Consider the following 144,179-nt stretch of genomic DNA (forward strand, 5'->3'; position numbering starts at 1 on the left):
GAAAGGCCGTTCTCTCTGTATTCCTTGAGAAATTTCAGAACATATTCCACCTCGCGCTGTAGCACATCGAATCCCACATGCGGGCTTTGGAGCAGCTTGCTGACACGATTCACCTCATGTAAAACGTTGTACCAGATGATAACAGTCAGCAGGAATTTCCATGACATAATCTCCTGTTCTAGGCCTCTGGCTGCAGATGTGGTTTCACTGTCACCTTTCTGTGTGGCATATTCAATCAGTGACAGGAGCGCATTGCCAACATCAGGAAGCTCGTAGCGCAGGACTTTTACACTTTCCACGCGGCACTCCCATTGCAACTTGGATATGGCCTTGAGGGTCATCTGTGGCACGTTCTCCTTGAAAAGTCCCATCTCTGTGTTGATGAGCTGAATAGTGTCTATAGACGTGCAGCACCCCAAAGAAGCTCACAGACTCTACTGTTGATTTTGCAGCATCGACCATGACTAGGTTTAGACTGTGGCTGGCGCATGGCATGATTACTGCTTTTTTGTTAATATCTAGCACCCTCTTCTGCACCCTGCTATTTTACCCCTGCATATTGCTCCTGTTATCATATTCCTGCCCCCTGCATTTTGAGATATCTAATCCTAACTTCTCCACATGCATTAAGAAAACGTCGGTTAGGCCTGCACCTGTTGTGTCAAGCTCTGGTAGGTAACCAACAAAATGCTCACTAACAGCAGCTCCGACGTTTACCTGGCATGTGACAATGCGCAGTGTCACAGAGAGCTGCTCTATGTGTGCAGCATCAGTGGTGCAGTCCATTGTCACCGAGTAGTAATGTGTTTGTTTTACTCTCGCTGTTATCGCTTCCAGTGTCTTGTCTCCAATAAGTGTGATTACCTCATTTCGTATGGTTTTCCCCATGTAGTAGTCAGCAATCTCTTTCTTCTCTGCTCGTCTGACATGTTCGCTCATCACTGGGTCGAACTCGGCAAGCAGCTCCACCAGACCTAGAAAGTTCCCATTATTTGGTTCATGTGGGGTGGAATTGTGGTCACGGAAAGCAAGGTTTCGTTCTGCAAGGTGACAGACTCTGGCAATGAACCTCTTCATGACATCATTCCAGTGTATTTTTTCCAGCATTTGCATTTCTTGGTATGTGTTGTCAATGGCACTGTGCGTTCTTAAGCGTGTTTCCAGCTCATGCCAGCTATCCATGTTGGCACGGTGCACACTCTGAAAGCTCTACAAGTGAGACTGTGATTTCCCTTGCCAAATAGGGTACAGCAGAAACAGAATGGTTTCTATGTATGGTTTCTCCATTTTTCATCTTCATAAGATATCTGTCCTTGGTAAAACGATGGCATGATTGGCTCTATGGAAAGTTAATGTCCTCTAACTGAACGGGACCTCTCCTAACAATGTTGATCCGTTGGTCACTGGTAATATGCATTGGCCAATGTGCCGGATCAGTCTCTGTGAATGTTAGTGGGGCTTCCTCTCTGTCTGTTGTGCTGGTAGCGGCATCTCCCTCACCTGTCTCAGTTGTAGGACTGTCATCATGCTATGATGCTTGTTTGTCAAACAAAGTTTGGTCAGCATTATCACCATCTGTTTGAGTAGAATTGTTCTTCTCATTTTCATTGCTCTGATTATCAACATCTCCTGTACCGATTACACTGTCACTTGTCTCTGCAGCCCCATGCTGTGACGATGGTGCAGCAACAACTGCAGTCGGCGGGTCTTTTACAGATGCTGGACCAAAGAAAGATGTAACTTTTCGGAGACTATTTAGACATTTTGTTTTGTTGTTTAATTTTTTCCATTTTTCAGCACCACTAGGATAGGAGCGTTTCATTTTCCTCTCATTGAAAAGTATCCTTCTTTGCTAGGAGCAATGTTTATAAGTGAAGTAAATATTTTAATATATTTTCTCAGATGTCAGTCAGCAAGCGCCCACTGGTGATTCGGCTGGCAATAGCAGGAGAATATTGTGGCCTCTGGGAGCTGTGCATTAAATTTTTGCATGTCAGTCGGGGGCTCCTGGGAGGGTGGGGCCCTTTTGAGTTGAAACGGGTGAAACATAGCTAAGGCCGCCTATGCATTCTAGTGTCTTTCCTGTAGTACCATGGGCTCTTTACCTGTTATGCAGCCTCGTATGCAGCACCTTATCAAATGCCTTCTGAATATCCAAGCACACAAAATCCACCGATTCTCCTTTGTCTATTCTGCTTTATATTTTTTCAAAGAATTCCAACAAATTTCTGAGGCAAGGTTTTTCCTGAGAAAACCATGCTGACTGCAGCCTATTTTATTATATGGCTCCAAGTATCTGGAAACTACAACCTTAGCAATTTACTCCAACATCTTCCCAACCCCTGAGGTCAGAATAAGTGCCCTACTATTTCTTTTCTTCTGCATCTCTCCTTCTTGAAAAGTGGAGTGACAATTACAATGTTCCAGTCTTCTGGAACCATTCCATAATCTAATGATTCATGAAAGATCATTAGTAATGCACCCACAATCCTTTCAGCCACCTCCTCCAGAACCCTGGGGTGTGCAACATCTGGTCCAGGTGACTTACCTACCTTCAGACCTTTCAGTTTCTCAAGAACCTATTCCCTAGTAATGGCAGCGTCTCCCACTTCTGCCCCTGACACTCTCGAAGTTCCACCATACTGCTAGTGTCTTCCACAGTGAAGACTGATGCAAAATACTTCTTCAGTTTGTCCACCATTTCCTCATTCCCTATTACTACCTCTCCAGCATTGTTTTCCAGTGGTCTGAGATCCACTCTTGCCTCTCTTTTACTTTTTAATGTATCTGAAAAAACTTTTGGTATTTAATATTATTAGCGAGCTTACTTTTGTATTCCATCTTTTGCTTCTTTAAGACTTTTTTCATTACCTTCTGGTGGTTTTTAAAATCTTCCCAGTCTAACTTCCTACCAATTTTTGCTCCATTATAGTAACTTCCTACATATTGGGTTTACCAGTCTATAGTTTCCGGCATTTTATGGGATCGATTCCCATCAATGAGAGGGTTCCTTCATCCAGGTATAGCAGGCATTTGGACAAAGCCCCAGGATGAGATTCAAAGTAACAATTCTCAGCGTCTCTGTGGGAATGCCCCCAAATGCAGTAATGTATGAAAATATACTTGGATCAGATTTTGGAGAGCCACGCATTCACAAGGTCAGGGAAATTCCCAGTGCCTGGAACAGTGGTCCCCAACCAACGGGCAGCAAAGAACGTGCTACTGGACCATGAGGAAACGATATGATTTGGCTATATGAGTCAGCTGCACCTTTCTTCATTCCCTGTCACGCACTGTTGAACTTGTACGCACGCGAGGTCATTACGCACGCGTCATCCATGTCAGCACGGGAAGAAGATCAACTCCTCGAGCTTGCAAATGACAGCGGGCTGAAAAGTATGTTTGACATAACATCTCTGCCGGCATTCTGGATCAAAGTCAAGGCCAAATATCCTGAGATAGCCACGAAAGCACTGAAAGCGTTGCTTCCATTTCCAACATATCTCTGCGAAGCAGGGTTTTCTGCATGAATGCAACAAAAACTAATTTGCAGAATAGACTGGACATAAGGAACCCCCTTCGAGTATCGCTGTCTCCCATCACCTCTCGATGGGACCGTCTTGATGCAGGGAAACATCAAGGGCCCAGGGCTCCCACTGATTCAGCGATATTGGTGTGTTGCAATGATTTTATATGTTCATATGAGGAAAATATGTGCTGTGCGTTTAATATCCAAATGTTACTTAAAATGTTATGATGCTATTGACTTATAATTGACTTATCACCATATTCATGCGAGGAAAATATGCACTGTGTGTTTAATATTAAATTCGTTACATAAACCCTTTTAGAAACGAAATTGAGTGTATTAGCCACTTATAAGTGACTTATAGTTGACTTATCACCTATATTCCACTCACGATTAACACCCCTCCCCCAGAGTTGCCAACTATCCTGTATTAGCCAGGACATCCCGTATATTGGGCTAAATTGGTTTGTCCCGTACAGGACTATCCTTGTCCCGTATTTCTCCCACTAAGGTAGAGCGTTCCTATGAAACCTTTTGTACCAAAATGGCGTAAAGCGAAGAAGCAATTACCATAAATTTATATGGGAAAATTTTTTGAGTGTTCCCAAAAGACCCAAAAAATAACCTACCAAATCATACCAAATAACACATAAAACCTAAAATAACACTAGCATATAGTAAAAGCAGGAATGATATGATAAATACACAGCCTATATAAAGTAGAAATAATGTATGTACAGTGTAGTTTCACTGAACAGAATCGCCAAAAATGATATGTAGAGAAAAAAAATCGGCATGTACATGCATGCGCACACAGGTGCCCGCGCAAAGATTCATGGTTATAGTAGTCTTTCGCGGGGTAAACACAAGTGTCCCGTATTTGACTGCTACTCTTGGTCGGTGGCAACCCTACCCCCCCCCCCCCCCCGCGCACGGTCGGCCGGTCCACAGTGCAAACAAGGTTGGGGACCTCTGGCCTAGAACACAGGGTGCAGAGCAGTAAGTGAGGAATATAGCCCAAATTTGGATATTAGTTCAGCAAACTGGCTTTCGGGGGTCTCTCCCTCTTGCTCTGCGATATCTCCCTCCTTGTCCTTCCCTGTTTTTTTCCCTTCTTCTTCCCTCTTCCTCTCTTTCCTTCCACCGTGTCTAAGCTAATTTCAGACATTTAAAACTGCAATTTGCTGCCTCATTTCTCCCTCCCACACCATTATGCATGGGGTCAAAAGCTGGCTCTGACAAGCTGCCTGTACTTTGTACAAACAGACTGTCAGAGCCATTAGCTGCGAGAGAGAGAAGCAGAGACACAAACAGGAAGCAGAAGACAAAGCTGTTACTGTGAGCAGTGAAGAGTGTAAAATATACTGGAGGACAAGCAGCACGTACTCACCGAAGGAAAGAAGGTGAGGGCAGGTCAGTGTCGGGAGCCGACATTTCTGGAGGGGAGCAGAGGCCAGTGATAAGGTAAGGTCCTCAGTTGTTGCCCATCCTGGATTTGCAGATGGCTGAAACGTGAGAGTGAGTGAGTCTGGTTGCTGAGCAACGGGTATTGTTAATTGGTTGCTGTGAAATACGCAAAGGAAGTTGCCATGGTATCGCGCGCGCGGATGGTCAAACTGGAAAGAAGGAATAAAATGACAGAAGGGAGAAGTGTTTAATAATGCCGAAGACAGAGGAATCAGATGGAAACTGTGTGTACGAGCTGGGGAAAGAGGTTTCACGACGAGGTAGATTGAGTGAATATGTTGGAGAATGGCAGAGAGTGTGAGTGAGACGGGTACGATAGCAATCAGTTCGGACACACGCTGACACAAAGTTTAAAATACTGAGAATTTAATCGAGAAGCTGCGTTCGTGCCGATGACAACGCGAGTTCAGATCACATCACGGCAGCTGGGATGTTAAAGTCAGTTTATTAAACATGTAACTCTGGCTTTGAGAAATGGATTGGTGTCTAAACTCATGACTGATGTGATTTAGGGAAGTGAATCTGCTGACTTTACCTGGTCTGGCCTGTATATGTCTCCAGGCTCTCAGTAATGTAACTGACCTTTAAGTGCACTGTGAAATGGCTCAGTAATCCATCCAGTTCTAGAGCAGTTGGGACGGGAAAGAAATGTTGTTCTAATCACGTCTCATGAATGAATGAATAAAAGTCATCCACGGTTAAGTTGTATCATGACGGATCGATCACTGTATTGTTTTTAGATCGATCCCATGGGATTGGGATTGATTTTTAATTAAATTACAATGACATTATTTCTGTGTTAATAATATATCATGATTGTTTTACTGTTTATTTTATGTAGTTACGTCACGATATTGTATTGAATTATTTTCATGAAAATTCCACTGATAAGTTTTTTCTGTTTGTATAAAATTGCATGTGATAGAATTTCCTCCGATACGGCATTGGGAATGACTCTGTCAATAATTGTATTGGTCAGTCCCGCTTACTCATGCACTCCAGGTTATGGGCATGGGGAATCTCCACAGGATCTGGTCCCAAGTCATCACTATTTCCTGCAATAACGTCCCCAGTATCTGATTCAGTGCCATGCCCCTTAGGACCTGCTCTGCACTCCAGGTTATGGGCACAGGGAATCTCCTACAATCTGTGATTTTGGACGCAGTCTCTAAAATCTGCTCCGTATATATTTTTCCATAAGACTGAACGTGGGCATTCCTGAGATGTGGGGTTTGGAATCTGATTCCCAGATTCTTCCAAATAGCTGATTTTAAATTATTTCTCGTACATGGGAATCACAGCCTTCCCTAAGATCAATCGTGTATTCCCAGGCTCTGTCGTATTCCCTCATGAACGATGTTGAGAATTAACCACAATTTCTGGTTCTGTAGAGTGGTATTTTTCCCATTGTCTGGTCTTTCATAGTTTTCCCCAATGTCTATTCCTCGGGTATATTCCTTCAATATCTGGTCCGTGTGCCTTCCTCCAATGTCTGTCCCTTGGACTTACTCTGCTCAAATCAGGTGCTGGTGTCCATAATCTAAATAGCTCTTCCATTCTATTCTTGGTTTGCATTAATCTAGTACTCATTTATGTTTTCTCTCCTGGTGTGTTTTACCCCAGTATCTGGTGTATTTTCCTGCATTGGCATATTTTCTCAAAATGTTCTGTCTTGCTGAAATCACATTAGAACATGTACATGGTCGATCTCCAATTCTGTGTCACCTGTACTTGTATCAACACCTCCACACTCTCTGATGGGGGATGCTGGGGGATGCTGCAGGATGCACAAAGTTTCCTTCAGCTAAACACTGGGAAGACCAAAAGCTTTCATCCGCAAAGTGAGTTCTGTTCCAGGGCACTGATGCTGTTAAGTCACTTTTTCAGTGACCTGAGAACAAAAATTCAGGCTGACTTGGTTGTTCACTGTAGTACAGAGGGACAGAGGTGCTGCCTTTCAGCTGAGACATTGAAGGAAGATTGTCTGTGCAATGGAGAAGCTGCTGTACCTACGGTTTTATGGGACATGGAGTGTGGAGAATTAGGATAACGTGTTGAAATATGGGATTGAGACACTCATTATGAAACATTCCATCAATATCTTGCTCTGGGATGTGTAATGGGGTTCTGAGAAACCCTTCCAATGAGCCTCTGTGTTTTCCTGAATATCTTTCTCGGGGTGCAGCACCCCAGTGTTCCCACTGTGGGAAATCCCTTATGAACATGAGCAGTACGTGTGGGGCTACACTCATATATCACAGGCTGGAAATCTCTCCGATATTTGTCCTGGGATGCATTACCCACTCGTACGTGGAGGCAGATGGAATCTCTGCAGTGATGAGGGAACTAAGATGGGCTGAATGGCTTCCCTCAGTTTTATCAACTCCAGTCACTTCATTTTCTCCTTTTCTTAGTTTTTAATTAATACAATTTCAAATCATAACATGACATAAACTCCAGCAGAAAATTGAAAGGAAAGCTACAGGCAATGGTTTCCACAACATCTGTTTTACAAAATATGACAGAACAAGATCCCAAGCCCACACTCCCCCTCCCCATGTCACCTCTTGCTCCAAAACAATAATCACTTCCTCACCTCCCTCTTCTCCATCACTAAACACACCCCCATTCCCCTGCTCCCCATTCCCAAGCCTTAACCCTGTCTTCCTCTCCCCTCCTGTAAACCCCCTCCAGTGTCACATATCCTGCCATTTTCCCAATGTATCATCCACTGCTGTCCCTCCGCCCACTGAACCGGCTCTGTGCCCCCATTTCCCATCTGGCATCCCTGGTGCATTTAGGGGTTTATTTCCCGAAATGAACAGTTGCCATGCAGTAGCCTCGGATTGCCGAGTGAGTGAGATGGAGACTCCATTTCCAAACATCGCAGCCACATGGGGATCTCTTGACTGAATGTGGGGCGTGTGTCTGCTGGTCACTGCAGAACCTGAAATATAGACAGGAGAGTATGATATTGTGTGACAAGGTGCAGCACAGACCTTAACCTGTGAGGACAGGTGAACTAAATAACAGACAGTCTGTCCTCATTCCAGGAGCTGGAACCCCATGACGAGGTGTCTGTCAGTATTCTCCAAGGTCACCTCAGAACAAGAATCTGAATACCATTTCAAACCTTTAGGATGATCCATAGATGGGCTAATATTTTAGGTCTTGAGTAAGACCATAGATAAGATATAGGAGCAGAATTAGGCCATTTGGCCCATCGAGTGTGCTTCAGCATTTCATCATGGCTGATCCAATTTCCCTCTCAGCCCCAATCACCTGCATTTTCCCAGTATCCCTTCATGTCTTGACTAATCAAGAATCTATCAACTTCTTTCTTAAATAAACCCAGTGACTTGGGCACCACAGTTGCCCGTGGTAACAAGTTACACAGATTCACCCCTCTCTGGCAAAAGAAATTCCTCCTCATTCCTGTTCTAATTGGACAACCCTCTATTCTGAGGCTGTGTCTTCTGGACTTAAGACTCCCCTACCATAGGAAACATCCTCTCCACATCCACTCTATCGAAGTATTTCAAGATTCGATAGGTTTCAATGAGGTTCCCCCTCATTCTTCTGAATTCTAGTGAATACAGGCCTAGAGCCATCAAACAGTCCTTGTATGAGAAGTCTTTCAATCCCGGAATCATTTTTGTGAACCTCCTTTGAATCCTTTTCGATGTCAGCACATCCTTTCTTAGATAAGGCACCCAAAACTGCTCACCATACGACAAGTGAGCCCTCACCAGTGCCTGACATATCCTCAACATTACATCCTTGCTTTTATATTGTAGTCCTTTTGAAATGAATTCAAACATTGCAGTTGTCTTCCCCACCACTAACTCAACCTGCAAATTAACCTTAATGTAATTCTGCATAAGGTCCCTTTGCACCTTAGATTTTTGAATTCTCTCTCCATTTAGAAAATAGTCTACACTTTTATTTCTTCTCCCAAAGTGAATGACCATGCATTTTCCGACACTTTATCATATCTGCCACTTTTTTGTCCATTCTCCTAGTCTGTCTAAGTATTTCTGTAGCCGCTCTGCTTTCTCAACTCTATCTCCCCCTCCACCCCTCTTTGTGTTGTTCACAAACTTGGCCATAAAAGCCCTCAATTCCATAATCAAAATCATTGACATTTCACGTGAAAAGAAGCGGTCCCAACACAGACCCTTGTGGAACGCCACAAGTCAGCAGCAGCTAACCAGAAAAGGCTCCCTTTATTCCCACTCTTTGCCTCCTGCCAATCAGAGAATGATCTATCCGTGCTAGTATTTTTCCTGTAGTACCATGGGTTGTTTGGCAACACACACACAATGCTGGAGAAGCTCAGCAGGCCTGGTAGCATCTGTGATAAAGAGGAAACAGTCAAAGTTTCAGACTGATGAAGGATCTTGGCCCAAAATATCGTTTGTTTACTCTTTTCAATAGATGCTGCCTGGCGTCATCCTGTCTTTAGAATATTTCCTCTTTAGGATGCATCTATCTTGTGCCTTTCAAATTGCTCCCAGACTCTCCAGCCATTCCTGCTCTACCGTCATCCCTGCGAGTGTCCCCTTCAATCAATTTTGGCCAGTCCTCTCTCATGCCTCTTTAATTCCCTTTACTCCACTGTATTATTGATCCGTCTGAAGTTAGATTCTCCTTCTCAAATTAATTGCAGGGTGTATTACATCATGTTATGATCACTGGCTCCAAAAGGCTCCTTTTCCTTAAACTCTCTACTCTAATCCGATTCATTGCACAACACCCAGTCCAGAACAGCTAATTGCTGAGTGGGCTCATTCACCAACTGCTCCAAAAAAAAAACTTGTAGGCATTCTTCAAATTCTTTCCCTTGAATTCCAGTATCAAAATTATTTAGTAGAGCATGGACCATTTGTCCCTAAATGTTGTGCCGAACCATCTATAATGCAAATCAAAAACACCCAAACACCAATCCTTCCCACCTACACCATGTCCATATCCCCTCTTCTTCCCTACATCCACTTGCCTATCCAAACATCTCTAATGTATTTGCCTCTACCACCACACTAGGCAGCACATTCCAGGCATCCTCCACTCTGAGTATAAAACTAACCCCTCACATTCCCTTGAACCTACCTCCTCTCACCTAAAATTCATCCCCCCTGGTAGTAGATATTTCAACCCTGGGAAAGAGATATTCTCTTTCCACTCTATCTTTGTCTCTCAGATCCCTTCTCAGGCCTCCAACACTCCAGAGAAAACAACCCAAGTTTATGTGGCCTCTCCTGATTGCATAGTCCCTTTAAATCAGGCAGTATCCTGGTAAACCTCTTCTGAACCCTCTCAAAAGCCTCAACATCCTTCCAATAGTGGGGCAACTAGAATTGTCTGCAATACTTCAGTGTGCTTTAAGCTGAGTTTGATAAGGTTCCAACATAACCTCCTGACTTTTGAATTCAATGCCTTGACTAATAAAAGCAAGCATTCCATAAATCTTGTAAACGATCTGATCAACCTGGGTAGCCACTTTCGAGGAGTTATGAACTTGGATCACAAGATCTCTTGGCTCAGCAACACTGTTGAGGACCTTTCCCTTAACAGTGTACTGTCCCCTTTCATTTCCCCTCCCGAGGTGTAACACTTCACATTTATCTCCATCTGCTATTTCTCAGCCCACATCTGGAGCTGATCAATGTTGTGCTGTATTCTTTGCCTGGCTTCGACATTATCCACAACTCCACCAGTCTTGATATAATTTAAAATTTACTAACCCACCCATCCGCATTGTCATCCAGATCATTTATATACATTACAAATAGCAGAGGCTTCAGCACAGTTTGCTGCAGAACTCCACTAATCACAGACCTCCAGCTCGAATGTTCCTTCAACCACTCCCCTCTGTCTTCTATGCGCAAGCCAGTTCTGAATCCAAACAGCTAATTTGCCATGGATCCAATGCATCTTAATCTTCTAGATTAGCCTCCATGAGGGACTTTGTCAAATAGCTTTCTAAAATCCATGTGGACAACATACACTACCCTACCCTCATCGATCTGTCTTGTCACCTTATCAAAAGACTCAGTCAAGTTGATAAGACACGACCTGCCCCACACAAAACCATGCTGGCTCTCCCTAATTCGGTCATGGGTTTCCAAATGTCCAGATATTCTATCGCTTGGATTTTTCTCCAGCAATTTCCCAACAATTGATGTGAGTCTCACTGGTCCATAGCTCTCTGAATGTTCCCTTCTTCCCTTTTTAAATAGAGATACAACATTAGCCACTTGCCAGTTCTCTGGGACCTCGCCTGTGGTGAGAGAGAACACAAAGATACTGGTCAAGGGCCCAGCATTCTCACCTCTTGCATCGTTCAAAAACCTGGAGTAAATCCCATCCGGCCCTAGGATTTATCCATCTTAATCCTCATTAGGAGGCCCAGCACTTCCTCCTCCTTGACCCCTAAACACCCAAATGTATTTATATACTCAGCACTGCTCTCCTAGTCCTCCAGATGCTTTTCCTTGGTAAATAATGAACCAAAGTATTCATTAAGTACCTCACTCACATCCTCTGAATCCAAGCAAATGTCCCCCTCTTTATCCAAGAGTGGTCCCACCCTTTCCTGAGTTATCCTCTTAATCTTGATGTATGTATAAAATGCCTTGGGATTTACCTTAATCCTACTTGCTAAGGACTTTTCATGGCCCCTCCTGGCTTTCCTAATTCTCTTCTTTAGTTCCTTTCTAGTTTCTTTATGTTCCTCATGAGCTTCATTTGATCCAAACTTCTGAAGTTTTAGATACTTTTTGTTTTTCTTCTTGACTAAATTCATCACCTCTCTGGATATCCAAGGTTCTCTTATATTCCATCCCCATCCTCCTTCTCACAGGTACATACCTTTCCCGTACTCTGTGCAATTGTTCTTTAAACACCCTCCACTCTTTAAGAAGGGAGTAAGGCAAAATAAAGGAAATTATAGGCCAATTAGCCCAAACTCATTAGTTGGGAAAGTGTTGGAGTCTCTTATTAAGGATGAGGTTTTGAGGTATTTGGAGACTAATGATAACAGAAGTCAAAGTCAGCGTAGTTTCTGCAATGGGAAATCTTGCCTGACAAACCTGTTAGAGTTCTTCGAGGAAGTAACAAGCAGGGTGGACAAAAGAGAGGCAGTGGATGTCATTTACTTGGATTTTCTGAAGGCATTTGTTTAGGTGCCACAATTGGGGCAAAAAATCCTATGATGTAACAGGAAAGACGCTGGCACGGATAGGGGAATGGTTGACAGGCAGGAAGTAGCGAGCAGTAATAAAAGGGGCCTTCTCTGGTTGGTTGCCAGTATTTGTGGTGTTCCTCAGGGGTCAGTATTGAGACCGCTACTTTCCACATTGTTTGTTTCTGATTTGGATTATGGAATTGATGGCTTTGTGGCAAAGTTTGCAGAAGATGCGAAGATAGATGGAAGGGTAGGTAGTCCTGAGGAAGTAATGTGATTGCAGCAGGAGTTAAACAGATTGGAAGAATGGGCAATAAAGTGGCAGGTGGAATACACTGTTGGGAACTGTATGGGGAGAAGGTTCAAACAGCAGAGGTGCAGAGGGGACTTAGGAGTCCTCATGCAAGACTCTTGAAAGCTTAATTTACAGGGTGAGTCTGTGGTAAAGAAGGCAAATGCAATGTTGGCATTTATTTCAAGGGGAATAGAATATAAAAGCAAGGAGATAATGCTGAGGCTTTATAAGACACTAATCAGGCCGCACTTTGAATATGTCAACAAATTTTATCCTGAGAGTGGTGAATCTGTGGAATGCTCTGCCACAGACTGCAGTGGAGGCCAAGTCCGTGGGTTTATTTAAGGCAGAAGTTGATAGTTTCCTGATCAGTCAGGGCATCTAAGGATATGGTGAGAAGGCAGGTGTATGGGGTTGAGTGGATTCTGGGATCAGCCACGATGGAATGGCAGGGCAGCCTTGATGGGCTGAATGGCCTAATACTGCCCCTGTCTCATGGTCTTATGTCTGATGTGGACTTGCCAGAGAAAAGGTGTTCCCAATTAACGCTTCTTCGTTCCTGCCTAATGCCCTCATAAATTGCCCTGTGTCAATTTAAATCTCTTCCACAAGGACCATACCTATCCTTGTCGATAGCTATCCTGGATGTTAACGAGTTGTGGTCACGATTCCCGAACTGTTCACCCACTGAAAGGTCAGTCACCTGGCCAGGCTCATTCCCCAACACCAGGTGCAGTATGGCCCCTCCTTTCATTGCACCCTGCACATATTGATTTAAGAAACCTACTTAACAAATTCAAACCCATCTGAACCCCTTACACTAAAAAGGTTCCAGTTTATATTTGGGAATTTGAAATTCCCCATGACAACAACCCTATTATTTTTACACATTTCCTCAAACTGTTTACATATCTGTTCCTCAACGTCCTGGTGGCTATTAGGGGGTCTGTAGTACAATCCCAGCAGTGTAATTGCACCATTCCTATTCATGAGTCTGACCCCTCTATTACATATACTCAGAATGCAGCTGTGATATTGTTCCTGATTAGGAGTGCAACTGCCTCCCCCTTACCTCCCCTATCTTTTCTAAAACTTCAAAAACCTGGCACATTAATCACCCATTCCTGCCCCTTTCTCAGCCAAGTTTCAATAATGTCTACAACATCGTAGTTCCATGTACTGATCCAAGCTCTGATTTCATCACCCTTACCCATAATAGTCCCAGCATTAAAATATACACACTTCAAACTATCTGACCCATCAAACCTGTTATTTCAGTTTTGCCTTTCAATACCTTCTCTGACATCTAACTTCTGATCAGATCCATCTCCTACTGATCTGGGGCTCTGGTTCTCAGCCCCCTACAAAACTAGTTTAAACTCTCCCAAGTAGCATCAGCAAACCTCGCAAACAGGATATTGGTTCCCCTGCAGTTCAGGTGCAACCCGTCTCATTCTACCTGTTTATTGAAATTCCTGATGACTATCTTAACATTGCGCTTTTGACGTGCATTTTCTATCTCCCATTGTAATTTGCAGACTACATTCTTGCTACTGTTCGGAGGTCTGTTATAACTCTCATCAAGGATTTTTACCTTTGCTGTTTCTTAGCTCTACCAACAACAATTCTACACCTTCTAATGCTTTGTCACCTCTTTCTAATCACTTGATTTAATTTTTTACTAACACAGCCACACCACGCCTTCTGCCTACGTGCCTGTCCTTTCAATACAATGTGTATCCTTGGACATCAAGCTCCCAACTTCGATGTACTGTGGGATCATTCTAAGTGGCTGCATCACCATCTGGTATGGGGAGTGAGGGGCCTCCACAGTATCCAGGATATCTTCAAGGAGCAATGCTTCAAAAAGGCGGCATGCATCATTAAGGACCCCCATTACCCAGGTCAGGCCTTGCTCACACACTCAACTATTCAGGAACGACTTTTTCCCCCTCTGTCATCTGATTTCTGAATGGAAGTTGAACCCATGAACACTACCTCATGATTGTTTTACTTCTACTTTGCACAACTTATTTAATGGTAACTATTTAATAAATATGTGTATACACACTATTCTCAGGTTTTTTTCTCTATTATTATGTATCGCATTGTACTGCTTCCACAGAGACAACAGAGTTCATGACATATGCCGGTGATATTAAGCTTGATTCTGATAGATCAGGATAATATGCTGGAATGCCGGCTGGTTGAAAAGGCTGACTGGAGAAAGTTTGAAGAAATAAGTGATTAGGAATGACAAATATTGAAATCAATCAGGATGTGGATCTTTTATGTGACAAGATTGTAGAAGGGATAATGATAGCGGCAACAATAAGTATGCCAAGGAAATGGAATAGAGCTAAAAAGAAAATGGTACCATGGTGGAGAAAAGACCATGCGGATTGTAATAGAGCATTCAGAATGGAAAAGAGGACACGCAATTTTCCAAAACTAATTAAGTGTAAAAATATGCAAGCAATAGTAAAAAAAGCAATTTGAAAGGAGAAACAGGAATATTGGAGTAAGCTGATAGGAAATCCTTGAAAGCAATATGTATCGGATTAATAAGATCAATACTGGACTATGGAAGTATGGTATATGGATCAGCAGCACTCTGTGCGCTCAATAAACTGGATATAATTCAAAGTCAAGCATTAAGGTTAATCAGTGGGGCAAAAGGACAACACCAGTGGTGGCAATGCAGGTGGAGTTGGGAGAGACAGCTCTGCAACTGAGAAGATCACAGCTTGTGTTAACATATTGGGTAAAGGACCTGGAGAACATCATCCAAGTGAACAGCTTTTAGATCCATGCTGGGGAAAAGCGGGGAAAGAAATTCAGAAGTTTTGCATGGACTATTGGAGGGAAAGCAGAAAGGACAGGAATTAGTAATAAGGCAGCGAGTGATACAGTACCTTTTCCTGGGCTGTCTCCATGACTGTGTGAAGCACCAGAGGTGGATCATAAAGTATTCAAAAAGAGACAGGAAAATAAAGAAGTGAGCTTAAATCACGATATTGTTGAATGTTAAGTAAATAATAATTATTATGGATATTTACAAAAAGGATCACAGGATTATTGCTTTAAATATATAGTGCAGTTCCTTAAGAACTCAGATCCTTTTTTTCATATTTGATACAAATATAAATATGGGATCAAGATATGTTGACCCACACTCCAGTTCAGAAGGTGGTGGTAATGCATCTTAAAGCTATTTGATGACTGCCATGAAACCTTAGAAACCTATCAACTATGGAAAGGCCCAGATGGAGTTCATGTGGAGAGGATGTTTGCGAGAGTGTAGGGATGTAAACATACACAGGCCCTTTCCATCCTGCTGAAGGATCTCAGCCCTAAACATCGACTGTACTCTTTTCCATTGATGTTTCCTGGCCTGCTGAGACCCTCCAACACTTTGTGTGTGTTCCCACCATAGGCTGTTTGCTGAAGGAAGACAGAGAAGGAAAACATCAGAGTAAAAGTCAGTCAGACACAGTAAAACAGACCTTCCATGTACCTGTTCTATCCCTGCCGTCATTGTTTAAAGGGCCTGCCGGTCCTCCCACCTGTCTTTCATCTGGTTAGAGAACCATACAGATGGCCTGTCTCAATTGGTTGGAGGTCTGCATGTTCCCACCCTCCCTTTATATCTCCATTGGTTTGTGCATAGGGACGCCATATGTATTGCCCTACCATTGGTCAAGATTTTTTTAGTCATGGTGGGGGTTGAAGAGCATGAAAATCTTTCAGAAAGGTCCACTTGGTTCAAAAGATTAAAGTTGATGTTTCAGCAAAGCTGAAAAATTGTCAAGGGAAATATTTTTAAGATTAAACACAGAAAACCAAGCAACACACACACAATGCTAGAGGAACTCAGCAGGCCAGGTAGCATCTATGGAAAAGAATACAATTGACATTTCAGGCCGAGTTGAAGTGAGGCCTCAACAGTGCTTTATAAAGTCTCAACATTACATCCTTGCTTTAGTATTCCAGTCCTCTGGAAATGAATGCTAACATCGCATGTGTCTTCCTCACCACAGGCTCAACCTGCAAATTAACCAACACAAGGTCTTCCAAATCCCTTTCTGCCTCAGAGTTTTGTATTTTCTCTCCATTTAGAAAATAGTTAACTCTTTCATTTCTTCTACCAAATGGTATGACAATACACTTCCAAACATTGTGTACCATCTACCACTTCTTTGCCCATTCTCCAAATCTGTCTGAACCTTTCTGTAGCATCTCTATTTCCTCAAAATTACCTGCCCATCCACTTATTTTTGTATCTTCTGCAAAGTTTGCAAAAACACCATCAATTCCAACATCCAGATCATTGGCAAATAACGTAAAAAGAATTCGTCCCATCACAGACCCACATGGAACACCACTAGTCACCAGCTCACTTTATTTCCTCTCTTTGCCACCTGCCAATCGGTCATTGTTTTATACATACTAGGATCTTTCCTGTAATACCATGGCTCATAGAATGTTAGGCAACCTCATGTGTGGCACCTTGTCAAACGCCTTCTGAAAATCCAAGTACACAACATCAACTGATTCTCCTTTGTCTATCCTGCTTGTTATTTCTTCAAAGAATTCCAATGGATTTGTCAGGAAAGATTTTCCCTTGAGGAAACCATGTTAACTTCTGCCCATTTTATCATGTGCCTCCAAGTACAGTACCCCGAAACTACATCCTTATAAATTAAGTCCAACATCTTCCCAACCACTGAGGTCAGACTAACTGGCCTATAATTTCCTTTCTTCTGCCTCTTTCCTTTCTTGAAGAGTGGAATGACATTTGCAATTTTCCAGTCTTCCGGAACCATTCTGGAATCTATTGATTTTATAAAGATCATTAGTAATACCTCCACAATCTCTTCAGCCACCTCTTTCTGAATGTTGTGGCATACACCGTTTGGTCGAGGTGACTTATCTACTTTCAGTCTCTCAAGAATCTTCTCTGTAGTAATGGTAGCTTCACACATTTCATGACCTCTGACACCTGGAACTTCTACCAAATTGCTAGTGTCTTCCTCAGTGAAGACTGATGAAAAATATTTATTCAGTTCATCTGCCATTTCCTTGTCCCCATTATTACCTTTCCAGCATCATTGTCCAGTGGTCCGATATCCACACTCTCCTCTGTTTTACACCTCATGTTTCAGAAGACACTTTTGATGTCCTATTTAATATTATTGGCAAGCTTACTTTCATATTCCATCTTAACCTTCTTACTGACTTTTTTAGTTGCCTCGTTGGTTTTTAAAAGCTTCCCAATCCCAGTTTCAGGTGAATTTGATCATATTGTGATCACTTACCTTGAAGGATTCTTTTACCTTAAGCTCTCCAATCAATTCCAGTTCATTGTACAACACCCAATCGAGAACAGTCAATCTGCCTGCAAGGATATTGGACCCCTTCTGGTTACCTGTCCCTTTTGTGCATGTCATACCTTCTCCAGAAGAGATCCCAAAGATCCATATATCTGAACCTCTGCCCCCTGCTCCAGTTCCTCAGCCAAGTATTCACCTGCCAAGTCATCTTATTCTTACCCTTACTGGCACGTGGCACAGGCAGCGATCTGGAGTTTACTTCCCTGGAGGTCCTGTTTCTCAGCTTTCTCCCTTGAAACCTAAAATCTTTCCTTCAGGACCTCCTCACCTTGATAACCTATGTCACTGGTGCCAGTATGTACCAAGACTGTTAGAAGATTCCTTGATGAGGATGGTTTGGACCCAATTGCTGGGCTATCCAAAGCAAAGTTTGAGACACAGTATCAAATCAGATCTGAGCACAAAACCAACACTAGATGATATCAAGAGTAGTTGATGATTGAGCACCGAACTTCTGTTCAGCTGTTCCTTAAGTACTCAATTCTTGGTGCCCAAAACTTGATTACCAATTTGCGGGACTATCCTGAACTCTTAAAGGGTCTATCTGTACTCTGTCTTGTAACGGGACACCCCTCCGCAATGGCTGTCTGCTGATGGCCATGGCTGCTCGGAGAGGCATGATGATAGTCATGGATGAGGGCCGAATCTAAGATGTCTCTATCAGGCACCCAGCACCTATCCTCAGGTCTGAATCCTTCCCAGTCCACAAGGTATTTCCGAAGACCCCAAACAGTATACGAATCCAAAAGTCTACTCACTGTGAAGACCTGTTCCCCCTCAATAAACCTGGGTGGCAGTGGGGCTGATGATGCTGGGGATAAGGGGGTTGATGCAGACAGGGTTTAATTTAGAGATGTGGAAGGTGGGATTGATCTTTCGGGTCTTGGAGAGCTGCAAGGTATAAGCCACCGGGTTTACTTTCCTCAGGAATTTGAAGGGTCCAACGAACTTGGGCACCAACTTTCTAGATTCCACCTGGAGATGCAAATCATGAGTGGACAGTCAGACCTGTTCTCCAGGCTGTAAAGCGGGTCCCTGTCTTCTCCTTCGGTTCAACTTGGTCTCCACCCTCTGGGTAAAGACCAGCAAAATTTCTCTTTCCCTAATCCATCTCTCCTTTCAGTCTTGGATGAAATATTCATCTGCAGGGATCTCAACCCCGTCTTCCTGTTCTGGAAAGACAGGTAGAGGATAAAGAAACTGGCACTTGAACGGTGACATTCCATGCACTGAATGCTGTAAGGTGTTGTGGGCAAACTCTGCCCATGTCAAATGGTCACACCTCTCATCAGGTCTTTCAGAGGCCAGGCATCTTAGGGTATGTTCTAAATCTTTGTTGGTCCTCTCCGTCTGACCATTGGATTGTGGGTGAAACCCAGAGGAAAGGCTTGCTCTTGCCCCTCTCTGTTTACAGAATGCCTTCCAGAAATATGATGTGAATTGTGAACCACGATCCGAGACAGTGTCCACCAGGAATCTGGATCCGGAATACCTGGTCCAGGACAATTTCAGCCGTCTCCACTTCAGATGGTAGCTTCTCCAATGCAATGAACTTGCAGGCTTTTGTAAACCGATTGATAATTACCATGGTGACCGACTTCCCTTTAGATGGCGGGAGACCCGTGACAAAGTCCATGTAGATGTGCGTTCAAAGTCTTCCAGGACAGGGAGTGGATGGAGGGGCCCTTGAGATCAGATTCGGGGCTCCTTGTTCTGGTTGCACAGCCCATATGCCTGCAGGTACTGCCAAACCTCTTCCGTCATTCTAGCCACTAATACCTCCTCTTGATAAACTTGAGGGTCCTACCAATCCTTGGGTGTGTGGTCATTCTTGACGAATGTCCCTATTGGAGTACCTGGGACTGGACGGAACTTGGGACAAAGAGCTGACCCGGAGGGCCATTCTTCGAAATCCCCCCTTGTGCTTGGGCCTTGTGGACAAGAGTGTCGATTCCCCAGCAAATTGACGCAACCACCCTGACTTGGGGCAAAATGGTGCTCGGCTGCTCCTCTCGTTCTGTTTCATCAAACTTGCGGGACAGGGCATCTGGCTTCTGGTTCTTTTACCCCAGTCGAAAGGTCAGGATGAATTCAAAATGGTTAAAGAACAAAGACCATCTGGCCTGCCTGGAATTCAGCCTCTTGACCTCCTGAATATAAGCCATGTTCTGGTGGTCAGTCCAAACAATAGAAGAGTTCCTAGCCCCCTCAAGCCAGTGACACCATTTCTCCAAAGTTAACAACTGCAGGGAGCTCTTGATTCCTTTTGCCATAGTTCCCCTCTGCCAGGGATAGCTTCCTGTGGAAGAATGCACATGGGTGCAGTTTACCGTCTGAAGGCGATCGTTGAGACAGGACAGTATCCACTCCGATGGCTGAGGCGTCACTTCCATGAAGAAGGGGAGTTCTGTGTTAGGAGAAATCAAGATGAGAGCTGCTGTGAAGCTCTGTTAGGGCCAACAAGAGCAGCCTCTGCTTCAGCAGTCCAGGCAAAAGGGCCCGTAAAATTCTTAGTCAGTGACATCAGCGGAGCTGCCACAGAGCGAAGTTCCTGTTGAACTTCTGGTTAAAGTTTGCAGGTCCGAGGAATCGCTGGACTCCTTTAATGCTAGATGTTGGTGGCCAATCTCTGACTACACGGGTCTTGGTAGGTCTATCTTGAGATTGCTGTTGGAGATGATGAATGCAAAAAATGAAACAGCCGTAATGTGAAACTTGGACCTCCAACTTGAAATAAATCCATTCTCGAAAAGCCTTTTTAAAATGTCTCTGATGTGAATGGCATTTTCCACCATGGGCTTTGAGAAGATTGGGATATCATCCATGTAGATGAAGGACTACTTATGGAGAGTATCTCAGAGCATGTTGTTTATAAAGGCCTGGAAAATGGCTGGAGCCTTCACAAGGCTGAAAGGCAAAACCAGGTACTGGTAGTGCCCCGTCAGTGTATTGAATGCAGTCTTCCACTCATCACCTTCCCTTATATAGACCAGATTGTCTGCACACCGTCATTCCAGATTTGTGAATACGCTCACTCTTGGAGCATCTCGGCCGTATTTGTGAGTGGTAGGGGGTTGCAATTTTTGGCCCTCATGTGATTTAATCCCCTATAATCAATGCATGGCCGTAGGCTCTCATCCATCCCTCCCCCTCCTGTCTTCTCCTGTCATTTTGGATCTCCCCCTCCCCCTCCCACTTTCAAATCTCTTACTATCTCTTCCTTCAGTTAGTCCTGATGAAGGGTCTCAGCCTGAAGCGTCGACTGTACCTCTTCCTAGAGATGCTGCCTGGCCTGCTGCATTCACCAGCAACTTTGATGTGTGTTGCTTGAATTTCCAGCATCTGCAGAATTCCTGTTGACCTCATCCTTCTGTTGTACAAAGAAGAAGCCTGAACAACAGGGGAGTTGGAGGGTTGAGTGAAGCCCGTGGCAAAAGCCTCCTTAATATACTCTTTCATTACGCTACTCTCTGGGCCTTAAACCATGTACAGTCAAACTTGTAGGGGAAAAGTACCGGGCTGCAGGTCTACAGACAGTTGTATGGTCGGTGCGGTGGTAGAGTCAAGGCCTTTTCCTTGCTGAAGAAGTCCTTCAAGTCCTTGTAGATGGAAGGGAATTTGACCAGTTTGGGTGTTGCTATCTCCGTCTGACCTTCTTTCAGGGATGACCCCTGAGGTTTTTTAGGCAGCAGGAGGGATTCAGCCAACCTCAGAGTCCGCTCTCTAGGCTTACAAAGCTCATTCATGGAAATGGGCCAATTCAGAGTTCAAATCCCTGTCTGAACCCTCAGGCGATGCAGCAAGGTATTACAGAGGGTTCTTTGTCTCCTGAAAATAGGCTTGAAGGTTCAGTGTGAGGGAGTGTTTTCCCTTCCTTGATAACTGGTGGCTGGATTCCTTAAGCTTGTCTGTAAGTTCCCCAGACTGTTCAGGCATCTCCTTGGTCCTCTCCTGAACTAGAGATTCCTTCTCTCTAGTTCCTGTGGGATCCTGACTAGATCGTGTCCCATTGGCTGGAACCGGCTTGTCCGTCCCTGAGGGCAGGAATAGTTCTCCAGACGATCTCAGGTTACCTCACACTGAAAGCTGCCCACTCTTTCAATGACTGGACCAAGCAATGATTCCCCACATCCTCAGTCTATGGATGGGTTATGCTGGGACAGCCAAAGGTACCCGAAGATCAGGGGTATGAGTGGAGAGTCAATAATGTAGAAACTAATGTCGTCCACATGATCCCCGATCCTCATCTGCAAATCCACAGTCTGTTGCTGGATCTGTCCGGAACCTAGTGGATGAACATTCAAGACATTTGTGAGCATGGGTTGCCCCAGAGTTCACAGAAGCCCTCACCTGCCTTAAGTTCTTACCCCAGGTAAACTCTGCCTTCAGCACAAACCCAGAATCAGTGGGATTGGGAATAGTGGCTGCTACCATCACGGTCCTCTCGATACTGGCTGGTCTTAGCAGTCCTAACGATTGCAGCCTGGGTCTGTCAGCTCACCGGTGACATAATCCCCTACAGTCAAAGCAGCGACCTTGATTCCTACCTCAAGAGAGTCTAGTGCAACTGACCTGCATGGGTTTGACTGGATCTTGAGCAGGTGATGGGCTGGTTATGGTTCGAGATTGTGGAGAGGAACTGTGATACATAGGGACCGGGCTTGGATTGGCTCTCTTTGATCTCCTGAAGTGGTCCTACTTTTGCTATGCCAGATGATTATCAAGACGGATGGACTGGTCAGTCAGAACCTCAAAGTTTTCTGCTGTCTCAGCCACAGCGAGGGCATTCTTCAGTTCATCTCAAAGTCCAAGGTGGTATAGCAGGGCTAAGGCCTCCCCATTCCAACCACTCTCTTGGGGCAAGGTCCAAATTTCGATCGTGTAGTCAGCCACGGACCATCTCCCTTGCTGAACCTTCATTAGGCGACCTGAGGGTCGGCTGGCTTTGGCAGGTTGATGGAACACCTTCCTCATGGGGACCATGAACTCCTACGAATCCAAGCAGATCTCTGACCTATGTTCCCAGTGCGCAGTAGCCATACCAGGGCTCTTCCAGGTAGGAGAGAGATAACGAAGGCCACTTTTCCACACTCTGAAGGGAACCGGGATGGCTGTAATTCAAACACTAATGAGTATTGGGTGAGGACACCGTGGCAAGAATCCGGGTCACTGTCGAACCTCTCCGAGGCTGGAAGATCTGCTGGCTCCCCTGAGCGACCTTGGCTTGCTTCTTGTGAAAGTTGATGAACAGGTACCTAGAGGTCGTGAATCTCCAGGCCTCATCTGGAAAACCTTTCACTGTGGCTGGCCACAGCAGACAAAAAATTCTGATATCCTGCTGGGTCCATGTTGGCTCAATCGTACTGTGACGACAATCCTTGATAAGGATGGCTTGGACCCAATTGTTGGGGTAAATGAGGCAAGTTTCTAAACATGGTATCAAACTTGATCTGAGCACAAACAAACGCTAGATGATATCACTAGTAGGTTTATCATTGAACACCAAACTTCTGTTCAGCTGTTCCTTAAATACTCAATTCTTGGTGCCCAAAACATGATTACCAATCAGTGGAACCATCCTGAACCTTTAAAGGGTCTGCACCAGCTATCCGTACTCCCGGAAAGTTCGAGTATCTAAAACCCGGAAGCTGGTGCAGTTGGGTGTGTCTCATAACAAAGATTTCTGGCTGCTCACCCTCACTATTGAGAATTCCATGGACGCAATCTGTGACATCCCTGTTCCTGGCAGCAGGGATGCAACATACCATCTGTGTGTCTCTATCGAGCCCACAGAACCTCGTCCCTGTTCCTCTGACTAAGGAACCTCCTATCATCACTGCATTCCTCTTCACCTCTCTCCTCTTCTGAGTCACGTCACCAGACTTAGTGCCAGAGACCCGGTCACTCTGGCTCCCCTTCAATAGTATCTAAAGTTAAATACTTATTATTAAGGGGAACAGCCACAAGTGTTCTCTGCACTGGCTGTGCATTTCCCCTCCTTCTCCTGACAGTCACTCAGTTACCTGCAACTGTAGGGTAACTACCTACCTGTAGCTGCTGTCTATTACCTCCTCATTCTCCCGTATGAGTTAAGGGTCATCGAGCTGCAGCTCCAGTTCCTTAATACATTCTCTCAGTTGCTGCAACTCGGTGCACCTGGAGCAGATGTGTTCACCTGGGAGAATGGAGTCTCCCAGACTTCCCACATCCCACACAGAGTGCAAAACACTGCCCCTGGAGCCATTCCTACTAAACTACTATGCCCTAATAGATGAGGAATAAACAAATGAGAACAGAAAAAGAGAAATGTTATGGTCTTATGGAAGGTAGATCAGGGACTAAACAAAGGAAATTCATGAGACATTATCTCCCACACACAGAGCCTTGCTCACTAATCCTAATCTATTTAATACTCAGAACTCCTCCATTAAGACCATAAGAGATTGGAGCATAATTAAGCCATTTGGCCTATTAAGTTTGCTCTGCCATTTCATCATGGCTAATCCATTTTCTTTCTTTGCCCCAATCTCCTGCCTTCTCCCCGTATCTCTTCATGCCCTGACTAATCAAGGATCTATCAACCTCTGCCTTGAATATATCTAAAGACTTGGTCTACGGCCACCTGGTGCAACAAATTCTGCAGATTCACCACTCTCTGCCAAAAGAAATTTGACCTCATCTCCATTCTGAAAGGACACCCTCTATTCTGAGGCTGTGTCCTCTGGTCTTAGATTCTCTCACCACAGGAAACACCCTCTCCACATCCACTCTATTGAGGCCTTTCAATATTCCAGTGGTTTCAATGGGGTCTCCCCTCATTCTTCTGAATTCTGGTGAGCACAGTCACAAAGGCATCAAACGCTCTTCATATGACAAGCCTTTAAGTCCCAGAATCATTTTTTGCAAATCTCCTTTGAACCCTCTCCAAGGTTAGCACATTCCTTCTGAGATAAGAGGCCCAAAACTGCTCATAGTACTCCAAGTGAGGATATTGTATAGAATTGTTTCCATGGAAATTCCATTGACAAGTTGTTTTTGTTTGTATAAAACCACATGTGATAGAATTCCCTCAGATAGGGTATTGGGAGTGACTCTGCCAATAATTGTATTGGTCAGTCCTGCTTACACATGCACTCCAGGTTATGGGCATGGGAAATCTCCACAGGATCTGGTCCCAAGTTGTCATCTGTTCCTGCGATAATTTCCTCAGTATCTGCTTCAGTGCCATGCCCCTCATGACCTGCTCTGCGCTCCAGGTTATGGCACTGTCCTCCAATCTGTGATTTTGAGTGCAGTCTCCAAAATCTGCTCCATATGTATTTTCCCATATGACTGAACATGGTGCATTCCTGAGATGTGAGGCTGGCAATCTGATTTTCTGATTCTTCCAAGTAACTAATTTTAAATTGTTTCTCATACATGGGAATCACAACCTTCCCTAAGATCAATCGTGCATTCCCAAGCTCTGTCATATTCCCTCAGAAGCGACATTGAGAATTAACCACAATTTCTGTTCTGTGAAGGGGTATTTTCCCATTGTTTGGTCCTTCACAGTTTTCCCCAATGTCTATTCCTGGAGTATATTCCTTCAATATCTGGTCCTGTGTGCCTTCCTCCAATGTCTGTCCCTTGGACTTACTCTGCTCAAATCAGGTGCTGGTGTCCATCACCCAAACCCCTGTTGTATTCTATTCTATTCTTGGTTTGCATTCATCTAGTACCCATTTATGTTTTCTGCTCCTAGTGTGTCTTACCCTACTATCTGGTGTATTTTCTTGCACTGCCATATTTTCTAAAAATGTTCTGTCTTGCTGACATCACATTAAAACACTTACATGGTTGATATCCAGTTCTGTCTCAGCTTTACTTGTACCAACACCTCCACAGTCTCTGATAGGGGATGCTGCAGGATGCACAAAGTTTCCTTCAGCTAAACACTGGGAAAAGCAAAAGCTTTGGTCCCCACAGTGAGTTCTGTTTCAGGGCACTGATGCTGTTGTCCCTTCTCAGTGACCTGAGAACAGAAATTCAGGCTGACTTGACTGTTCACTGTAGTACAGAGGGACAAAGGTACTACCTTTCAGCTGAGACATTGAGGGAGATTGTGTGTATAATGGAGAAGCTCCTGTACCTACGGTTTTATAGGACATGGAGTGTAGAGAATTCGGATAATGTGTTAAAATATGGATTGGGACACTCATTAGGAAACATTCCACCAATATCTGGCTGTGGGATGTATAACAGGTTTCTGAGAAACTCTTCCAATGAGCCTTTGTGTTTTCCTGAATATCTTTCTCGGGGTGCAACACCCCAGTATTCCCACTGTGGGAAATCCCCCATGAACATGAGCAGTACGTGTGGGGCTACACTCATATATCACAGGCTGGAAATCTCTCTGATATTTGTCCCGGGATGCATTACCCACTCGTACGTGGAGGCAGGTGAAGTCACTGCAGTGATGAGGGAACTAAGATGGGCAACTCCAGACACTTTATTTTCTTTTTCTCTTTGTTTTTAATGAATACAATTTCAAATCATGACATAAACTCTAGCAGAAAATTGAAAGAAAAGCTACAGGCAATGGTTTCCACAGCATCTGATTTACAAAATATGACAGAGCAAGATCCCAAAGCCACTCTCTACCACACTCCCCCTCCCTATGTCACCTTCTTACTACATAACAATAATAACCACTTCCTCACCTCCCACCTTTCCATCACAAACTACTCCCCCATCCTCTGCTCCCCATTCCCAAGCCTTAATCTTGCCTTCCTTCCCCCCCCCGCCCCGTATATCCCCTCCAGTGTCACATATCCTGCCATTTTCCCAATGTACCATCCACTGCTGTCCCTCTGCCCACCGAACCAGCTCGGTGCCCCCATTTCCCATCTGGCATCCGCGGTGCATTCAGAGGTTTAGTTTCTGAAATGAGCAGTTGCAGTGCAGTAGCCTCGGGTTGCCGAGTGAGTGAGATGGAGACTCCATTTCCAAACATCGCAGCCACATGGGGATCTCCTGATTGAATGTGGGGCGTGTATCTGCTGATCACTGCTGAGCCTGAAATATAGACAGGAGAGTATGATATTGTGTGACAAGGTGCAGCACAGACCTTAACCTGTGAGGACAGGTGAACTAAATAACAGATGGTCTGTCCTCATTCCAGGAGATGGAACCCCATGAAGAGGTGTCTGTCAGTATTCTCCGAGGTCACTCCAAAACAAAAATCTGAGTATCAGTTCGGACCTTTAGTGTGATCCATTGTTGGGCTAATGTTTTCGGTCCTGAATAAGACCAGAAGATGAGAAATAGAAGCAAAATTAGGCCACTTGGCCCATCGAGTCTGCTCCAGCATTTCATCATGGCTGATCCATTTTCCTCTCAGCTCCAACCTCGTGCCTTCTCTGAGTATCACTTCATGTCCTGACTAATCTAGAATCTATCAACCTCTTCCTTAAATATATCCAATGACTTGGCTTCCACTGCTGACTGTGGCAATGATTTCCACAGATTCACCACTTTCTGGCTGAATAAATCCTCCTCATCTCCATTCAAAATGGACGACCCTCTATACTGAGGTTTGGAATCAGCCTCTCCACATCCACTCTGTTGAGGCATTTCAACATAGTATAGGTTTCAATGAGATCCTCCACTCATTTTTTAGAATTCCAGTGAGTACAGGCCCAGAGCCATCAAACATTCCTCATATGATCAGCCTTTCAATCCTGGAATCATTTTTGTGAGCCACCTTTGGTCCCTCTCCAATGTCAGAACATCCTTTCTTAGAAAAAGGGCCCAAAACTATTCCTAGTGCTCAAAGTGAGGCCTCACCAGTGCTTGAGAACATCTCAATATTATATCCTTGCTTTTATCTTCAAGTCTTCTTGAAATGAATGCTGACATCGCATTTGCCTTCCTCACCACCAACTTAACCTGCAAATTAACCTTTCGGGAATCCTGCATGGGGACTCCTGAGATCCTTTGGACCTCAGATTTTTGAATTTTCTTTCCATTTAGAAAATACTTTTTGCTTTTACTTATTCTACTAAAGTTCATGACCGTACACTTCCCGACACTGTATTCCATCTGCCACTTCTTTGCCCATTCTCCGAATCTGTTTAAGTCCTTCTGTAGCCTCTCTGCTTCCTCAACTCTATCTATCCCTCCATCTATCTTCATATCGTCTGCAAAGTTGACAACAAAGTCATCGATTCTGTCATCCAAATCACTGACAAATAACAGAAAAAGCAGTCCCAACACTGACCCCTGTGGAACACCACTAGTCACCAGCAACCAACCAGAAAAGGCTCCCTTTTCTCCCATTCTTTGCCTCCTGCCAATCAGCCAATGCTCTTTTCATGCTGGTATCTTTCCTGTAATGCCATGGGCTCTTAAGCAGCCTCATATGTGGCACCTTCTCAAAGGTCTTCAATTCTGCTTTGTCTATCCTGCTTATTATTTTTTCAAAGAATTCCAACAGATTTGTCAGGCAAGACTGTCCTTTCAGGAAACCATGCTGGCTTCGGCCTATTTTGTCATGTGCCTCCAAGTACCCCAAAACCCCATCTTTAAAATCTTCCCAACCACTGAGGTCAAGTTAATTGGATGATAATTTCCTTTTGTCTGCCTCTCTCCCTTCTTGAAGAATGGCGTGACAATTACAATTATCCAGTCCTTCAGAACCATGCCAGAATCTCGTGATTACTGAAAGATCATTACTAATGCCTTCATATTCTCTTCAGCCACCTCTTTCAGAACCCTGGAGTGTAGACTATCTGATCCAAGTGACTTATCTACCTTCAGACCTTTCAGTTTCCAAAGCACCTTCTCCCTGTGAATAACAACTTCACTCACTTCTTCTCCCTGACACTCTTGAGTTTCCATCATGCTGCTAGTGTCTTACCCAGTGAAGTCTGATGCAAAGTACTTATTCAGTTCATCCACCATTTCCTTGTCCCCCAGTACTACCTCTCCAGCATCATTTTCCAGCACTCCAATATCTCCTCTCACCTCTCTTTTACACTTTACATATCCGAAGAATCTTTTGGTATCCTCTTTAATATTATATAGCTTACATCTTTTTATTTCTAACTTTTTTAGTTGTCTTCTGTTGATTTTTAAAAGCTTCCCAATCCTTTAACTTCCCACTAATTTTTGCTCTATTATATGCCTGTCGTTTGGCTTTTATGTTGGCTTTGACTTCTCTTATCTGTCATGGTTGCGACATCCTGGATTTTGAATACTTCTTCTTCGGGATGTATCTATCTTGTGGTTTCTGAATTGCTCCCAGAAGCTCCAGCCATTGCTGCTCTGCTGTTGTCCCTGCCAGTGTCCCCTTCCAATCAATTTTGGCCAGCTCCTTTCTCATGCCTCTATAATTCCCTTTATTCCACTGTAATACTGATACATCTGACTCCAGCTACTCCTTCTCAATTTGCAGAGTGAATTCTATCATATTATGATCACTGGACCCTCAGGGTTTCTTTACCTTAAGCTCTCTAATCAATTCCAGTTCATTGCATAACACCCAGTCCAGAATAGCTAATCCCCTGATGTGCTCGACAATGACTTGCTTTAAAAAGCCATCTTGTAGGCATTCTACAAATTTCCACTCTTGAGATCCAGTACCAACTTGTTACTCCCAATCTGCCTGCATATTGAGATTCCCCCATGACTATTGTAACATTGCCCTTTTGACATGCATTTTCTTTCTCCTGTTGTAGTTAGTAGACCACATCGTTGCTACTGTTTATCGGGTCATTTTTTATCCTTGCAACTCCTTAACTCTACCCACAATGATTCTACACCTTCTGATCGTATGTCATCTCCTTCTGTTGATTCGATTTCATTTTTTTACCAACATAGCCAACCCACCCCTCTTCCTACCTGCCTGTCCTTTTGATACAATGGATACCCTTGGATGTTAAGCTCCCAACTGTAATCTTCAGCCATGATTCAGTGATGCCACAACATCATGCATTTCAATCTGTAGCTGTGCCACAAGTTCATCTACATTATTCCATATACTGTGTGCACTGAAATGTTACACCTTCACTTTTGTATTCATCACCCTTTTCTATTTTGTCCTCCTTTTACATTGCAATTCATCCCACTGACTGCAATTTTGCCCTATCATCATCCCCTGCTTGCTGGTAGTCTCACTACACACTGTTTCTGTTAGTAAACCAATGACTTGATCCTCCGCCCTATCACTCCATTTCCCATGCCCTTCCCAAATTAGTTTAAACCCTCCTGACCAGCTCTAGCAAACCTGCCCACAAAGATATTTGTCCCCCTCAGGTTCAGGTGTTATCCATCTCTTTTGTACAGGTCACACCTTCCCCAGAGGTGATCGCAGTGATCCAGAAATCTGACCCCCTGCCCCCTACACCAGTTCCTCAGCCATGCAATCATCTGCCAGATCATACTCTTCTTACCCTTACCCTGCTGTTCTCTCAATACAACTCTTGCTTGATTTCCTTGTTTAAATTCAGGATTATTGCCCCAAATACCCTTTCACATTCTGCCACCTTCTGCAAGTTTGCACCTTAACAGGTGGGGGACCAGCATTCTGGCAGGCAGGTTTGCCATTGCTACACGGGTGTATTTAAACTAAGTAGTGGAGGGAAGGAGAGGAAATATAAGGATGGAGTTAAAGGGAAAGAGAGAATAAGGAAAGTTAAGAAAGACAACAGAATTAACGGGGCAGGAAGCTCAGGAAGTGATCGGAGAGTATGGCCAAGTGCAACAGGAATCGATGTGAAAGGTGAGGGGAGTAATGGATTAAAAGTATTATATATGAATGCATGAAGTATAAGAAATAAAGTGGATGAGCTTCAGGCACAGTTGGAAATCGGCAAGTATGATGTTGTAGGAATAACAGAGACACGGCTGCAAGAGGACCAGGGCTGGGAAATGAATATTCGAGGTATACGTCCTATCGAAAGGACAGACAGGTGGGCAGAGCGGGTGGGGTGTCTCTGTTGGTGAGGAATGAAATTCAATCCCTTGCGAGGGGCAACATAGAATCAGGAGATGTAGAGTCAGTATGGGTAGAGCTGAGAAATTGTAAGGGCAAAAAGACCCTGATGGGAGTTATCTACAGACCCCCAAACAGTAGCCTGTATTTAGGGTGCAAGTTGAATCAAGAGTTAAAATTGGCATGTCACAAAGATAATGCTATGGTTGTTATGGGGGATTTCAACATGCAGGTAGACTGGGAAAATCGGGTTGGTACTGGACCCCTAGAAAGGGAGCTTGTGGAGTGCCTCCGAGATGGATTCTTAGAGCAGCTTGTACTGGAGCCTACCAGAGAGAAGGCAATTCTGGATTTAGTGTTGTGTAATGAGCCAGATTTGATAAGGGAACTCGAAGAAAAGGAGCCATTAGGAAGTAGTGACCGTAATATGAAAAGTTTTAGTCTACAATTTGAGAGGGAGAAGCAAAAATCGGAAGTGTCAGTATTACAGTTGAACAAAGAGGTCTATGGAGCCATGAGGGAGGAGCTGGCCAAAATTGACTGGAAAGATACCCTAGCAGGGATGAGAGTGGAACAACAATGGCAGGTATCTCTGGGAATAAAACAGAAGGTGCAGGATCAGTTCATTCCAAAGAGGAAGAAAGATTCTAAGGGGAGTAAGGGGCGACCGTGGCTGACAAGGGAAGTCAAGGACAGTATAAAAATAAAAGAGAAGAAGTATAACATAGCAAAGATGAGTGGGAAGCCGGAGGGTTGGGAAACTTTTAAAGAGCAACAGAAGTTAACTAAAAAGGCAATACGAGGAGAAAAGATGAGATACGAAGGTAAGCTAGCCAGGAATATAAAGGAGGATAGTAAAAGCTTCTTCAGGTATGTGAAGAGGAAAAAATTAGTTAAGACCAAAGTTGGACCCTTGAAGACAGAAACGGGTGAATTTATTATGGGGAATAAGGAAATGGCAAACAAGTTGAACAGGTACATTGGATCTGTCTTCACCAGGGAAGACACCAACAATCTCCCAGATGTAATAGTAGCTGGAGGACCCAGGGTAACAGAGGAACTGAAGGGGATTCACATTAGGCAGAAAATGATTTTGGATAGACTGATGGGACTGAAACCATAGAAACCAAAGAAACTACAGCACAGAAACAGGCCTTTTGGCCCTTCTTGGCTGTGCTGAACCATTTTCTGCCTAGTTCCACTGACCTGCACACGGACCATATCCCTCCAAACACCTCCCATCCATGTATCTGTCCAATTTATTCTTAAATGTTAAAAAAGAACCCGCATTTACCACCTCGTCTGGCAGCTCATTCCATACTCCCACCACTCTCTGTGTGAAGAAGCCCCCCCTAATGTTCCCTCTAAACTTTTCCCCCCTCACCCTTAACCCATGTCCTCTGGTTTTTTTCTCCCCTTGCCTCAGTGGAAAAAGCCTGCTTGCATTCACTCTATCTATACCCATCATAATTTTATATACCTCTTATCAAATCTCCCCTCATTCTTCTACGCTCCAGGGAATAAAGTCCTAACCTATTCAACCTTTCTCTGTAACTGAGTTTCTCAAGTCCCGGCAACATCCTTGTAAACCTTCTCTGCACTCTTTCAACCTTATTTATATCCTTCCTGTAATTTGGTGACGAAAACTGAACACAGTACTCCAGATTCGGCCTCACCAATGCCTTATACAACCTCATCATAACATTCCAGCTCTTATACTCAATACTTTGATTAATAAAGGCCAATGTATCAAAAGCTCTCTTTACGACCCTATCTACCTGTGACGCCACTTTTAGGGAATTTTGTATCTGTATTCCCAGATCCCTCTGTTCCACTGCACTCCTCAGTGCCTTACCATTAACCCTGTATGTTCTACGTTGGTTTGTCCTTCCAACATGCAATACCTCACACTTGTCAGTATTAAACTCCATCTGCCATTTTTCAGCCCATTTTTCCAGCTGGTCCAAGTCCCTCTGCAGGCTCTGAAAACCTTCCTCACTGTCTACTACACCTCCAATCTTTGTATCATCAGCAAACTTGCTGATCCAATTTACCACATTATCATCCAGATCATTGATATAGGCTAATAAATTCCCAGATCCTGATGGTCTGCATCTTAGGGTACTTAAGGAGGTGGCTCTAGAAATCGTGGACGCATTGGTAATCATTTTCCAATGTTCTATAGATTCAGGATCAGTTCCTGCAGATTGGAGAGTAGCTTCTGTATTTTTCCCAGAAGTACCTGCCATTGTTGTTCCACTGTCATCGCTGCTGGGGTATCTTTCCAGTCAACTTTTGCCAGCTTCTCCATCATGTGTCCATAGTCCCCTTTGTTCAACTGTAATACTGACACTTCCGATCTTCCCTTCTCCCTCTCAAATTGTAGATTAAAACTTATCATATTATGGTCACTACCTCCTAATGGCTCCTTTACCTCGAGTTCCCTTATCAAATCTGGCTCATTACACAACACTAAATCCAGAATTGCCTTCTCCCTGGTAGACTCTAATACAAGCTGCTCTAAGAATCCATCTCTGAGGCATTCCACAAACACCCTTTCCTGGGGTCCAGTACCAACCTGATTTTCTCAGTCTACCTGCATGTTAAAATCCCCCATAACAACCATAGAATTACCTTTGTGACATGCCAATTTTAACTCTTGATTTAGCTTGCACCCTATGTCCAGGCTACTGTCTGGGGGCCTGTAGATAACTCCCATCAGGGTCTTTTTGCCCTTACAGTTTCTCAGTTCTATCCATACTGACTGTATGTCTCCTGATTCTATGTCCCCCTCGCAAGTGACTGAATTTCATTCCTCACCAACAGAGCCACCCCACCCCCTCTGCCAACCTGTCTGTCCTTTTAATAAGATGTATAACCCTGAATATTCATTTCCCAGCCCTGGTCCTTTTGCAGCCACGTCTCTGTTATTCCCATAACATCATACTTGCCAATTTCCAACTGAGCCTCAAGCTCATCCATTTTATTTCTTATACTCCGTGCATTCATATACAAACGTATAGTACTTTTAATCCATTTAAAGTAATACTTTTACTCCCCTCACCTATCACATCAATTCCTATTGCACTTGCCCATACTCTCCGATCCCTTCCTGATCTTTCTGCCCCTTTAGTTCTGTTGAAAGTTGAAGGTGAAAGTTTGTGTTTCATGGGATGTCTCTGTTAGTCAATTAGTTACCTTGACAATGGTGACGAAGGTGCTGTAGAGGAAACTCATGATGAACAGAACGGCAAAGGCAACAACTGTAAGCACATTGTCATCTCCATCCACGTGTCCCTGATCTTCCTTCCCCTCCTCTCCTGTCAAGTCTGTGCAGATTTCTGAAAAAAATGAGAAAGTGAGGCGGTTAGTTTCTTGTTGATGTTTCCTGAAGATCAACAATATCCCAATCACGTGAAGACAACAGGAGGACAGAAACACAGGAGACCTGAGCCAGTTCACTATTCAATGATATTATAGTTAGTCTATGACTGACTGCATTGACCTGACTTTTCCCCAGATCCATTAATCCTGGGATTGTCAAAACCATTCAATCTCATGTTTAAAATGACCTTCAGACCTGACACTGTAGCAGACTGTTCCAAACTTCCATGAACCTCTTCAAGTTGAGTGTCTGTATTTCTTTGCAGTAATGTCTTGTTTTGCACTGTCTTTTTTCCCTCTTCATTGTCTTGTATGATTTATGTAAAATTAGGATTTAGTGTGTTGTCTGAAGCTACATGCCGGTGATGCTGCAAGCAAATTTCTGATTTTACCTGCACGTCAAGGTACTTGTGCACATGACAATAAACACGACTTAACTTGATGATTAGAGTCATGTTTCTTTACAGCATATCATGTGTAACTTGGGAGCCCCTGGGCAGAAATAAATGAACTAGATTCTCCAAATCGACTATGTTCACTCCGCCAAAAATATTGACCAGATCTTCCCTTAGCGTTCTTCATTACAGATGCTACACTCTCATTTAACATCATCCCATCTTGTAATTTGCACTGGGGAGTGCACGTATGTTCAGCACCCCCTCCAAACAGTATGCCCTTTCCTGGATGTGGTCGCAAGCCCTTGAATTGGTTCTTGCCAATTCATTTCGATTATTATCTCTGTAGTTAAAACCTTACAGACTGCTGATAGATTTGCCAGCCTTGTGTGAGCGGCAAAGTTGTCACGTGGGTATCTGCCCAATATCAGCGCCGACTGCCTGTCTTTTGATCACTGCTGGAGATGGATTCTGTGAGCGGCCTATTGCTGTGTGTCTCGCTGTGACAGGCGGGTCGGCCTCTCTGCCTCGTGTGGTGTCCCTCTCCTCTCTTTCGATGAATGTCGGTGATATCGGAGATGGTATTGTGGTTCAATATTTATGGATTGGACGATTGTGTTTATGGACTGTGAACATTTTCAGGTTTATGGTTTTTATATTCTGTATTTTTAAACGCCCGTTCCTTTTCGGTTTTGTTGTGCGAGGGGAGAGTGTTTGGGAGTTGGTGTTCTGTTAGTTTTTTGTGCGGGGAGGGGTTGCTTTTTGGTGGTCGATGTTTCTGTTCCGTTTTGTGTGGGGGAGGGTGTTTTTGGGGGGGTTGATGATCGGGTGCTGTTTTTTATACAGGAGGTGGGTTTGCTGTCTCTTTGAATGACTTTCATATTCTTTCTTTGTTTTCATGGCTATCTGGAGAATCAAATTTCAGAGTTGTATATGGATATATGCTTTGATAATAAATGAATCTTTGAACCCTTGATCTAGTGAATCACTTTGGCACTGAACACATTGCTGTAGGTCACAGGGGGTCACTGCCTACATATCGTCCCTTCTTTCTGTAACTCTCTACTTTCAAAATTAGTTCACCAAATGTTATCACAAAGTTGATAAAATACCTTTCTCTGTCAATTAACTTTGTATATATGAAATTGTGGACCAATCTGGAATGTTCTATTATTTGCACAGTGGAAACTATAATGCACATATACATATATATATAATATATACGCACAAACGCATACACATATACCTCCCTGCTCACTGCAAAAATGGAGACACCTCCTTCTCCCTTATTAGGAAGAGAGAGAACCTATGGTATGTCGAATGCTGGGTGAAATGCCAAGTCTTTGGGGTAACTGCAAGCCTGTGTCTTTGCTATTGCTTTACTCATGCTTGAGTGCTTGGTGGCGGGTGCCAATGTGCTTTTTTTGCTGGTGGGGGGAGGGGGGATTGTTGCTTGCTGCCGCTTATGTGTGGGAGGGGAGAGCTGGAGGGACTTTGGAGTTCTAACATTTGACTGTTGTTCATTCGTTGGGGCACTCCTCTGTTTTTGTGAATGGTTGCAAAGAAAAAGCATTTCAGGATGTATATTGTATACATTTCTCTGACATTAAGTTTGACATTTGAACCTTTGATATCTACTTGAATGTCTGTCTGTCCATACAATGAAGGACAGAACCAACCAGGCAACACTTCCCACCACTCATGTTTAAGTCACACACATGTATCCCAAAACATACCGGCACAGAATACTGGCAGCCGAAAGCTTTCCATACCTTCTTTATTGGAATTTTGATTACACAAACACAGGCTGACATGTAACCTGTCAAGTAGTCTACACAAGTTTCCAACAGAATCAGACCTGACACAAGGAAGTTTTAACAAGAACTGCAGGATCTCAGAAATGTTAGTAACTTATTTCTAATTTATGCCTGCTTTGCTGCCGCTGCTACTGTGCGATCGAGAATCTCCGGAGGGGAAGGCCCCAGATCCTCAGCTTTGCCTGTTGCCGGGGCCGGGGTTGAAGCGCTTGGCAGAGATGGTGCTCGGTGCTCGGTGTCGGAGGGCTGGTCGGAGGCTCGAAATTTTCGGACGGACTCAAGAGTCGGCTGTGGTCGGGTGCTTCCAGGGTGCTGCATCGGCAAGTTTGCGGCGCTGGAAGTTCATGGCAGGGAGAGTTTTTCTTCCTTCTACCATTTGCGTGAGATGGGACTTTCGAGAGACTTTGAGACTTTTTTTTACTGTGCCCATAGTCTGTTCTTTATCAAACTACGGTATTGCTTTGCACTGTTGTAACTATATGTTATAATTATGTGGTTTTTGTCAGTTTTTTCAGTCTTGGTTTGTCTTGTGTTTCTGTGATATCATACTGGAGGAACATTGTATCATTTCTTAATGCATGCATTACTAAATGACAATAAAAGAGGACTGCGTGTCCTCATAATCTAATCTAATTTTTGTATTTAATCCTGAAATATATATTTCCATTTTGAGCTAATGAGAAAGGACTTGCAGGTAATCTTGCTTGTTTCAGTGACGTAAACCACACTGTTGTTGGATCAACCATCAATTGAAGGTTGACAATTGGAGTTGTTGGCCACTCTGTCCATGGGAATCTCTGCTGCAGAGAACCCAGTGACACAACTTCTTTCCATCTCACCTGGTGGAGAAGGGTAACTTTAGAGGGTTCCTACTGGGAATGGACTTTTTTATTCAGATGATGTTTACCTGGAATATTCTGCTCTTACACCATCCAGCCCAATCTTTACACCACTAGTATTCTCTCCACATGTAAAAGGCAAAAGATTTTTTTACTTTTCGAAAGGAAACAGAAAATGTAGAAAGTGTTCAGCATGCTAGAGAACACTTGTGAACAGAGAAAGGGATAACATTGAGTAGCATCACAAGTGTACTCTGTACCATTGCTTCAGCACTAGTTCTGTGCCTGGCTGAGTACTGTGCCTCTCTCTGGTTTACTGGAACTCAACAACTGTCTGGTGTCCAGTTACATTCCACAATGCCTGCTCCAGTGGAACTCAGTTCCTCCAGTTCTGCTGACAGATAGACTTGCTTCATGTTTCTGAGACGCTGGTGTGTAAACATTGACCCTGCAGTCATTATTTCATCATTCCCTCACTGACAAGGCCGGCATTCCTTGCTCTGCTCCAGCAGGTCCGTCAGAGAGCAATGAAGAGTTTGATGTGGGACTGATGGATACGGGTAAACAGGGTAGGAAGGCCAGTGTCCTTCACCAAAGAACATCAGTGAAATAGTTTGTAGTCTAAAACTGGCTTGAATCATTGAATGAACTCTGATTCTTTCCCACTCTCTGCCTCTGCATTATTAATCCACTCACACAACTACAACAATGCCAGACTTGCCGTTACCTATTGACCTTGCTTGTCCCTGGGTTGTGACTGTGGCAGAGGATGTCAACAGTGGAGTGAATCTCAGAATCATACCTTGAATGTTTTTCACATCCTGCCTGACACTGGTGTTGGAGGGGGGATGAGACACTGTGCATCTGAAAACTGAGCCTTCCTTCCACTCCTCTGTGCTCACGGTCAGGACGTAGCTGGCAATGAAAGTCCCCGCCTGTTCCAGAGCAGTTGGTCTCACACTGATGTTGGAGGAGATCAGAAAGTCCCCTTTCTCCCAGGTGATGGTTATTTGGTCCGGGTAGAATCCAGAGGCAACACACTCGAGGGTGACTGTGTTCCCACTCTTGGTCTCTCCCTCTGGCGGTGGCAGCAGTCTGACTTTGGGACTTTTTGTCTCCAGTGGAACTGATAGGCAAACAATGGAAATGTCAAACATTTTTACTGAGGTGACCAACGTTGTCCATTTTAATCGCTGACCTCTTGCCCACCTTTGTTACTTTTTGTCCGTGCTGATACTGGTGAGGTTGCAGAAGGTTGTTGGGCAGAGCAAGTGTACTCCACCCCACTGGTCCACTCCTCCACACTGGTCTGGAGTTGGCTGATCACTGTGTCTTGGGTTCCTTCCTCTCTCAGTTTTTTTGGTCACATTTGCTTTGATTTTCTCCCTCCTGTTCACCTTCCAGTGGATTTGGACCTGGCTCAGATCAGCACCCATAATCATACACACCAGAGTAGCGGTCTGGTTGATCCACATCTCTTCAATGGAGGGATTTTGGATAAAGACACACAACTCTAGATTAGAAACAGAAAACTTACAAACTGGACAATATCTATTGTCAGCTGGCTTGACAACTTCAGCTCAGATTTATCCTGAAGCTCAATTTGTGCAGAATTGTACAACGGAATGAAATCAGGTTTGTTTACAGAGTGGGTTGCTCATCTCTGTTTACAACCTTTGACTGAGAAAACAAAATCAAACATCAAGGAGCTTATTTCCTCGGGACCAAGTCGGGTCACAGCAGGGACTGCAGGACAGTCCCCCAGCTACGTCACATTTAACTGCTGTAAAGCCAATAAAATACACTATTTGAGCTGCAAATTGTGAGAGGAGATGCAGTTTCTGATCAAAGGCAACTTTTCCTGAAATCTTCCTGTCTCAGGAAGGGAATTTGTGGGAAGACACACCAGTCTTCATTGAGGGATCAGCAGTGGAAAGGCTGAGCAGTTTCCAGTTCCTGGGTGTTAATATCTCTGAAAATCTATCCTGAGTCAACATATTGATGCAATAACAAAGAAGGCATGACAGTGGCTGCATTTCATTTGGAGATTGAGTACGTTGGTATGTCGGTAAAGACTCTCTCAGATTTCTACAGGTGTACCATGGAGAACATTCTGTTTCACAATCGGAAAAAAGCTGCAGGAGGTTGTAAACTCAGCCAGCTCCATCATGGGCACCAACCACCCCAGGGTTGATGACACCTTCAACAGGCGATGCCTCAGGAAGGAGGTGTTGTGTATTTGCAACCTATCTTAGTATTAATTAGACAGTGCATATATCACCACTCGATGCTTTATGCTCTTGACCTGTCTTTATTTCTCATTCTCGCTTCCATGCTCCCTCAGTCATGTGTTGTTCTGTCCTAGACTGATGACCAAACTTGACAAGTGTCAAAACTACATTAACTGACCTTACCATTTCAATACATGACATTGCTCCTTTCCTGAGAAATGAACTGCAGTGTTTTAGTACACATTCAACTCACAGATTTAATTATTTCAATTCAGCAGTATTCTCTGATATGCATGACTATAACCAACACATTTTCTGTTTCAACCTAATGATAACTCTGGAACTGAAAACCTCATTTTTAACTTACAACTGTTTACGTTGTTTCAAACTCACAACTTAAAGCTCTACTTCAATCCAAAATCGTTAAACTTCAGTGGTTGTTTCCTAACCCTTTGAGGTTTCTCTTTGCTTTCAATGTTTTGTAATGACTTTTGCTCACGGTGAAGCTACACTTGTCCATAACTGTCCATCATTTTGTCCTCCTGTCTCGGTACCTCATTGTGAAATCCTTGAATTTTCTTCTTTTTGCCAAGAGTCTGTCTTGTGTTGAACTTTTTTACGTATTCTGTTCCTTGCATACTGCACTCCAATGGGAGATTCAACTACCTTTTGAGTTCCTGTTTTCCTCATCACCCTGTGATGTGTGCTGTTGAACGGTGTGCTGAATTTCTCCACTTTTTCTTGCTGGATAAGCACAGTGTCCCCAACTTTTACAGTAGACTCCTGTGCTCCTCTGTGGTCGTCTGCATACAGCTTGTACTTTCCCTTCCGTTCTGCATCCTGATCTCCAACTTCCAGTTCTGCTGTCTGTACCTCCTTGATGTCTGGTAACCCATCTCTGCAGCATTCTACTAGTCACAGGTCTCCAGTCAGAGAGGTAACCATCTACAACCAGTCTCTGGCTTCTCTCACAAAGCCAAAGTCTAATCCAATTTACTACCTTATCTTCAATGCTGAGCAGCTGATCTTTCCTGACCATCCTCCTATGGGGTGCAGATGTAGATGTAGATACACCCTATCCTTGTTATATGCGGGGGTTACGTTCCTCGCAGTCGATGCGTAATATGAATAATTATTTAAATGGAGAAAATAGGGATGCGTTCCAGAGGGCTTCCTAAATATGTTTTATCTGTAATTTGTTCACATCTTCATACTAATACAACACAAAAGCAGTACCACAAGGCAACATTTGTATTATATTTCATCAGTTTAAGGTAATATTCAGTGTAATAAGTCATAGAAAGTTAACATCCTAGGGTGTACAGTACTCACTAACAGTGGCAGGTGTGTTCGCTCCAGGAGATGAGTGGTTGTTGTGGTGTCGGGCAGCTTTACATAGATAAGGTGGATGGCTGCGGTCGTCAGGATCATATCAAGCACTGCAAGGGGTGAAGGAAGACTCACAGAACTCTTAGAACTGCTGGCAGCAGGAGATGACACCGATTTGAAGAAAGTGGTGAGGGCTGTTTTTCAGCTTAAATTTGCTTGTAGGGAAGAAGGGTTCATGGCCGGGAATGGCTGAAATGCTGACTCTGTTCTAAACTTGGGTCCATGTCCATTGCCATTTGTGCCAAGTGTTCCGACTTCCACCATTCCCTCACTGTTGGTAAAGTCCCGGGATTTTCAAAATCATCTGTAGCTTGCAGCATCTGAGAGATAGTTCGCTGTAACAGAAAAACACCTTGAATGTGGATCACACCTTGGTCGAGTGGTTGAATCAACGATGTTGTGTTAGGCGGCAGGAAATGCACTGTTATGTTAGGATGAATGTTGTTCAAATGTTTAGGATGGGCTGGCGCATTGTCAAGCAACAAAAGAACTTTCAAGGCAAGATTCTGTTCCTGGTAGTAGCGTCCCAGAGCTGTGTTACCTTCAGCTGATGCCGTGTTGTTTATAATTTCCAACTTTTTTCCAAGTGTTAAAGCGGTTCTCTGCCGTGTGGCTGATGGCCCAGGACATGACATCGGACGCTTTGGAAGCATAGTTAAATATTTCAAGTACAAAATCACTGCACCATAGATAAAAGAAACAAAAGTTTAAGAGCACAAGATCACGCATCCACACCTTGCCAAAACCAATGCGAGAGTGGCAGGAGTGAGGTTGTGAAGCACGTGGACCTGACTTGTATTGGCGGGAAAGCGGTGCTTCTCATCCCAACAGTGAGACTGTGAGATGTGCGCACGTGTCTTGTATTGGCGGGAAGGCAGTGCTCCTTGCACAACTGTGAGCTTTGGACGCATATAACGAGACGTTGGTAGAAACAGGTTCCTCGCATAACTGTGAATCCGCATTGTCTGAAGACGCATATAACGAGGATAGGGTGTACATACAGTCCATGTAGATAACATCTACTATCTTCCCTTCATCAAATTTCCTGGTAACTTCCTCAAAAAACTCTATAAGATTGGTGTGACATGACCTACCAAGCACAAAGCCATGTTGACTATACTTAATCAGTCCATGTCTATCCACATACTCAGATATCTGGTCCCTTAGAATACCTTCCAATAACTTTCACACTACAGATGTCAGGCTCACTGGCCTATAATTTCCTGGTTTACTTTTTCAGTCTTTTTTAAACAGTGGAACAACAACAGCTATCCTACAATCAGCTGGGCTGTCAGCTGCTGCTAAAGATGTTTTAAATATCATTGCTAGGGCCCCTGCAATTTTTGCATTTCCTCCCACAAATTACACCCTAATTTGCCTCAAGACAGCAAACACCTTCTCCTCTGTAATGTGTATCAGGAGCATGTTCACGCTGCTGCTTTGCCTCTCTTCAATGGACTGTCCATCTCCCAAGTAAATACAGATACAAAAAATCCATTTAAGATCTTCTCAAACACGAGGAAATCTGCAAATGCTGGAAATTCAAGCAACACACACAAAAAATGCTGGTAAACGCAGCAGGCAAGGCAGCATCTATAAGAAGAGGTACAGTCGATGTTTCGGGCCGAGGCCCTTCATCAGGAAGATTTAATACATTGTGCAGTCCTACACAGGGTTGCAATCCATTCAAAGGTGGCAGAAGAAGGTCTGAGAATGTACACACAAACTCAGAGATTTGTGGTGAATCATGTTTGTAGTTTAATTTGGTTCTTGATCTTAATTTCATTTTTAATTATTTTAAAAGGTCCAGGCTTTTATCATGTTTTAATCAGTTAAATAATCCTCTGTGGTAGTTAATAATCATAAAACTAACATAACTAGGGTTTCATGGATTGAATCACACAGTATTACACACAAGATTTAAAACTATCAGTCAGAACAAGTGAGACATTGACCAGGGTGGGTTTGCTGTGAGATTTATTGATGCTTCGGAACAGGTTGGTTGTGAGCGACTTGTGACCCACCACACAGGAGAAAGTGGTGCCGCTATTCCACTCCTCAGGAGAAACCTTCAGCTGACTGGTCATTGTGTTCCAGCCATTTCTGGGGTCCTTGGTCACTGGCTGGTTCACAAACCCTGTCTTCAGAAGGGTGTCATTGGCCATCCAGGCTACATAGATGTCTGCGGGAAAGAACTTGGTGATCAGACACATCAAGGTCACAGTCTGATCGGTGTCTACCTCATCCGATGAAGGAGGGAGGAGGTAGACATGAGGACGAGTCACAACACCAGCTGGAACAGAGAGAATCTCAGTTAGAATGAATCTTCCAATAATTCCCTACTTACCCGACACATTCTGGTCTTGCATCAACATGAACAATTTCTAAATCTGAGAGGCTTCATTTTATCTGAAACTAAAGGCTTTTCCCTTTCTGCTCATTGTTGGGATTGGTGGAGTGGAAATCTTGAATCTTATTTTTATCAATCTCTTTATTGATTTAAAAAGAGCACATATACAAACAAGTGGAGAATTATCTCAAAAATATGTATCTCTAACAATACAAACAGAAAGTGAAATAAACATTATCAAAATCTACATTGTATTAAGCTAATATGTAGTATATAATAAAAAAGAAGACAGCTAATTCTCCTGTTATCAGTTCATAAAGAGAGAAAAAAAAACTTTAAATTTTAATAAAGAAAAGAAAAAAAAACACTGCATTATGTGAAAAAAGGAAAAAAAAAGGGGGACTGGGCAGTCCATTCTGAGGATACGACCAAAAAAAAAGGAAAGACTTTCTGATCAAATGTAGAACTTCAAAAATAAATAATTGTAAGAGTAATAAATCAAATCAAATGAAAATATTGAATAATTGCTCTTAGGATGAGGCCTTTCATTCCAGGAAGAAGGAGATGTCCTCCTTTTTTAAAGAAAGGGGCTTCCTTTCCTCCACCATCCACTCTGCTCTCAAAAGCATCTCTCCCATTTCACACACATCTGCTATCACCCCATCCTCCAGCCACCCCTCAAGGAATAGGGTTCCCTTGTCCTCACCTACCACCCCGCCAGCCTCCGGGTTCAACATATTATTCTCCGTAACTTCCACTACCTCCAATGGGATCCCACCACTAAGCACATCTTTCCCTCCCCTCTCTCTGCTTTCCGCAGGGATTGCTCCCTACGTGACTCCCTTGTCCATTCGTTCCCCCATCCCTTGCCACCGATCTCTCTCCTGGCACTTATCCTTGTAAGCGGAACAAGTGCTACACATGCCCTTACACTTCCTCCCTCACCACCAATCAGGGCCCCAGACAGTCCTTCCAGGTGAGGTGATACTTCACCTGTGAGTCGGCTGGGGTGATATACTGCGTCCGGTGCTCCCGATGCGGCCTTCTATATATTGGCGAGACCTGACACAGGCTGGAAGACCGTTTCACTGAACACCTATGCTCTTTCCGCCAGAGATAGCAGGATGTTCTACGAGTCTGTGATGGCCAGTGCTATCATATTTGCTGTTGTGCTGGGGCAGCAGGCTGAGGGTGGTAGACACCAACAGAATCAACAAACTCATTCGTAAGGCCAGTGATGTGTGGGAATGGAACTGGACTCTCTCACGGTGGTGTCTGAAAAGAGGATGCTGTCTAAGTTGCATGCCATCTTGGTCAATGTTTCCCATCCACTACATAATGTACTGGGTGGGCACAGGAGTACATTCAGCCAGAGACTCATTCCACCGAGATGCAGCACAGAGCATCATAGGAAGTCATTCCTGCCTGTGGCCATCAAACTTTACAACTCCTCCCTTGCAGGGTCAGACATCCTGAGCTAATAGGCTGGTCCTGGACTTATTTCATAATTTACTGGCATAATTTACATATTACTATTTAACTATTTATGGTTCTATTACTATTTATTATTTACGGAGCAACTGTAACGAAAACCAATTTCCCCCAGGATCAATAAAGTATGACTATGACTATGACTATGACTATCTCCCAGTGACCACACATTTTAATTCCATGTCCCATTCCCATTCTGAAATGTCTATCCACAGCCTCCTCTACTGTCAAGATGAAGCCACACTCAGTTTGGAAGGACTACACCTTATATTCTGGATAGCCTCCAACCTGATGGCATGAACATTGACTTCTCTAACTTCCGTTAATGCCCCATGTCCCCTTCGTACCCCATCTGTTGGTTATTTATCTTTTATTATTATATATATATTTTTTTCTCTCTCCTTTTTCTCCCTCTGTCCCTCTCACTGTACATCTTGCCCATCCTCTGGGCTTTCCCCTCCCCCTTTCTTTCTCCCTTGGCCTCCCGTCCGTCCCATGATCCTCTCATATCCCTTCTGCCAATCAACTTTCCAGCTCTTAGCTCCATCCCTTCCCCCTCCTGTCTTCTCCTATCATTTCGGTTCTCCCCCTCCCCCTCCCATTTTCAAATCTCTTACTATATCTTCTTTCAGTTAGTCCTGACGAAGGGTCTCGGCCCGAAACGTCGACTGTACCTCTTCCTATAGATGCTGCCTGGCCTATTGCGTTCACCAGCAATTTTTATGTGTGTTGCTCCAAATTCTTAATGTATGTTTAACAATGGAATTAAAGTCTTGTCTACTGATCTTAGAAAACAAAAATGGAAGAGGAGCTTCCAGTAAAGAGGCCAAAGAGAACCTCTTCACTGAGTTTTCCTCCAAATCCAACCATGAAGGACATTTGAATAATGAATCCAAAATTAATATATCTAATATTAATTGCCCAATAATACATTCTAAAATTTGGCAAAACCATACTACCATCCTTTTTTATTTTCTGCAATACAGCTTTACTCAATCTAGGATTTTTATTATTCCAAATATACGATAAGATTATCGAGTCTATTCTGTCAAAAGATGTTTTAGGACCGAAGGAAGGAAATATATATAAAAATTTCAGTAGAACTATCATTTTAATAGCATTAATTCGACCTATTAATGATAATGTCATAGGTGACTATTTAGAAAGCATTTGTCGGGTGTAATCAATTAATGGGAGAAAATTATATTTATACAGGTCCTTTAAAATTTTTAGTAATTTTAATACCAAGATAAATAAAGTAATATTTAGCAATACTAAAAGGTACTTGATGTTATTGATCTGAGTAATTATTAATGGGAAATAACTCACTTTTATGTAAATTTAATTTATATCCAGAAAAACTACTGAATTCAGAAAATATAGACAACATAGAAGGAATAGATTTCCTAGGATCTGAAATATAAACTAAATATAATCTGAAATATAAACTCTGTATACAACGAAACCTTGTGTACTTTGTCCCCTCTCTGAATACCCGGAACAGTATTGGAATCTCTAAGAGCAATAGCAAGGGGTTCTAAAGCCAAGTTAAATAATAAAGGGCTTAGAGGACATCCCTGCCGAGTGCCTCTGTATAATCTAAAGTAAGGAGAGTTTTGATTATTGGTTATAACTGCAGCCATAGGGGCTTGATAGATCAATTTGATTCAGGAAATAAATCGTAGACCAAAATTAAATCTTTCCAAAACCTCAAGTAAGTAAGACCACTCCACCCTATCCAAGGCTTTCTCTGCATCAAGAGAAACAATACATTCAGATTCTTTTGATGAAGAAGAGTGAATAATGTTTAATAATCTTCCAATGTTAAAATGCGAATATCTATTTTTAATAAATCCAGTTTGATTATTGGAAATAACACTAGGTAAAATACTCTGAAGTCTATTGGCCAAGATCTTAGAAAGAATTTTAAAATCCACATTCAGTAGAGTGATTGGTCTATAGGAAGCGCATTCAGATAAATCTTTTTCTTTGGGGGAATTAATGAGATTGATGCTTCATAAAAAGTTTTCGGGAGATTCCCAGAGGATATAGAATCAGTGAAAATTTGACATAAATCAGATGAAAGTATTTCAGTGAAAGTCTTATAAAATTCCACTGTATATCCATCTGGTCCCGGAGCCTTACCTGGTTGGGAAGAGGATATAGCTCTTGCTATTTCCTCTTATTTAATAGGTGCATCTAATGTATTCATATCTTGGATAGAAATTTTAGGTATATTCATTTTTTGCAAAAATCTATTCATAAAAGTAATATTGCCTGAAAATTCAGATTTATAAAGGTTAGAGTTGAAATCCATAAATACCTTATTAATTTCATAAGGATCTACCATTTCGGTTCTATCAGGTCTTCGTATTTTCAGGATCTGTCTTCCAGCTATATTTGCTTTTAATTGACCAGCCAATAATTTGCCTGACCTGTCCCCATGTATATAAAATTGACTTTTAGATTTAAGAAGTTGTTGCTCAATAGGAAAAGTCAAAAGAAAATCATGCTGTGTTTGGAGTTCCACCCTTTCCTTAAATAGATCTTCACTAGGCATTACTGAATAAACTTCATCTATTTCTTTAATGCTATTAGTAATCACTAGAAGTTCAGCCTTGGTTTTCCTTCTTAAACCTGCTGAGTATGAAATTATCTGCCCCCTAAGAAAAGATTTCATCATATCCCAAATAACCAAATTTGCCATTCCTTCAGTTGTATTTAAGTCAAAAAATAGAGAAATTTGCTCTTTAATAAAATTTACAAAGGTTGAATCTTGTAACAATGTAGCATTAAATCTCCACTGAGGTATCTTCAAAATATTATCCGAAAACTTCAAAGTTAATTTCATGGGTGCATGATCCGACAACGCAATCACGTCATATGCACAATCAGCAACAGTGGGCACCAATTGCATGTCCAGCAAAAAAAAAATCAATTCTTGAGTATTTATGGTATATATGTGAAAAAAAGAAAAATCCTTATCTTTAGGATGTCTAACTCTCCAAATATCAACCAACCCATATTCTAATAAAAAAGAATTAATACAAGTCACAACTTTATTAGGAACATATAGAACATAGAATGGTACCGCACAGTACAGGCCCTTCGATCCACAATGTTGTGCCGACCCTTACACCCTGCCTGCCATATAACCCCCCACCTTAATTCTTCCATATATCTGTCTAGTTATCTCTTAAACTTCTCTAGTGTATCTGTCTCCACCACTGAGTCAGGCAGTGCATTCCACGCACAAACCACTCTCTGAGTAAAAAACCTTCATCTGATATCCCCCTTGAACTTTTCACCCCTTACCTTAAAGCCATGCCCTCTTGTATTGAGCCGTGGTGCCCTGGGGAAGAGGTGCTGACTATCCACTCTATCTATTCCTCTTATTATCTTGTACACCTCTATCATGTCTCCTCTCATCCTCCTTCTCTCCAAAGAGTAAAGCCCTAGCTCCCTTAATCTCTGATCATAATGCATACTCTCTAAACCAGACAGCATCCTGGTAAACCTCCTCTGTAGCCTTTCCAATGCTTCCACATCCTTCCTATAGTGAGGCGACCAGAACTGGACACAGTACTCCAAGTGTGGCCTAACCAGAGTTTTATCGAGCTGCATTATTACATCACGACTCTTAAACTCTATCCCTCGACTTATGAAAGCTAACACCCCATAAGCTTTCTTAACTACCCTATCCACCTGTGAGGCAACTTTCAGGGATCTGTGGACATGTACTCCCAGATCCCTCTGCTCCTCCAGACTACCAAGTATCCTGCCATTTACTTTGTACTCTGCCTTGCAGTTTGTCCTTCCAAAGTGTACCACCTCACACTTCTCCGGGTTGAACTCCATCTGCCACTTCTCAGCCCACTTCTGCATCCTATCAATGTCTTTCTGCAATCCTTGACAATCCTCTACACTATCTACAACACCACCAACCTTTGTGTGGTCTGTGAACTTGCCAACTCACCCTTCTACCGCCACATCCAGGTCGTTAATAAAAATCACAAAAAGTAGAGGGCCCAGAACAGATCCTTGTGGGATACCACTAGTGACAATCCTCCAATCTGAATGTACTCCCTCGACCATGAGCCTCTGCCTTCTGCAGGCAAGCCAGTTCTGAATCCACCTGGCCAAATTTCCCTGGATCCCATGCCTTCTGACTTTCTGAATAAGCCTACCATGTGGAACCTTGTCAAATGCCTTACTAAAATCCATATAGATCACATCCACTGCACTACCCTCATCTATATGCTTGGTCACCTCCTCAAGTGTTGGATTGGTGGATGATCTGTCAATCAACGGATTGAGACAGCAGTTGAAGTCACCACCCATAATCAACTTATATTCATTTAAATTTGGCAGCACAGAAAATAGCTTCTTAAAAAATTCAGGGCTATCTATATTAGGTGCATAAACACACACCAAAGCCACCTTTTGACCACATAACAGACCAGTAACAATTAAATATCTTCCAATTAAATTAGTAACAGTATTAAAATGTACAAAAGGGATTTTAGAATTAATAAAAATAGATACCCCTCTTATTTTATTTACTGATAAATAATGAAATAAGGGTTCCTTCCAAAATTAAATAAACGACTTTCATCCTGCCTACGGATATGAGTCTCCTGCGCAAAAATAATATCTGCATGAAGTGTTTTTAATTTCTTAATAATCTTTCTGCATTTAATAGGTTGGTTCATACCATTCAGATTCCAAGATATTATGTTAATTTTATTAAGATCCATATTTAAAGTTTAATTTAAAATTTTATAAAGTAAGCTAATCTGCAGGCGCAGACTAAGTCCGAAGAAAGGACAAAGCATGACTCGATCAGAAAGAAAACCAAGATAATTCACAAAAAAACCTCTCAGGACTGCCCAGCTGAGAAAAAACTCTAATCTAATAGACCCACCCCCCCCCCTCCCCCGGAGACCCTGAAACCGTCCAATAGGCAGACAGTATGCCACTCTAATGACCCTTGACACGGTCTCTAGTTAGCAGCCCCTGTTTACAAAGTAATACGTTACCACCACCAAAAAGACATAACAAAGGATACATAAAAAAAAACAAGTTCCAAATATTTTCGTATTACGTCTAACCATAGTTAACACCTTACTAACAACGGCCATCTCAAAGTCATTTAAAATACGTGACCATGTATTCAAAAAAAGATAAATCCAACCAACTAATATACTACAACTAATGTTAAAGACTTACAAATCAAAGAAAAAATAAGTAAATATATATATATATATATATATATATAAAATCCAAACTATATTAACTATTAAAGCAAACAACAATAAATCTAAGTAAGTCAACCAAATCCATGTCTGGGGACTCATAAAATATGGAGCAGACTTTCATCGAAGCCGTTACAAACAGCTCCCAGCTAAGGATTAACTTTTCAAATTGCTTGTGAAATAGGCTTAAACTCCTTTATAAATTTCCAACCGTCCTCTGGGGAGTCAATCCGTTTTGGACAAGTATTAGGTGGAGTAATTATCAGACGAGCCAGAAAGCACAGAGAGGGACGACAGTTAATCTTACAAAGTTCAACCACGACTTCCCGATATTTAATTCTTTCAGCATAAATCTCTGGGGTAAAATCTTCAACTGTATGAATCTTTACATCGTTATATATTAGCTTATCCCTTTTGCTTACATCCTAGACAATAGCTTCTTTGGTTGTGAAATAATGTGAGCACAATATCACAGGACGTAGTTTCATTTCAGCTGAAGGCTTAGGACGTCAAATTCGGTGGGCTCTGTCCAGTATCGGACAGGCTTCAAGAATAGCACTAAAAAGTGAATGTAACAAGTTCGAAAAAAACTTTAATGGCTCATCGGTTTCCGTATTTTCAGGCAAGTCCAGTATGCCTAAATTCATCCTGTGACCTCTGCTTTCCAGATCGATCGTTTTCTTCTTAATTCTTGATAACTCCGAAGTAACCTCATTAATTTTCTTTTCCATAAAAGACATCTTCAATTATTGTTCTTTAATAGTTTGACTTATTGACTCCTGTTCTCTTTCCATTCTATGAGTGCTCTGTTCAAGCGTCTGATATTGAACCTCCAGATTCTTCAAAGATTCCTGAACAGCGAAAGTGGTTTTTTCAAACTTTTCATTAGCGTTCGTCAACTTATCAATTTTGGTGTCCACCGTACCGATATTCGCATTAATAGCTTCTATTAAAGACAGCATTCTTTCTGAAGTAGAGACTTCCTCTGATTTCTTTGTTTGTTCAACTTCAGGAAGAGTTTTGCCACCTCTTAATTCAATTCCAGCTCGAGTATCAGCCATTGTAATTAAATCGTAAATCCTTCAGCAAAAGTAATAAATCTTCAAACTTTAAATTAATCTAACAGTAAGTTGTGAAAGATGGAGCCGCGACAAATACGTCTTACTCCATGAGCTGTCAAGAGGAGACTGGAAATCTTGAATCTGCTGCATTTTATAGCTTCCAGTGAGGTTAATCTATTCAGTTTAATCAATGAGAGTCGCTGAACACAGCAGCTCGACAGAAAGTGGAACTCGGCCCCTGGACTTGCATCATCCTGTGCTGTTTGTTCCATCTCCCCTGGAGCAGGGGTGGCAGTCTAAGCTGTGTACGTGTGAGAGGGGGTGAGAGCCTGTGGAACTCTCTCCCACAGAAAGCACTTGAAGAATTATCACCTAATATATTCAAGAATGGGTTGTATATACTTCTTCGGGTGAATGGGACAAAGGATATCCGGAGAAAGCAGGAACAGGAATTGAATTTGGATGATCAGCCGAGACCAGATAGAATGGTTGAGCAGATCGAGAGACCCAGTGACCTGCTCCTGTTCCTATTTTCTATAGTCTATCACAGTGCTGGATGGTGATTAATCTGTCAAATTGCTAAGATCAGACTCACACTAAATTCTGTTCACACGTACCTGTGTCCTTCCTGATGGATTTCTTCACCGGTGTTGGCAAACTCTTGTCCTGTATCACACACGAGTACTCAGCCCCACTGTTCCACTCTGCAGCAGGGACTGTCAGTCTGCTGGTGATCACCTCTTCACCTCCGTTGCTGTCTTGACCCAGAGTCCTCAGCCCATCTTCCTTCTTCTTTCCGTCCATCTCCCAGGTGACACTCAATCCCTGTAAATCACTGTGAACCACCTCACACAGAATGGTCATTGCCTCTTTGTCCAGATCTCTTTGAAGGAAGATATGCTTAAAGTGACTGAGGGTGGGTATCTGAACAGTCATCTGGGAGAAACATCACAATCTCTGGTCAATTATTTTCCAGTCCCATTAAGATAGAGGAGACCTATCTACACTGGTAAAGAAAGGAATCTCGCCTATTGAGCAGACAGGGTGAACACCCTGAATGAAGATAAATAATCAAGATTTCCCTTACATTGCTTTTGCAGTTTCATGGTCTCTTAAACTGTACAAAAATAGAAAATACCCAGCCTTTCAAAGTGTGTCTGTGGAACGGGAAACAGAGCCAAGACTAACTTGAAAATATTCTAGAAAATACACATTATATTTCAAAACTTAAATATCAGAAATATTTAGTTTTTGTCACAATTATTTAAATGCACTTTTTTTTCTCTATGAGATGTAACTAAAATTAGCTGCTGCTTTGTCAGAATGTTGTGTGTTCAGGCCGCCCTCCAGAGGCTTCTACACATTGTACAGGCTGATTATTCCCACACAGGAGCAGAGGGAGAGCTGCTCTGCTGGAAATTCAGTCACAACTGAGGCTGGGATATTGTTCAAAGGCAGAGGGAGACAGCATTTTGAACAGATCTCCAGAGTGCCTCTCCAGTGAACTAGTCTGGATTCTTTTCGAGTTATCAACGTATTTTCTGAGATAAAATTATTTCTACGGTGAAGCTTCTGGATTATGCTGGTTGAGAGTGAAAAACAAATGGATGATTGGCCGATTTAAGTGCCATTCTAGATTAGAAAGATTAAGACGAGAAGAACTAAAGAGAAGGCCGAACCAACAATTGGCCAATTTACGTGCCAATTGAGATTAAAAAGATTAATGCGTTGAGGGTGAAGGTGAAGTAGGAACCAATATTCAGCTCACTTCTCAATGAGGCTTCACTCACCTCAGCACTGAACTGACTCTGCAGCTGCGGCCTGCAGCCATCGGCACTCACCTCAGCACTGAGCCTGGCTCCACGGCCGTGGCCTGCAGCCATTGTTCTCCTGCACCAGTTGCAGTGCTGAACTGGCAACGTGGCTGTGGGTTTACTTCTGGGGGCTCTGCGGTTCAGTTTCCGTGGATTGTTTGTTTGAATTTTGTTACTGTTTGCACAATTTGTTCTATCTTTTTCACACATTGGATGTTTGACTCTGAATTCTATTGTATTTCTTTGTTTTGTGGCTGCCTGCAAGAAGAGAATCTCAAGGTTGTGTATGGTGCACATACTTTGATAATAAATGTACTTCGAACTTTACCAGTTCAGTCACATAACTAAACCAGGGCTACACTGTAACTTCGTGCTGACCTTGAATTCATAGCACAATGTAAACAATTTCAATAATGGGTTGAGTCCCAGGACCCTACCGTGGACGTTCTTCACTTGCTTCTTGATACTGCTGTTGGAGGGAAGATGAATCACTGTACAGCTGAAGCCTGATTCTGACTTCCACTCCTGTAAACTCACGGTCAGGAAGTGTCTGACACTGAAAGTCCACCCCTGCTCCAGAGCAGTTGGTGTAGTGCTGGTGTTGGAGGTGATCACAGTGCTGCCTTTCTCCCAGGTGACATTTATTTGATCCGGGTAGAATCCAGAGACCACACACTCCAGTGTGGCCGTTTTCCAATTCTTGGTCTCTTCCTGAGGTGGAGGCAGCAGACTGACCTTGGGATATTTTATCTCGACTGGAGCAGACAAGAAAACAAAGGAAATATCAAACATTTTGACTCAGGTAACTAATGCTGGCCATTTAATTGCTGGTCTCTTGCCCACCTTTGGTACTATTGGTGCGTGCTGACACTGGGGAAGATGAAGGAGATTCCTGAGCAGAGCACTCGTACTCCACCCCACTGAACCACTCCTCCACACTGATCTGGAGTTCACTGAGCACTCTGTATCGGGACCCGTCCCTCTCCGCTTGGTGGGTGTGAACCCCTTTAGTTTTCTCCTTCCCGCCCACGTGCCAAGAGATGTGGATATCTTCGGGATCTGTACAGATAACTGTGCACTTCACGGTTGGAGTCTTGTGGATCCACATCTCTTCAATGTGGGGATTTTGAATAAAGACAGCCAATTCTGTGGATTAGAAATGGAAATGCTCAGAATCTTACTGGAGATATTTCCATTGGTTGTGTCAGGTCCAGGCAGATCATCAGTACAGGACAGCTGCATTTAATGCAAACAGAATAACAGAAACACCCGGGGCTGAGTCACGTGCCTCATATTCCTATAAGTTTGATTGAGAAAAGAAATTCAGAACAAAGGATGTGCTAACGAGGTTTCGAATCCCTTCCTAATAACTGTACCAATCGGTTCACTGTGAGATGGAGCTCTGTGAGACAGAGAAGCATGCAGATTTCTCAGCAGAGACACAGCTCAGTATATTCTTTGCTTGGAGAATCAGCCCATTGATTAGTAACAATGAACACTGTGAATCAATGAGAATCCCTTTCTCCATCTGGGCTGAGCCTGGGATTCACTCAGTTTAATAACTTCACATCCCGACATTCCAGTCTCACTGTGGCTGAGCCTCTCCTCATCTCTGCAAACTTCACCACCCACACGAGCTTCAGACAACATTGTATCCTTTCAACTCTGCTCACTCATACACCTGCACTACTTCTGCTGGTGCCTGTGGTTTTAGCATTCTTGCTGACAAACACTGAAGCCTCTGTCTCACTTGAAATGAGCAGCCATGGTCAGAGTGTATCCATAAGTTAGGGACTGATGAACTGGCAAAGTGGGTTCAAATCCCAACCCGGTGGATGGGAGTTTAAATTCAATTCATCAATGCTTTTTGGAATAAAAAGAAGACTACGGAGGTATTTGTAGTGTTATTCTCTGTGGTAATTTCCGGAGAGAAGTCTGGTCTGGTCTGGCTGGTTTGTGACTCCAGACCTGCAGCAACACGGCTGGAGCTGAATCACCATCAGGAATGAGGCAGCAAGTCCCTCAGTTCCAGAGAGATCAGTGATTGACGGGAAATGATAAATGAATAAAACAGCTCTTTGATCAAGTGTTGGGTCACCTGCCCTCTGGGTTAGAGTCAGTTTTGTGTGATTGCACTCAAATCTGCTGGACCAGGGATCATTTCCAAATAAGATATATGTGAGATGTTCTTTGGTTGGACATAACTTGCAGATTTGTGACTGTTGGGGTCTGTCTCTGCCCTGCGTGATCAGGCTGGTTGCTGATTGAGAAATATGAGCCATAGATTACCAGTTGTCATTTCTTGATCAGAGCCAGTAAGTAGGTGTTAGAGGTCATTCTGTTGACTATAGCCAATAACACTGGACTGTAACATTTGAGTTAGTAAGGAATGAAATTAAAAGCAGGTGCTTCAAGTGTGCTGGCAGCAGTGGCTCTGTTGGAGATTCACAACTGCAGATATGAGGTGCCTCATGGATGTGGAAATTTTAAACGGGGATACGAGGAACATGCAGCCAGCAGTAAAGTCTCCTTTTTAACTGGTATAATCTTTTCAATCTTTGACTGTTCGTGGAAGGTCAGGAAAACTCAGCAGTTGTGCACACCGGTATTGGTTGTGTAAGTTCACATGTTCTTACATTGAGACAATAAAGGTACTTGTTGGTAAATAGAGAGTCTCCCTGTGCCTCGCTGATCATTAATACAAGGGGTGATACTTATAACATCATTATCATCAGTTCATTTACATTGCAGCTCTCTGCACTTTGTGTTATTTACACACATTTAGACACTCGGTCACCTTCAGGCATGTGGGGTGTTTTTGTTCTTTGACATTTAGTGTGGAGGCTGATTGTGTTTGTGTCATGGTTGAGTACTTCAATGAGACTGTGAGTCAGTGTCTTTGTCTGAAGAAGGAGCAGATGTAACACACACGGTTCCAGTCTGACTGGGACGGATCATCTGACAAAGTATGATGTGTATTTCTCAACATTCCTCATTTCAGAAAGATTATGAGCAATTTTCTTTTAAAACAGAAAATCTGTGGGTGTAGTCTAGATGATCATTGTTGTCATGTAATATCACAAATATGCAAACCTAGATGTACACTGAAGGGTCACTAAATTGTGAATCTCAGTTTAATCAGCACTGTGATGTTGTTAAACATGTTTTCTGCAGGTTTCTCAGTTATGTCCCATATCAGCCTGGTCTGGATGTTCAGCAGTCCCTGGGAAATGCGATCCCCTCATAAAACCTGACAGATTCAGGGTCGCTCCCCTTATTGCTGAATGCTGGCGTTATTCCACAAGAAGCATATAATTCTCTCAATGCTTGGGTAGTTCTAACAAAACATTCTCCTTTCTGACATTCCTTGGGATCATTGAGTTTCTCTCTTGGACTGAATTCAGTGTCTGGCAATGTAACTTTAGCAATTTGTCTGATCCAGGATTTACACACAAAACATGTCAGGTTGGGCATGAGATTGGTTAGACCCCTGTGTCTTGTCTCACCAATTTGTCTTGTGCCCAACATTATCAAAGGGTCATCCATCCTTTGACTGAGTCAATTTGGAATCTCAGCCCCATTCACCTTCATCACCTCGTGCTTCACAGCCACTGGGTGAAAAACATGTTCCAGTTCTTTCTGACTGGAGTCAGTCAGGTGGGAGTCTGGCCAAGGAAACTGGAATTGGGATCTGAGTCACACTGAAGCAACAATGTACACAAATGAATGAGTGTATGGACAACCAGAAACACAAGAGATTATGCAGATACTGGAAATCGTGAACACGTACAAAACGCTGGAGTGACTTAACAAGTCAGGCAGCATCTTTGGAGAGGAATAAGCAGTCGATCTTTCAGGCCAGGAGACATCACTGGTACTGGAATGGAAGTGGGCAGAAGCCAGAATAAGAAGGTGGGTGGAGTCGAGAGGAATATGTACATGGAGTTTAGGAAAATAGAGGGCTATGGGTAACCCTAGGTTCAGCACAGCTTTGTGGGCCGAAGGGCTTGTATTGTGCTGCAGGTTTTCTCTGTTTCTTCTATGTTTCTATGAATACATTCCATCAGATGAGAGGTGAGACCAGGTGAGGGAGAAAGTGTGTGGATGGGGGAGGGGGTATGAAGTAAGAAGCTGGTAGGGGATAAGTGGAAGAGATAAATGGCTGAAACAGAAGGAATCTGATAGGACAGTGGACCATGGAGGAAAGTGCAGGAGGAGGGGATCCAAATGGGCAGGTGAGAAGAAGTGAAGGGATGTGGGGATTAGAAAAGAAATAATAAAGGAGCAGGGATTGGGGGAGATTACTGGGAGTTATAGAAATCAGTACTCATGACATCAGATTTGCAGATATCTGGACAGAATATGAGGTGTTACTGCTCTAATCTGACTTTGGCCTCACCATGGCTGTAGAGGAGGCCATGGACAGAAATGTCAGAAATAGGAATGGGAAGTCAAATTGAAATATGTGGCCACGAGGATAATAAAAAATCAAATTGAAATGTGGAGGGGAGAGATAGTTAGTTTGCATCACATGTTTTCCTCTCTCTGTGTTAAACCCAAGTCAGAGACATGTCTGGAAAGCAGCAAATGGATTGTAATAAAATTCAATGACAAATTGTATACACAGCCAATCGCTTTATTTCACACTTTCCTGCTGAACAATGATACTGTCGGATTGAACCATCTGAGAATGTTGCATTGAAATTACTCATGAGAAATAGCATTGGCACACACTTCGAAAAACAGCGGGGACATTTTCCACCTGGAAATAGAAGATTCATAGATTTAAGCTTGGAAAAAAGGGAGCCCCACATATTCCCATTCTCTATCCTCTGTACATCACATCCTATCGGGATGAGGTTATGTCAGCCATGATAAATGCAGGTGCTGTCTGAACCTGGTCGAGGATCTGAGGACACAAGGTCACAACATTCACTCGAGGATTGGGCATTAATTCAAAAATAATCTCGGCACCTACATTTCAGTGAGTGGACAATCGACAGAAGAGTCTCTCAGGAAACACTGGAAACAGGCACTGGAGACTGAAGCAAATACAACATTGCTGAGATATTTTTTGAGGAACTAACACTGAGAAGACAGTGAAAAGGAGAAGGGGAGATTTTCTCCAGATGGTAAAGCATGGGATGTGAGCTTTTCTCACGAACTTATTTTCATTATAACTGCAAACAGAGACAACTAAAATTACTTAGGACAGAATGGACAGGTGATATAATCTTACACCTTCCTGCCCAGTAGATGGGGTTAAAGCTGCTGGTGATCTGAATTGATTCAAAGTGTAAAGATCATCTGTACATCACTCAACAAGATTGACCGTAGGGACAGGAGTTGGGTGGGAGTATCAGTTAAGTAGTCTAGTACTGTAGTAAATTAATTATTCTTCAGACATCACTCTCCCTCTTGATATGTCATGTTGACCTCGCTATAAAACAGGAAGGTGCGTTTTGGTCTATTCCTGCCAGGCACTGTCAGGCAAGTGATTGTTTCAAATCCACCATCAGATCCCTGAGTGGAAGGGAGAACGGTGTCTTCTTGGGCAGATCCATTGTGGAAGAGATGTGGATTGACAAGACCTCTGTTTTGAAGTGTACAGTCATCTGTACTGATCCAGAAGATATCCACATCTCTTGGCCTGTGGGTGGAAAGGAGAAAACTAAAGGACCTGTCACCCATTAACTGGATTTGGATGGGTCCCGATACAGAGTGCTCAGTGAACCACAGGCTATGGTGGAGGAGTGCTACAGTGGGGTGGAGTTTGAGTGCTCTGCTTAGAAATCTCCTTCATCTTCCCAAGTGTCAGAAGTGACCAATAGTACCAAAGTTTGGGAACAGACCAGCAATTAAATGGCCAGCTTTAGTTACCAGAGTCAAAATGTTTGACATTTCTTTTGTTTTCTTGGTCTAGAATCCTTTTCTAATAACTGTACCAATGGGTTCACTGTGAGACAGAGCTCTGTGGGACAGAGAAGCATGCAGATTTCTCAGCAGAGACACAGCTCAGTATATTCTTTGCCTGGAGACTTGGTGCGATTGATTAGTAACAATGAACACTGTGAATCAATGAGAATCCCTTCCTCCATCTGGGCTGAGCCTGGGATTCACTCAGTTTAATAACTTCACATCCCGACATTCCAGTCTCACTGTGGCTGTGCCTCTCCTCATCTCTGCAACCTTCACCACCCACACAAACTTCAGAAAACATCGTATTCTTTCAACTCTGCTCACTCATACACCTGCACTACTTCTGCTGGTGCCTGTGGTTTTAGCATTCTTGCTGACAAACACTGAAGCCTCTGTCTCTCTTAAAATGAGCAGCCATGAGTGTATCCTTCAGTTAGGGACTGATAATCTGGCAAAATGGGTTCAAATCCCAACCAAGCAAATTGGAGTTTAAATTCAATTCATATATGCTTTCCGGAATGAAAAGAAGGAAATGGAAGGATTTGGAGTGGTATTTGTACCTTTGGGGAAAAGAATCAATCATCCATATCAAGCCTGGCTGGTATGTGACTCCAGACCTGCAGCAATACAGCTGAACCTTAATCATCATCAGGAATGAGGTGACAAGTCCCTCAGCTCTAGAGCGATCAGTGATTGATAGGAAATGATAAACGTATAAAACAGCTCTTTGATCAACGTTTGTGGCACCTGTCCTCTGGGTTGGTGTCACTTTTGTGTGACAGCACTAGGTGAAGTTGTTGAGGTCGTCTCCCGATGCACGATTATCAGTTCACTTACATTGTTGCTCTCTGCACTTAATGTGCACCAGTGATTCCCAGCTGCAGCAGAACTGTGCCAAAAGGGGGGCAGGAACATATCCTAAGGGGGCATTTAGGGAAATAGAAGTCATCGGGTGGAGTTCAAGATTCTTTGGGGCACCGATAAGCTAACTAAGGCACAAGAACTGACTGACCATTAGTAGAGCAGGCACTTCAAAAGAAAAGATGAAGCACTGGAACACAGGAAGAACCATAGCTCTGCAGGCAGTGAACACTCATCATCACAACGTGTTTGAAACTCAGCAATCTCATCTTCCTTACCAGCCAAACAGACATTATTGGGGATGCATAAATTAGCAACCAAGGTTCCCAACAGTTCTTCTTGACTTGCAGTATGGAACAAGTTCAGGCTATTTAGTAGTTCAGGTACACACTCTCAACTTTGTCCACAGATGTACGGAAAACAGGTCGCGCAACGAAACAGTGCTGGCTGGAACCAAGTGGTGAAATAGAGCCAGTCAGTGAACCGGCTGACCCCAAATAGCATATGTACTATTTATCAAAAATGGAAAAGTTTATCAAGAGTTTCTCTTTTGTAAAAAGCTACAAACAAATTCAATGAAGGATCAATCTACTGTGAGCTCAAAATGTATATTGAGGATAAAAGGTATTCTGATTGGGAACATAATTTTTGTGCAACAGATGGAGCACCATATATGACAGGTCACCATGCTGGTTTAATGGGAAAAAAATTCCAAGTCTGTTTGCAATCCATTGTGCAATTCATCGTCAATATCTTGCAACCAACAACTTCAGCCAGCGACTTTTTACAAGCGTGACTCTTGGTAATATCTGCTATCAACAAACTTAAAGCTCATCCATTAAAATAGCAGAATATTTTACCAGTTAAGTCAAGAAATGATGAAGAATTTGAACGCTTGCTTCTTCACACTGAGGTGCATCGGCTGTCAAAAGACTGCTGCTTAAAAGTTTTCCTTGAGCTTTTTGACACTGTGGTTGAATTTTTGCCCAAATTCGACAACAGCTTAGGAAACAAGATTGAACTTCTATGTGGAGATGTGGCATACCTCGCTGATCTGTATGACAAAATGAACATTCTAAATATGAAACTGCAGGGTGAGAATTTCAACTTGATGCAGGCAAAAGTGCCGTGTCCACTTATATCGGCAAATTGGAACTATATAAGCAAAACATTGGGAGGAAAATGTTCTCACAGTTTCCCCACAAAGAAAGTATGGCACTCTCTATCACAGATGGTGATTTGCAAGAGTACCACTTACACCTGAAGTCACCGAAGAAAGATTTTCAGATTGATTCGAGGATTTGAATGATCCAGAAATTCCAGACTGGGTAATTAACCTAATTCTTTGCAAGGTGGAAGAACAGGAAGAGAGCTTGCGAGAAGGAACTATCAAAATCCAGAATGATGAAGAGGCAAAAATGCTTTTCAAAACTGTCGGGTTTTGTGGTATGTGGCTGCGCTGTCATAAGAGATTTCTTGGTCTTTGGAGAAGAGCCAAACTGCTTTTCATTATATTTCCATCCACCTACCTTGCTGAAAAAGGCTTCAGTGCAGTGAACCACATACTCAGAAAAACAGAAACCACTTGGACATTGTTACATATGGGAGCCTAAGGTTTTTGCTGTCATGCCTTGAACTAGATATTTCAACTCTTGCTAAAAGCCATACTCAAGGATCACATTGATATTGAAGCTGCTGTATGGCGCACAGGTACTGTGTAAGCTAGGATTTAAGACAAATAAAAATTTAAAGCAGAATGACTTTTCTCATGTTAACACATGGTAGACATGTTTTTACACTCTGGGGGTGCCAGAAAGTATATTATGCTTAACAGGGGCATTGGCAAGTATGAAGGTGTTTTAGAGAGGCATTGGCAAGTATGAATGTGCTTTGGGGGCAATGCACTAAAAAGGTTGGGAAACTCTGGTATACACCATTTATACACTCAGTCACCTTCAGGCATGTGGGCTTTTTCGTCTTTGACATTTAGTGTGGAGACTTATTGTGTTGTGTCACAGACGAGGCCTTCAATGAGACTGAGTCAATGTCTTTGTCTGAAGAAAGAGCAGATGTAACACTCACAGTTCCAGTCTGAACGGGCCGGATCATCTGACAAAGTGTGATGTGGACTTCTCAACATCTCTCATTTCAGAAAGATTATGAGCAATTTTCTTTGAAAGTAGAAAGTCCATGGGTGTAGTCCAGATGATCATTGTTGTCGTGTAATATCACAAATATGCAAACCTACATGTACACTGTAGGGACACTGAATTGTGAATCTCAGTTTAATCAGCACTGTGATGTTGCTAAACATGTTTTCTGCAGGTTTCTCAGTTATGTCCCGTATCAGCCTGGTCTTGATGTTCAGCGGTCCCTGGGAAATGCAATCCCCTCATAAATCCTGACAGATTCAGGATCACTCCCCTTATTGCTGAATGCTGGTGTTATTCCACAAGAAGCATATAATTCTGTCAATGCTTGGGTAATTCTAAAAAAGCATTCTCCTTTCTGACACTCCTTGGAATCACTGAGTTTCCCTCTTGGACTGAATTCAGTGTCCAGCACATGGATCAATGTAACTTTAGCAGTTTGTCTGATCCAGGATCTATACACGAAGCATGTCAGATTGGACAGGAGACTCATTAGACCCCTGTGTCTCATCTCACCAATTTGTCTCATGCCCAACATTACCAAAGGGTCATCCATCATTTGACTGAGTGAATTTGGAATTTCAGCCCCGTTCACCTTCATCACCTCGTGCCTCACAGCCACTGGGTGAAAAACAGGTTCCAGTTCTTGCTGACTGATGTCAGACAGGAGGGAATCTGGCCAAGGAAACTGGAATTGGGATCTGAGTCTCACTGAAGCAACAATGTACACAAATGAATGAGTGTATGGACAACCAGAAACACAAGAGATTCTACAGATGCTGGAAATCTTGAACAACACACACAACGAGCTGGCGGAACTCGGCAGGTCAGGCAGCATCTATGGAGGAAAATAACAGTTGATCTTTCAGGCCAAGTGGCTTCACTGGTACTGGAAAGGAAGTGGGCAGAAGCCAGAATAAGAAGGTGGGAGGAGCAGAGAGGAATACATTCTGTCAGATGAGAGGTGAGACCAGGTGAGGTGGAAAGTTTGTGGATAGGAGAGGATGTATGAAGTAAGAAGCTGGTAGGGGATAAGTGGAAGAGATAAATGGCTGAAGCAGAAGGAATCTATCAGGGCAGTAGACCATGGAGGAAAGTGCAGGAGAAGGGGAACAAACTGGAGATGATGGACAGATGAGGAGAAGTGAAGGGATGAGGGGATTACAAAAGAAAGAATAGAGGAGTGGGGATTGGGGGATATTACTGTCAGTTGTAGAAATCAGTACTCATGACATCAGATTGGCAGATACCTGGACAGAGTTTCTTCCTTCTGCCACCTGCGATCGGGTACTTTCAGGAGTCAATTGGAACTTTGAGACTTTTTTTTCACCATTCCCATGGTCTGCTCTTTATCAAATTATGGTATTGCTTTGCCCTGCTGTAACTATATGATATAATTATGTGGTCTTGTCAGTGCTAGTCTTTGGTTTGTCCTTTTTTTTTGTGATATCACCCTGGAGGAACATTGTATCATTTCTTAATGGATGCATGCATTTCTAAATGACAATAAACAAGGAATGAGTGTCCTCATAATTTAATCTAATCTAAGAATATGAGGTGTTGCTGCTCCAATCTGACTTTGGCCTCACCAATGGCAGTAGAGGAGGCCATGGACAAACATGTCAGAATGGGAATGGGAAGTCAAATTGAAATAGTTGGTGACAAGGATAACAGGAAGTCAAATTGAAATGTAGAGGGGAGAGGAAGTCATTTTGAATCACATGTTTCTCTCTCTCTCTCTGTTAAACCCATCCCAATGGATACCAGAGACAGGTGTGGAAACCAGCAAATGAATTGTAACAAAATAGATAAAAAATGAGAATAAAGGAGTTAGGAGTGTTACGAGAATACACATAAAATTAAGATGTTTGCTGGCCTGGGCTAGCATCAGTGGCATCAGCAGTTGGTCTGCCACCTGCCCTCAGGGGAAGGAGAGATAAGGAACAATGGAGCAGCGTCTGGAGATGTGTAATGAAGGGATGTGGGAGGAAGAGCTGTCTGGAGCGGCTCCCCCCTTTGAACCCTGAACTGTTTGAAGTGATGGACAGGCGATACCCCAGCAGGGGGATAAAAAGGGACAGGTTCGCTAAGACAGACACACATGCCACCCGAGGTAACGAGACCCTGGAAGCGGTGCGCCTCTCACGAGTGGTGAGAAGTACCGGACAACGCACAGGGTGGAAAGGTACGATCAGCGGGAACCCGGTGTGTGTCCGCCCTTGCCTGGGTGCCGGGTTCACTGCAGAGGATCGACCGCATCTGGAGGAGGGGTCACAGTCGGTGACCTCAGGTGACATCACCAAGGACCCGCCCAAAAGTTGCTCGTGAGCAATCTCGCTGGTCTGTGAGTGAAGCTGTGCTGAATGATGAGTTGTTCTCTCTGTCTCTCTTCCCCCACCTTGTCCATCGCCATGGCAACGATTACTGCGAACTGAACTACAAACTGGACTGAACTTTGAGTCATTTTGAAATTGGTCATTTACCCCTAGACAACGATAGAGCTTGATTGATGCTGTTATCTTAATTCTGTGCACATGTGTGGTTATCATTGTTGAATTGTTGCATTTATTATCCTTTCGATTACTGTGTTGCTTGTTTCTTTAATAAAACTTTCTTAGTTCTAGTACTCCAGACTCCAACTGAGTGATCCATTTCTGCTGGTTTGGCAACCCAGTTACGGGGTACGTAACAGGAGAGATTACTCAAAGTTGTAGTAAAAAAGATTCCTGCCTTTAGGTTGGTAGATATCGGAATGGTTCATGTTCAGTGGATTCGTTGTAGGAAATTGTTAATGTCTGCACAAATTGTTCTTTATTTTCTGCACTTGGATTCTTAACTCTGAATTCCACTGAGTTTCCTTTGTGGCTGGCTGGAACAGGAGAATCTCAAGGTTGTATATGGTGCAGATACTTTGATATTAAATCTACTTTGTACTTTGAAATTTATCAGTTTACTCACATAACTAAACTAAGGCTGCACTATGATTTCATATTGAATTCATCGCACGATGTAAATAATATCAATAATGGACTGAGTCGCAGGACCCTACCTTGGATGTTCTTCACTTGCTTCTTGATACTGCTGTTGGAGGGGGGATGAATCACTGTACAGCTGAAGACTGATTCTGACTTCCACTCCTGTAAACTCATGGTCAGGAAGTGTCTGGACCTGAAAGTCCACCCCTGCTCCAGAGTGGTTGGTGTAGCGCTGGTGTTGGAGGTGACCACAGTGCTGTCTTTCTCCCAGGTGACATTTATTTGGTCCGGGTAGAATCCAGAGACCACACACTCCAGTGTGGCCATTTTCCTATTGTTGGTCTCTTCCTGTGATGGAGGCAGCAGTCTGACCTTGGGACTTTTTATCTCGACTGGAATAGAAAAGAAAAGAAAGGAAATGTCAAACATTTTGACTCAGCTAACTAATGCTGGCCATTTAATCGCTGGTCTCCTACCCACCTTTGGTACTATTGGTCCGTGCTGACACTTGGGAAGATGGAGATTCCTGAGCAGAGCACTCGTATTCCACCCCACTGAACCACTCCTCCACACTGATCTGGAGTTCGCTGAGCACTCTGTATCGGGACCCGTCCCTCTCCGCTTGATGGATGAGAATTCCTTTAGTTTTCTCCTTCCCGCCCACGTGCCAAGAGATGTGGATATCTTTGGGATCTGTACAGATTACCGTGCACTTCACGGTAGCAGTCTTGTCGATCCACATCTCTTCAATGTCGGGATTTTGAATAAAGACAGACAATTCTGTGGATTAGAAATGGAAATGCTCAGAATCTTACTGGAGATATTTCCATTGGTTGTGTTAGGTCCAGGCAGATCATCAGTACTTGACAGCTGCATTTAATGCAAACAGAATAACAGGGCTGATTTGTGTGTCAGACTGCTCATGATCATGTCTTCACCTCTGTTGTTTTCTCGACCCAGAGTCATCATTCCATCTTCCCTTTTCCTTCCATCCACCTGCCAGGTTACACTGAATCCCTCTAAATCACTGTGACCACCTCACACAGAATAGTCGCTGAGCTCTTTTCTCTTGATCTCTTTGAAGGAAGGTTTGCTTAAAGTGACTGAGGGGCGGGTATCTGAACAGTAATCTGGGAGAAATGCTACAATTATTATTTCACTATTCCCCAATGGATGAGTTTGTCACTGACAAGACCAGCATTTCTGTTCATCTCTGGTCAATGATTTGCCTGTCCCATCAAGATAGATGACAGCAAACTACATGGGTGAAGAAAGGAATCTCCCCTACTGATCAGACAGGGTAATCTCCCTGAGAGAAAGTAAATGAACAAGATTTGTCCTTACATTGTTTTTGCAGTTCCGTGGTCACTTAAACTGTTACCAGTCATTTATTAAAACAACTACAGAAAATACCCAGCATTTCAGAGTGTGTCTGTGGAATGGGAAATGGAGAAAACATTTCACAGAAAAATATTTCAGTAAATGTGGATTAAATTTTAAAATTAACACCACATATATTTCTTTTATTGACACAAATATTTAAATACACCCTTTTCTGTGTAAAGTGTAAAGAAACTGCAGCTTTGTCAGAATGTAGTGTGTTCAGGCCACCCTCCAGAGGCTTCTACACATTGTCCAGGCTGACTATTCCCACACAGGAGCAGAGGGAGAGCTACTCTGCTGGAAATTCAGTCACAACTGAAGCACTCATCGGAGGCTCGGATCATATTGGTTGAGAACAGAGAGCAAATCAAAGATCGGCTGATTTTATCACCGAGCCAGATTAAAAAGATTAAGATGTTGTCACCAAAGGCGAGGGAAGATCCAGTATTCAGCTCACTTCTCGATGAGGCTTCACTCGCCTCAGCACTGAACTGACTCTGCAGCTGCGGCCTGCAGCCATCGGCACTCACCTCAGCACTGAGCCTGGCTCCACGGCCGTGGCCTGCAGCCATCGGTCTCCTGCACCGGTTGCAGTGCTGAACTGGCAACGTGGCTGTGGATTTACTTCAGGGGGCTCTGCGGTTCAGTTTCCATCTATTTTGTTTGTTTGAATTTTTTTATTGTTTGCGCAATTTGTTCTTTCTTTTTCACACACTGGATGTTTGACTCTGAATTCTATTGTATTTCTTTGTTTTGTGGCCACCTGCAAGAAGAGAATCTCAAGGTTGTATATGGTGCTCATACTTTGATAATAAATGTACTTTGTACTTTGAACTTTATCAGTTCACTCACATAACTAAACCAGGGCTGCACCATGATTCAGTGTTGACCTTGAATTCATAGCACAATATAAACAATTTCAATAATGGGATGAGTCCCAGGACCCTACCTTGGACGTTCTTCACTTGCTTCTTGATACGGGTGTTGGACGGGGGATGAGTCACTGCACAGCTGAAGACTGATTCTGACTTCCACTCCTGTAAACTCACGGTCAGGAAGTGTCTGGCACTGAAAGTCCACCCCTGCTCCAGAGCGGTCGGTGTAGCGCTGGTGTTGGAGGTGATCACAGTGCTGCCTTTCTTCCAAATGACACTTATTTGGTCCGGATAGAATCCGGAGACCACACACTCCAGTGTGGCTGTTTTCCAATTCTTGGTCTCTTCCTGAGGTGGAGGCAGCAGTCTGACCTTGGGGCTTTTTATTTCGACTGGAATAGACAAGTAAACAAAGGAAATATCAAACATTTTGACTCGGGTAACTAATACTGGCCATCTAATTGCTGGTCTCTTGCCCACCTTTGGTACTATTGGTCCGTGCTGACACTGGGGAAGATGAAGGAGATTCCTGAGCAGAGCACTCGTACTCCACCCCACTGAACCACTCCTCCACACTGATCTGGAGTTCGTTGAGCACTCTGTATCGGGACCCGTCCCTCTCCGCTGGGTGGATGACATGTTCTTTAGTTTTCTCCTTCCCGCCCACATACCAAGAGATGTGGATATCTTCGGGATCTGTACAGACAACCGTGCACTTCATGGTAGAAGTCTTATTGATCCACATCTCTTCAATGTTGGGATTTTGAATAAACACAGACAATTCTGTGGATTAGAAATGGAAATCTTCAGAATCGGACTGGAGATATTTCTACTGGTTGTGTTAGGTCAAGACGGAATTATCAGTACATGAGAGCTGCATTTAATACAAACAGAATAACAGTAACAACCAGGGCTGAATCACATGTCTCATGTTCCCGTAAGTTTTAGTTGAGAAAAAGAACTCAGGACGAAGTATGTGCTGGACTGAATCACGTGTCAGTCTGTTGATGATCATGCCTTCACCTCTGTCACTGTCTGGACTGAGTTCTCACCCCATCTTCCCTCTTCCTTCCTGCCAGGTGACACTGAATCCCTGTAAATCACTGTGAACCGCCTCTGCGTCCAGAGCTCTTGGAAGGAAGGTTTGCTTAAAGTGACTGAGGGGCGGGTATCTGGAAGAAATGTGACAATTATTATTTCACCATTCCCCAATGAACGAGTTTGTCACTGACAAGATCAGCATTTCCTGTTCAACTCTGGTCAATGGTTTGCCAGTCCCTTCAAGGTGGGCCGGCTGGCAGTGTAGTGGCATCAGCACTGAGCTTCAAGGCAGATGGTCGTGAGTTCAAACCCAGCCGGGTCCCAAACTGGGCAGCAGCAGCATCTGCATGGAAGAGAGGTCCGGCAATCTACTTTCGTACCTTGCCGTGAAAAACCTATGGACCTTAAGGGCCATGAGAAAAAAAGTGTCAGACTCAACTAAATGAACAACAACAAACCTCCGTTCTAAGAGTTCGCCCCTCATTTTTGGGCAGAACTGAATGCACTGGTGAGGTCTGCGTACCAGCATTTCAACAACCGGCTGCTGGAGGACGGCCGGTTCTGGAATTCGTTCCGGCTGTTCTGAGAGTCCTCACGCGAGGAGCGGGGCAGTTTCTCCTCCCTGCGGCTCTGGTGGGACGTGGGCAAGGTTCACGTCAGTCTTTTCTGCCAGGAATATGCGTGCGGCTCAATGTCCGGGATCGATCGGCTTGAGAGGGAGCTAGTCAGGGCTGGAGCCAACCGATTGGGACCAGTCCCTCTTAGGTGAGTACCAGTGAATGAAGGAGGCGCTGAGGCAGCTGGAGAGGTCCCGAGGCGCTTACGTGAGGTTGCGGGTCCAGATGCTGCAGGATCTGGACCACACCTCGCCCTTCTGCTACTCTTTCGAGAGTGGGAGGGGTGTCCGCAGGCAGTTAGTGGAATTGTTGGCAGAGGATGGCTCTTCTCTTCTCTTCTCGCCAGACCCGTGCAGTGAGGATGCGGGAGGACTAGCCAAAGGTCACCCCTGGGGTTGCTGAGGGGCTCAATGCACCACTATCTTTAGTGGAGCTGACCAGTGCCCTCAGACAGCTGAAGAGAGGCAAGTCCCCAGGACTAGATCGGTTACCAGTAAAGATTCTCTGGGCCTTCTGGGGCATCCTAGGGGCTGATTATGCAAGGGTATTGGGAGAGTGCATGGCGACAGGCAACAGATCAGATGCTCCTTTCTTGGCGCAGAGCAGTCGTGGCCCTGATGCCTAAGAAGGGGGATCTCCATAGCCTGTGCCCAGTAGCGCTCCTCAGTGCGAATTACAAGTCTTTGCCCGGGTAATGGCTGATCGTCTGGGCACTGTACTGGCGGAAGTGGTCCACCCTTACCAGTCCTACATGGTCCCGGTACGGTCGATCCAGGACAACATCTACCTTGTCCGGGATCTGATCTACCCGTGCCAGGAGGCTGGCCTATCGGGCGCCTTTCTCTCTCTCGACCAAGAGAAGGCGTTCGATAGGGTGAATCATGGGTACCTTTTCGGGACTCTGTGTGCATTTGGGCTCGGCTAACGTCCAACTGCTGTAAGCTGCCGCGGAGTGCCAGGTGAAAGTGAAAGGGTCCCTGACAGCGTACTGGTGCTTTGGGGGGAGGGGGTGCACCAGGGATGCCCCATGTCGGGACAGCTGTGTTCATTTTGCATGGAATCATTCCTGTGCCTTCTCCGCAGGAGGTTAACGGGGTTGGTTCTGCACGAACCGGACATGGAGTTCGTCCTGTCGGCCAACGCCGACAACATCCTCCCTATGGTCACCAACCCATTTGACATGCAGAGGATGGGAGACTGCTAGCAGGTTTTCTTGGCCGCGTCTTCTGCAAGGATCAACTGGAAGAAGAGCGTGGGCCTCTTGGTGGTGAGATGGTAGGTGGACGTCCTACTGGAGGGGTTGAGGCTATTTGCGTGGAGCACCACACACCTCCCCTGCTTGTGAGTCCACCTGAGCGCGACGGAGGAAGCCTCACCTGCGAACTGGCGGGAGTTAGAGGTGACGATCTCTGCCCGGCTGGGGCGCTGGTCGGACCTCCTTGCTGCGGTCTCGTACCAAGAGAGGGCTTTACTGGTCAATCAGCTGGACACCTGCAGGCTGTGGTACCGGCTATCTGCATTGGTCCCACCCATAGCATTTGTGTCCAGGATCCGGAGGGGGCTGGTGGACTTATTCTGGGGAAATAGGAGACATTGGGACTCTGCAGTGGTCCTGAGTCTTCCGATCGCGGAGGGCGGTTAGTCCTCGGTGTGTGTTTGCACCCAGCTGTTGCTCTCCGTCTCTGGGCCCTGCAGAGATCCCTGTACTGTGACCACCCTCTGACATGGCATGCACTGGTAACGCATTTTCTCCGCGGGGGACGCTGCCGACAGGAGGATACGCGGATCCCGGCGGACGGCGTTGGCCATGCCACTCTGAGGGAACTACCCTGCTTCTTTTGGGAACTGTTGAGGGTGTGGGGTCTGCCTCATCCAGGCAGGGTGCTCCTGCGCCGTTGGGGAACGGCACTCTAGCTGCTAGGGGGCTGGTTGTGAACCTAGTGCAGTGGGTGTTGTGAGGGCACGGGGTAATGGAGAGGTTCCAGCTGCACTGACACCCGATGCCCAGGCCTCGGTAGACCACGCGGGAGAGGGTCCCGCATAACGTGAGCCGCCTCGCGGGGATGCCCAGCGTGCCCTTCCGCGACGGTCCGAAGCGCTTCTTGTCCGGGCTGCTCCTGCACTCCTTCCATGTCTTCGCCTTCGTCTGCAGCCCAGACACGCCTTGGCGTGCCACCATACAGCAGCGGAGGAGGTCCCCAATATAAATCTCTTTACGGAGGGGTGCTTCCCCTGTACATTGGGGAGCTGGGGTGGAAGGTGTTGCATCGGGCAGTCCTGTATAACAGATTCCTGAGCAGGTTCACTGACACCCCATCCAGCTGTCCATTCTGCGGGCGGGAGGAGTCGGCGAACCACGCATACACGGAATGCGAGAGGGTGCAGCCTCTTTTTGTGTTTCTAAAGGGGTTGCTGCTGAGGTTCTGGCTGCACTTTACTCCCCCACTCCTCAGATACCGGCACCCAGTTAGGAAAGGGGCGGGCGAGAGGAGGATCTCCCGGTGGGCTTGGTCCTGGGCCTGGCCAAGATGGCCATTCACGAGTCTAAGTAGCGGAAGGTGGGGGGCGCTGCCCGGGGCGTCTGCCTACTCCTTTTCCGAGGATACGCCCGTGCCTGACTGTCCTTGGAGAGGGAGCACGCGATCGCGGCAGACACACGGGGGGATTTCCATGAGCGGTGGGCCCCCTGCGGTATAGACTGTTTTATACATGGTGGTAACCATATTGTAATGTGAGTATAAATACTGTCCTGGAAAGATTGATTGTCTTGTTTCTATGTGTGTAAAAAAGGAATCTCCCCTCCCCTACTGAGCAGACAGGGTAAACACCCTGAGGGAACGTAAATGAACAAGATTGGCCCTTACATTGTTTTTGCAGTTTCGTGGTCACTTAAACTGTTACCAGTAACTTATTAAAACAAATACAGAAATACCCAGCATTTCAGAGCGTGTCTGTGGAACGGGAAATGGAGAAAAAATTTCACAGGAAAATATTTCAGTAAATGTGGATTAAATTTTAAAATTAACACCACATATATTTATTTTATTGACACAAATATTTAAATACACCCTTTTCTGTGTAAAGTGTAAAGAAACTGCAGCTTTGTCAGAATGTTGTGTGTTCAAACTGCACTACAGAGGCTTCTACACATTGTCCAGGCTGACTATTCCCACACAGGAGCAGAGGGAGAGCTGCTCTGCTGGAAATTCAGTCACAACTGAAGCACTCATCGGAGGCTCGGATCATATTGGTTGAGAACAGAGAACAAATCAAAGATCAGCTGATTTTTATCACCGAGCCAGATTAAAAAGATTAAGATTTTGTCACCAAAGGCGAAGGATGATCCTGTTTTCAGCTCACTTCTCGATGAGGCTTCACTCGCCTCAGCACTGAACTGACTCTGCAGCTGCGGCCTGCAGCCATCGGCACTCACCTCAGCACTGAGCCTGGCTCCACGGCCGTGGCCTGCAGCCATCGGTCTCCTGCACCGGTTGCAGTGCTGAACTGGCAACGTGGCTGTGGATTTACTTCAGGGGGCTCTGCGGTTCAGTTTCCATCTATTTTGTTTGTTTGAATTTTGTTATTGTTTGCACAATTTGTTTTTTTCACACATTGGATGTTTGACTCTGAATTCTATTGTGTTTCTTTGTTTTGTGGCTGCCTGGAAGAAGAGAATCTCAAGGTTGTATATGGTACACATTCTTTGGTAATAAATGTACTTTGTACTTTGAACTTTATCAGTTCACTCACATAACTAAACCAGGGCTGCACCGTGATTCAGTGTTGACCTTGAATTCATAGCACAATGTAAACAATTTCAATAATGGGCTGAGTCCCAGGACCCTACCTTGGACGTTCTTCACTTGCTTCTTGATACTGCTGTTGGAGGGGGGATGAATCACTGTACAGCTGAAGACTGATTCTGACTTCCACTCCTGTAAACTCAAGGTCAGGAAGTGTCTGGCACTGAAAGTCCACCCCTGCTCCAGAGCGGTCGGTGTAGCCCTGGTGTTGGAGGTGATCACGGTGCTGCCTTTCTCCCAGATGACATTTATTTGGTCCGGGTAGAATTCGGAGACCACACACTCCAGTGTGACCATTTTCCTATTCTTGATCTCTTCCTGAGGTGGAGGCAGCAGACTGACCTTGGGATTTTTTATTTCAACTGGAATAGACAAGAAAACAAAGGAAATGTCAAACATTTTGACTCAGGTAACTAATGCTGACCCTTTAATTGCTGGTCTCTTGCCCACCTTTGGTACTATTGGTGCGTGCTGACACTGGGGAAGATGAAGAAGATTCCTGAGCTGAGCACTCGTACTCCACCCCACTGAACCACTCCTCCACACTGATTTGGAGTTCACTGAGCACTCTGTATCGGGACCCGTCCATCTCCGCTTGACGTCTGACAGGTCCATTTGTTTTCTCCTTCCCGCCCACGTGCCAAGAGATGCGGATATCTTCAGGATCTGTACAGATAACCGTGCACTTCACGGTCGCAGTCTTGTCAATCCACATCTCTTCAATGTTGGGATTTTGAATAAAGACAAACAATTCTGTGGATTAGAAATGGAATATTTCTACGGGTTGTGTTAGGACAATACAGATCATCAGTAAATGACAGGTGCATTTAATGCAAACAGAATAACAGAAACACCCAGGGCCGAATCGTCAGTCAGTATGTTGATGATCATGTCTTCACCTCTGTTGCTGTTTGGACCCAGAATCCTCACCCCATCTTCCCTCTTCCTCTGTCCACCTGTCAGGTTACACTGAATCCCTGTACTTCACTATGTACCACTTCACGCAGAATGGTCGTTCAGATCTGTTCGATGGAAGGTTTGTTTAAAGTCTCTGAGGAGCGGGTATCTGAACAGTCATCTGGGTGAAGTGTCATAATTATTATTTCACTATTCCCCGATAGATGAGTTGTGACTGACAAGATCTCTCCTTGATGATTTGCCAGACGGATCAAGAAGAGGTGAGACGTATCTACATTGGTGAAGAAAGGAATCTCTCCTTGTGATCAGATAGGCTAAAACCCCTGAGAAAACGTAAATGAACAAGATTGGCCCTTAAATTCTTTTTGTAGCTTCATGGTCACTTAAACTGTTACCATCCACTTATTAAAACAAGTACAGAAAATACTCAGCATTTCAGAGAGTGTCTGTGGAATGCAGAACAGATCAAAGTTGCAGATACAAATCTTCCAGAAAATACAATCATATTTCAAAATGTGTTAGAAATATTCAGTCTCTGTCACAAATTTTTAACTGTACTTGTTTCCTCTGTTAGGTGAAACTAAAATTTGCTGCTGCTTTGTCAGAATATTGTGTGTTCAAGCTGCCTTCCAGAGGCTTCTGCACATTGTCCAGGCTGACTATTCCCACACTGGAGCAGAGGGAGAGCTACTCTGCTGGAAATTCAGTCACAACTGAGGCACTAATTGGAGGCTGGGATATTGTTCAGAGGCAGAGGGAGAGAACATTTTGAAGACAAGTATCAGGGATCTCCAGAGTGCCTGTCCAATGAAATGGTCTGGATTCTCCTCAAGTTATGAAAGCATGATCTTAGATACAATAATTTCTATAGTGAAGCTTTTGGATTATCTTGGTTGAGAGCAGAGAACAAATCAAAGATTGGCTGATTTTATCACTGAGCCAGATTAAAAAGATTAAGATATTGTCACCAAAGGCAAAGGACAATCTGGTTTTCAGCTCACTTCTCGATGAGGCGTCACTCGCCTCAGCACTGAACTGACTCTGCAGCTGCGGCCTGCAGCCATTGGCACTCACCTCAGCACTGAGCCTGGCTCCACGGCCGTGGCCTGCAGCCATCGGTCTCCTGGACCGGTTGCAGTGCTGAACTGGCAACGTGGCTGTGGATTTACTTCAGGGGGCTCTGCGGTTCAGTTTCTGTGGATTGTTTGTTTGAATTTTTTTTATTATTTGCGCAATTTGGTTTTTTTTCACACATTGGATGTTTGACTCTGTTGTGCTTCTTTGTTCCATGGCTGCCTGCAAGAAGAGAATCTCAAGGTTGTATACGGTGCACATACTTTGATAATAAATGTACTTTGTTCTTTGAACTTTATCAGTTCACTCAAGTTATTAAACCAGGGCTGCACCGTGATTTAGTGTTGACCTTGAATTCAGAGTACAATGTAAACAATTTCTATAATAAGACCATTAGACATAGGAGCCGAATTGGGCCATTTGCCTCACTGAGTCTGCTCTGCCATTTAACCATGGCTGATCCTTTTTTCCCCTCCTCAGCCCCACTCCAAAGCCTTCTCCCCAGAACCTCTGATGCCATGTCCAATCAAGGACCTATCAAGCTCTGCCTTAGATATACCCAACGACCTATCTCCCGCAACTGTTGTAATAAATTCCACATATTTACCACCGTTTAGCTAAAGAAATTTCTCTACATCTCTTTTTTAAATTGATGCCCCTCTATCCTGAAGCTGTGCCCTCTTGTCCTGGACTCCACCGCCAAGGGAAAATTTCATTCCACATCTACTCTCTGTAGGGATTTCAACATTTGAAAGGTTTCAATGAGATCCCTCCCCACGCATCATTTAAAATTTGAATGTGTATTGACTCAGATCTATCAAATGTTCCTGGTAATGATAACTCTTTCAGTCCCTGCATCATCCTTGCGAACCTCCTCTGAACCAATTCCAGCACACCTTTTCTAAGATGAGGAGCCCAAAACTGTTTACAATACTCAAGGTGAGGTCTCACCAGTGCCTAATAAAGCATCACATCCCTGTTCTTGTATTCTAGACCAGGAGTCCCTAACCTTTTTTGTACTACGGACCGGTTTAATGTTGGCAATGTCCTTGCGGACCGGCCGACCCGGAGGGGGGCGGGGGTGTAGAGTTGCCAACGGACAAGAGTAGCAGTCAAATACGTTGCGTTTACCCAGAGAAAGACTACAATGACCATGAAGCCTTGCACGGGCACCAGTGCGCATGCATGACCTGCCCATGTGTGTACCTGCCGATTTTTTTCCCTGCAAATCATTTTTGGCGATCCTGCTCGGCGGGGTTGGGGGTGTGGTTGTTAATCACGACCGGAATATAGGTGAGAAGTGGCAAATACACTCAATTTTGTTTGTAAAAGGGTTTACCTAACGAACTTAATATTAAACACAGTGCATATTTTCCTCGCATGAATATAGTGATAAGTCAATTATCAGCAGAGGACAGGGGAGCTTGAAGTAAGTGTTGAACGAACTTCCAGTAGAATTGGCAGAAGCAGGTTCGATATTATCATTTAAAGAAAAATTGGATAGGTATATGGACAGGAAAGGAATGGAGGGTCATGGGCAGAGTGAAGGTCGGTGGGACTCGGTGAGAGTAGTGTTTGGCACGGACTAGAAGGACCGAGATGGCCTGTTTCTGTGCTGTAATTGTTATATGGTTATATAAGTAAGTCAATAGCATCATAACATTTTAAGTAACGTTTGTACATTAAACACACAGCACATATTTTCCCCATGTGAACATATAAAATCATTGCAACACACCAATATTGCTGAATCAGTGGGAGTCCTGGGCTTGTTTCCCCACAACAAGATGGTCCTATCGAGGGGTGATTAGCAACAGCGATACTCAAAGCAGGTTCCTTATGCCCAGTCTATTCCGCAATTTAGTTTTCGTTGCATTCATTGCAGAAAACTCCGCTTCGCAGAAAAATGTTGGAAATGGAAGCAACGTTTTCAGTGCTTTTGCGGCTATCTCAGGATGTTTAGCCTTGACTTTGATCCAGAATGTCGGCAGAGATGTTATGTCAAACATACTTTTCAGCCCACCGTCATGTGCAAGGTCGAGGAGTTGATCTCCTTCCCGTGCTGACATGGATGTCGCACGGGTAATGACCTCGCATGTGTAGTGGCTCAACAGTGGCTGTGACAGGGAATGAGGAAAGATTTCCTCGCAGCCCGGCAGGGAATGAGGAAAGGTGCCGCTGACAGAGAAAGGTGCTGCCCGTGACAGGGAATGAGGAAAGGTGCAGCTGACTCATATCGCCAAATTATATAGTTTCCTCGCGGCCTGGTAGCAAATGCTTTGCTGCCCGGTACTGGTCCACGGCCCGGTGGTTGGGGACCTCTAGGGGACTCCATAGTGAGAGGTAAATAAATAAAGACATCCGTTAGTCTTGCGAGACCATGGATTTGCGCCTGGAAAGTCTTCACTCTCCAGGGCACAGGCCTGGGCAAGGTTGTTTGGAAGACCAGCAGTTGCCCATGCTGCAAGTCTCCCCTCTCCACAACACCAATGTTGTCCAAGGGAAGGGCATTAGGACCCATACAGCTTGGCACCAGTGTCGTCGCAGAGCAATGTGTGATTAAGCGCCTTGCTCAAGGACACAACATGTTCCCTCGTCTGGGGCTCGAACTCACGACCTTCAGGTCGCTAGTCCAATGCCTTAACCACTTGGCCACGTGCCCACACTAGTGAGAGGTACAGATAGGGGTTTCTGCAGCGACAGGCGGGATTTAAGGATGGTGTGTTGCCTCCCTGGTGCCAGGATCCAGGACATCACGGACCGACTGCAGGGCATCCTCAAGGGAGAAGGTGATCAGCCGGAGGTGGCGGTGCATGTCGGCACAAGTGACGTCGGGAAGAAGATGAGAGACATTTTGCAGCGTGACTTCGGAGAACTCGGAAGACGGCTGAAAAGCAGGACCTCCAGGGTGGTTATCTCGGGTTTGCTTCCAGTTCCTTGTGCTGGTGAGGGCAGAAACAGGGAGATAGTGGATCTGAATGTGTGGCTGAGGAACTGGTGCGGGAGTAAGGGATTTAGATTCTTGGACCACTGGGATCTGTTTTGGGGTAAGGATGAATTGTACAGAAGGGACGGGTTGCATCTTAACAGACGGGGGACCAGCATTCTGGCAGGCAGGTTTGCCACTGCCGCACGGGTGTGTTTAAACTAAGTAGTGGGGGGGAGGGGATGAACTGGAAATATAAGAATAGAGTTCAGGGAATCAGAGAATAAGAAAAGTTAGGAAAGACAACAGAACGAAAGGCAGAAAGATCAGGAAGGGATCAGAGAGTATGGGCAAGTGGAATAGGAATCGATGTGAAATGTGAGGGGAGTAAAAGTATTACTTTAAAAGGATTTAAAGTATTATATATGAATGCACGGAGTATAAGAAATAAAGTGGATGAGCTTGAGGCTCAGTTGGAAATTGGCAAATATGATGTTGTGGGAATAACAGAAACATGGCTGCAAGAGGACCAGGGCTGGGAAATGAATATTCAGGGTTATACATCCTATCGAAAGGACAGACAGGTTGGCAGAGGGGGTGGGGTGGCTGTGTTGGTGAGGAATGAAATTCAGTCACTTGCGAGGGGGGACATAGAATCAGGAGATGTAGAGTCAGTATGGATAGAACTGAGAAACTGTAAGGGCAAAAAGACCCTGTTGGGAGTTATCTACAGGCCCCCAAACAGTAGCCTGGACATAGGGTGCAAGCTAAATCAAGAGTTAAAATTGGCATGTCGCAAAGGTAATTCTACGGTTGTTAATGGGGGATTTCAACATGCAGGTAGACTGGGAAAATCAGGTTCGTACTGGACCCCAAAAAAGGGTATTTGTGGAATGCCTCAGAGATGGATTCTGAGAGCAGCTTGTATTAGAGGCTACCAGGGAGAAGGCAATTCTGGATTTAGTGTTGTGTAATGAGCCAGATTTGATAAGGGAACTCGCGGTAAAGGAGCCATTAGGAGGAATTGACCATAATATGATAAGTTTTAATCTACAGTTTGAGAGGAAGAAGGGAAGATCGGAAGTGTCAGTATTACAGTTGAACAAAGGGGACTATGGACCCATGAGAGAGGAGCTGGCCAAATTTGACTGGAAAGATACCCTAGCAGGGATAACAGTGGAATAACAATGGCAGGTATCTCTGGGAATAATACAGAAGGTGCAGGATCAGTTCATTCCAAAGAGGAGGAAATATTCTAAGGAGAGGAAGGGGCGATCGTGGATGACAAGGGAAGTCAAGGACAGTATAAAAATAAAAGAGGGGAAGTATAACATAGCAAGGGTGAGTGGGAAGCCAGAGGATTGGGAGAATTTTAAGGAGCAACAGAAGATAACTAAAAAGGCAATACGGGGGGAAAAGATGAGGTACGAAGGTAAGCTAGCCAAGAATATAAAGGAGGATAGAAAAAGCTTCTTTAGGTGTGTGAAGAGGAAAAAATTAATTAAGACCAAAGTTGGGCCCTTGAAGACAGAAACGGGTGAAATGATCAAGGGGAACAAGGAAATGGCAGAAGAGCTGAACAGGTACTTTGGATTTGTCTTCACTAGGGCAGACACAAACAATCTCCCTGATGTAATAGTGGCCAGAGGACCTAGGGTAACAGAAGAACTGAAGGAAATTCGCATCAGGCACAAAATGGTGTTGGGTAAACTGATGGGACTGAAGGTTGATAAATCCCTAGGGCCTGATGGTCTGCATCCCAGGGTACTTAAGGAGGTGGCTCTAGAAATCATGGATGCATTGGTAATCATTTTCCAATGTTCTATAGATTCAGGATCAGTTCCTGCAGATTGGAGGGTAGCTAATGTTATCCCACTTTTTAAGAAAGGAGGGAGAGAGAAAACAGGCAGTTATAGACCAGGTCGTCTGACAGCAGTGGTGGAGAAAATGCTGGAATCAATTATAAAATATGAAATAGCGGCACATTTGGATAGCAGTGGCAGGATAGGTCCAAGTCAGCATGGATTTACGAAGGGGAAATCACGCTTGACTAATCTTATGGAATTTTTTGAGAATGGGACTATGAAAATGGACATGGGAAAGCCAGTGGATGTAGTGTACCTGGACTCTCAGAAAGTCTTTGATAAGGTCCCACATAGGAGGTTAGTATGCAAAATTAGAGCAAATAGTATTGGGGGGCAGAGTAATGACATGGTTAGAAAATTGGTTGGCAGACAGGAAACAAAGAGTAGGAATTAATGGGTCCTTTTCAGAATGGCAGGCAGTGACTAGTGGGGTACCACAAGGCTTGGTGCTGGAACTGCAGCTATTTACAATATGCATTAATGATTTAGATGAAGGGAATAAAAGTAACATTAGCAAATTTGCAGATGACACAAAGCTGGGTGGCAGTGTGAAATGTGAGGAAGATGTTATGAGAATGCAGGGTGACTTGGACAGGTTGGGTGAGTGGACAGATGCATGACAGATGCAGTTTACTGTGGATAAATGTGAGGTTATCCACTTCAGTGGCGAGAACAGGAAGGCAGATTACTATCTGAATGGTGTCAAGTTAGGAAAAGGGGAGGTACGGTGAGATCTAGACGTCCTTGTTCATCAGTCACTGAAAGTAAGCGTGCAGGTACAGCAGGCAGTGAAGAAAGCTAATGGCATGTTGGCCTTCATAATAAGGAGAGTTGAGTATAGAAGCAAAGAGGTCCTTCTGCAGTTGCACAGGGCCCTGGTGAGACCACACCTGGAGTATCGTGTAGTGTTTTGGTCTCCAAATTTGAGGAAGGACATTCTAGCTATTGAGGGAGTGTAGCGTAGGTTCACGAGGTTATTTCCCGGGATGGTGGGGCTGTCATATGTTGAAAGACTGGAGCAACTGGGGTTGTATACACTGGAATTTAGAAGGATGAGAGTGGATCTGATTGAAACATATAAGATCATTAAGGGATTAGACATGCTAGAGGCAGGAAACATGTTCCCGATGTTGGGGGAGTCCAGAACCAGAGGCCACAGTTTAAGAATAAGGGGTAGACAATTTAGAATGGAGTTGAGGAAAAACTTCTTCACACAGAGGGTTGTGGTTCTGTGGATTGCTCTGCCTCAGAAGACAGTGGAGGCCAATTCTCTGGATTCTTTCTAGAAAGAGTTAGATAGAGCTCTTAAAGATAGTGGAGTGAAGGGATATGGGGAGAAGGTAGGAAAAGGGTACTGATTGTAGATGATCAGCCATGATCACAGTGAATGGTGGTTCTGACTTGAAGGGCTGAATGGCTTACTCCTGCACCTATTGTCTATTGTCTATTGCCTGTCCAGTGAAATGGTCTGGATTCTCCTCAAGTTATGGAAGCATTATCTCGGATACAATAATTTCTATGGTGAAGCTTTTGGATTATGTTGGTTGAGAGCAGAAAACAAATCAAAGATCGGCTGATTTTTATCACCGAGCCAGATTAAAAAGATTAAGATTTTGTCACCAAAGGCGAAGGATGATCCTGTTTTCAGCTCACTTCTCGATGAGGCTTCACTCGCCTCAGCACTGAACTGACTCTGCAGCTGCGGCCTGCAGCCATCGGCACTCACCTCAGCACTGAGCCTGGCTCCACGGCCGTGGCCTGCAGCCATCGGTCTCCTGCACCGGTTGCAGTGCTGAACTGGCAACGTGGCTGTGGATTTACTTCAGGGGTTCAGTTTCCGTGGATTGTTTGTTTGAATTTTTTTATTGTTTGCACAATCTTTTTTCACACATTAGATGTTTGACTCTGAATTCTATTGTATTTCTTTGTTTTGTGACTGCCTGGAAGAAGAGAATCTCAAGGTTGTATATGGTGCTCATAGTTTGGTAATAAATGTACTTTGTACTCTGAACTTTATCAGTTCACTCACATAACTAAACCAGGGCTGCACCATGATTCAGTGTTTACCTTGAATTCATAGCACAAAGTAAACAATTTCAATAATGGGCTGAGTCCCAGGACCCTACCTTGAACGTTCTTCACTTGCTTCTTGATATGGGTGTTGGAGGGGGGATGAGTCACTGTACAGCTGAAGACTGATTCTGTCTTCCAATCCTGTAAACTCACGGTCAGGAAGTGTCTGACATTGAAAGTCCTCCCCTGCTCCAGAGCGGTCAGTGTAGCGCTGGTGCCAGAGGTGATCACAGTGCTGCCTTTCTTCCAGATGACATTTATTTGGTTCGGGTAGAATCCAGACACCACACACTCCAGTGTGACCGCCTTCCTATTCTTGATCTCTTCCTGAGGTGGAAGCAGCAGACTGACCTTAGGACTTTTTATTTCGACTGGAATAGACAAGAAAACAAAAGAAATATCAAACATTTTGACTCAAGTAACTATTGCCGGCTATTTAATCGCTGGTCTGTTACCCACCTTTGGTGCCTTTAGTTCGTGCTGACACTCGGGAAGATGAAGGAGATTCCTGAGCAGAGCACTCGTACTCCACCCCACTGAACCACTCCTCCAGACTGATCCGGATTTCGCTGAGCACTCTGTATCGGGTCCCATCCCTCTGTGGTTGATGTTTGACAGTTCCTGCATTTTTCACCCTCCTGCCCACGTACCAAGAGATGCGTAATTTTCCTGGATCTGTACAGATAACTGTGCACTTCACAGTAGCAGTCTTGTGGATCCACATCTCTTCAATGTAGGGATTTTGAATAAAGACGTACAAATCTGTGGATTAGAATTAGAAATCTTCAAAATCTTACTGGAGATATTTCTATTGGTTGTGTTAGGTCAAAACAGATCATCAGTACACAACAGCTGTATTTATTGCAAACAGAATAACAGAAAGACCCAAGGCTGAATCACGCATCTCATATTCCTATAAGTTTTGATTCAGAAAAGCAAATCAGAACAAAGGATGTGCTAACTAGGTTTAGAATCCCCTTCTAATAACTGTACCAACTGGTGCACTGTGAGACGGAGCTCTGTGAGACAGAGAAGCATGCAGATTTCTCAGCAGAGACACAGCTCAGTATATTCTTTGCTTGGAGACTCGGTGCCATTGATTAGTAACAATGAACACTGTGAATCAATGAGAATCCCTTTCTCCATCTGGGCTGAGCCTGGGATTCTCTCAGTTTAATAACTTCACATCCCGACATTCCAGTCTCACTGTGGCTGCACCTCTCCTCATCTCTGCAACCTTCACCACCCACACGAGCTTCAGACAACATTGTATCCTTTCAACTCTGCTCACTCATACACCTGCACTACTTCTGCTGGTGCCTGTGGTTTTAGCATTCTTGCTGACAAACACTGAAACCTCTGTCTCACTTGAAATGAGCAGCCATGGTCAGAGTGTATCCATAAGTTAGGGACTGATGAACTGGCAACATGGGTTCAAATCCTAACCTGGTGTTTGGGAGATTAACTTCAATTCATCAGTGCTTTTTGGAATAAACAGAAGACTATGGAAGTATTGGCAAATTATTCTTTGTTGAACCTTCTAGCAGCAACAGGGATTGAACGTTAATCACCATCAGGAATGAGGCAGAAAGTCCCTCAGTTCTAGAGCAATCAGTGATTTTTAGGAAATGATAAGTGTATAAGACAGCTCTTTGATCAATTTTTGGGTCACCTGGCCTTTGGGTTAATGTCAGGTTTGTGTGATTGCACTCAAGTGAAGTTATTGAGGCCACCTCCCAATGCACTATCATGAGATAGCAGAGGTAGTTAATGCATACTTTGCTTCAGTATTCACTACAGAAAAGGATCTTGACGATTGTAGGGATGACTTGAAGTGGACTGAAAAGCTTGAGCATGTAGGTATTAAGGAAGAGGATGTGCTGGAGCTTTTGGAAAGCATCAAGCTGGATAAGTCACCGGTACCGGATGGGATGTACCCTGGGCTACTGTGGGAAGAGAGGGAGGAGATTGCTGAGCCTCTGGCGATGATCTTTGAATCGCCAATGAGGACGGGAGAGGTCCGGAGGATTGGAGGGTTGCATGTTGTTCTCTTATTCAAGAAAGGAAGTAGGGATAGCCCAGGAAATTATAGACCAGTGAGTCTTACTTCAGTGGTTGGTAAGTTGATGAAGAAGATCCTGAGAAGCAGGATTCATGAACATTTGGAGAGGCATAATATGATTAGGAATAGTCAGCTTGGCTTTGTCAAAGGCAGGTCATGCGTTATGAGCCTGACTGAATTTTTTGAGGATGTGACTGAACACATTGATGAGGGTAGAGCCATAGATGTAGTGTATATGGATTTTAGCAAGGCATTTGATAAGGTACCCCATGTAAGGCTTATTGAGAAAGTAAGGAGGAATGGGATCCAAGGGGACATTGCTTTGTGGATCTAGAACTGGCTTGCCCACAGAAGGCAAAGAGTGGTTGTAGATGAGTCATATTATGCATGGAGGTTGGTCACCAGTGGTGTACCTCTGGGATCTGTTCTGGGCCCCTACTCTTTTATGATTTTTATAAATGACCTGGATGAGGAAGTGGAGGGATGGGTTAGTGAATTTGCTGATGACACAAAGGTTGGGGGCCTTGTGGATAGTGTAGTGGGCTGTCAGAGGTTACAGCGGGACATTGATAGGATACAAAACTGGGCTGAGAAGTGGCAGATTGAGTTCAACCCGGATAAGTGTGAGGTGGTTAATTTTGGTAGGTCAGATATGATGGCAGAATATAGCATTAATGGCAAGACTCTTGGCAGTGTGGAGGATCAGAGGAATCTTGGGGTCCTCGTCCATAGCACACTCAAAGCTGCTATGCAGGTTGACTCTGTGGTTAAGAAAGAATACGGTGTACAGTATTGGCCTTCATCAATCGTGGGATTACGTTTAAGAGCCAAGAGGTAATGTTGCAGCTATATAGGACCCTAGTCAGATACTACTTGGAGTACTGTGCTCAGTACTGGTCGCCTCACTACAGGAAGGATGTGGAAACCATAGAAAGGGTGCAGAGGAGATTTAAAAGGATGTTGCCTGGATTGAAGAGCGTGCCTTATGAGAATAGGTTGAGTGAATTCGGCCTTTTCTCCTTGGAGCAACGGAGTATGAGAGGTGACCTGATAGAGGTATACAAGATAATGAGAGGCATTAATTGTGTGGATAGTCAAAGGCTTTTTCCCAGGGCTGAAATGGCTAGCACGAGAGGGCATAGTTATAAGGTGCTTGCAAGCAGGTTCAAAGGAGATGTCAGGGGTACATTTTTTTTTTACGTAGAGAGTGGTGAGTGCGTGGAATGGGCTGCCGGTGGCAGTGGTGGAGGTGGAAATGATAGGGTCTTTTAAGAGACTCCTGGATGGATGCATGGAGCTTTGAAAAATAGAGGGCTGTGGGTAAACCTAGGTAGTTCTATGGTAAAGACATGTTTGGCACAACTTTGTGGGCCGAAAAGCCTGTATTGTGCTGTAGGTTTTCTATGTTCTATCATCAGTTCACTTATATTGCAGCTCTCTGCACTTTGTGTACACCATTTACACACTCGGTCACCTTCAGGCATGTGGGGTGTTTTTGCTCTTTGACATTTAGTGTGGAGGCTGTTTGTGTTTGTGTCATGGCTGAGACCTTCAATGAGACTGTGAGTCAGTGTCTTTGTCTGAAGAAAGAGCAGACATAACACACACGGTTCCAGTCTAACTGGGACAGATCATCTGATGCGCATTTCTTAACCTTCCCCACTTCAGTAAGATTATGAGCAATTTTCTTTTAAAATAGAAAGACCCTGAAGAAGTCTAGATGACCATTGTTTTTGTGTAATATCATAAATATGCAAACCTAGGTGTACAATGGAGGGTCACTGAATTGTGAATCTTAGTTTAATCAGCACTGTGATGTTGTGAAACATGTTTTCTGCAGGTTTCCCAGTTATGTCTCATCTCAGCATGGTCTTGATGTTCAGCAGTCCCTGGGAAATGCGATCCCCACATAAAATCTGACAGAGTCAGGATCGCTCCCCTTGTTTCTGAATGCTGGTGTTATTCCACAAGAAGCATATAATTCTGTCAATGTGTGGGTAATTCTACCAAAATATTCTCTGCTGTGACATTCCTTGGGATCACTGAGTTTCCCTCTTGGCCAAGGAAACTGGAATTGGGATCTGAGTCACACTGAAGCAACAATGTACACAAATGAATGAGTGTATGGACAACCAGAAACACAAGAGATTCTACAGATGCTGGAAATCTTGAACAACACACACCAAGTGCTGGAGGAATTCGGCAAGTCAGGCAGCATCTATGAAGGGGAATAAACAGTCTATCTTTCGAGCTGAGAGCCTTCCCTGATATTGGGAAGGAAGTGGGCAGAAGCCAGAATAAGAAGGTGGGTGGAGTAGAGAGGAATACATTCTGTCAGATGAGAGGTGAGACCAGGTGGGGGGGAAAGTGTGTAGATGGAGGAGGGGGTATGAATTAAGAAGTTGGTAGGGGATCAGTGGAAGAGATAAATGGCGAAGCAGAAGGAATCAGATTGGACAGTGGACCATGGAGGAAAGTGTTCAGGAGGAGGGGAACCAAATGGAGATGATGGACAGGTGAGGAGAAGTGAAGGGATGAGGGTGTACCTAGTATGGGGAAGAGAAAAAAAGAGAATAAAGGAGTGGGAGGGGGAGGGGTTGGTGAGATTACAGAATTTTGCAGAAATAAGTATTCACGTCATCAAGTTGGCAGATATCTGGGTAGAATATGAAGTGTTGCTACTCCAACCTGACTCTGGCCTCTCTGGAGCAGTGGAGGAGGCCATGGACAGACATGTCAGAATGGGAATGGGTAGACAAACTGACCGGAAGGATAATGGAATGTTGAAATGTGGAGGGGCGAGGTAGTTAGTTTGAATCATGTGTATTCTTCTCTCTCTGTAAAACCTCAATCCCAATGGATACCAGGGCCAGGTCTGGAACCCAGTAAATGGATTGTAGTAAAATTCATTGACGAATTGTATACACGTGTTCCGCTTGCAAGGATAAGTGCCAGGTGGGAGATCAGTGGGGAGGGATGAATGGATAAGGGAGTTGTGTAGGGTGCAATCGCTGTGGAAAGCAGAAAGTGGGTGGGGGGGGGAGTGGAAGGAATGATGTGCTTGGTGGTGGGATCCTGGTAGACGTGGCAGAAGTTACAGAAAATTATGTGCTGGATGCAGAGTCTGGTGGGGTGGTAGGTGATGACAAGAGGAACCCTATCACTGGTCAGGTACTGGGAGGATGGGTTAAGAGCAGACATGCATAAAATAGAAGCAATGCGGTTGATGGCAACATTGATGGTGGAGGAGAGGAAGCCCCTTTGAAAAAGGAGGACATCTCCTTCATTCTGGAATGAAACACCTCACACTGAGAGCAGATGCAGGGGAGATGGAGGAATTGAGAGAAGGGGATGGCGTTTTTACAAGTAACAGGGTGGGAAGAGGTATAGTCCAGATAGCTGTGAGAGTCTGTGGGTTGATAATAGACATCAGTGGATAAGCTGTCTCCAGAGATCAAGAAAGTGGAAGGAGGTGTCAGAAATCGACCAGGTAAATTTGAGGTCTGGGTGGAAGTTGGAGGCAAAGTGGATGAATTTGAAGAGTTCAGCATGGGTGCAGGAAGCAGCACCAATGTAGTTACCGATGTAGTGTAGAAGAAGTATGGGACGGTCACTAGTGTAGGCTTGGAACATAGACTGTTCCACATAGCCAACAAACAGGCCGGCGTAGTGCCCATGGCTACCTCTGCCCATCGTGTACAAGTGCTGTCTCCTCCCTCACTACCATTTATGGCCGTAAACAGTCCTTCTAGGTGAGGTGACACTTTACCTGCGAGTCTGTTGGGGTCAAACACTGTGTTCAGTGTTCCCAGTGTTGCCTCCTTTATATCAGTGAGACCCGACATAGATTGGAAGACCGCTTCGCTGAGCACCCATGTTCTATCCACCAGAAAAAGCAAGATCTCCCAGTGGCCACCCATTTTAATTCCACTTCCCATTCCCATTCCGATATGTCAATCCATGGCCTCCTCCACTGTCGTGATCAGGCCATACTTAGGTTGGAGGAATAACACTTTTTATTCCGTCTGGGTAGCCTCCAACCTGATGGCATGAGCATTGATTTCTCAAACACCTGGTAATGCCCCCACCAACCCCCCTTCACCATTTCCCAACCTCTTTTCCCTCCCTCACCTTATCTCCTTGCCTACCCATCGCCTCTCTCTGGTGCTGCTCCCCCCTTTTCTTTCTTCCATGGACTTCTGTCTCTTTCACTGATCAATTTCCCAGCTCTTTTCTTCATCCTTCCCCCTCCAGGTTTCACCTATCACCTTGTGTTTCTCTCTCCCCTTCCCCCTGCTATTAAATCTGCTCCTCAGCATTTTTTCTCTAGTCCTGCTGAAAGGTTTCAGCCCAAAATATTGACTGCACTGTTTTCCATAGATGCTGCCTGGTCTGCTGAGTTCCTCCAGCATTTTGCGTGTTTCGCTCGGATTTCCAGCATCTGCAGATTTTCTCTTATTTGTGATATTTGTGACCCCATACTGTTAGGGGTCTAGATGGTTTAGAGTTTGTAAAATGTGTTCAGGAAAGTTTTCTAAATCAGTATATAGAGGGACCAACTAGAGGGGATGCAATATTGGATCTCCTGTTAGGAAATGAATTAGGACAAGTGACAGAAGTCTGTGTAGGGGAGCACTTTGGTTCCAGTGATCATAACACCATTAGTTTCAATTTGATCATGGACAAGGATAGATCTGGTCCTAGGGTTGAGGTTCTGAACTGGAAGAAGGCCAAATTTGAAGAAATGAGAAAGGATCTAAAAAGCGTGGATTGGGACAGGTTGTTCTCTGGGAAAGATGTGATTGGTAGGTGGGAAGCCTTCAAAGGGGAAATTTTGAGAGTGCAGAGTTTGTATGTTCCTGTCAGGATTAAAGGCAAATTGAATAGGAATAAGGAACCTTGGTTCTCAAGGGATATTGCAACTCTGATAAAGAAGAAGAGGGAGTTGTATGAAATGTATAGGAAACAGGGGGTAAATCAGGTGCTTGAGGAGTATAAGAAGTGCAAGAAAATACTTAAGAAAGAAATCAGGAGCGCAAACAGAAGACATGAGGTTGCCTTGGCAGTCAAAGTGAAGGGTAATCCAAAGAGCTTTTACAAGTATATTAAGAGCAAAAGGATTGAAAGGGATAAAATTGGTCCTCTTGAAGATCAGAATGGTCGGCTTTGTGCGGAACCAAAGGAAATGGGGAAGATCTTAAATAGGTTTTTTGCGTCTGTATTTACTAAGGAAGCTGGCATGAAATCTATGGAATTGAGGGAATCAAGTAGTGAGACCATGGAAACTGTACAGATTGAAAAGGAGGAGGTGCTTGCTATCTTGAGGAAAATTAAAGTGGATAAATCCCCGGGACCTGACAGAGTGTTCCCTCGGACCTTGAAGGAGACTAGTGTTGAAAGTGCGGGGGCCCTGGCAGAAATATTTAAAATGTCGCTGTTTACGGGTGAAGTGCCGGAGGATTGGAGAGTGGCTCATGTTGTTCTGTTGTTTAAAAAAGGATCAAAAAGTAATCCGGGAAATTATAGGCCCGTGAGTTTAACGTCAGTAGTAGGTAAGTTATTGGAGGGAGTACTAAGAGACAGAATCTACAAGCATTTGGATAGACAGGGGCTTATTAGGGAGAGTCAACATGGCTTTGTGCGTGGTAGGTCATGTTTGACCAATCTGTTGGAGTTTTTTGAGGAGGTTACCAGGAAAGTGGATGAAGGGAAGGCAGTGGATATTGTCTACATGGACTTCAGTAAGGCCCTTGACAAGGTCCCGCATGGGAGGTTAGTTAGGAAAATTCAGTTGCCAGGTATACATGGAGAGGTGGTAAATTGGATTAGACATTGGCTCGATGGAAGAAGCCAGAGAGTGGTGGTAGAGAATTGCTTCTCTGAGTGGAGGCCTGTGACTAGTGGTGTGCCACAGGGATCAGTGCTGGGTCCATTGTTATTTGTCATCTATATCAATGATCTGGATGATAATGTGGTAAATTGGATCAGCAAGTTTGCTGATGATACAAAGATTGGAGGTGTAGTAGACAGTGAGGAAGGTTTTCAGAGCCTGCAGAGGGACTTGGACCAGCTGGAAAAATGGGCTGAAAAATGACAGATGGAGTTTAATACTGACAAGTGTAAGGTATTGCACGTTGGAAGGACAAACCAACGTAGAACATACAGGGTTAATGGTAAGGCACTGAGGAGTGCAGTGGAACAGAGGGATCTGGGAATACAGATACAAAATTCCCTAAAAGTGTCGTCACAGGTAGGTAGGGTCGTAAAGAGAGCTTTTGGTACATTGGCCTTTATTAATCAAAGTATCGAGTATAAGAGCTGGAATATTATGATGAGGTTGTATAAGGCATTGGTGAGGCCGAATCTGGAGTATTGTGTTCAGTTTTGGTCACCGAATTACAGGAAGGATGTAAATAAGGTTGAAAGAATACAGAGATGGTTTACAAGGATGTTGCCGGGACTTGAGAAACTCAGTTACAGAGAAAGGTTGAATAGGTTAGGATTTTATTCCTTGGGGTGTAGAAGAATGAGGGGAGATTTGATAGAGGTATATAAAATTATGATGGGTATAGATAGAGTGAATGCAAGCAGGCTTTTTCTACTGAGGCAAGGGGAGAAAAAAACCAGAGGACATGGGTTAAGGGTGAGGGGGGAAAAGTTTAAAGGGAACATTAGTGGGGGCTTCTTCACACAGAGAGTGGTGGGAGTATGGAATGAGCTGCCAGACGAGGTGGTAAATGCGGGTTCTTTTTTAACATTTAAAAATAAATTGGACAGATACATGGATGGGAGGTGTATGGAGGGATATGGTCCGTGTGCAGGTCAGTGGGACTAGGCAGAAAATGGTTCGGCACAGCCAAGAAGGGCCAAAGGGCCTGTTTCGGTGCTCAAGTTTCTATGGTTCTATGGTTCTATATCTTATCTTTTGTTTAAAATAATAAACCTATAATACACTTAAAACATGATTCACAACCAGAAATAACTCGTAATTAATTACCTTCCTGACACACCAGGCCAAGAATACCCAGTCAGATGAATGGGAAATGTGATCCTTTGTCAGGTCCGGCCTGTGAGGGAAATGTGGAGGTGGATTTCCCAGTGTTACCCTGGGAATTCCAGCAGGACCCGGTGTCATGTGTTACAGTGTGGTAACAGCTCTGGAGGCATCTGTCACTGAGTAAATCCTGGGGTACAGTGGTCTGTGGAACTCTGTGACTGACTCCAGTGTAAGTGGCTGAACACTGATTATCACCTTCAGATTGCCAGCCACAACCAGCACCATTTCACCCACAGTATCATAAGACCATAAGACAAAGGAGCAGAAGTAGGCCATTCGGCCCATCGAGTCTGCTCCACCATTTTATCATGAGCTGATCCATTCTCCTATTTAGTCCCACTCCCCCGCCTTCTCACCATAACCTTTGATGTCCTGGCTACTCAGATACCTATCAATCTCTACCTTAAATACACCCAATGACTTGGCCTCCACTGCTGCCCGTGGCAACAAATTCCATAGATTCACCACCCTCTGACTAAAAAAATTTCTTCGCTTTTCTGTTCTGAATGGGCGCCCTTGAATCCTTAAGTCATGCCCTCTCGTACTAGACTCCCCCATCATGGGAAACAACTTTGCCACATCCACTCTGTCCATGCCTTTCAACATTCGAAATATTTCTACGAGGTCTCCCCTCATTCTTCTAAACCCCAGGGAATACAGTCCAAGAGTGGACAAACGTTCCTCATATGTTAACCCTCTCATTCCCGGAATCATTCTAGTGAATCTTCTCTGTACCATCTCCAATGTCAGCACATCCTTTCTTAAATAAGGAGACCAAAACTGCCCACAGTACTCCAAGTAAGGTCTCACCAGCGCCTTATAGAGCCTCAACATCACATCCCTGCTCCTATACTTTATTCCTCTAGAAATGAATGCCAACATTGCATGCGCCTTCTTCACTACTGACTCAACCAGGAGGTTAACTTTAAGGGTATCCTGTACGAGGACTCCCAAGTCCCGTTGCATCTCAGAACTTTGAATTCTTTCCCCATTTCAATAATAGTCTGCCCGTTTATTTTTTCTGCCGAAGTGCATAACCATACACTTTCCAACATTGTACTTCATTTGCCACTTCTCTGCTCATTCTTCCAATCTATCCAAGTCTCTCTGCAGACTCTCCATTTCCTCAGCACTACCGGCCCCTCCACCTATCTTCGTATCGTCAGCAAACTTAGCCACAAAGCCATCTATTCCATAATCCAAATCGTTGATGTACAATGTAAAAAGAAGCGGCCCCAACACTGACCCCTGTGGAACACCACTGGTAAACAGCAGCCAATCAGAATAGGATCCCTTTATTCCCACTCTCATTTTCCTGCCATTCAACCAATGCTCTATCCACGTATGTAACTTTCTCGTAATTCCATGGGCTCTTATCTTGTTAAGTAGTCTCATGTGTGGCACCTTGTCAAAGGCCTTCTGAAAATCCAATTATACAACATCCACTGCATCTCCCTTGTCTAGCCTACTGGTAATTTCCTCAAAAAATTGTAATAGGATTGTCAGGCAGGATTTTCCTTTAAGGAATCCATGCTGAGTTCTGCCTATCTTGTCATATGCCTCCAGGTACTCTGTAACCTCATCCTTGACAATCGACTCCAACAACTTCACAACCACCAACGTCAAGCTAACAGGTCTATAATTTCCTTTTTGCTTCCTTGCCCCCTTCTTAAATAATGGAGTGACATTTGCAATCTTCCAGTCTTCCGGAACCATGCCAGAATCTATCGACTTTTGAAAGATCATCGCTAATGCCTCCGCAATCTCCACAGCTACTTCCTTCAGAACACCAGGGTGCATTCCATCTGGTCCAGGAGATTTATCTACCTTTAGACTATTCAGCTTCCTGAGTACTTTCTCTGTCGTAATTGTGACTGCACACACTTCTCTTCCCTGCCACCCTTGAGTGTCCGGTATACTGCTGATGTCTTCCTCAGTGAAGACTGATGCAAAATACTCGTTCAGTTCCTCTGCCATCTCCTTATCTCCCATTACAATCTCTCCAGCATCATTTTCTATTGGTCCTATATCTACTCTCACCTGTCTTTTACTCTTTATATACTTGAAAAAGCTTTTAGTATCTTCCTTTCATAGTTAATCTTTTCTCTCTTAATGACCTTCTTCGTTTCCTTTTGTAAGGTTTTAAAAACTTCCCAATCCTCTGTCTTCCCACTAATTTTTGCTTCCTTGTATGCCCTCTCTTTTGCTTTAACTTTGGCTTTGACTTCTCTTGTCAACCACGGTTCCATCCTTTCTCCACTCGAAAATTTCTTCTTCTTTGGAATATACCTGTCTTGCACCTTCCTCATTTCTTGCATAAACTCCAGCCACTGCTGCTCTGCTGTCTTTCCCACCAGTGTCCCTTTCCAGTCAACTTTGGCCAGTTCCTCTCTCATGCCACTGTAATTTCCTTTACTCCACTGAAATACCGACACATCAGATTTTGGCTTCTCTTTTTCTAATTTCACAGTGAACTCAATCAACTTATGATCACTGCCTCCTAAACAGTGTAGTTGCCAGAAATCAGACTGACAGAGTCTGGTGAAAGGTCACTGATGTGAAACATTAACTCTGTTTCTCACCCACAGATGTTCCCTGAGCTGCTCAGTGTTGGCAGTGCAGGAGGGACAATAATGTCAGTTGGTGAGATTTGCATCTGAGGATCTTTTACATCTCGGGACCAGCAGGTGGTAAGTACAGTTCTGTCTGGATCAGTGTCCCTCTGGGTCTTTACAAAAACACCCATCAAACTGACAGCAGGGTGCTGGGGTGAAGAGGGGAACTGGATCTGGGTGGGTCAGAGGGTGCTGGGGTGAAGAGGGGAACTGGATCTGGGTGGATGACAGGATGCTGGGTGAAGATGGGAACTGGATCTGGGTGGGTCAGAGGGTGCTGGAGTGAAGAGGGGAACTGGATCTGGGTGGGTCACAGGGTGCTGGGGTGAAGAGGGGAACTGGATCTGGGTGGGTCACAGGGTGCTGGGGTGAAGAGGGAAACTGGATCTGGGTGTGTCACGGGGTGCTGGGGTGAATAGGGGAACTGGATCTGGGTGGGTCACAGGGTGCTGGGGTGAATAGGGGAACTGGATCTGGGTGGGTCACAGGGTGCTGGGGTGAAGACGGGTACTGGATCTGGGTGGGTCACAGGGTGCTGGGGTGAAGACGGGTACTGGATCTGGGTGGGTCACAGGGTGCTGGGGTGAAGAGGGGAACTGGATCTGGGTGGGTCACAGGGTGCTGGGGTGAAGAGGGGAACTGGATCTGGGTGGGTCACAGGGTGCTGGGGTGAAGAGGGGAACTGGATCTGGGTGGGTCACAGGGTGCTGGGGTGAAGAGGGGAACTGGATCTGGGTGGGTCACAGGGTGCTGGGGTGAATAGGGGAACTGGATCTGGGTGGGTCACAGGGTGCTGGGGTGAAGAGGGGAACTGGATCTGGGTGGGTCACAAGGGTGCTGGGGTGAAGAGGGGAACTGGATCTGGGTGGGTCACAGGGTGCTGGGGTGAAGAGGGGAACTGGATCTGGGTGTGTCGGTATCGTCAAATGGGGGAAACCAGCCTAACCTCCTGGGTCGCCCGGAACCCTCCACCTTGGTTCGGCACGAGCCCCTGCTCGGCCCTTATCCTTAACTTTTCCAGCTCAAATTCCCTTTCCCTCTGTTTCTCTCTCTCTTCTCGCTCCCATTGCCTCTCTTTCTCCTCTCTCTCTAACTGTCTCTCTCTCTCTTTCTCTTCTCTCTCCAACTGTCTTTCTCTCTCTTGCCTTTCTACCTCTTTCTCTTTCTCCCGCCTTTCTAACTCTCTCTCCTGCCTTTCTAACTGCTTCTCTTCGTGTTCTAACTGCCGTACCCGGAACTCGTGCTCGAGTCTCAGTTTTTCAAGCTGTACCTGTACCGCGTCTCCAGCAGGTTTTTCAATAGACACCACCCCCAGCTCACTTTGGGGAAACACACCTTTAGATACATAGTGCTCTACAATAGCTCTGTGTATCTCCTCTCTTCTCATTGTCGACTTCACCTTAGCAAGATTCAACCGTTTGGCCACAGCTAACAACTCCGATTTCCTGGCATCCTCTAATGCCTCCAAGGTCGGCGCCTTTATAAATTCCTCAGCCTCCATTTCTGCTGTTTGTCTTTTCTTTCTTTCGGGAATTTTAACCCAATCAATTTACTCCGTCCCAAATTTAGCGTTCAAAATCGCGGACGGGAACCCCACTTATGTTACGTACCCCGTAACTGGGTTGCCAAACCAGCAGAAATGGATCACTCAGTTGGAGTCTGGAGTACTAGAACTAAGAAAGTTTTATTAAAGAAACAAGCAACACAGTGATCGAAAGGATAATAAATGCAACAGTTCAGTGATGATAAACACATGTGCACAGAATTAAGATAACAGCATCAATCAAGCTCTATCGTTGTCTAGGGGTAAATGACCAAATTTCAAAATGACTCAAAGTTCAGTCCAGTTCAGTTCGCAGTAATCGTTGCCATGGTGATGGACAACGTGGGGGAAGAGAGAGATAGAACAGGAACAACTGATCATTCAGAACACGGCTTCACTCACAGACCGGCGAGATGGCTCCCAAGCAGCTTTTGGGCGGGTCCTTGGTGATGTCACCTGAGGTCACCGACTGTGACCCCTCCTCCAGATGCGGTCGATCCTCTGCAGTGAACCCGGCACCCAGGCAAGGGCGGACACACACCGGGTTCCCGCTGATCGTACCTTTCCACCCTGGTCGTTGTCTGATACTTCTCACCCACTCGTGAGAGGCGCACCGCTTCCAGGCTCTCGTTACCTTGGGTGGCGTGTGTGTCTGTCTTAGCGAACCTGTCCCTTTTTATTCCCCTGCTGGGGTATCGCCTGTCCATCACTTCAAACAGTTCAGGGTTCAAAGGGGGAGCCGCTCTAGACAGCTCTCTCTCTCCCACGTCCCTTCATTACACATCTCCAGACGCTGCTCCATTGTTCCTTATCTCTCCTTCCCCTGAGGGCAGGTGGCAGACCAACTGCTGATGTCACTGATGCTAACCCAGGCCAGCAAACATCTTAATTTTATGTGTATTCTCGTAACACTACATAACACCTCGTAGGCCTGATTTCATTCTCACAAGTCAATGAATATGTTGTAAAAAAAAATCACACCCTACTTTGTACATAGTTTTCTTCTTTTGATTTTTCTTTCTTTCCTCTCCTTTCTATAAGTGTATACCTCAGATAAATATTATGTGGAGATTTGTGACAAATATGACTATATGATATATATGTACAGAATCTGAAATGTATCTGATGGAAAGTTTTGTTTGATGATGAAGTTCAATAAAAATAAATTACAAAAAGAAAAGAAATAACACTTGGTTATTTGTACAAAATGATCAATGGTGAATCAGCAGATCGGGGAGACTTTGTCTGATTTTAGTCTGTATTGTAGTAAGTGGATCGAACATCGGGTAGTATGAACAACTGGTAGGCAATTTGTTTATTCATCCTTTGGGATCTGGGCTTTACCGGTAAAGTCTGAATGAATTACACATATGAGCTGCCATACAGAGGGCATTTGGAGACAAGCACATTGATGGGTCAGGAGTCATAAATAGGCTCAGTGGGTACGATGAAAGATTTCCTTCCCTGAGGGACATCAGTAAAACTGAAGGGTCATCATTACTAATGACTAGATTTAAAACCAATACCAATTATTAAGATGTTGGAAGTCTGACCACAGATCCAAATCTGTTGCAGATTATTATGAACTGAGTTTAAATTTGTCAGTTTTGTTGTGGTGGTATCCGTGGACTGTTCATCCATCCCTCTGCACTACTCATCTGCTTTGATATACTGCCCTGTTTCCCATCACTCCAAATCCAACCTTGTGCCTGTCCATTGGATCACTGTGTCCACAGTGTCCTGGACAATATTTCTCCTTCAATAACATCACCAGAACAGACAGTCTCATTGTTCTCACCTTGCAGTTTGTGGATTCTGCTGTGTGCAGAGTGGCTCCACATTCCCGACTCTACAACAGGGCTGTACTTTGAAACAACTTCATTGCCTGTGAAGAGCTTGGGGACACCATGAAAGCTGCTCTGTGAATGTCAGCACTTTATCTCACAACCACTTTTACTGAATCACCAGCAACACTGGTTAATGTAGGAAAGCACTTGTTAAACAAACCCAGTTGGGGGATGGAGGAGGGCAAGAAATTAGAGCAGTTGTTCTGTCTGTGAACTGAGAATAAGCAGTTCATTTGAACAGTAAAGTTCAACTCGTGTCCCGTGAGCGTGTGATGGGACAGGTTGGGGGAAGACTTACTCTGTGTCTAACCTCTGTTGCCCCTGCCCTGGGAGGGATGGGACAGTGCAGAAGGATCTTTGTATCTAATCCATGGCTGCCAGCACAGGACATGGGAGCTGTAATCTGCATTTAACTCATGCTCTGTATACTCTGGGGTGCTTGTTGGAATCCCTTTGAGGAAGAATTTCCCAGATTTACAAGATAAATACTGATTCCATTGAATGACAAAGCAGAGAGTGAGACCATTCATCCGATAGTGTCTGTGCTTCCCTTCAGCTGAGCAAACCCAAAAAACCCATTGGTCTCTCTGCTCTTCCCTGTGTCCCGACAAAAGGCGGATCTCCTCCTGTTCCCTCTCTACACTCACTATTGGCCAATACCATCATTCAGGCAGCGTGTTCCAGATCACAAACGTTCATCAACAAACCTTCCCTTAAATGCTCCTCTATTACACATTATTGACTTGAACGCTTCCCTCCCCACCCCACCTGCACCACTCCCCACTCCCCCACCCACCAATGCAAGGCTGCCCGGAATGTGTGAAGGATTGTGATTTCAATTCCCTGCCTTGCCTTTCCTGCACCACTTCCCCACTGCCTTCCCAACTCCAAAATTCTTCCCCACCATACCCCACCTCCTCACCCATCAGGGAATAAAGCTAAAACCTTCATCCCATCAATTAATCTGGGATATCGCCGATACTTTTGCGGTATCGCGGGATGGACCTCACGCCGGACATTACATGATGGGACTGACACCCACCTGTACGCTGGAGATATTGAGCCATCAACCAGGTCATACATGTGTACACCATTCCCTCAGATTGTCTGAATCCCATTACCTTCAACATGAAAGCAGCCGACAGTAAAACCCAATCCCAATAACATGACACTGAACAGAACCATTGTTGTCACTGACAGGGAACAAGTTCAACTGCACTGAAACGCTCAGCCCCTGAACGTGACTTCAGTTGGTGCTGAGGATCAGAAGCCAGACTTGAACCAAACACTGAGCTCACTCAGCACAATCGGCCGGTGTCAAGACACAGTCTGGTGACAAGATCCGACCCCATTCCCCTGAGCCTGTTCCCGGTCTGTGGACAGTTCACTGGTGGGTGGGGTATGTACCCTTGTACTGTTACTGGGCTCCAGAGAAACCCGCCGGTTCGGGGAGATTCATGTACTTGCGCTAAATATCTCACTGATTTCAGGCGAATCACCGAATTCGCCAAAACCGTAAATAAATAAAATACTAGAGCGTGAAGATACAATTGAGAGGTTGGTCTTACCTAAAGCCACTGTCAGCGATGTTCCTCCGCCCCAGCAGATATAATTGTCACAGTAGCCACAGTGATACACCGCCGTACCGCAACCTCCACCCCTCTCACAACCCTCTCTGGCTGTCCTTGGAAGCGGTGAATCGGCTCTGGTCTCCAGGCGAGTAGTACATGTAACTTTCTATTCTATACGTTGCCAAGCACCCCAGCCCTTTCCCGGGACCTGTTTCACCCAGCTCATGTAGTAGTTGTTGATGTCGAACCCACTGACCGCACAGGTCAGTCTGTGGGAATGTCCGGGCTTTACCACCGCTGACTCGGGCTGTGTCAGCACGACGGCGGACCGCACGCCCGTCAATAAAAAAGAGCAGAAATTAATAAAATGTCCCACGGGCAAAGATTCACAAAGCCTCCGAGAAACAGCCGGTCCCGGGATGGCGACAAGCCGCGGGACACCCACCTGCCAGACAAGACAGGAGGAGACTGATGAGGAATGACCCCCATCGCCCTGAGAACTGAGCCGGACTTGGACGCTGTTGAGATTAGCGGCTTCAGCTCAGGCCGACTTTCGGGGTAAAGGCCGGTGGAAGCGCCCGAAGAGCCCAATTCCAAGAGTTTTGTGCGGTTAGGTTTGTGTATGGAGGGATCCGCCATCTGTCACACTGTGCCATCCCATAGTATAGTCACAGTGATACACCGCCGTACGATAACCTCCGCTTCTCTCACACACTCGCAGGTTGTTCATTTGCAGATAAAAGTTCCTGCTCTCCTTGGAAGCGGTGAATCGGCTCTGGACTCCAGCCGCGAAGTACATGTAACATTCTATTCTATACGCAACCAACCACCCCAACCCTTTCCCGGGACCTGTTTCACCCAGCTCATGTAGTAGTTGTTGATATTGAACCCACTGACCGCACAGGTCAGTCTGTGGGAATGTCCGGGCTTTACCACCGCTGACTCGGGCTGTGTCAGCACGATGTCGGACCGCACGCCTGTCAATAAAAAAAAAGAGCAGAAATTAATAAAATGTCCCACGGTCAGAGGTTCACAAAGCCTCCGAGAAACAGCCGGTCCCGGGAGGGCGACAAGCCGCGGGACACCCACCTGCCAGACAAGACAGGAGGAGACAGATGAGGAATGACCCCATCGCCCTGAGCACTGAGCCGGACTCGGACGCTGTTGAGATTAGCGGCTTCAGCTCAGGCCGACTTTCGAGGTAAAGGCCGGTGGAAGCGTCCGAAGAGCCCAATTCCAAGAGTTTTGTGCGGTTAGGTTTGTGTATGGAGGGATCCGCCATCTGTCACACTGTGCCATCACATAGTACAGTCACAGTGATACACCGCCGTACGATAACCTCCGCTTCTCTCACACACTCGCAGGTTGTTCATTTGCAGATAAAAGTTGCTGCTCTCCTTGGAAGCGGTGAATCGGCTCTGAACTCCAGGCGCGTAATACTTGTAACATTCTATTCTATGCGTTGCCAACCACCCCAGCCCTTTCCCGGGACCTGTTTCACCCAGCTCATGTAGTAGTTGTTGATATCGAACCCACTGACCGCACAGGTCAGTCTGTGGGAGTCTCCGGGCTTTACCACCGCTGACTCGGGCTGTGTCAGCACGATGTCGGACCGCACGCCTGTCAATAAAAAAAGAGCAGAAATTAATAAAATGTCCTACGGTCAGAGGTTCAGAAAGCCTCCGAGAAACAGCCGGTCTCGGGAGGGCGACAAGCCGCGGGACACCCACCTGCCAGACAAGACAGGAGGAGACAGAGATAAGGAATGACCCCCATCACCCTGAGCACTGAGCCGGACTCGGACGCTGTTGAGATCGGCGGCTTCAGCTCAGGCCGACTTTCGGAGTAAAGGCCGGTGGAAGCGCCCGAAGAGCCCAATTCCAAGAGTTTTGTGCGGTAGGTTTGTGTATGGAGGGAGCAGACATCTTTCACACTGTGCCATCACATCCCATAGTATAGCGCCTATAGTAACTCTGTATATTCTCCCAGCAATCGTAATAGCAGCCTTTCACACAGTAATAGGTGGCCGTGTCGTCCAGTCTCAGGTTGTTCATTTGCAGATAGAAGTTGCTGCTGCCCTTGGAAGCGGTGAACCGGCTCTGGATTCCAGGCGCGTAGTACTTGTAACTTTCACTATAATACGATACCAACCACTCCAGCCCTTTCCCGGGGACCTGTCTCACCCAGTACATGTAGCGGCTGCTGATATCGAACCCACTGACCGCACAGGTCAGTCTGTGGGACTGCCCGGGCTTTACCACCGCTGACTCGGGCTGTGTCAGCACGATGTCGGACCGCACGCCTGTCAATAAAAAAGAGCAAAATTAATAAAAATGTTCCACGGTCAGAGGTTCACAAAGTCTCCGAGAAACAGCCGGTCCCGGGAGGGCAACAGGACGCGGGACACCCACCTGCCAGACAAGACAGGAGGAGACAGAGATAAGGAACGACCCCCATCACCCTGAACACTGAGCCGGACTTGGACACTTTTGAGATCGGCGACTGCAGCTCAGGCCGGCTTTGTCCGGAGCCGCAGTGAGCGCTGTTTAAATAGGGACGTGGGCTGTGAGTGAGAGAGGGAGCCGCGGTTTGAACAGGCTCTCACACACTGAAACCAGAGGCGCAGCTTCCTGTCCCCACCCACAGCAGCGATTTCAATTCCCCAAAAGATGTTTGTCTCTGCAACAGGCGGCAGGTCAGCGGCGGTGACCAGATCCGGATTAAAGATCTGTCACACTCTGCTCGATTCAACAATTTCAGCGATGAACAGTTTGTGTAAACTGAAACACAGAATCCCAGCGAGGGACAATGAGAAACACTAGCCATCTCACAGGTATCCCTCTGTAGATAGCGATCGAGAGACACCGGTCAGTGGACAGATATACCCTTTACAGACAGAGACGGCAAGACATTAGTTAGTGGAAAGGGACTGAGAAAAACCAGTCAGTGGACAGATATCCCCCTGAGAGACGGACTGAAAGATACCAGTCTTTCAACATATATCCAAATATTCACCAGAGAGGCGGGCAGAAAGACACGAGAGATGACTCCCTGAGAGACAGGGACTGAGAGATACCCGTCAGTGGACAGATATTCTCCTGAGAGACACCAGTCAGTGGACAGATATCCCTCAGTTAACGGGCAAATATCCTCCTTAGTGACGGTCTAGAGAGACTGGTCTGTGCAGGAAAACGTAATAAGCAACAAAAAAGAGTTACCACACAATCTTCTGACTGCACCCAATCCACAAGAATCAATGTTAAACAGGGATCCCTGGTGGAAATGGTTGGAATATACACTGACTGATCAGAAATTTTCTCTTTTGGACTTGACAACATGAATTTCAGTGCCAGGTTCCTCTCTATAAAGGGGACATCTGACCACAGACTGGTGTTTCTGAGTTCATGTCTCTAAGGGAAATATCTGTCAGTCGACAAGATCAACACAATGTGGAAGCAGATGGCGTCAATGTTCAAGGAGATCAGTGAGGCTTGTCTACATTACAGAGCTGGAAAGAAAAACAAAGAATGGATACAGTTGGAAACACAGACAGCCTTAGAGGAAAGATGGAAAATTAGGAAGAAAGTGTTCAAAATTGTAAAAACAAACTCTCTACTTGTGTGAATCTTAACTTGACTAACTCAAAGGTATTGGAATGGCAGGATTTATGAACATTTGGAGAGGTATAATACGATTAGGAATAGTCAGCATGGCTTTGTCAAGGGTAGGTCGTACCTTACGAGACTGATTGATTTTTTTGAGGATGTGAGTAAACACATTGATGAAGGAAGAGCAGTAGATGTAGTGTATATGGATTTCAGCAAGGCATTTGATAAGGTACCCCATGCCAGGCTTATTGAGAATGTAAGGAGGCAGGGGATGCAAGGAGACATTGCTTTGTGGATCCAGAAATGGCTTGCCCACAGATGGCAGAGAGTGGTTGTAGATGAGTCATATTCTGCTTGGAGTTCAGTGACCAGTGGTGTGCCTCAGAGATTTGTTCTGGGACCCTTACTCTTCATGCTTTTTATAAATGACCTGAATGAGGAAGTGGAGGGATTGGTAAGTTTGCTGATGACACAAAGGTTGGGTGTGTTGTGGATAGTGTGGAGGGCTGTCAGAGGTTACAGCGGGACATTGATAGGATGCAAAACTGGGCTGAGAAGTGTCAGATGGAGTTCAACTCAGATAAGTGTGAAGTGGTTAATTTTGAGAGGTCAAATATGATGGCAGAATATAGTATTAATGGTAAAACTCTTGGCAGTGTGGAGGATCAGAGGGCTCTTGGGGTCCGAGTCCATAGGACACTCAAAGCAGCTGCGCAGGTTGACTCTGTGGTTAGGAAGGCATACGGTGCATTGGCCTTCATTAATTGGGGAATTGAATTTTGAAACCAAGAGGTAATGTTGCAGCTGTATAGGACCTTGGTCAGACCACTTGGACTACTGTGCTCAGTTCTATTCGCCTCACTACAGGACAGATGTGGAAGCCATAGAAAGGGTGCAGAGGAGATTTACAAGGATGTTGCCTGGATTGGGGAGCATGCCTTATGAAAACAGGTTGAGTGAACTCCATCTTTTCTCCTTGGAATGACAGAGGATGAGAGGTGACCTGATAGATGTGTATAAGATGATGAGAGTCATTGATCGTGTGGATAGTCAGAGGCTTTTTCCCAGGGCTGAAATGGTTGCCACAAGAGGACACAGGTTTAAAGTGCTGGGGAGTAGGTACCGAGGAGATGTCAGGGGTAAGTTTTTTATGCAGGGAGTGGTGATTGCGTGGAATGGGCTGCCAGCAACGGTGGTGGAGGCAGATACGATAGGGTCTTTTAAGAGACTTTTAGATATGTACATGGAGCTTAGAAAAATAGAGTGCTATGGGTAAGCCTAGTAATTTCTAAGGTAGAGACATGTTCGGCACAACTTTGTGGGCCGAAGGATCTGTATTGTGCTGTAGGTTTCCTATGTTTCTATGTTTCAATGCAAAGTCAACATGAATTAAGATGAAACTTCAATTGGCATTCACTGAAGCTAACAAGAAAGCGAAGAGTTTTGAAGAATGGATAAGAGAGTCTACATGGAAGACCTTGCATGGCAGCCACAGCAGCAGCCAGTCAACGTGATCGGGAAAATATATACAAGATTTCAAAATTTGTATGCAAGAAGTTCCAAGCCAGATCCAGTAGCCCCATGAGAGGTAAGAACTGCCTGCTTTAGACAAGAGCATGAAGCACGATGGACAGGATATTTCAGAGATTTACTGAGTAGATGCAGAGGACCTTGACATCAATGCAGATCCACCCAAGAAAGAAGAGATTGTTACTGTGATTAAATCATTAAGAAACAGCAAAGCTCCAGAATATGACAATTTGAAAGCCAAACTGTTCAAAGCTGAACCAAAAGTTGCAGCAGTCATCCTGCAACCACTGTTCACTATAATCTGGGAACGGGGACAAGTGCCCACGCACTGGACAAAGGGAGTTAGGATCCCCAAGAAAGGAGCACTAAGTGATTGCAACAACCGGTGCAGCATCACACTTTTGTCCGACCAAAGTCACTGTCCAATGGATTACATCCAATGTGTGATTGAAGTTGGCTTCAGGAAAAATAGAGGCTCTGTCAACCGGATCTTCATGCTGCATAACATCACAGAACAGGTGCACAGAGTGGCAGAGACAACTGTACATACATTTCATGGACTTTGAAAAGGCTTCTGAAAGCATCCACGGGGAGAGCCTCTGCTGAATACTCAGATCATACGGGATCCCTTCCAAAATTGTCCAGCATATCTTGAGCTTGTTTGCTAATTTCACGTTTAGAGCAGGTAACGTTCTAGCCATTGCATTACAGGAATGATGTGGATTCTTTGGAAAGGTTGAAGAGTAGATTCAGTTGAGTGTTCTTTGGATCAGAACATATCAGCTGTCAGGAGAGGTTAGATAAACTTGGACTGTTTTTGCTGGAGCTTTGGAAACAGTAGGATGGACTGATAGAAGCATGTAAATTTATGAGGAGCATTGATGGTCACAGACTTTTTTCTAGAGTAGAAACATTAAATGCCCAGAGGGCAGAGGTTTCTGGTGGGGGGGGGAAGTATAAATGAGATTTATGAGGCAAAATTGTAGTTGGTACCTGGAATGTGTTGCCAGAGGAACTGATAGCAACAGATAAGACAACAGGTTTGATCACTGAAGAACCAAGTGGTACCAGCAACACCTAAACTAGTCACTGTTGATTAGGTTATTCGGTGAGTAAGTGCCACTTTCCAACACTGTCAAATATGGCTCCCATCACTTTACTGAAGATTGTGTAGACGAATTGGGCCATTACTGTCTAAATAAGTTTGTCCTGTATTTCGAGAATGGACATACTGGGCAATTTTTCCCATTCTTATGCAGATGTCAGTGTTATATCTGTACTGAAGCAGTTTAGTTGAAAGCATCATTATAATGGCGTTGGGCCAGAGCACAAATTTCCTGCTTGCAGATTAAATGATCTGAGCCAATCTCTGTTTTCTTTCCATCAGACCCAATATTTAAATTTGGTTCAAATCAGCTTTATATTGTTACTTCTCAGAGGACAGATGTCTCCATACTTACATGGATGCCTTCTCCCTTCAGACTTTCAGTCCCATTAGTCAATCCTCTTTTCAGTAATACAAGAATTGTTTATTGGTATTGGTCCCTGAATCAAAAAAGTATTTCCATGCCTTAAGTAGCGAGCTTATTCTTTCTACAAACGTTTGTAGTAAGCCTATTTCCTCTGGAATGCCCCCTGTTCAGATTAAGTCGTCACATCTCCAACAGGAAGGTGAGAAGCAAATATGCCCTACATCACTGTCCAGTTTCATCCACCTGTCAAGAATGAAAATATGAAATGTGTTTCTGGTAAATGAACAGCTGCACACAGAGATTCTGTTCTAACTTATCCCGTGCACTGAGTGTCAGAAGGAGGTTGTTCAGCCCTCCAGTCTATTCCCTCTTAAGCTGACCTGTGTCCGAGCTCCATTTACCCTCCTTGGCTCCACATATTTTAATAATTGAACTCAAATAAAATTCTACTAATTTTGAAGTTTCAGCTGACATCTCCCACCCCTACCTCCCCGGTCTTGACCACTTCCCAGGGAGAGTTCTATATCCTGAAGTAACAGATTCTTTGTGTTATTCTTCTGTGTCATTCTTGAATATTTTTAAACTCCCCAATTACACTGGCCTTCAATTTTCCCACACTTCAGGGAACAAGAGACCACATCGAATATTCTATCCCAGTCCCAGTAGCACTTCACTGGCCCTCATACACACAAGCCCCTCTCCAAGGAAGACACATCTGTCCTGAGGGGGGGATGCCAAGAATCACAGCCAGTGCTCCAGATGTGGTCTAATTAGATCTCCACTCTATAGCAGCATAATATCCATCCCTTGTATCCCTGTTTTCCCCATTAACTGCAGCACATTTAGACCTTTAGCCTCAGGATTAATTAGAAACCAAACCTGCCAGTGGTCTCTCATCCAAAGTAAACCTTCTACATTCCCTCTCTGTCCATTGGGATTGATTATTCCCTAATGGAATCTGTGTCAGTCAGCTGGAACAGCAGAAACAAGACCTCTCCAAATAACAACCTCTGTGACTGTGGGCAGTTTACCTCCTCATGTTTCTCCACCCCTGAGTATTTTCATATGTTCCTGCCTCGACCTACCATTGGCTTGTATTTATTACAGGTTGTTTAAAACTTTCCTGGCTTACGGCTGTAAGTTAAAAATCTCACAGCTGGCTATGCCATTCCAGCTCCCACTGCCTCTGTCCCATTCTGAATTGAGATATGGGACATGCTCCACTCTACTCTCTCTACACCCATGACTGTGTGGCTCGGCACAGCTCAAATGCCATCTTCACATTTGTCTGTTGTTGGCAGAATCTCAGATGGTAACGAGGAGGGGTACAGAAGTGAGATAGATCGGCTGGCTGAGTGGTGTCACAACAGTGACCTTCACTCAATGTCAGTAAGAATAATGAATCGATTGTGGCCTTTGTGAAGGGAACGTGGGGGGAAGACACACCAGGTATCATTGAGGGATCAGCAGTGGAAAGGGTGAGAAGTTTCAAATTCCTGACTGTCAACATCGCTAAAGATCTATCCTGGGTCCAACTTATTGATGAAGTGACAAAGAAAGAACAATAGAGGTTAAAATTCATTAGGAGTTTGAGTTGACTTGGTATGTCACCAAATACTCTTGCAAATTTTTACAGATGTACTATGGAGAGCATTCAATGTGGTTGCATCACTATCTGGTACAGACAGGCCACTGCACAGGATCAGAAAAAGCTGCAGAGAGTTGCAAACTTAGCCAGCTCCATCATGGGCACCATCTTCCCCAGCATTGAGGATATCTTCAAAAGGCCATGCCTCAAACAGCTGGCATCCATCATTAAAGACCGACATTATACCAGACATATTGTCTTCTTATTACTACCATCAGAGAGGAGGTACAGGAGCCTGGAGACACACACTCAAAATTTCAGGAGCAGCTTCTTCCCCTCTGCTATCAGATTTCTGAACAGGCAATAAATCAACTTATGAACACTAACTCATATTTTTGCTCTTGATTTGCATGAGTTATATATACATGTATCTCATTGTAATTGGTGATTTTATGTGTTGCACTGTACTGCTGACACAATACAACAAATTTCACTACATACGTCAGTGATATTAAATGTGCTTCTGATACTGATGAGAGTGAAGGCAGAAACTAGTTGAGTCTGACGATCTGATATACTTGACAGTAGGTGACCGGTCTGGGCCCAACTGCTACCACTGGAAAACAACAATTCCTGAGAAAGAGTTTGGGATTGGGTGATGAACAGAAAAGTGAAGGGAAAATAAAGAAAGAGGAACATACAGAGAGTGAAGGAGGAAGAGGATAAGAGACAAGAAGTGGGAAAGAATGAAATGGGGAGGAAGTGATGAGAGGGGTGACAGAAAGGGGAAAGAAGAATGAGATAGAAAAATGATATGGATATGCAGTGAGTGTGGAGAGAACAGGAGAGTGAAAGAGAGATAAAGAGAGGAAGAGATAAAGAGAGTGGGATGATTAGTGATTATTTACAATAGTTTTAATTCCCCTGAAGAATGAACCACCTTTCTCCTCCACCCTATCAGGTATTTTAATCATTTGTAAGGTGGAAATATACTTTACCCTTCAACCTTCTCATGACCCTCCTTTCCAGGGTGTATTTGAGCATCTAAACCTTTCACATCTTACTAATGAGGTCAAAATGTCCCCCTGTTTTCACAGGAAAGAGCCCAAAAGTTGAATCCAGTACATTCCAGCATCAAGGAGACAGTGAGAGACTCTATTGGGAGAATTTCATGGGACCAGGTAAGAGCAGTGTGCAGATTGCTTTTTGTCCAAGTTAAAGCATAGGTTTTCATGCCTACATTAACCTGGGTGAAACTTCTTGAACCCTCAGTTCTGGTTGCTCCATTGTAAGGATGTGGAGGCTTTGGAGAGGGTGAAAAAGACGTCCACAAGCACATTGCCTGGATTAGAGAATATTAGCTGTAAGGAGAGGTTGAACAATCGTTGACTGTTTACTCCGGAGCGTAGGCTGAGAGGCAACCTGAGCGAGGCTTATAAAAGTGTAAGAGTCATCGATAAGGTTGACAGTCAGAGTCATTTTCCCAGGGTAAAACATCATATCCAAAAGGACAGAGATTTAAGATGAGGTGTATAACATTCAAAGGAGATTTGTGGGTTGTATTTTTACACAGAGAGTGACAGCTGCCTGGAATGCACTGGCAGGAGTGGTGGTGAATCAGCATGATAGTACAGTTGAGACACATTTGAAAAAGCACATGACCATTCAGGATATGGAGGGATATGGATTCTGTGCAGATAGTTCCGTTCAGATTAATTTGGTGTTGTAGTTGTCACAGTCATCATGGGCTGAAGGTCCTGTTCCTGTGCTGTACTGTTCTGTGTTGTAGGTTTACTTGAAGCTCAGTAACTATTTGTTATTAATAGCTGACAGATGTCTGAAACTCTGCGATAACATTAACAATCAGTCCTTACACTTCCTCTCAGGTTTCACAGGCAGGTTTAATTCGAGCAGGGGGCCCTCCCAGTGAAGCTGTGTTACTAAAAAGAATAAACACACTACTTTACATATGGAAATACAATTCTAATGTTGTGTTTTGCACCAACCAACAGGTTCACTTTTACCACAAGGAGACAAAATGCATCAAAACCAAAGGTCAAAAGACACAGAGACAGCAAGACCCTCTTTTTGTTACAGAGCATTTGTCTCGTGTCAGAAATGGACTCACTGTAATGATGATTGACTGTTACTGATTGATTTATTGATTATGTTATGGGAATGAGCAGTTCAAATATATGTACACTTGAACTTTATGTTCTGAAGCATTTGGGAGACTCCCCACAACAACTGAAAGTGTGTTTGCTCAGACTGAGCACAGAAGTCCATCCTGATGACTGTAGTTCAGGTGATCTGATAATTGTGAATTGGTAGCAATAAAGTGGAAAATAAGGAGAATCTAAAAGATGCCACGGACTGCCTTGTCAATGTTCCATCGATGGGCAGAATCCCGGTGTGACATGCTGGAGCTCACGTTTGTTGATGAGAATGAAGGCTGCCCGGTGAATCAACTTTAGACTGAAACAGCAACACAGACAACAATCACTATGGATCACTGTGGGTGTTGGGGGTTGTCATTGGCCTGGAAGCTGTCAGGCCCTGAAAATCAAGGATAACAAACTTGTGTATTCAGAGAGAATCAATAATCTGCCATTGAAAGGTTGTCAGCTGATGAGGTCTGCAAGTTTAGATATCTACTAAACCTTTCTTTCTGGCATCCGGACAGCAAATTGTGTAGTTCTACTCCTGTAAGAGCCCTGGGCCAGTAGCTTGCTGTTTGATTTTTGTTTTCACCTTGAATAAAATAACATCACCTAAACTGGATTTGTGTCATTAAGCTCTGAATCTATTCTGGTAAGAACAGATTGATAGATTTCACAATACCTGAAAATTAACTGCCCTGAGGAAGTTTCTGGGATGATGCAACCTTATTACTTTGGGAATTTTGCCCTTTCAGGTGTTGGTTTGGACTATATAATTGTTATTTTCATTGTAGTTTAACTTTCTTGTGTTTGTGTTTTTAATTAATTACCTGTATACATGTAATTGTTCAATGGGTTGCCATTGCCTGTGTATCTCCTGGAAACTCCCAGTTTCACTGGTGGGTATCACATTGCTGGAATAAGTCAATATCTTATTGTTTAATTTCAACAATGGAATTTGAATGGAATGTCTGCTACCAGTATTCTGCGGTCATAAGCAATGGGTTTTAATGCCCCTTCTTGACTTCTGAAGAACTTAGGTTGCAAAACCATCAGGATCCAATAAAAGTTTAAGTTTTGATCAACAAACCCAGCATTTGGGGCGGCATGGTAGTGTCGTGGTTAGCAGAATGTTTTGCAGTGCAGGCGACCTAGAGTTCAATTCCTGTCGCTGCCTGTAAGGAATTTGTAATTTCTCCCCGAGAATGTGTGGGTTTCCATCGGGTACTCCGGTTGCCTCTCACAGTCCAAAGACATACTGGTTGGTATTTTAACTGGTCATTGTAAATTGTCCTGTGATTAGACTAGGATTAAATCGGGGGATTCCTGGGCAGTGTGGCTCGAAGGGCCTATTCTATACTGTATGCCAATAAATAAATGAATGAAATAATTTACATGTACTTTACTGATTTTTTTTTTTAGTATGAATCCATTCTAAAATGATTCTTGAGTTTCCTCTCACCCTCCTCCATATGGGAGTCCAGTCCTACTGTCAATTACTCTGTCTGAGGAGCTTCTTCAACTAAGTCCACAGATTCATTCTAATGAATTTAAACCTGCAGTACTGTGTCTTTCTCTTCCTCTTTAATTTAAATCCATCTTGTGGATGTCATTCCCATTCCCTTCATTCTTCCATCACTCTGTGTCTGACGTCTCAGTGAGTCAGTAAATTGTGGTGCAGACCATTTCAGCACATCATCCTGCTGGACTGAGGCATTGTTTCCAGATTCCTCCTCCGACCAGTCACTTCCTCACCTGCCATTCCCTCTCCTTCTATGACCTGACATCTGATTTATGCTCCTGTGAAACACTTTCTGATGATTTCCTATATTAAAGCCACACTGTAAATGCAAGTGCTTTCTTTTGAGTAAAATTGTCCAATTATTTTGCATTGCAGACCAACCATGTCCACAAATGATCCACAAAAGTTCTTGATGATGAACGGGAGCTGAGAACCAAGGAAGTCACATTTTCTATTAGAATGTACATCTGCATAAAAAATAGGAAAACAGCGAGGTTGGCAGTGTCTGGGAAAGAACATTAATCACTGATGATTCAAATCTGCATTCCCCTTCAGACTGCAGTGGGGTCACACTTACCTCTTTTGATGGTTAGTCCTGGGAACACTTACAAGGGCTTCTGTACTCGGTCTGCACTGTTTCCTGTACAGACAGAGAGATACAGCACAGAAACAGGCCCATCATCCCACTGAGCCTGCACTAACCATTAACCACTGAGTCTACACTAACCATTAACCACTGAGCCTGTACTAACCATTAACCACTGAGTCTACACTGACCATTAACCACTGAGTCTACACTAACCATTAACCACTGAGTCTGCACAAACCATTAACCAGTTAGTCTGCACTAACCATTATTTACCACTGAGTCTGCATTAACTGTTAACCACCTGGCCTATAATTTCTTTTCTTCCGCCTTTGTCCCTTCTGTAAATGTGGAGTGACATTTGCAATTTTTCAGTCCTCTGGAACCATTTCAGAATCTAGTGATTGTTGAAAGATCATTACTAACGCCTCCATGGTCTCTTCAGCTTCCTCTTTCAGAGCCCTGAGGTGTCGTCCATTGAGTCCAGGTGACTTTAGTACCTTCAGACTTTTCAGCATCCCAAGCACCTTCTCCTTAGTAATAGAAATGACACTGACTTCTGCCCCCCACACACTCTTACTTTTCTGGCATTCTGCTGGTGTGTTCCATAGTCAAGACTGACACACAAAATATTTACCAAATTCACCTGCCATTTCTTTGTCCCACATTGCTACCTCTCCAGCATAATTTTCCAGTGGTCTGATATCCACTCTGGTCTCTCATTTATTTGATATATATCTGAAAAAACTTTGGGTATCCTCTTTTATCTTATTGGCTAGCTTACCTTCATATTTCATCTCTTCTCTCTTTATGTCTTTTTTAGTTGTCTTCAAATTTAAGTTCAACCAGGTATGAATGCCCATGAATACAGACAAACAAAGCAGCTTTTATCCAGGGCCAAGGTGAAAAACGCTGTACCAACAGTCACACAGAGCACAAGCTACATATAGCACATACTAGATAGCAAGCCTTCTGTTGGCTTTTGCTATATTATATGCCCTTTTATGTCCTTTGTGCTGTTTTTGAATTCCTTTTGTAAACACAAAATAATCTGCAGATGCTGTAAAAGATCAGAGCAACACTTTCAGTACACTGGATGAACTCAGCAGGTCGGGCAGCATCAGTCAGAAATGTTGACTCATCGTTTCTGACTGATGCTGCCCGACCTGCTGAGTTCATCCAGCGTATTGAAAGTGTTGCTTTGAATTCCTTTGATAGATATGCTTGTTTCATCCTCCCTTTAGAATACATCTTCACCTTTGGGATGCATCTTTCCCATGCCTTCCAAATTTCTCCCAGAAACTCCAGCGTTCAGTTCTGCCATCATTCCTGTTACTGACCCCCTTCTAATCAATTGAAGTTAGCTCCTCTCTCATGTTTCTGTAATTCTGTCACTCCACTGTAGTACTGATACATCTGATTTTAGCTTCTCCTTCTCAAAATGCAGGGTGAATTTTGTTATATTATGATCACTCCTCATAAGGGTTCCTTTACCTTAAGCTCCTAAATCAAATTTGTTCCTTACCTTACACTCAATCCAGAATTACTGTTCCACTTTTGGACTCAACCAAAAGCTGCTCTAAAAACAATCTCATAGGCATTCTAGAAATTTCTTCTATTGGGATCCAGCACCAACTTTATCTTCCCAATCTATCTACATATTGAAATCCCCATGAGTATTGTTACTTTCCCCTTTTTATATGCCCTTCCTATCTCCCATTGTAATTTCTAGCCCTCATCCTGGCCATTGTTCAGAGTCTTGTATATAACTCCCATCAAGATGTTTTCTTTACCAATATTTTTCCAAGATGTTTTGACCCTTGCAGTTTCTTAACTCTGCCTACAATGATACTACATCTTCCGATACTATGTCACCTCTTTCTAAGGACTTGATTTCATTTTTCACCAAAACAGCCACATCATCCCCTCTGCCTACCTGCCTATCTTTTCAATACTATGTGCATCTTTGGATATTAAGCTCCCAGCTATGATCTTCTTTCAGCCATGACTCAGTGATGCTCACAACGTCATACCTGCCAATCTCTAACTGTGCTACAAGACCTTATTCCATATACTGTGTGCATTCCAATATAACACCTTCAGTCCTGTATTCATCACTCTTTTTGATTTTGGCCCCCTGTTACACTTTAACTAATTCACATGACCTCAATTTTGCCTATCCTTTCCTCTCAGCCTCACTACACAACACATCTTGTTGTATACCAACTGCCCCATTTTCAGCTCTAACACTCTGGTTCCCATCCCCCTGAGAAATTAGATTAACCCTCTGAAACAGCTCTAACAAATCTGCCTGCAAACATATTGGTCCCCCTCGGGTTCAGGTGTAAACTGTCCTTTTGTACAGGTCATACATTCTGCAGAAGAGATTACAATGGTCCAGAAATCTGAGACTGCCCCTGCACCAATTCTTCTGCCACACAATCAACTGCCAGGTCATCTAATTTTTACCCTTACCAGTGCATGGCATAAGCAGAAATCTAGTGATTGCTACCCTAGAGGTCCAGTTCTTCAGCTTTCCATTTAACTCCCTTTAGTCTCTCTTCAGGACCTCCTCCCTTTTCCTATGTATGTCATTTGTACCACTATGTACCACGTCTTCCAGCTGTTCACCCTCCCTCTTTAGAATGCTCTCGACATGATCTGAGACATCCTTGACCCTGGCACCTGTGAAGCAACACATCATCTGGGCATCTCTTTCACATCCATAGAATCTGCTGTCCACTCCTCTGATTATGGAATCGCCTATCACTGCTTCACTCCTCTTCCACAACACACCTTCCCTTCTGAGACACTGGGACAGACTCAGTGCCAGAGAACAGGTCATTGTGGCTGCCCCTTGGTAGGTCATCCCCTCCAACTATATCCAAAGCAGTATACTTATTACTGAGGTGAATGGCCACAGAGGAACTCTGAAATGGCTGCCTATTCCCTTTCCCTCTCCTGACAGTCACCCAGGTACCTGCCTTCTGCAACTTAGGGGTGACTTCGTCCCAGTGGCTCTTAACTATCACTTGCTCATTTTCCCGTATGAACCAAAGGTCATCGAGCTGCAGCTCAGTGCACTTTGTGCTGATGTAGTTCTCAGGAAGGCAGGATATCTCCCAAAGTTCCCACATCTCACAGAAGGAACATATCACTAACTCTGGACCCATTGTCAGAGCAATAGCTATGTACTAACAGGAAATATAAACTTACTACAAAATTACTCACAACATCTGACTGTGTTTGTCCAAGCCAGTTTTCAAGGAAGCCTGTTTAGTCAAAGCCTGACCACTCTAACACTGTTCACTCACACAATGGCCACTCCACTTTCACATTGCTTCCTTTCATTCATCTCTGCCAAGTGCCTAATAGACTGTTATGACTGCAGTCCCAAAAAACCTGAGCACTTTTTAAACCTTGCACTGTCACCTTCAAATCACCTTTCACACTGATTGCAGCCCACCAAAAAGTTCCAAAACCATCCAAGCTCCTTTTAAACTGTGTACTCTGTCACCAATGAACGACGCCTTCTACTGATTAGGGACCACTGAAAAGTCCTGAATGCACCGAAGTTCTTTTTAAACCTTGCGCTGTATCACCAAAGAACGATCTTTCATACTGATTGCAGCCCCCTGAAAAATAAGCGGTAAAGTCAAGAGTGAAGGTTATCAAAATTACAGTGAGATCTTGTTCAGCTGAATAAGTGGACTGAAGAGTGGCAAATGGAGTTCTATTCAGGAAAGTTCAAGGTGTAATACCAAGGTTGAAGTTAAACCAAGATAGGGCTTCCACAGTGAATGATAGGGTCCTCTAATGTGATGTGAAACAGAGGGGCCTTGCAGTTCAAGTAGAAAGCAGAAAACAGGACCTCCAGTGCAACAATCTTTGGATTGATGCCTGTGAGGATAAAAATAGGATGAGTTGGCAGATGAAATATGGGTGAGAAACTGGTGCAGGGGGCAGGATTTCAGATACCTGGATGAAAGAAGATCATAGTTGGGAGCTTAACATCCAAGGATACACATTGTATCAAAAGGATAGGCAGGTAGGCAGAGGGGGAGGCATGGCTCCATTGGTATAAAAATGAAATTAAATCCTTAAAAATAGGTGACATGGGGGACGTCACGTGATGACGTAGATTGAGTCGTGGAAATCCAGCTCTTCCTTACAAAATCAGCAAAGTACCGTTTAAACAAAGAAAAGTTAATAAATAGTTTTTTGAAAACTACTTATAAACTAGTCAAGACTATTTTACGATACGCCTCGTAAACAGAAACAGAAGAAGACTGACGTTTTGATGACACCGCGAGACGGGAAGAAAAAAAAAAGGCCTACTACAATGATGGAACCTCGGGCTCATGTTGGATCTCCTTCGGAGGAGACACATTTTATCTCTGGCATTGAAGAACGAGGCAATGGCAGCGGCAGTGGTCCCTGGGAAAAAGAAGCGGCAACCACGCATGTGTAAAGAAGTAGGCATGTGCAAGTTGATACAAGTCAAACTACAGGAACCGACTGCCACTGAAAGGGGAAGTGACCTGGAGTCATGATGTTTTGATTTATTTAACAAACCCACTGTATTCGTTACGTATACTATCTTCTAGATTGGAAGAATATGGGAAAGTATCAGGGTATAAAATAAATCGGGATAAAAGTGAAATCTTACCTCTTACTAAAGGAGACTATAGTCAATGTCGTTTAGCAACCCAATTTAGATGGCTGGTAAATGGTATAAAGTATTTAGGTATAAGACTTGATAATGATATAAAGAATTTATGTAAATTTAATTAATTTACACTATTGAAAAAAATTCAAGAAGATCTTGACAAATGGATGATATTACCAATAACATTAGTCGGTAGAGTCAATGCTGTAAAAATGAATATATTTCCTAGATTACAGTATTTATTTCAAACACTACCAATACAACTGCTACAGAAATTTTTTCAAGAGTTAAATAAATGTGTGAGGAAATTTCTTTGGAAAGGTAAGATGTCAAGAACATCGTTGGAAATATTGACATGGCAATTTGAGTTAGGAGGGTTACAACTTCCAAATTTTAAGAATTATTATAAAGCAAATCAACTTAGATTTATTGTATCTTTTTTTTGACGAATGAAAACCGGCATGGATTAGAATAGAATTAGATAAGATAGGAGAAAATACACCAGAAGATTTTATATATAATTGGGAATCTAAATGGCTACGGGAAAAGAACGAATCTCCTATATTAAAACCTTTGATCGATCTATGGAATAAGATAAACGTTGATGATGAAGTAAAGAAATCTTCATTAGCAGGGAGACCTTTAATTCAAAACAGACTTATTCCTTTTACAATGGATAATCAACTTTTATATAATTGGTACCCAAAAGGGATTAGATGTATAGGAGACTGTTATGAAGGAGGTATATTGATGTCATTTGAACAATTAAAGAATAATTATAAAATATCAAATAACACTTTCTTTTGTTACCTTCAATTAAGGGCTTATTTAAGGGATAAACTGGGTCAAACAATGTTTTTGCTGAAACCTAATTAAATTGAAACTTTAATTCAAAAAGGAAAAATTTTAAAAATTATTTCTTTTATGTATAATCTGATTCAAAAACAGACACAAACAAGGAATCCTCAAGTCAAGACAAAAATGGGAAACGGATTTGAGTATTAATATTGATGAAACAAATTGGTCAAGACTATGTCCTGACAGTATGGCAAATGCAATAAATGTTTGACTCAGATTAGTACAATATAATTTTTACACCAATGATATATTACACCGCAAAAAATAAATAGATTAAGTTCAAACTTATCTGATCAATGTTTTCAGTGTAATCAAGAAATTGGTACTTTTTTTACATTCTACTTGGTCCTGTTCCAAAATTCAACCTTTTTGGATAAATTTAAGAGTTTTATTGGAACAAATTACTGGAGCTCAACTTCCACATAACTCTAAATTATTTTTATTAGGTGACATTGAAGGGATAAAACTGAAACTTAAATTGAATAAATACCAGAAAGAATTTATAACGATTGCATTGGCAGTAGCCAAGAAGGCTATTGCAGTTACTTGGAAATCGTATTCGTATTTAAGTATGGATCATTGGAATAATGAAATTTTTAGCTGTATTCCACTTGAAAAAAATACTTATAATTTAAGAGATAAATATGATACATTTTTGAATATTTGGTGCCCTTATTTACAAAAGATAGGATGGTATATATAGGTGCTCCGATGATAAAGATGTTGGTCCTTTGGGGTAAGAAACAAATAAATATATTTAATTTATTTCAAATCTCATGGAGCATGTGGAGACCTTCCAATATCCAGGCAGTCTTTCTTTTTTCCTTTTTCTTTCTTTTCTTTTAGGTAGGGGTATGTATCGGGGGGAAGGGTTAAGGGGAGGGTGGAGGGTAGATATTATTATTCCATGTAACCAAGTTTGAAAACTCAATAAAAAAATTATTTAAAAAAATAGGTGACATAGGATTGCAAGATGTAAAATCTTTGTGGGTATAGTTAAGGAACTGCAAGGGTAAAAAGACCCTGAATGGAGTTATATACAGGTCTCCAAACAACATCCAGGATGTGGGCTACAAATTACAATGGAAGATAGAAAACACAAGTCAAAAGAGCAAAGTTATGATAGTCATGGAAAATTTCAAAATGCAGGCAGTTTGGGAAAATCATATTTGTTGCTGATTTGGATTCCGAGAGAGAATTTGTGGAATGCTTTTGAGATGGATTTTTAGAGCAGCTTGTGCTTGAGTCCACTGGGGGATAAACTATTTTGGATCGGGTGTTGTGTAATGAACCAGATTTGATTTGGAACCTTAAGGTAAAGGGACCATTAGGAGCCATTTATCAAATTATGATAGAATTCACCCCACAATTTGAAAATGAGAAGCTAAAGTCAGATTTATCGAAAACTTAGAACAGTACAGCACAAGCACAGACCCTTCAGCTTACAATATTGTGCTGAACCAGCTAAAAAGTAAATTAAAAATCCCTTAAAATGAATCCCTCATACCTACACAATGTCCATATCCATCCATTTTCTGTCACAGTCCCGACCGTTAATTCCCCATTTTCTCCTATTTCCCTTTGATTGTGTCACGGTCCCGACAGTTAATTCTCCATTTTCTACTCATTCCCTTTGATGGCGACCGGTTAGCCTAACGTCGGTGGTGGGGAAACTGCTGGAGTCAATTATCAAGGATGTGATAACAGCACATTTGGAAAGCGGTGAAATGATCGGACAAAGTCAGCATGGATTTGTGAAAGGAAAATCATGTCTGACGAATCTCATAGAATTTTTTGAGGATGTAACTAGTAGAGTGGAGAGGGGAGAACCAGTGGATGTGGTATATTTGGATTTTCAAAAGGCTTTTGACAAGGTCCCACACAGGAGATTAGTGTGCAAACTTAAAGCACACGGTATTGGGGGTAAGGTATTGGTGTGGGTGGAGAATTGGTTAGCAGGCAGAAAGCAAAGAGTGGGAATAAACGGGACCTTTTCAGAATGGCAGGCGGTGACTAGTGGGGTACCGCAAGGCTCAGTGCTGGGACCCCAGTTGTTTACAATATATATTAATGACTTGGATGAGGGAATTAAATGCAGCATCTCCAAGTTTGCAGATGACACGAAGCTAGGTGGCAGTGTTAGAAGTGAGGAGGATGCTAAGAGGATGCAGGGTGACTTGGATAGGTTGGGTGAGTGGGCAAATTCATGGCAGATGCAATTTAATGTGGATAAATGTGAAGTTATCCACTTTGGTGGCAAAAATAGGAAAACAGATTATTATCTGAATGGTGGCCGATTAGGAAAAGGGGAGGTGCAACGAGACCTGGGTGTCATTATACAACAGTCATTGAAAGTGGGCATGCAGGTACAGCAGGCAGTGAAAAAGGCGAATGGTATGCTGGCATTTATAGTGAGAGGATTCGAGTACAGGAGCAGGGAGGTACTACTGCAGTTGTACAAGGCCTTGGTGAGACCACGCCTGGAGTATTGTGTGCAGTTTTGGTCCCCTAATCTGACGAAAGACATCTTTGCCATAGAGGGAGTACAAAGAAGGTTCACCAGATTGATTCCTGGGATGGCGGGACTTTCATATGAAGAAAGACTGGATGAATTGGGCTTGTACTCGTTGGAATTTAGAAGATTGAGGAGGGATCTGATTGAAACGTATAAGATCCTAAAGGGATTGGACAGGCTAGATGCAGGAAGATTGTTCCTGATGTTGGGGAAGTCCAGAACGAGGGGTCACAGTTTGAGGATAGAGGGGAAGCCTTTTAGGACCGAGATTAGGAAAAACTTCTTCACACAGAGAGTGGTGAATCTGTGGAATTCTCTGCCACAGGAAACTGTTGAGGCCAGTTCATTGGCTATATTTAAGAGGGAGTTAGATATGGCCCTTGTGGCTACGGGGGTCAAGGGGTATGGAGGGAAGGCTGGGGCGGGGTTCTGAGTTGGATGATCAGCCATGATCATAATAAATGGCGGTGCAGGCTCGATGGGCCGAATGGCCTACTCCTGCACCTATTTTCTAAGTTTCTATAAAAACCCCGGCTTTGCACCCACTCCTTGCCAGATCGTTGTTTTAGCTAGTGTAGTAATTAACATTCCCGGAGACTCCGCCTTTGGACATGTAAGACACGGTGTCTTTCTGTCTGCCTTTAATTTCTCCCTTTCCCGACTTAAACTTTGAAATTTTAACTTTATTCAGTCGGATCTGTTAAAGTGATAATTATAAGCATGGCTACCTTGAGAAGCACTAAAAATATTCCCAATACAGGTAATGGTAAAGCTAAAAAAATTGACAAAACTTCTGAAGAGCCAGCCTGGGTTAATAGATTAGAGACTCGAATGAGCTCTATCGTCGCTGAATTAACTCAACTAAAAGAAAGCCTTTTTCCCCTGGAGGGAAAAATTGATTCTTTGAGCTTGGATCTTAAAGAAGTAACTCGTAATGCGGCTGATATTCCCACTCGTTTGGAAAAAGCACAACGTCGGATTGTTGATTTGGAGACTCGTTCTCGTCGTTATAATATTAGAATTGTTGGATTGCAAGAGCAATCAGAATCTGCCGATATACTGGATTATTTCGCTAAAATGTTTCAATCTCTATTTCCTGAGGCATTTTCACAATTGCCCGACATCGAAGCAGCCCACAGGATTGGAACTCCGAAAGAAGGTAAAAACAGACATGTTATTGTGCGTTTCCTCCGTATTCGAGACAAAGACGGTAATATTAAACTGGCAAGGAAGCAAAGGCTGTTTAAATTTCAAGGCTCTTTCTTTCCAGATTTTCCACGTGAAGTTGTTCAGCAACGTTCTGGATTCGCGACTGTAATGCGAATGGCCTTTCAAAAACAGATCTATCCCTCCCTTCTTTATCCAGCTAAATTAAGGCTTTTCACTAAAGACTCTGGGGTTCGTATTTTTGAGGATCCAGCCGATGGGCTGCGTTTTATTAATTCTCTCTCGGATGAGTCCGAAGCCTGCAGTTTAAAAGATTTACAATTATTCGATCGTTTTACGATATAAGGAATGATGAGATCAGAAGAATTGAGAAGTATAGAAAGTCTTGCAGTTAAAAAGTAGCTTTATCTTTGAAATAGACTGGTTTGGACGGTTTTAACTTTAGAAGATATTTTATGGGATCTTTGGAAGACTGTAGAAATTTTAAACTATTTAGAATTTCTTTCTGAATGAATTAATTGTTTCTTTTTGCTTTGTATGGTTTTGTTAAGAACTTTTAACTACTATTCAGTGTTTTTTTTACGCTTTATAGATAGAGGTAAATTTCTAAAGATGGCGATGTTTTCTGTGAAGATATTTCAAGAACTTGTTTTGGAAATTTTTTTTTCTTATCTGATGTTCTGAAGGTTACTTTCTAAATTGAAGGCCGTTTCTGTTAACTGTTTTTTCTAATTTAATTGTAATGGGTTGTATGTCGACTGTAATGAGTAGTATACCAGGGAGAGGGAGACAGATTACTTTTTTTTATTTGCACCTTTTACGTAGGCAGGTGGAGTTCAGAATTGCTTCTATGCATTTCTTGGGGCTTGTGTCGATTAATATCGACTTACTTCTGGGCTCTGTAGGTTGGGTAGGTTTCTTCTTTTTTATTTCTATTTTTTATTCCCATTATGGAATTCCGGAGCTTACGCAAATTGTTATCATTGTTGTTTATCACCACCATTTAAAATTTCTTTATCCTGACATGTGTTTAATTGTTTTCTTTAGATATGAAGTTTCATGATGTTAGTTAAACAGTTAAATGCTTTAAGTTGGAATGTCTGTGGTTGGAATCATCCTATTAAGTGTATGAAAACATTTAAAATTAATAATCAATTCCAACCTGATATAATCTTTGTACAAGAGACACATGTCAGGTTATGTGATAACAATCGATTTTATTAAATTTTGGAAGGGCCCTCAGATTCACGCAAACTCTCAAAGTAAAATTAGCGGTGTTTCCATTTTTATTGATTCCAATATTCCCTTTAATCAGGAGGATATTATAACTGTATTAATGGTAGATTTTTGATTGTTAAAGGAACAATTTACAATAAGAAAATGGTTTTGGTTAATATATATGGACCAAATGCTGATGATCCTTCCTTTTTTTAAAGATATTTTTGCTCTATTACTTGATTTAAATGAATGTTATTAATGGTGGAGATTTTAATATTTGCTTAAATCCCTTGTTAGATTCCTCTAAAATGAAAGCTTTTTTATATAAGATTAAATTTCCTCAAATTACTGCTGAAGATCAACAGATCCTCGATACTCCAATTGTTCAGCATGGAATTCAGAAAGCTATATGGTCAATGCAATCAGGTAAAGCTCCTGGACTCGATGGTTATTCGGAAGGATTTAATATTTTTGAAAAATTACTTTCTCCATACCTTTTGGAAATATTTCATGATTCTTTTGAGAAAGGTAATTTACCCTTTTTTAATGAAGCTTCTGTTTCTTTAATCCTTAAGAAAGATAAAGATCCTACTGAATGCTCATTTTATAGACCTATTTCGCTATTAAATGTGGGTGCTAAAATTCCTTCCAAGATAATGACTCATCGTTTGGAAAACATTTTATCTAAGATTATCTCTATGGATCAAATAGGCTTAATTAAAGGCCGTTGCTCTTTCTCTAATGTTTGGAGATTAATGAATATTTATATTCACCGTTATCCAAAACACCTCAATGTGTTATTTCTCTGGATGCAGAAAAGGCATTTGATAGTGTTGAATGGACTTATTTGTTTAATGTATTGGAGCGATTTGGCTTTGGTAATAATTTTAATAAGTGGATTCAAATATCTGTAAGAACCCTATCACTACCGTTATTACTAATAATCTTGAGTCTCCCTTTTTTTACTTTCACGTGGTACTCGACAAGGGTGTCCATTAAGTCCTTTATTGTTTAATCTCGCACTGGAGCCTTCGGCTATAACAATCCGCAAATCTAAAAATATTCATAGTATCTGTATAAATGGGACTGCACATAAGATTTCTCTTTATGCAGATGATCTTTTGGTTTATATCTCGAATCCTGAAGATTCTATTCCTAATCTTTGGAATTATTAAATGATTTTGGAAAATTTTCAGGATATAAACTTAATTTAAATAAAAGTGAATTGTTCCCTTTAAATATTCCTGTTTTGATATATAAGGATATTCCATTTAGAATTGTAAATTCTTTTAAATATTTGGGTATTATCATTACAAAAAATATAAGGATCTTAAAAAAATTAATGTAGTTCCTTTATTGGATTCTATGAAACAATTATTTTCTAGATGGAATCCTCTTACACTTTCTTTAATAGGTCGTATTCATGCTGTGAAAATGATTATTTTACCTAGATTTTTATATTTTTCAAAATATACCTATCTTTCTAACCAAAAATTTTTTTGATCAAATTGATTCTGCTATTTCGTCCTTTATTTGGAATAATAAAAAATAAGAGTTAACAAGTTTCATTTACAAAAATCTAAAAAAGATGGTGGACTCACGTTACCTAATTTAAGATTATATTATTGGGCTGTTAATATTTGACAATTATGTTTTTGGTTACATTGGCTTGATAGAACCAAAAACTAGCCTGGATTGATTTGGAATTTAAAGATATTAATCAATTTTATTTAACTTCACTATTAGGAGCTCCATTACCTTTACAACTTGCTAAAATTTCCAATTTGGATTTCTATCCTGTTATTAAACAGTCCTTACGGATTTGGTTTCAGTTTTGCAACTCAAAACAACATGTAATTTCATTTGTTACATTGTTGGCAAGAAGAGCTATCTTATTGAAGTGGAAAGATACCTCTGCTCCTACACTAACTCAATGGTTTTCCCAAGTAATATTATGTCTTAGTTTGGAAAAATCAGAAGTAGAACTTTTGATCCCCGATTTGATTTTGAGAGAAGGTGGAGCTCTTTTGCTAAATATTATCATTTAATTTGAATCGAATTACATGGTTTCCTTCCAATTTTATTTTATATAAATATGATTTGGCGGTTGTTGCTTTTTCTTCTTATATATTGTAAGACGTATTGCTCTGGGAGTTAGTTCCTAATGGTTTTTTTTCTCTTTTTTTGTTTTGTAGTTTAGTGGGGTTTTTTTTTAGTTAGTTGGGGTTTTCTTTTTGCCTATTCCTTTTATAATATTTTTTATTAGCATACAAGTTTTTTCTTCAGCTTCATTAATTATATACATACTAATTTGTTGAATTTCTGTATTGTATAGCTGTAGAAGATTATATATTAATAAAAAGTTTTAAAATGAAAAGAAATGAACATTCCCAGCCGTCTAGGATTGCGTATTCTCAGTTTTTCCTTCAGTACAGAGGTTTACCTGTGAAACTCTGTCTCTCTGTGTCAGGATAAGTATTCTTTTTCAATATTACATGTTTCCAGGATTTGTTTGTGGGGAAAGTCTTTCTTCATTCGAACAACGGTCAACTAAATATAGTTTACCAAAAACCCACTTTGTTTGCTACTTACAAATTAGAGACTTTCTGCGATCTCAATTATATACATTTCCTAATAGTCCAGATAAGAACTTGTTAGATGAAATTCTTAATATGAAACCTTTTTATAATAGTTCAATATCCAATATTTATGATGTTTTGATGGGAATGAGAAATGATTCTTTAGACAAAATCAAACATCTTTGGGAACAAGATTTACAGACTTCAATTTCTGAAGAAACTTGAAATGAAATTTTTAAATTGGTTCGTACTTCATCGTTCTGTGTCTGTCATTCCCTCCTACAATTTAAGTGGTCCATAGGGTTTATATAACCAAGGATAAGTTATCTCGTTTTTATATGGATGTATCTCCCTACTGTGATAGGTGTAACAATGGAGAAGCCTCATTTATTCATCTGTTTTGGACATGTCCAAGTCTTGAAAAATATTGGAAGGAAGTATTTCAAGCTTTTTCTGTACTCTTTAAAGTAAATTTTAAGCCTACAGCTCTGCCTTTAATACCATCATTCCAAATTAACTGTTTCCTAAGCTCCGGAACCTGGGCCTTAGCACTCAGATCTGCAGATGGATCTTCAACTTCCTCACAGACAGAACCCAGGCTGTAAAAATAGGGGACAAGCTCTCCTCTACAATCACTCTGAGCACCGGTGCCCCACAAGGCTGTGTACTCAGCCCCCTGCTGTACTCACTGTACACCCATGATTGTGCAGCCCAGTTTCCATCGAACTCAATATGTAAGTTTGCTGATGACAAAACAATTGTAGGCCGTATCTCAAGTAATGATGAGTTTGAGTACAGAGAGGAAATTAAGAACCTGGTGCCACGGTGCGAAGAAAATAACCTATCCCTCAACGTCAGCAAGACGAAGGAATTGGGTGTTGACTTCAGAAGGAGTAGTGCACCACTCAACCCCATTTACATCGATGGTGCACAAGTGGGACAGGTCAAAAGCTTTAAGTTCCTCGGGGTCAATATCACAAATGACCTGACTTGGTCCAACCAAGCAGGGTCCACTGCTAAGAAGGCCCACCGGCGCCTTTACTTCCTGACAAAACTTAAGAAATTTGGCCTGTCCCCTAAAACCCTCACTAATTTTTATAGATGCACCGTAGAAAGCATTCTTCCAGGGTGCATCACAACCTGGTATGGAAGTTGTCCTGTCCAAGACCGAAAGAAGCTGCAGCAGATTGTGAACACAGCGCAGCACATCACACAAACCAATGTTCCATCCTTGGACTCACTTTACACCGCACGCTGTCGAAGCAGTGCTGCCAGGATAATCAAGGACACGACCCACCCAGCCAACATACTTTTCATCTCTCTTCCCTCTGGGAGAAGGCTCAGGAACTTGAAGACTCATACGGCCAGATTTTGGAACAGCTTCTTTCCATCTGCGATAAGACTGCTGAATGGATCCTGACCCCGATCTGGTCCGTTCCCTCCAAATATCGAGACCTGCCTCTCGGCTATTTTTGCACTACCTTACTTTCTATTTTTCTATTTTCTATTTATGATTTATAATTTAAATTTTTAATATTTACTGTTGATTTGTAATCCAGGGAGCGGGAAGTGCAGAATCAAATATCGCTGTGATGATTGTACATTCTAGTATCAATTGTTTGGCGACAATAAAGTATAAAGCATAATCCTTTGACCACCCTATTTGGTATTGTTGGAGGGAAAGATGTCATTCTAAAGACATCTGATTTGCACATTCTGGCTTTTATCTCTCTTATGGCTAGGAGGGCGCTTTTGTTTAAATGGAAGGATGCTGTTCCACCTAACCACACTCGGTGGTTACGAGATGTCATGGCATGTTTAAATTTAGAAATGATTCGTCGTTCAATTTCTGCATCTAAACCAAGATTTTCAAAATCTGTGGGGGCCGTTTTTAAATTATTTTCAAAATCTTTGATTTCCCGTTAAAGTACAGAAGCTGGTTAATAGCATATTTCATTTTCTGATAAGGTTTTTTTTTCTTTTTTTCTTTACCAGTTTCTTTCTTTTCAAATCTTTTTATTGTATATACAGCAAAAATAACATGAGTACATCGAAGTAACAACATTTACAATGCCACAAAAAAACCATTATCTTAAAGATTGAAAAAAAATTGTGATAACAAAAAAAACCTACTTAGCAGAAAAGTGAGAAAAAAATGAACCCATTAGGTGTACAACCCCGGAGCCATGCGTCATACAAAAAGCTTCTAAAAATAAACATCAAACCGCCAGCAAGAAAAGAAAATATACTAAAAAATTTACAATTAGATCGTGGAAAAAATATATCAATTAACTCAAATGATAATAACGAGCAAATGAGCCCCATCTTTTCTCAAAATCAAATAAAGGTTCAAAGGTTCGACTTCTAATTTTCTCCAAACTAAGACATAGCATCACTTGAGAGAACCATTGTGACAAAGTGGGAGCTGATGTATCCTTCCACTTCAACAAAATGGCCCTCCTAACTATCAATGTAACAAATGCAATAACATGTTGGTCAGAAACAGAAATACCATGAATAGTTTGAGGAACTATTCCAAAGAGCATAGTTAATTTATTAGGTTGTAAATTAATCTTAAGTGCTTTAGAAATTGTTGAGAAAACCGACTCCCAGAACTGTTCCAGTATAGAACAAGACCAAAACATATGTGTCAATATAGCTATCTCAGTTTTACATCTATCACAATGACTATCAACATTAGGAAAGATTTTAGAAAGTCTCTTCTTTGTTAAATGATAAGGATGTACAATTTTAAATTGAATCAATGAATGGCTAGCACAAATTGAAGAAGAGTTAACCAACTTCAATTTCCGCATCCAATCCTCCATCATAAAAGTCAAATTAAGTTCCTTTTCCCAATCCTGCCTATTCTTAGATAAAGGACGCTTATCCCATTGTAATAATAAATCATAAATTCTTCCAATGGAACCCTTAATCAAAGGATTCATACTCATAATAGTATCTAAGAGGTCAGCCTCCAATATGCAAAGGAAATTACATAAATATTTTTGTAAAAAATATCTAACTTGAAGGTATTGCAGAAAGTGTGAGTATGAAAGAGAATATTTATCAATTAATTGTTCAAAAGACATCAATCTATCTTCTTTAAATAAATCCAAACAAAATTAATACCTTTATTTTTCCAAAGTAAAAAAAAATTGGATCACTCAAAGAAGGCTTAAAAAAGTAATTCCGGTAAATTAAACTTCAAAGTTTGAATTTTTTAAGATTAAAAAAATTGTGGAACTGGAGCCAAATTTGTAAAGAATACTTAATCACAGGATATAGGTTTAAATTAACAACTTTACCTAATTGCATAGGTAAAGGAGCTCCCAATAACGAGGTTAAATAAAACTGATTTACAACTTTCAGTTCCAGGTCTACTCAAATTGGCCGATCACTCTTATCAGCCCAGTATAACCAAAAAGACATATATCACAGATTAACAGCCCAATAATATATTCTAAAATTAGGCAAAGCAAGACCTCCATCCTTTTTCAAGGAGGGTGCTTTTACTTAAATGGAAGGATGCTGTTCCGCCTCATCACGCTCAGTGGTTACAAGATGTTATGGCATGCTTAGATTTAGAAATGATTCGTTGTTCAATTTCTGAATCTAATCCAAGATTTTCAAAATCTGTGGGGGCCGTTTTTAAATTATTTTCAAAATCTTTGATTTCCCGTTAAAGTACAGAAGCTGGTTAATAGCATATTTCATTATCGGATAAGGTTATTTTTTTCTTTTTTTCTTTACCAAACAGTTTCGACTTTGGTCGAGGGTATAGATTTTTTATATAAAATTGTTCATGTTCTAACATACGAATTAATCTAATCTATATGAATATAGAGTAAGGAGTTCGTTAATGTGATTCAATATAATGTATCTGGTATTATTATATTTTTACTTTTGTTTTATAATATGTATTTTCTTGGACTCTGTATTCTTCTATGTAGAAATTGACAAAAATATTGAACAAGTATTTAAAGTTTTCTTCAGTATCAAGGTTTACCTGTGAAACTCTGTCTCTCCATGTTAAGATAAGTATTAGAAGTTTTACTTCAGTACTGAGGTTTACCTGTGTAACTCTGTCCCTCCGTGTCAAGATAAGTATTCTACGTTTTACTTCAGTAACTCTGTCTGTCCATGTTAAGAAAAGTATTGTCTGCCTCTTGCCTTCCTACGCTCCGTGTCAAGATGAATTTTGCCTGCTGCCTGTCTCCTGTTTGCCGTTCAGCCCCAGCAATGCCCTGAGCCAAGAGAAGTTCCACCTGCCTCCTGCCTTCCTGTTCACCCTCCTGTTTGCCGTTCAACTCCAGCCACGCTCACGCCTTCGTCTGCATCCTAACTCAATTTCCGTGCCAGTGTCCTGCGTTTGGGTTCGCCCCGTTCTTTGCAACATTTTCCTCATATTCATGTGCCTATCCACATGTCTATTAAAAGTTCCTAATATATTTGTCTCTACCACCATATCAGGCAGCACATTCCAGGTATCCACTACTCTCTGAGTGAAAAACCTTACCCCTCACATCCCCTTTGAACCTATCTCCTCTCACCTTCAATACATGCTCTCTGGTATTTGAAATTTCTACTCTGGGTAAAAGATACCCCGTCGACTCTACCTATTCCTCTCATAATCTTTTAAACCACTTTCAGACCTCCCCTCAGCCTCTGCCACTCCAAAGAAAACCACCCAAGTTTGTTTAGCCTCTCATAATAGCACATTCCCTCAAAAACAGACAGCAACCTATTAAACCTCTTCTGACCCTCTTCAAAGCCTCAACATCCTTCCTATAGTGGGGTTACCAGAACTGAATCTGATCCTCCAGATCTGGCCGAACCAGAATTTCATAAAATTGCAACATAGCCCTTTGACTTTTGAACTCAATGTCTCAACTAATAAAAGCAAGCTTTCCATAAGCCTTCCTAACTGCGCTGTCGACCTGTGTCACGGCTTTCAAGGAACTATGAAAGTGGACCCCAAGATCTCTCTGCTCAGCAACATTGTAAAGGACCTTGCATTAGTCCTACCAGGTGCAACAGCTCACACTTATCTGGGTAAAACTCCATCTGCAATTTCTCTGCCTATATCTGCAACTGATGTGCATCGTGCTGTATTCTTTGCCAGGCTTCTGCACTATTCGCAACTCTGCCAATCTTGGTATCATCTGCAAATTTACCAACCCACCCATCTACGTTTTCATCCAGGTCAGTTATATACATCACAAACAGCAGAAGTACCAGCACAGATCCCTGTGAAACACCATGAATTACAGACCTCCAGATCAAATAAGTCCCCTCGATCACTACCCTCAGCCTCCTCAGTGCAACCTAGTTCTGAATCAAAACACACAATTCACCGTGGACCCCATGCATCCTAATCTTCTGGATTAGCCTCCCATGAGGGACTTTGTCAAATGCCTTACTAAAATCCATGTGGACAACATACACTTCCCTACACTCATCAATCTGTCTCATCACCTTTTCAAAAAACTGAATCAAGTTGGTAAGGCATGACCTGCCATGCACAAAGCCATGCTGGCTCTCCCTAGGATGGCCATGGGTTTCCAAATGCACATCTCTCTTTCTTTTCAGTTTTTTTATTGATTATTTGCATAGACTAATACAAAATATATTATAATATTATGGAACAAGAAACAAGATTGAATTGCCCCAAATCTATATATAGTAGATTAACCGTAATATTGAAAAGGTATATTTTATTGTAATCTAAATCAAAATCAAAACCCCATAACAAACAGAAAAAAAAGAGAAAAAAGAAACAGCTGTTTGGTTAAAAGAAAAAAAAAATCTCTGACATGAAGTCGTAAATTTGAACATATAATAGCCATCATCATTGCTGACCAAATCGAAAATTGTGAAAGAAATTCCAAAAAGGTCCCATAATGTGAAAAAATCTTGTCCAGGTATGGAAATAGAACACCTAATCTTCTCTAGATTTAAACATGACATAACATCAATTAACCAATGGGCATGAGTAGGTGGAGGCATCATTCCATTTAAGCAACAAAACTCTTCCGGCTAAAAGAGAAATAAAAGCCAAAATATGTCAATCATTCGGCTTAAGAGTAAAATCATTTCCTCCAACAATGCCAAACAAGGCAGTCAGAGGGTTGGTTTTACTTTAAAAAAGCTCCGAGAGTGTTTGAAATATTTCTTTCCAAAATTTATCAAGCCACGGGCAGGACGAAAACATATGAATTAGAGAGGCCTCTTCGACATTACACCTATTACAGTATGGAGAAATATCTGAGTAAAAACGAGACAGCTTATCTTTAGTCATATAGGCTCTATGAATGACTTTAAATTGTAAAAGAGAGTGACACGCACATAACGAAGAGGTGTGAACCAGTTTAAAAATTTCATTCCAAGTATCCTCATCAATTGAAATCTGCAAGTCATGTTCCCAGAGGGTTTTAATTTTAGCTAACGGAATATTTCTCAATGCCAACAACATATTAGAGATATTAGAAATAGTTCCATCATGAAAAGGTTTCAAAGTAAAAATTTTATCAATTAAATTCTTATCTGGACATTTAGGAAATGTATAAAGTTGAGAATGCAAGAAGTCTCTAATTTGTAAATATCTAAAAAAGTGAGCTTTATAAAGATTATATTAATAGACAGTTGATCAAATGAAGAAAGACTTTCTCCAACAAACATATCCTGAAACCATTTAATACCTAGTCTATTCCACTCTTTAAAAACCACATCAGTCAAAGAAGGTTTAAAAAAATAATTAGAAAAAATGGGACTAGAGAGTGAAAAACCAAATAACCCAAAGAATTTCCTAAATTGTAACCAATTCCTCAAAGAATGTTTAACTACAAAATTATCAGTTAAATTACTTAAGGGTAGAGGAATTGAACAACCAAAAAGAGAAATAATAGAACATTTATTAACAGAATTATCTTCTGAAGAAACCCAAACCGGACAGTCTTCACGATTAATGTAGTATATACAAAACGTAAGGTAACGTATATTGACTGTCCAGTAGTAAAACCTAAAATTGGGTAGGGCTAATCCCCCATTTTTTAGCTTTCTGAAGATGAACTTTGTTTAATCAGGAGGTTTTATTCTTCCATAAGTAAGAAGATATAACCGAGTCTACAGAGTTGAGAAAGGATTTAGGAATAAAAACAGGTAGGCCTTGAAATAGATATAACATTTAGGCAAAATGTTCATTTTAATAGAACTAATACATCCAATCAGCAATAAAGAAAGGGGAGACCAATTTGATAGTACCTTCTTAACATATTCCAAAAGAGTGATAAAGTTTTCTTTAAAAAGAAATTTATAATTCTTAGTAATTGTTATACTCAAATACGTAAATTGATTTCTTACAATTTTAAAAGGAAGGTCAGAGTTGACTGATAAAGTTCACTCTTATGAAGATTAAGTTTATATCTTGAGAACTGACTAAATTCAGAAAGTAAAGTGAGTATTGAGGGTAGAGAGCACTCCAGATTAGAAATGTAGAGCAAAAGCTCATCAGCATAAAGCGACACCTGATGAGTGATACCCTTCCTTAAAATACCCGAGATGTCAACGGGTTCACGAAACGCAATGGCTAATGGCTCTAAAGCCAGGTCAAAAAGCAAAGGACTCAAAGGACATCCTTGTCTAGTTCCATGTTGAAGATTAAATGGTTTAGAACTTTGAGAGTTGGTAAGAACCTGTGCAGTGGGAGATGAATAAAGTAATTTAATCCATTGAATAAAATCGGAGCCAAATTTATATCTTTCTAATATTTTAAATAATGAATTCCATTCAACCCCATCAAAGGCTTTCTCAGCATCCAAAGAAATCACACATTCAAAATTTTATTTAGAGGGAGAATAAATAACATCCAGTAAACGACAAATGTTAAAATGAGAATAACAATTTTTATAAATCCGGTCTGGTCATCAGAGATAATAAAAGGCAGGATGTTTTCCATCCTATGAGCCAAAAATTTAGATAAAATATTAGCCTCAATGTTAAGTAAAAAAATAGGTCAGTAGGAAGAACAATCAGTTGGATCTTAATTCTTTTTGCAAATAAGTGAAATAGAGGCATCATAAAAAGATTGTGGCAATCTACCTAATTTAAAAGAGTCAGAAAGAACAGAAAGTAAGTGAGGAATAAGCAAAGGGGCAAAAGCCCTGTAGAACTCTCCAGATAATCCCTCAGTGCCGGGTGCCTTCCCCGAACTCAGAGAGTGGACAACCCGGGCAATTTCCTCAGAAGAAAAAGATTGATCTAACCATCTTTGATTAATTTCAGAAAGTGAGGGAATGTTTAAAACGATCTGGAAAATTATTCATAGCAAAATTGGCTTTTAGGGGAATCTGAACTATACAGTTTAGAGTAAAATTCTCTAAAAGTATCGTCTATTTCTAATTGATCAGAAGTTTTATCACCATTCGCTTTGGAGATTTCCTTAATTTGATGTTTAATTGTTAAAGTTGATTAAGTTTGCCTGTTTTATAACCATAAATATAAAATTGACTTTTATATTTTAAAAGTTGAGTTTCAACAGGGTAAGTTAAAAACAGATCATATTTAGTTTTAACTTCCACACGTCTTTTATACAAAACGGGATCCGGATCAGAAGCATATTTTTGATCTAAATGATTCAGCTGATTGGCTAAATCAGTTCTCTCCTTGTTCGCTTTTTTTTCTTAATACTTGCTGTATTGGAAATAACTTGGCCTTTAATATAAGCCTTGAAAGCATCCCAAAGTAATAAGGTTAGAAGTGCCATCTAGCATAAACTTTTCAAAGAAAAAAGTAATTTGACTCTCTAAAAATTGTAAAAAAAAAGCCTTATCCTATAGTAAAATTGAATTAAAACACCAAAATCTGTTTGATCGAGAAACACTCGGAAGATTTAAGGATAAAAAGAAGGGGGCATGATCTGAAACAGCAATTTCTTTGTAATCACAGGATCGAACAGAGGGTATCAAGTGACTATCAACGAAAAAATAATCGATCTTGGGTATGAGGAACATGAGAAAAAAGGAATATTCTCTACTTGATGGGTGTAAAAAACGCCATACATCAATAATGCCACATTTCATTAGAAATGATTGGTTATAGGAGGCAGCTCTACTAATATTCAATGGTTTCGAAGATGAATGGTCAAAAACAGGGTCAAGACAACAGTTAAAATCCCCTCCCAAAATTAAAGAGTACAAATGTAAGTCTGGTAAAAAGGGGGGAAAAAAACATTCAGAAAAGCCAGGACCGTCTATATTTGGAGCATAGGGATTAGCAAAAACCATTATTTTGTTATCTAGTTTCCCTGAAACTATAACAAACCACCCATTGGGGTGGGACACTACATCATGTTCAACAAAAGCAACTGAATTGTCAATCAAAATTGAAGTACCTCTGGCCTTGGCTTGAAAAGAAGAGTGAAAAGCTAGACCATTTCAACATTTGAACAAACGCCCGCAGTCAGATCTGCGAACATGTGTCTCTTGTAAAAAGAAATAATTGAGGCATTCAATTTCTTAATATAAGTAAAGATCTTATTGCATTTCACAGGGTGGTTTAAATCTTTCACATTTAAACTAAGAAAATTAATATTGTAAACCATTTGATTAAGTTTAAAACAGAGGGTAAACATATAAACCACTGGAATGTACCAAACCTCCAAGCCTTAAAATTTAAAATACTTGACCAAGCAATAGATGAGGCAGGGATTACCAAACAGCTGGTAAAAGGGAAAAAGATTTTAAAAAAACAGCCCATTCCCATCCACCTACCTCCCAAGGAAAAAAATCATCCAAGCGATGGCAAAAGCTAATCTACTGGTAAATCCCTCCCCAGCATCCCACTGGCAAAGCTGCAAGAGAAGAAAAAATTAGTACAGAATGAATTCAAACCTAGACTAACTAACCTTCAAAAGAACTAAAAAATATCAAAACATATTTGCAAAAAATAATTACAAAGAGAACTTACTAAAGTTAAGTCTGTTAATTTCTTAAACAGAAAAAATAAAAAAATAAGAAAAAGAAGAAATATTTATGAAAATATATCGAAAGAAAGAATTATTCAAAGAAAAAGTAAAAAACAAATAAACTACGCAAAAGCAATGAATTAATCAGTCAAACTGCAGGAACAAGGTTATATGAAGCAGAAATAAACATTTAAACTTCTGGAGTTGATAGACTAAATATTATTCCAAAGAACTGAAGGAGAACTCAAAACACCATGTTGAAAAAAAGTTAACTCAGCAAAAAAATACGATAAGAACAGAAACTAATTAGAAGAGTATAGGAGAAAAGAAGAGAGAATTGTTCAAAACAAAAAGGAGAAGAAAAAGAATTATTTATGAGAATAAATCAAAAAATAGAATTATTCAAAGAAAACAGTGAGAAACAAATAAACTATAGAATTGCAACAAATTAATCAGTCAAACTCAGGGAACCAGGTTATATGAAGCAGAAATAGACATTTAAACTTCTGGAGTTGATAAACTAAATATTATTCCAAAGAGCTAATATCTCTATCGCTAAGAATTTTATCCAGCAATTTCCCTACAACTGATGTGAGTCTTCCCATTCTAGAGTTCTCAAGATTTTCCCTTGTTCCCTTCTTAAATAGAGGTACAACATTAGCTAATTGCCAGTCATCTGGGACCTTGCCTGTGCCTAGAGAGGAAACAAACATACCAGTTAAGGGCCCAGCAATCTTGTCTTTTGCCTCCTTCAATAACCTGGGGTAAATCCCATCAGGCCCTGGGGACATCCACTGTAATACTCATTTGGAGATCCAACACTTCCTTCTCCTTAACCTCTAAACATCCTAACATATCTCTGCACTCAGCTATGATCTCCTGCTCCTCCAAGTCATTTTTTTTGGGAAATACTGAAGCAAAGTTTTCATTAAGTACCTCACTCACCTTCTCCGCATCCAAGCAAATGTTCCCCTCTTTATCCTTGAGTAGCCCTACCTTCTCCCTAGTTATCCCCTTGTTCTTGATGTATGTGTAGAATACCTTGGGATTCAGCTTAATCCAACTTCCCAAGGGCTTTTCATAGCCCCTCCTGGCTTTCCTAATTCCTTTCTTTACTTCTTTTCTGGTTTATTTATACTCCTCATTCGCTTCGTTTGATTCTAACTTCCAAAGCTTTGCATGTTTTTCCTTTTTCTTCTTGACAAAATTCATCACCTCTCTGGACATCCAAAGTTCTTTCATCATTCCATCCCTGTCTTTCCTTCTAACAGAAATCTACTTTACGATACTCTGAGCAATTGATTTTTAAACACCTTCCACAAGATTGATATGGAATTGCCAGAAAAAAGGTTTTCCCAATTAACTCTTCTGAGTTCCTTCCTAATGCCCTCAGAATTTGCACTTATCAAATTTAAGAATCTCCTGCAATGTTCATACCTGTCCTTATCTACAGCTATCCTGAAAGTTAAGGAGTTGTGTTCACTGCTCCCTAACTGCTCATCCACTAAGAGGTTGATCACCTGGCCAGGCTCATTACCCAACACCAGGACCAGTACAGCTCCTCCTCCTGTTGGACCGTCTACATATTGATTTAAGAAACCTCCCTGCTGGTCACCCATCTACTATGTGAAGCTTGTATTCTGGGTGTGACCACCTCCAATTCTGAATGAAACCACCAATTCTCCAGAACCTGGGTCTCTGTACCTCTATCTGCAAATGAATCCTCAATTTCCTAATCAGCAATCTACAAACCGTGTGGATTGGTCATAACATCTTCTACTTGCTGATAATCAACACTGGTATACAACAGGGATGTGCACTTAACCCACTGCTCTACTCTCTCTACACCCATGACTGTGTGCTTGAATACAGGTCAAATGTCATCTATAAATTTGCTTATGATAGAACCATTGTTGGCAGAATCGTAGAAGGAGATGAGAGGCTGTGCAGGAGTTAGATATAACAGCTAGTTGGATGGTGTTGCAGCAATAACCTTGCACTCAAGAGCTGATTGTGAACTTCAGAAAGTGTAAGACAAGGGGACAGGAAACAATTCTCATAGAGGAATTAGAAGTGGAGAGAGTGAGCAGTTTCAAGTTCCTGGGTGTCAAGATCTCTGAGGATCTAACCTGGTCCCAACATATTGATGCAGTAATATAGAAGTCAAGACAGTGGGTATGTTTCATTTGGAGTTTGAGGAGATTTGGTTTGTCATCTAGAACACTTGAAAATTTCTACAGATATACTGTGGAGAGCATTCTGACAGACTGCATCACTGTCTTGTATGCAGAGTCCACTGCAAAGGATCAAAGCAAGCTACAGAATATTGTAAAATTAGTCATTTCCATCATGGGTACTAGCCTCCGTAGTATCCAAGACATCTTCAAGGAGCAATCCCTCAGAAATGATCTCAGACATATGCTGGTGATATTAAACCAGATTCTGATTCTAACTGCAGGATCCTCGACTCTCTGATTCTACAAACACGTGCAATTTACAGTGGCCAATTAACCCACAAACAAGCATATATTTGGGATGTGGAAGGAGACATATTTCAACACGGTGATGTCATCTGAGGAGCTCCTGCAGACTTGGGAACTCCTGATGCTCTGGAATCCACCCACACCATTCAGCAGAGTCTCTGTGCCTGACTGTTACCCTGACACCCAGAGACTGTTGGTTACTATTACAGCAGCTAGTTTAACTAAAGGCTCACTATCTGGAGGTGTTCCTCTGACCCCTATTGGTTGTAGTTATTATTCCAGGGTAACAAATTGTTCAAATCAAATCTGCTTCAGTCAAAATTGGTGTCTGAACAACAGGAAGAATGAGATCATCACTGAGGGACAAATAACTACATGTGTTGCATATAAGAGATAAAAGCTACTGAAATTACAGGACAACCACTAACTGTGGAGAGAGCAACAAACTAATATCGCAAGCCTTTCACCGGAGCTGAGGAAATTAGACATTTTAAGGTTGAAAGCTAAGTACAGTATCATAAAAAATTCCATCTCACTCTGACCTTCACTCTCCACGATAAGCAAAACGCCATGGTACTGCTGCTTGATCTCTCTTAAAATGTACTTGGCAGTGTTACGAGAATACACATAAAATTAAGATGTTTGCTGGCCTGGGCTAGCATCAGTGGCATCAGCAGTTGGTCTGCCACCTGCCCTCAGGGGAAGGAGAGATAAGGAACAATGGAGCAGCGTCTGGAGATGTGTAATGAAGGGATGTGGGAGGAAGAGCTGTCTGGAGCGGCTCCCCCCTTTGAACCCTGAACTGTTTGAAGTGATGGACAGGCGATATCCCAGCAGGGGGATAAAAAGGGACAGGTTCGCTAAGACAGACACACACGCCACCCGAGGTAACGAGACCCTGGAAGCGGTGCGCCTCTCACGAGTGGGTGAGAAGTGCCAGACAACGACAAGGGTGGAAAGGTACGATCAGCGGGAACCCGGTGTGTGTCCGCCCTTGCCTGGGTGCCGGGTTCACTGCAGAGGATCGACCGCATCTGGAGGAGGGGTCACAGTCGGTGACCTCAGGTGACATCACCAAGGACCCGCCCAAATGCTGTCTGTGAGCCATCCCGCTGGTCTGTGAGTGAAGCAGTGTTCTGAATGATCAGTTGTTCCTATTCTGTCTCTCTTCCCCCACCTTGTCCATCGCCATGGCAACGATTACTGCGAACTGAACTACAAACCGGACTGAACTTTGAGTCATTTTGAAATTGGTCATTTACCCCTAGACAACGATAGAGCTTGATTGATGCTGTTATCTTAATTCTGTGCACATGTGTGGTTATCATTGTTGAATTGTTGCATTTATTATCCTTTCGATTACTGTGTTGCTTGTTTCTTTAATAAAACTTTCTTAGTTCTAGTACTCCAGACTCCAACTGAGTGATCCATTTCTGCTGGTTTGGCAACCCAGTTACGGGGTACGTAACAGCAGAAATAAACAATTTCCCTGTGGTCTCATTGGAGATGTGGAGTTTGGAAAGAGGGCTGTGTATGAGAGGATCTGGGTTTATCAGGATGAGAGAGAAGAGGGGACAGAGGAGGAGAAGTTGACCCGCAATTGGTGAATCCAATATTTGTAGTATCAGACTGTCAATAACTCAATTGGAGAATGAGGGTCTATTCCTCTAACTTGCTTTTAGCCTCACCATGACACTGAATGATGCCGAGACCAGACGGTTTACTGTGGCAATGGGGAGGGGAATTAAAATGGCTTCCAAGTGGGAGCTATAGGTGGCCATGGTGCCTGAAGTGCAGATGTTTGCTAAGGTGGTTCCCTTGTCATCAGTTGGGTCACTTTGAGAGCACTGAATTCAATAGTCAACAATGGATGAAGATGTGAAGGCTGAAGGCTGGTGACGTGAAAGGGAACTATCACCCAGTTTTGTCTGAGGGAGATGTATTCAGTACAGAGTTGTTGGAAATGGAGATTTGGGTCAGGTCTCTATCGATTGTAGCAGGAGATTGAATTGGAAGTTGCTGCTCTTTCTGAAAACCCGATATTTCAGATGTCCTGTATTGGAAGGCCACCTCTCAAGAACAGATGCCACAGAAATGGAGAAACAGAGAGGAAGGAATGGCACACTTACATGGAAGAATTTGATGGGAAGGTTAATCCTGGTAGCTATGGGAATTAGTGGGCTTGCGGTCATTGTCGGTGGACCGAGAAATGGGAAAGTTGGTGTTGGAAATAGTCCAAGTGAATCTGACATTTTGGAGGGAAATGGCTAATCAATATTTGGGTGAAGGCCGTTTATCATAACTGAAAGAGTAGAACAGAGATCACCACTATAAAGAGGTGGGAGAGTGGGCTGGGACAAGAGCTAGTTGTCTTTTTATTTCCTTTAGTGACATCTGAGGTCCCAGATGTCTGCAAAATTGCTAATGTTTTTCTTTGTAGAAGGGCAATTGTGCTTATTCACCAAATTATAGATCAGTGAGCATCACATGAAATGTGGGGAAATGATGAGAAAAGATTCACAGGGATAGGATTCACTCACATTTGAGTGACAATCAGCTCGGCTTTGTGCAACAGAATTCCTGCCTTATGAACACCAGCTATTTCCTTAGGGCTCGTCCCTTCAATACAGTTCTGCTTTTTTTCTGTCCATGCTTGGAACAAAGCCCTCATGAGAACACGAGCAGAGTGGTCTGAAGAAAACTGAAGCTGAACATCAGTAAACAGGTTCTTAATGAGCAAGTCCTATTTTAGAGCACCACAGGTGACAGTTTCCATTTTCATAACAATGGCTGACAGTCAGCTGATCATGTCACAGTGGGAAGAACAAGGATCTGACAAACCCTCTGGTTTGGCATCTCTTTTTTATTTCCTAATTCTTCATATACATTTATCTCCCTCCCTCTCTCCCTCTATGCACCAGATTCACATTTATCTTCCTCTATCAGCTGCCTCTAAAATCTTTGCATTAACATGCCAATTTGTATCTACCATTGCTGACTAAATGAAGTGACATGAAATAGTTGTCAACAGCAGGACAGCAAATTCAAGTCATCTGTCTCTCAGCATTTCTCTGTGTTTTATCAGCTGATTGCAACCCTGGTTAAGGATGTGTGTTTTATGGAACAGCTTTTCAGAGCGGGAACAATTATGGCAGAAGATGCCAGTGCCGACAGCCTAAGTGGTTGAAACTATGGCTGTAGAGGAGGGTGCAGGAGATGCAAGAATAGGTAGGGGATCTGAGTTGAGAACAGTTGCAGTAAAAAGACAACTTGTGCTTTTGCAGCATCTTTGTCAATCTCAGGACACTGACAGTCAAACATAGTTTTTTTTTCTTCTGACATCTCTTGCAAGACCAGAGCAAGAAGGACTCACACTTTCCCCTCCCTGAATGAAAGAATGGAACTGATAGATTATAACAATTCAGCAGTTTCACATCATCTTTTCCCTCAATTCATGGTATGTGAATTCCAGGTTCCTTTAATGTACTGAAGCAAATTGCTCTCAGTTATGCTGGGTTTGTAGTCTGTTTCTCTAGATCACTTTGCCACCCTCTCTATAACTGTTGCAAAATCAGAACAAAAGTATCACAAAAAAAAATATTCACAGCAATTTCAAATCAACTGGAAAAACATGCAACAGTGAAGTGTTATTTTCAACCTAATGAACACAGAGACACTGTGTACAAAGCCACCCATTGGTGAGGGATTAACGTACACACATTGAAGGATCAGTCCAGGTATGTTGTGAAAGTCAGTGGTGCCCTAGCAAGTTGCACAGAATCCCCTCACTTGACCTGATGGAGAGTGTCCTGAGGAGGAAGTCCAAGAACTCCAAAGCCTTTAGGGAATGGAGGCACATAATCTGTTTGTAATCCTGACAAATCAATAAGCAACACACACAAAATGCTGGAGGAACTCAGTGTCATGGTCCGGTTCGTTCAATCCTTATTTCTGTTAATGTCCTTTTCCCTGTGTTTTACCGGGCTCCTTGATTAAGGCACCTGATTCTCATCTGAACCGGCAGCATAAAGACTCCGGCTTACATCTACTCGGGGTTGGATTGTCACCTCACCCAGCGCGACAATACACGTTCCGGGCCGCCAAGAATAGTGGACTCTAAGTTGCTTCGGTTAACACTCAGAACACATTTTAATCTCTGCCCTCTTTTCTTCTATTTGTACCCTCCTGTGTTGGACTCCCAATCATGAGGAAAAGCCAATGACCATCCAGCATTCCATACCCATCATGATTTTACAAACTTCAGAGGTCACCCCACATTCTCCTGTGCTCCAGATAATAAAGAACCAGCATGGCTTACCTCGTCCTATATCTCAGGCCCTCCAGTCCAGGCAGCATCCTTGTACATCTCCTCTGTACCATTTCCAGCCTGACAATGTCTTTCCTATATCAGAGTGACCAAAACTGAACACAATACTCCAAGTGTGACCTCACCAATGATATACATAACTGCCACATAATTACCCCACTCCTCAACTCCATGCCCTGACTGATGAAGGCCAGCATGGTAAACTCCTTCTTCACCACCCTGTCATCTCCTCACAATCTCCATCAGCACAGGTGCACCACAAGGCTGTGTGCTTACCCCTGCTCTTCTCGCTTTATACTTATGACTGTGAAGCTAATCATAACTCTAATACCATATTTATGTTTGCCGATGACGCCACTGTCATAGACTGAATCAAATGTGGTGATGAATCAGTATATAGGGGAGAGATTGAAAATCTGGCTGAGTGGTGCAACAACAACCTATGACTCCATGTCAACAAGATCAAGGAGAGGATTTGACTTCAGGAGGAGGAAGCCAGAAGTCCAAGAGTCCTCATCAGGGGATCAGAGGTGGAGAGGTCCAGCAACTTTAAATTCCTCAGTGTCAGTGTCATTACAAAGAAAACACGGCAACGTCTCTACCTTCTTACCAATTTGCCAAGACTTGGCATGACATCCAAAACTTTGACAAATTTCAACAGATGTGTGGTGGAGTGCATATTGACTGGTTGCATCATGGCCTGGTATGGAAACACCAATGCCCTTGAATGGAAAAGCCCAGTCCATTATGGGTAAAGCCCTCCCTACCACTGAGCACATATACAAGGAATGCTGTCGCAGAAAAGCAGCCTCCATAATTGAGGGCCCAGATCATCCAGCCAATGCTCTATTCTCAGCAAAGAAGAGCAGGAACCTCAGGATCCACACCACCAGGTTCAGGAATAGTTATTAACACTCAACCATCAGACTCTTGAATCAGAGGGGATATCTTCACTTAACTTCTCTTGTCCCATCACTGAACTGTTCCCCAAATTTGGACTGACTTTCAAGGACTCTCAGAAACCATAGAAAAACTACAGCACAGAAACAGGCCTTTTGGCCCTTCTTGGCTGTGCCAAACCATTTTCTGCGTAGTCCCACTGACCTGCACATGGACCATATCCCTCCATACACCACCCATCCATGTATCTGTCCAATTTATTCTTAAATGTTAAAAAATAACCCACATTTACCACCTCGTCTGGCAGCTCATTCCACGCTCCCACCACTCTCTGTGTGAAGAAGCCCCACCTAATGTTCCCTTTAAACTCCCCCCCCACCCTTAACCCATGTCCTCTGTTTTTTTTCTCCCCTTGCCTTAGTGGAAAAAGCCTGCTTGCATTCACTGTATCTATACCCATCATAATTTTATATACCTCTATCAAATCTCCCCTCATTCTTCTACGCTCCAGGGAATAAAGTCCTAACCTATTCAACCTTTCTCTGTAACTGAGATTCTCAAGTCCCGGCAACATCCTTGTAAACCTTCTCTGCACTCTTTCAATTATAATTATTAATATCCTTCCTGTAATTTGGTGACCAAAACTGAACACAATACTCCAGATTCTGCCTCACCAATGCCTTATACAACCTCATCATAACATGCCAGCTCTTATACACAATACTTTGATTAATAAAGGCTAATGTACCAAAAGCTCTCTTTACGACCCTATCTACCTGTGACGCCACTTTTAGGGAATTTTGTATCTGTATTCCCAGATCCCTCTGTTTCACCTCACTCCTCAGTGCCTTACCATTTACCGTGTATGTTCTACCTTGGTTTGTCCTTCCAAAGTGCAATACCTCACACTTGTCTGTATTAAACTCCATCTGCCATTTTTCAGCCCATTTTTTCAGCTGGTCCAAATCCCTCTGCAAGCTTTGAAAACCTTCCTCCGTGTCCACTACACCTCCAATCTTTGTATCATCAGCAAATTTGCTGATCCAATTTACCACATTATCATCCAGATCATTGATATAGATGACAAATAACAATGGACCCAGCACTGATCCCTGTGGCACACCACTAGTCACAGGCCTCCACTCTGAGAAGCAATCCTCTACTACCACTCTTTGGCTTCTTCCATTGAGCCAATGTCTAATCCAATTTACCACCTCTCCATGTATACCTAGCGACTGAATTTTCCTAACTAACCTCCCATGAGGGACCTTGTCAAAGACCTTACTGAAGTCCATGTAGACAACATCCACTTCCTTCCCTTCATCCACTTCTCTGGTAACCTCCTCGAAAAGCTCCGATAGATTGGTCAAACACGACCTACCATGCACAAAGCCATGTTGACTCTCCCTAGTAAGTCCCTGTCTATCCAAATGCTTGTGATTTTGTCTCTTAGTACTCCTTCCAGTAACTTACCCACTAACGACGTCAAACTTACCGGCCTATAATTTCCCGGATTACTTTTCGATCCTTTTTTAAACAACTGAACAACATGAGCCATTCTCCAATCCTCTGGCACCTCATCCATAGACACCGACATTTTAAATATATTTGCCAGGGCCCCTGCAATTTCAACACCAATCTCCCTCAAGGTCCGAAGGAATACCCTGTCATCTCCTGGGGATTTATCCACTTTAATTTTCCTCAAGATAGCAAGCACCTCCTCCTTTTCAATCTGTACAGTTTCCATGATCTCACTGCTTGGTTCCCTTAATTCCATAGACTTCATGCTAGTTTCCTTAGTAAATACAGATGCAAAAAACCCATTTAAGATCTCCCCCATTTCTTTTGGTTCCGCACATAGCCGAACACACTGATCTTCAAGAGGATCAATTTTATCCCTTACAATCCTTTTACTCTTAATATACCTGTAAAAGCTCTTTGGATTATCCTTCACTTTGACTGCCAAGGCAACCTCATGTCTTCTTTCAGCCCTCCTGATTTCCTTCTTAAGTATTTTCTTGCACTTTTTAACTCCTCAAGCATCTTATTTACTCCGTTTCCTATTCATGTCATACAACTCTCTCTTCTTCTTTATCAGCGTTGCAATATCCCTTGAGAAACAAGGTTCCTTATTGCTATTCACTTTGCCTTTAATCCTGACAGGAACATACAAGCTCGGCACTCTCAAAATTTCTCCTTTGAACGCTTCCCACTTACCGATCACATCCTTGCCAGAGAACAACCTGTCCCAATCCACGCTTTTTAGGTCCTTTCTCATTTCTTCAAATTTGGCCTTCTTCCAGTTTAGAACCTCAACCCTAGGACCAGATCTATCTTTATCCATGATCAAATTGAAACTAATGGTGTTATGATCACTGGAACCAAAGTGCTCCCCTACACACACTTCTGTCACTTGTCCTAACTTGTTTCCTAATAGGAGATCTAATATTGTATCCCCTCTAGTTGGTACCTCTATATATTGATTTAGAAAACTTTCCTGAACACATTTTACAAACTCTAACCCATCTGGACCCCTAACAGTATGGGAGTCCCAATCAATATGAGGAAAATTAAAATTCCCTACCACCACAACTTTATGTTTCCTGCAGTTGCCTGCTATCTCTCTGCAGATTTGCTCCTCCAATTCTCGCTGACTATTGGGTGGTCTATAATACAACCCCACTAATGTGGCCATACCTTTCCTGTTTCTCAGCTCCATCCATAAGGACTCAGTAGACAAGCCCTCTAATCTGTCCTGCCTGAGCACTGCTGTAACATTTTTCCCTGACAAGCAATGCTACCTGCGCCCCCCCCCCACCTTTCATTCCTCTGCCTCTATCACATCTGAAACATCGGAACCCTAGAATATTAAGATGCCAGTCCTGCCCCTCCTGTAGCCAAGTTTCACTAATTGCTATAACGTTATAATTCCACGTCTCAATCCATGCCCTCAACTCGTCTGCCTTCCCCACAATACTCCTAGCATT

At 43.0% G+C, this 144,179-nt stretch overlaps 1 protein-coding gene, 1 pseudogene and 1 gene segment (V, D, J or C); all 3 read right to left on the reverse strand.

Annotated features, from left to right (window-relative positions):
* Positions 1–42,793: 42,793 nt before the first annotated feature.
* LOC134352425 (Ig heavy chain C region-like) lies at positions 42,794–65,519 on the reverse strand (annotated as a pseudogene).
* Positions 65,520–65,653: 134 nt separating this feature from the next.
* Positions 65,654–100,705, reverse strand: LOC134352426 (immunoglobulin mu heavy chain-like). Its single transcript, XM_063059730.1, is given in 11 exon segments — positions 65,654–65,907; positions 67,110–67,427; positions 67,516–67,818; positions 72,541–72,858; positions 72,947–73,249; positions 81,406–81,723; positions 81,812–82,114; positions 98,884–99,024; positions 99,518–99,667; positions 99,993–100,349; positions 100,459–100,705. Coding segments are annotated over 11 exon segments (2,811 nt in total). The 5' UTR covers positions 100,505–100,705.
* Positions 99,315–99,823, reverse strand: LOC134352725 (Ig heavy chain V region-like). The segment is given in 2 exon segments: positions 99,315–99,667; positions 99,778–99,823. Coding segments are annotated over 2 exon segments (368 nt in total).
* Positions 100,706–144,179: the final 43,474 nt, after the last annotated feature.

Source organism: Mobula hypostoma, chromosome 10 (genome assembly GCF_963921235.1).
Source record: "Mobula hypostoma chromosome 10, sMobHyp1.1, whole genome shotgun sequence".
In the NCBI taxonomy this organism is placed as follows: domain Eukaryota; kingdom Metazoa; phylum Chordata; class Chondrichthyes; order Myliobatiformes; family Myliobatidae; genus Mobula; species Mobula hypostoma.